Source organism: Melospiza georgiana, chromosome 7 (genome assembly GCF_028018845.1).
Source record: "Melospiza georgiana isolate bMelGeo1 chromosome 7, bMelGeo1.pri, whole genome shotgun sequence".
Classification (NCBI taxonomy): domain Eukaryota; kingdom Metazoa; phylum Chordata; class Aves; order Passeriformes; family Passerellidae; genus Melospiza; species Melospiza georgiana.
Window position 1 is genome coordinate 9454793 of NC_080436.1, and position 144179 is coordinate 9598971.

General features: G+C 40.4%; 2 protein-coding genes across 2 annotated transcripts; both read left to right on the plus strand.

Annotated features, from left to right (window-relative positions):
• The first annotated feature begins 12234 nt into the window (after positions 1-12234).
• On the plus strand, positions 12235-60559 carry ITGAV (integrin subunit alpha V). Its single transcript, XM_058027783.1, has 30 exons — positions 12235-12395; positions 16510-16637; positions 29024-29115; positions 29636-29750; positions 30997-31058; positions 32622-32667; positions 34133-34258; positions 35090-35134; positions 35305-35348; positions 35444-35500; positions 35904-35956; positions 36361-36563; positions 39920-40111; positions 40225-40270; positions 40848-40949; positions 41695-41753; positions 42748-42902; positions 44294-44431; positions 44919-44986; positions 46181-46328; positions 46654-46746; positions 47739-47818; positions 49526-49606; positions 50519-50624; positions 51246-51404; positions 52464-52577; positions 52885-52998; positions 53092-53199; positions 54213-54335; positions 54715-60559. Exons 1-30 carry the CDS (start codon positions 12241-12243, stop codon positions 54808-54810), a joined length of 3108 nt encoding a protein of 1035 aa, XP_057883766.1. The 5' UTR covers positions 12235-12240; the 3' UTR covers positions 54811-60559.
• A 4553-nt stretch (positions 60560-65112) lies between these two features.
• FAM171B (family with sequence similarity 171 member B) lies at positions 65113-104023 on the plus strand. Its single transcript, XM_058027963.1, has 8 exons — positions 65113-65354; positions 88002-88235; positions 88973-89065; positions 89355-89510; positions 91285-91452; positions 94939-95055; positions 95547-95670; positions 95941-104023. The coding sequence occupies exons 1-8, from the start codon at positions 65186-65188 to the stop codon at positions 97274-97276; spliced, it is 2397 nt and encodes a 798-aa protein (XP_057883946.1). The 5' UTR covers positions 65113-65185; the 3' UTR covers positions 97277-104023.
• Positions 104024-144179: the final 40156 nt, after the last annotated feature.

Here is a 144179-nt window from a genome sequence, read left to right on the forward strand (position 1 = left end):
TTTTCAAAGTTGTATATTTTAAATGGGAATAAAAGTAATTTAATCATTATCAAGGAAGAAAATGGCTATGTTTTCTGTCTTAGGGGTTGGTTTATTGTATATAATAACTCATTTGATAATACTTGTTTCACTGATTTAAATAGCTTAAATCTTTGCCAACACTTTTTTCATTTGACTTGAGTTTTACAGTGGATGTATGTCAGGATGAGTTATTAATTAAAACCCTGATGGATGGGCAGAAAGTGCCTGTGTGCCCTTTTGGGTCTAAAAGGATGGTTGTGGTGCACAACTCCTTTGTACAGGTGTCATTCAAACATTCAGACAGTAACCTTGTATAACACTGAAACACACTGAATATCTGTAAGCTACCTGAAGAAAACCTAATTTTCCTAGGCAGTAGCTGTTGACAGATGACTTCAGGTGGGCAAGAAACAACAGCTGTCCCTGTTTGGATTTCACTCTTTTTTTTCCTCTCCATTTACTCTGGCACAGCTCCTGCCTGGGCTTCCTCTGCCCAGATTTCCCACCATGAGAGCAGGGAGCATTCAGACTTCTGAGAGTGGAGAGCCCTCTGCTGCTGCATGTTCCTTCTGCTTTCATAGGGCTGGAAGAAGTTCTTAATTTCTCATTTCAAGAACCTTGCATTTGTAGCTAATGGGGTCCCAGTCAATAAATGCTGAGTTGAAAATGAATGCCAAGGCATTGCTTGGAGAAGATGAATTATTAATGTTCAGGAAATGAGCAGTGATAGAAGGGAGTTCACTTGGATGTGACGTCACTAAGTTGTTCTTACTGATGCACATTTCCTCTGATAAATTACTGATAATTCCTCTGAAATTTCCTCTGAAATTACTCTGATTAAAGTCAGTGAGTCACTTCTGGAAGAATGAGATATAATCTCAATGCAAAAATAATGGTATCTTCATTTCAGTGACTGCCCAGTCTGTATGGGTTAAAAATGCAGTATTTCACTGTTAGAGGAGCAGGAGGCTCAGTGCAGGACTCTTGTTGTATTGAGATCAGGCTGTAAAACAACACAAACCAGGTCAGAAACACCTTTCAAAAAACTTGGTCCAGTGTTTGTATCACCCTGTGTTGCTCCTAACTTCCATTTCTCACTAGGTGAGCAATGCAGCTGTGGCCTGAGCAAACCTTGAGGGAACACATTGGTGTAGCACTGCCTTGAAATCACCTTTGGTTCTGGCCATGTGTGTGGACAAAACCAGTTAAAGGTGCTGCAGCAAACCCATGCCTTTGCTTCCTGCTGTTTGCTGTTTTGGGAGTAGAGTGTTGGTTGGTTTTCAATTTTGGTGTGTATTAAAATCCCATTTCAGTCACACAAAAACTGCTTGGGCTGCTGAAACTGGCCAGCTTTAAATTCTTTGAAGTTCTGGGAGGTTTTTAAAACCTGTGTGATTAAATTTTATGCTTGCCACTGCTTTGTTACTCACAGCTCCCTACTTTTTTTTTGTAATGAACACTGCTCACAAAGGCCTGGAAAAATATTTAGAATTAACTGCCAAGACTGACCTTAAATATTACATTATCTATGAGTTGTTTGTAATAGAAGTGTTGCCATTTCTTAATGGAAAGTGCTCCCCAACTGTTTTTATCAAGAGGAGGTTTTATTATTGATAAAACTTCACACCAAGCAGTGGTACTTAACTTGGCAATTCAGTATTCTCATAATAGATGGTGTTTGTTTAATATGTTGGTTACAGAAAGAATGTACACATTCAAATCAGTATGTTTTTATTAATGCTTTCTTTCGCAGTTTAGTTGGATGGGGAATTACAGCTGTCAAAAACTCTGTTCTGAATGCTGAATTCAAGACATTCTGAATGCTAAATTCTAATTCTTTTGCAATGCTAATGCCCCTTTTAAAAATTACCTGAATATAGTAAGTAATGCAGGCTTAATTTTGGTAAGCTGATATATCTTGCAAATAACATGCTTGGAGGTTTCATAAACATCAGTTGTTATCCCTGTTCCATGTGCTGCCTTGTAAAAACCTACTAAAACTGCAGTGTTTAAGCAGCTAAACTAAATATCTTACAAGGCTGGGTCTTTGTTTTCCTCACATGGAATTATTACAGCCCTAAGCTGAGAGGAAGGGATTGTTCTCATATGCAAATCTCACATACATATTCACCTGAAGTGTCTCAGGAGCAATTACCCCCTGAATAATATGAATTAGAATTGGAAGAGGATTGGAAAAATGAGATGTGGGAAGTCCAGAGGAGCTGCAAAAACCCATGTGACAGCAGCTGTGCTGCATCAGGCCAAGGGACTGTTAATGACACTCCCAAAATGAGCCACCTGAGGAACAAAGAGGTGGCAGAAGGACAGGCCTGTGCACTGCTCAGGATCACTTCTTTTACAGAGCTTCCAGCAATTCCTAATCTGGAACGTTTCCTCTGCTCGATGGAGCCTGTGGTATCTTTCTCTTCAGAGCACATTCCCTTGATTTTCTAACCAACTTTTGGAAACTCCTCTTATATCTTGTTTGGAACATGACTCCTGCTAGCTTGGGTTCTTCCAGGAAGTCATATCCTGTGCTTTGCTTTGACTTAATGCCAAATAGAGAAGGATGGTGTAAAAAAAGAAGCTGATGTATTTCACTTGTGAAAAACACAATATCTTGATGCACTTCAGTGCTAGAAACAGGGTTTTTTTTCAAAATTAGAAGCTTTCTCTTGACATACTTGATTTTTTTTTGCTATAAATGGGCTTCTAATAAGCAGAATCTTTTGTGAAACAAATGTTTTGTGAATGAAGTCTTTGCTTCTGGTTAGGTACCAGGTGTATTTTTTGGAGCTGTGATCACCTGAAGCGCTTTTACTGTGATATGTGCACATGACCCTTTTCTTTTTCCCCCACACTGGTATTGCAGGCTTGGAAGTGACCTTGGCTTTGCCTGTCACACTCACATCTCCCTTTCAATGGATGCTCTGTCTTTTTACAGAGAGCAGCTGTTGCTGGTGTTAGCAATAAGGCCAAGATGTTTTATTCATTTATGATGTTAGAGCCCTAATATGCGACCACAATAGGCTCCTTCATAGCACATTATTGAAATGAATGCCAAAAATAATCAGTTCTTTCAATCACAAAATAGCAGCAGCAGCATCTCATCTGTGTTTAGGGAAAGAGACCTTGGAGGTAATTCTTTATCTTTTATTTGTGGTTGAAAATGTAGTGTTGTAATACATTTGGACCTAAATTTGAGCAAGGCTGGCTTAAAACTTTGGGTAACTCAGGGAATACCTCTATCAGAAATGAGACAGACTCCTAAATTAAAGAAAGAAACCACAGAAAAGAAAGCCTTCAGAAAAGGAAAAAAGCAGAAGCAATACTGAAGGAAAGAGATAAGCAAATTACTGTAGAAGTTTCCCAAGGCAAAAAAAATGTTCTTTATACCATGAGCCATTAGGGAAATGTGTTCTGTGGAGGCTGCATCCTTGTGCTTGAATGAAACTATCAGCACATAATATGGATGTAGCACATCTCCAGCAGGAAATCAGCTTGTAACTTTTATTTCTTAAGCCTCTACAGTGCATTTTGACAGGATTGCTCTTCTAGGAGAATTTTTGTCCTCTTGGTGTTCCATCTCCACTTCTGTTTCATTCCCTTGGTTTCCCTTCTTGTGCTCTGAACATAAGAGATGGGATCAAAGAGGATCTGGTAGTTTGGTCACTGTTTTCTATCAATCTTAGTGATCTCTGACATGACAGGTACTTTAGTTCTTTCATTTGGCAGCAGTAGACTGCTTCAGGAAAAAAAAATTGACTTCTACTTCAAAAATTCCATAGTTGCAACTTAATGCCTCCTTAAAATCAGATGACAGCCAAGTTTCCAGGTAAGAAACCTTTAATCTTCATTCTTCATCACTTTGTTTTGCTGTCTTTTCCCTCTGCTGAGTATAAACACAGGGGAAGGGAGGCTCTTCTGACTGACCTCTCTAATCCATATCAGCTAGACCCCCTACATAGGCCTGGAGCAAGGCATGGTGTCCTCAGCAGTGTGCTTCCCTAAGGTGTCTCCAAACACTCCAGGGGTTTGTTTATCAAATGGAGACAAGGAGGATTAGGAAAGCTGGTCAGAAGGAACAGACCAAAAATGATTTCTTCAAATTTGACAGACTGAAGTCAAAATTAGAGGGAGCTATAACCTGTTACAGTCTCACTGATGTGAGCTATTTCCTTGAATAAGTACCTGGGAGGTGGCAGAGCTGCACTTGGTCAGCACTACCAGCCCTACACCATGAGCTCTTCAGTCATTTCCTTGTCAATGGAAGTCTGTGTTCTGTACATGGCAGCTCCCACACAGTGCCTTCCACACAGAAATACCAAGTTCCAGCTCTGCACAGCAGTTGCTGCACATGAATAATTGCCCATTCTTTGTATGTATGGGCAGCCAGGACCAGTTGAATGAGGAATCTTCCCCCAAGAGGGCAAAAAGGGAAAAGCTTATATGTGCTCTTTATTCAGGGCATGGAAGTGTCTGTGGTTTCCACCACTGATAACTGTTGTCAGCATTAACTTCTGTTTGATGGCTGCAAAAATAGTTCTTTGACCAGCAGTGCCCAGCTGAAACTCTACTGGAGGGACCCCTGGCAGGGCAGGCTGATGGCTTAGAAGCAAATAGTACAAATTAGAAAACAAACCAAACACCCCCAGCCCTCACTGCCCTGGCCAAACCCTCTTTTAGAATTGTCTGACTATGTCTTGGTCTATGTTTAGTTTTATTCCTTGAGGGAATTTTTTGTTATGTTACTCAGCAATGGCTTGGTCACCAATGTACAGTGTTTTATAGATAAGGACATGCTTTGGTTTAACATTAATGGCAGACAGGACAGTATTCCTTGGACACAGTGGATCAAAAGATCATGGCTTCAAGGTGAGGGGCAGTTGGGTTCTTTGGGGAGAAAGGGGCATTTCTGCTCAGGGAAGAGGGAGGAAGTTGGGGCATTCTGTAAGGTGGGAAGGTGTATTCTGAAGGCAAGAGGCTGGAGCTGGCATATCAATGTGGAAAATGCCTGGGCTCAAACATTTGAAATGCCTCTTGAAGGACAAGAGGAAGGAAATATCTCAGTATCAGTCATGTTATTACCATCTTTTAGAGCTTTTGTGTTTGAGTAAAACAATACTCAGAGTATTGGATACAAAGGAATTTGTTTCTACTTTATTCCTCCACTGCCTTTCAATCCTGCTTGCTCTGCGTCCTGCTATTATTTTGTTATCTAAGTCTTCAACACATTTAAAGTCTGAGCTTGTTACTAAGCACAAAGCAGCCTGAAAAATTATTCCTTTCCCAGGGAATTTGAAAGTTTTCAACTTGTTTTTGTTCCAAATCCTTCAGCAGGAATGTGGAAGCATTACTGTAATGCAGGAGCACTGGAGGACAGATGCTTCAAGGCAGATGTGGCATAATGTGCCTGGAATGATCAGTTAAAAAACCAACACATTGTTCTGTAAGTCTGAACTTTGTTAGATTCCTTTGAAAATGCATGATGAAAAAAATAATAGAAAAAAACCCCAGAAAGTTGATAGAAAAAATAGAAAAAAACTAGAAAGTTTGGGGGAAAGATTCCAAAGTTGTACATAAGAAGCTGTCATTTGTACTAAATAGGAGATGATTTGCCCTAAAGACAGGGATAACAATATCTCAGGGACACAACAGGAAGCAGTGGTCTCTGGTATTTCTATGTAATCAGAAGCAGTCAAGAATGCAAGAAACCTAGGAAATGCCTCTTGTCATCTGGAAATTTTCCATAAATGGAAATAAACTAGAAAGTGACCCATCTTCTGTGCCTATAGAGCCTGTGTGAGGGGAAGTGCTCTGTTTCTCTCTGTCCCAGCAGAATAGCGCTACACAAGAATTTCTGGCAGATGTAGGCACTTCCACTTTCTAAATAAAACCTGGGTGCACACTTGCCATGGATGATGGACTCAGCAGAAATGACAGTACCTAAAATAGTACGAAAACTGTGGCAGGCAAATGAAGAAAAAGGTTCTTAGGAAGATACTAAGATGGTAGTAGAATAAATAAATCTCTTCCTCACTTCCAGGTAGCTGCATAAAATCAGCATGTTCTAGAGGGTCCTTGAGAATGTAAGAAGGTAAAGTTAACATTCATGGCATCCAGCAAGCAATGGACCTTCCTTCCAGGAAAGGAATCAAGAAGTGGAGGAGAGAGTGATGAAGAGATGGGAGGGATGGTTCTTTGTTTAATCAAGTGCACTGTTAGCACTCCAGTGTTCATTGTGACTGGTGTGTGTTTCCAAGCTGTGCTGGATACAGGCAGAAGGGCGGATCAGGAAGAAGTGCAGCTCCAGGAGCAGTTCTGTGTGATGGAATTTGCCTGTAAAGGAACAATCACTGCAGGAGTAACGCACATGGGAGCTGGAGCTTTCCATCTCACGGGCTGCTGTGCCAGGTGAGGCATTTCAGTGGGATGGGAGAAGCAGAAGCACAGAACTTTCATTCACGATACAATATTCCATGGGAGACAAGTGCACAGCTTGTTGATCTCAATGCTTCATCTCTTTTCCCACTCTAGGGGCACAAAGCCTGTTCCATCATGTTCTCTAGATTAGCAAATTCTCCCCATCCCCTTCTTAGAATTCCCTGAGACCTTTCCCACCAGAAGCCCCAAGAGCCCCATGTCTCCATGGCTCTCTCCTGGAAGTTCCATCGCTGTGATTACCCACGGGCACTGCACTCCTTCTGGGATAGGTGTGGTGACTTCCCTCTGGGCTGGTGTGTTCCCACACCCTCTTCCTTAACAGGGCAGGGTGATATTTAGCTTTTGTCTCTGTTACATCTTCTACATGCACACATATTATGAAAACATTTTCAGGGAGATGGTGCAGAGATTATGGAGCTTGTTGTTTGGGTTTTGTCCTGATCCATTTCTCCCTTATTGCATTATTTCCTGTCAAAGTTTTGATTTTTTTTTTTTTTCCTAGGGGGGAAGTACTCTTTAAAAATATCTTCTAAAAATATCTAAGTCTTTGGGGGTGTTACTGTGCAGTATCTGGATTTGTTTGGTAATCTGCTGAAGTGCTTTGTGAAGCAAAAACTGAGTCACATGTGATTTATAATGACCAACTTTGTCTGACTGAAGAAATATGAATCCTTGGGTAAATCAAGCAGTGCTGTCCCTGAATTTGGTGCTATGAAATCCTGATGTTTAAAAAAAGGCCTGGTGAGTAATGGGCACTCTGTAAAACACAAAAAGGGTATTGCAGAAAGACTTTGACTAACGCTGGAGTAACACAGCTATCGGTATTGAGCAAATCAGACAAAAACCTGGTACAGCTCACTTCCTTTTGATCTGGGAGATCTCAGACTCCGTGCTAGGAGCTGCTTCAACAAATGTAGCCATACCCTTGTTGTGAAAGCATTGCCCCATAGCCCCGGGCTAAGGACAGCTTTTGCTATCAGCAGAATGAGATATGGCTGATGTGAATTGCTCATACAGCAAATCAAGCCTAAGCATCTCAGTGGTTTCCTCGTGTTTCACCACTTAATGCTTCCACAGTTTTCAGATGTAATGTTTGATTTTTCTCAGTGGATATCAAAGATAATATTAAACAAAATAGAAATAAAAAGGCACAAACTGAATGAAGCAAACGAATATGTGAAGTCCATCTTTTACTTTGTTTTCTACTGCCTTGTTAGAAACTGAGTTACTTCTTAAAAGTCTGTTCAGAGCAACTAAGCCTCTTGCAAAGTCCAAATGTCTGGATGGCAGGAGAGCAAAAAATATTTACTAAAACTCTCACATTGATGAAGGTTTTTCTGGGGCACTAATGGTCATCTCCATGAACAAATGAGTGATGATTGTTTCTTTGCTCCAGATATTCATTCTGCTGGTACTGTAAAGCACTGGATCCACTTAGAAGTTTATGGCTTACATACAGGACCCCTTGCTGGACCTTTGAAGTAGGACCACAGTGGTTTGCACGTTTGCAGTTTTTACTGAATTGTGGCACTTTGTCCATTTCTTGCTGCTGCCTTTCATGTCCTGAGGTGGAGACTCAAAGGAAAACATTCTGAAATGCTCTGTTACAGGCTGGACACTCTGGAATAGCAAAAAAATAATACCTGCCTACCAAAAGTGCTTTACATTTTGTAAAGTTTAATTCAGTTGTGTTAACAGCTCGTTGTCTGAATAAAAACTAACAAAACCAGTAACTTGTAACAGAAATATGAGTTTGATCTGTTGGAGTCTTTAGACTCCAATCAATTCCAAAATAATTGCATTCTGTTTCGAATACAGGCAAAAAGTTTGGTGGCTTAGAGGGAATCCAGGCCCTGCCCACTTCTCAGTTGTTGGTTTTCCCCCCTGGATTATCTTAGCCTGAGAACTGAAAGCTACAGGTAACAAGTAAATATGGAAACACATAATTAACTTGTTTACATTCTGCACTATGATCTCATTGGCTGCTCCTTATCTATTTGTTAGTCATGCTGAGAACTGAACCAACTAGGAAACAAAATCACATCCTCACTGGAAGGGTGTTTGCTGCTCTACATAAAGAGCAAAGTCTGGGTTTGACTTTCACTCTTCCGTCCAGGATTCTGACAGATACCTGAATACCTCTGTCAGATACCCTGTCAGCCAGGGCAGCTCGATGCAAGCAATGGAATCAATCCCTCAGCCTCTCCTGCAACAGAAAGCACTTTCCTTCACTTCCAGTAAGATTGGCTTTGATTAGAAGTGCATCCCAAGGCTGTACACTTCATTTTCTTTTCCCACGTGGAGGCTGGGGGCTGTGGTGCCTTACAGGGAGCTGTGGCTCGCCTCTGGGGCTGTCTAGACCGCCTGACTCGGATCGTGCTGGGAATTAGGGCCAGACAGCAGCGCCGCCGCTTCCGCCGTGACTCAGTGCCTGGGAGCGGAGTGTGCTGAGTCAGGGCAGCGGAGAGACCTCGCCTTGGGCAGCCCAAAGGGGCACGGGACAGCTGCGAAACAACGACCCCAACAGAGGCAGGAAAGCCTGTGGGGTGAGGGACGAGTGCCCCTGACTCTGAGTCGCTCCTATGGACCGGGTTTTGTAATTTCCAACAACAAGAAGCGCCGCACAGCCATTCTCCAGGAAGCCAAAATTGATCATATGTAAAAAAAAAAATTAGTGTCTTAAAGATAACTTAATCTTCTTAATCTGTTTGTGTGATGCTGTGAGCTTATACAGTCCCTAGGAAGCCAAAATTGATCATTTGGTAAAAAGAAAATAAAAATAAAAATCTAGCGTCTTAAAGATAACTTATCCTTTGCTGATTATGTGATGTTGTGAGGTTGCATAGTCCCTAGGAAGCCCAAATTGATCATATGTAAAAAAAATTCTAATATCTTAAAGATAACTTATGCTTCACTGCTTGTGTGACATTGAAAGGTTATACAGACCCCAGGAAGCCAAAACTGATCATCTGGTAAAAAAATAAGTCCAGTGTCTTAAAGATAACTTATCCTTCACTGCTTGTGTGATGTTGTGAGGTTATACAGTCCCTAGGATTTTTTTTTGGCAAAAAAATTCTAGTATCTTAAAGATAACTTATTCTTCACTGCTTGTGCAATGTTTTGAAGTTATACAGTCCCTAGGAAGCCAAAACTGATCATATATATAAAAAAATTCTAGTATCTTAAAGGTAACTTATCCTTCGCTGCTTGTGTGATGTTGTGAGGTTATACAATCCCTAGGAAATTTTTGGTAAAAAATTTCTAGTATCTTAAAGATAACTTATTCTTGACATTATGAGGTTATACAGTCCATAAGAAAAAAAAATTGATCATTTGGTAAAAAAAAAATTAGTATCTTAAAGATAACTTATGCTTCACTGCTTGTGTGATGTTGTGAGGTTATACAGTCCCCAGGAAGCCAAAATTGATCATTTGGTAAAAAAAATAAGTCTAGTGTCTTAAAAATAACTTATCCCTCAGTGCTTGTGTGATGTTGTGAGGTTATACAGTCCCTAGGAAGCCAAAATTGATCATATGTAAAAAAAATTCTAGTATCTTAAAGATAACTTATTCTTGACATTGTGAGGTTATACAGTCCAAAAGAAAAAAAATGGATCATTTGGTAAAAAAATTAGTATCTTAAAGATAACTTATGCTTCACTGCTTGTGTGATGTTGTGAGGTTATACAGTCCGTAGGAAAAAAAAATTGATCATTTGGTAAAAAACTAAATCTTGTATCTTAAAGATGACTTATCCTTCAGTGCTTTTGTGATGTTGTGAGGTTATACAGTCCCTAGGAAGCCAGAACTGGTAATTTGGTTAACAAATCTAATATCTTAAAGATAACCTACCCTTCACTACTTGTGTGACGTTGTGAGGTTATACAGTCCTTAGGAAGCCAAAACTGATAATTTGGTAAAAAAAATTTCTAATATCCTAAAGATAACTTATGCTTCACTGCTTATGTGATGTTGTGAGGTTATACAGTCCCTAGGAAGCCAAAATTGATAATTTGGTAAAAAAAAAATTCTAATATCTTAAAGATAACTTATGCTTCACTGCTTGTGTGATGTTGTGAGGTTATGCAACCAAGTGGAGAAAATCAATCCTCCTTTCCCCTTAGTTAGTTACTGATCAAACTACTCATAAACCACTCTTTTAGTTTATTGTCCTATTTACTAGTTTGGAAACTTATTAACTCATCTGCAGTTTTGCTTTGATCAGGTCTGCAGTACAAAAGTTCTGAGATAAGTCAGTAAATAACAATAAAAAAATGTGGAGTTTGTATTTGTTTGGTTCCGTGGTTGTTTTTTTTTTTAACCTGTGGAGGCAGCAAAGTTAGAAAAATTAGCAACAAGTATCAAATTTATGTATAGGAACTCCCCTTCTTGATAGAATTTTTAAGAGGGTTTCTGAAGAAATGATAACAGCAAGAGCAAGCGAATGGTACACAGGAGTAGCTGGTGGTTCTTTGGGTTTTCCTCTGCTTATTGTGGAAATGTTTTGAGATTCCTGTTAAACTAATTTGGCCCCTTGGTAAATATGTAAGGATTTTTTAACTTTTATTTAGGGCTTGAAAGGTCATTATTTGTTTTGTAACTTTTGATCATGCTCACAATGAGGAAAGCAAAAAGTTTAGACTTTTGGGGGCCGTAAACTCCCGTCCTGTTATGTTGCACAAATTAATATTCTGAATTAATATGAATTTGTTCTTTGTAGGTGTTCAGCATGTTTTCTTTTACCTGAGACCCTGCTGTACTCAGCAGACACTGAACTCTGATAGGGGCTGAGGAGGACAAGGCTGCAGCTGACTGAGCCGGGATGATAGTGCTAAAATGTTATTAGTGAGAGATGATAAAGAGCTACAAAGTGCACCTGAGGAGATGGGGGCTGCACCGTCTGATTCTTCCTTAGCTGGGCAGTGCAGGGGTGCAACAGTAACAGAGACCTCCATCAGGGAGGATTTCCAGGTTCCCTCTTCCCCGCCTTGCGCCTGCTGCTCGGCATTCCTGCGGCCGGGGAGATGCGGGACCCTGGGATTTAAAATTAATTATTTAATAGCCTATCTGTTTGAAAATCAGGGGTTTTTCTTTTCCCTCCATGGCTGGGTCCTCATTGGCACTCCCTTCACTCTTTGCTTAGCAGCTTTCCTGGAAGACTTGTTCAGAAACAGACTTGGTAAAAGACTGGTTCGCCAAACAGACTTGCTAAGACCACACACGGATGTCTCCCACTCTTCAAATTTCTAGCACTCCTTCATAGGATGGTACAATGGTTTGGGTTGGAAAGGACCTTAAGGACCATCTCAACCACCCCGTGCCATGGGCAGGGACACCTTCCACTATCCCAGGTTGCTCCAAGCCCCATCCAACCTGGCCTTGAACACTTCCAGGGATGGGGCAGCTTCTAGGGCTTCACCACCGTCACAAGAAATGTTTTCCTTGACTTCCCTCCAGCCTCCGGCTCGGGCAGAGATAAGAGCGGGACGCCTGGAGCGAGGGCAGCTCCGGGGCCGCAGTTCTGCGGGTGCCGGTGCCGTGCCGAGCCGGGCCGAGCCGGGCGCTCCCGGCGGAAGAGAGCGAGAGCGGCGTCCCGGGCTCGGAGCGGCCAGGGCCCGCCCCCGGCACCACATGATGCCGCCTCTCCTTCCTGCCGCCCCCGTCCCGGCCAGAAAGGGGAAGTGGCTGCGCTGCGCTCCCCGCCCCGCCGCGGGAAACGCGGGGCCGGCGCGTCCCGGCAGAGCCGCGCCCGCCGAGCAGCGCGGCCGGGCCACGATGCTGCTGCTGCCGCTGCTGCTGCTGCTGCTGGGCGCCGCGCTGGCCCCGGGCAGCGCCTTCAACCTGGACGTGGAGCGCCCGGCCGTCTACTCGGGCCCGGCGGGCAGCTACTTCGGCTTCGCCGTGGACTTCTTCGCCCCCGACCCGCTCTCGTAAGTGCGCGTCCCGTCCCGCCCCGTCCTGCCCCGTCCTGCCCCGCCGAGCCCGGAGCGGCGCTGTCCCGGCCCGGAGCCGAGAGCCGGGCGGAGGATGCGGAGCTGCCCCCGCTCCCTCTGTGGCAGGCGGGCCGGGGCGGCTCTCGGGGGGACACGGCTCTGCTGAGGCCCCGGAGCGGGATGCAGCCGGTGTCGGTGCCCAACCAGGACCGCTCCGCATCCCGGCCCCGCTGGGGCGGCTCTCGGGGTCACACGGCTCTGCTGAGGCCCCGGAGCGGGATGGAGCCGGTGTCTGTCCCCAGCAGGGACCGCTCCGCATCCCGGCCCTGCTGGAGCGGCTCTCAGAGGGACACGGCTCTGCTGAGGCCCCAGAGCGGGATGGAGCCGGTGTCCGTGCCCAACAAGGACCGCTCCGCATCCCGGCCCCGCTGGGGCGGCTCTCGGGGGGACACGGCTCTGCTGAGGCCCCGGAGCGGGGATGGAGCCGGTGTCTGTCCCCAGCAGGGACCGCTCCGCATCCCTGCCACGCTGGGGCGGCTCTGGGGCCGGGACGCCGCACCACTCCGGCGGGGCACGAACCTTGTGCTGCGGGCTTCTCTGCATAGCCCGGTCTCACGCAAATGGTGGTGGTGATAAATACGGCGTGGAAAGATGTAGTTATGGTGTTTTGGTTCCTGGAGGTGCGTGCCGTGGCGTTTCAGGAGATGTGCTGTTCTCTCCCTGAGTGTGCTTTGCGGGAGGGCTGTGTTTGAACAGTGGTGAGTCTGTGCGAGTCACCGAGGAGTCTGGAGAGGGAAAAGTTCCATGTAAGCTCTCTCTCCACGTCTGCTTCTGCTTCCTGAATGGGTTCCCGTTTCATGTTAAAGATTAGGCAGTGTGCCGTCGCTGTTGCGTTTCAGACCTTTGAATCCTCGCCTCGCTCACTCGGTGTTGCCAGAATGAATCAGGCTCTGGCTCTGAAATGCGGGCTGCAGTAACACCCAGCTTTTGTCGCTTTCCCCCCACTCCTCTCCCATCAAGATTGGAAAAGCTGCTGGCTTTCATCCTGCTGAAGGGATATTCTCTCTCCCCCCTTAATCTTTAGCTTGTGAAACTTTATAAGCAAATTATACAGCTGTTGAGCAAGTCTTTCTGCAGTACATCATCTAGCTTTGTTTGCATTTTTTTTTACTACCTACATATATCAGAAGTCATCCTGTCTTAACTTGCACATGTTGCACCATCTTTCTCTGCTATCTTAAGTCTTGGTACTAAAAGAAAAAAAGCTTCTATTTTTGTCCCGCCCTTTATTTTTAAGTCCACATGTGTGGCTGCAGAGTTATCAAGAGACTGGTAAATGGATGTAATAAACTTTCTTCCTTGCTTTCTGATAAGGAATTATGTGACACAGCTCTCCATGAAATCACTATTTGGAAGCTTTCCATTATTTTTATAAGAACTATTGACCTCCAAGTGCACTGCTGTTAAAGAAAACAGTGTGGTTGTCAGGCAGCGTGAAAAGCTTCTGTATATTTCAAAGGGAATACTCTCCTTGTTTGTTTAGGGGTTTTTTTTGTTGGTTTGTCATCACTAAAATTTTGTTTGTACCGGCTAAGCTAAACACTTTATTTTAGATTAAAGTTTGTGTTTGAACCAAGGAGCTCTGCAGCTTTCACAGGAACAGGCTCTCGTGGTGTTCAGTTTCCAGTTTATGCCTATGGACACTGATATTTTGCCTCCTGAAATAGCCAGAAATACTTGTATGCAGTGTCCAGGCATACAGGGTGTCACGTGGTTCCTATGGCTTTCTTTTTGCTTTGGTGAGCTTTTATTCATCACCTGTTTTAGAGCTTTCATTCATCACCTGTTTTATACATCAGTACCAGAGATTAACTCAGTTTCCTTGGGCTAAAGCTGTTTGGATTGCCTAGCCTGACAACAAAGGCATGCTGTTAGTTCCTGACTGCTCAGGCTGCTGTTTCACAGTCTATTTTGACCTGCTGGATGCCAAACTGAAGCATATTTAGAAGTCGAGGGTGAAAGTCCCATTCCAGGAGTGGAAGTGGTGGTGTTGTGTCAGGGTGCCTGACAAAGGGCACAGCTTTTATAGGAGAAACAAATGAAACAGCTTTCTCACACACCCTCTGCTGCACTTGATAGTCCAGGATGCACCTCCAGGACAGCCTCAGTTTCTTTGTTGCCCATGGAAATCCCTGGAAAGGCACCCCAGAGGTGCCAGAACACTCCTAGTGTTGCCCCAGCATTGGGGTGGGGTGGATGGTTCAGGATGTGATTCAGGAAATTGGCAGTACCAACGCATAGCTGGTGTATTCCCATGGAAATACAGTTTGGCCCTCTATTCCCTCTCTCCCAAAGTAGGTGGATTAGAGACTTCTAAGAATTTGGGTAATTTGCATATTATTATAAGAGCTGTGACAAAATCTGCTTGCTTGGTCTCTGATGATGAAAGTGCATTTTTTTTATTTGGGGAAAATACCTTTGTGGAGCCACAAAAATGATTCCTATATTCCTGTTTAATAAACCTCACCACAAATATTAGCCTAAGAAAAATTTAAAATATATAATTAGAATGGGAATGAATGAATCTTTTAAACAAATGCTTCATTTGGGAGACTTCTCAAAAGTCAGTGGTACAAGAGTAAAATGGGAAGTAAGCTACCACTTGTTTAATAGATTGTAATTATAATAATTGATATGTTTCTTTACTTGGCATTATGATGTTCATTTTTAGGCATTTCTGTTCTATCCAGAGAGCTGATTTTAAGTGATTAAAATGTTTCAAATTCCTGCTCTAAAAATCTAGACAGTCTAAGAATGGCAAATAAGGAAAATAAATGGCTTGCCAACTAGCCTGGATTTTCTATCAGGGTCCATGCCAGCACATTTTTAAGGTTCTGAAAATTCACACAGGTTGAAAAGTGGTAGATCTTCATGCAAACTGAGCTTTGATAAGGTGCTGCATGTTTATACCTATGCTTATCTCTTTACTGGAAAGGAGCCTGGGGACGGCTCTGAAAACCAGAGCCAGTTTGATGAGCCTGGCTTTGCCTGCCTGTAGACATTCTCCCCAACCAGTCCTGCAGCTTGTTCAGCTATGCCAGCTTCCAAACCAGAGAACTGTAGTGCCTGACAAGACTTGCTCCTGCAGGCTGCGTTCCCTCGTCAGCGGTGCCGAGGGAAGAGCCAGAGCAGGCTCACCCTGATGAAAGGAAGCACTTGATTTTGACTTCATGCTTCACACTGACTCTCTCAGCCAAGTGCTGATGTGTCAAGTGGGTCTCAGAGGTGCTGGGGCTCCTGCAGGAGCCTCATTCAGTCTGTTTGCTCCTTTGGCACTGCTGAATTTTGCCGCCTGTGCAGGAGCAGACTGCAGGCAGTTCCTGCTGGGGGGGCTCCCAGCAAGTGTCTGCAGAGGCAGGGATGCAGAAAGGCACGGCAGATGCTGATAGGGAAGTGATGAGTGAGCAGCGAGTGTGGGTGAGGATTCATCAGCATGCAGCTCTGTGGCTCGGCGTGGCTGGCACTTGGATGTTGTTTTTACCAGAGCCCTCGCTCAGGCAGGGCTGACTCATCACGTTCAGGACAAGCTGAGCTCCCAGCCCGCTGCTGCTTTGTTTGTACGTTGTTTCCATTTCTGATTGACTTCCCTGAATTACCCTTACTCACGAAATTAACAGAAATTATGCCACCTGATGGCTTTCGTAAGGTACAGAAGTGCACAATTTCCTCTTCTGCTGCGCACGTACGTGTTTTTGAAGGGAAAAAAGAATAATATGAAAGGTGTTTCCCTCATTTAAAATACAATCCTAAGAAGGCCTGGGTACTTTAAATTTGTCATATCTTTTTTCTCTCTTCGTTTGGTGATTTTTTTTTTTTTTGCATGCAGAAAAGAGAACCTCATATGAATTCCTCTAACTGAGAGTAGTTCGAGTTGGATTTAGGTTAGAGCAGGCAAGACTTCTGCCTTATGTCATAAAGTTATAACAGCTGTGCCTTAGCTGCTGAAACCTTTTAAAATATATTTAAAATATGTAATTAGAGTGGGAATAAATAAATCTTTTAAACAAGTGTTTAAAGGTTTTTTGTGTTCTGCTTCTTCTTTTTCCTGCAGGACATATCTTCTGGTGGGAGCTCCCAAAGCCAACACTAGCCAGCACAACATCGTAGAGGGAGGGCAGGTGCTCAAGTGCAGCTGGAACTCCAACAGGAACTGCCAGCCCATTGTGTTTGATGCCACAGGTGATGTGTGGGCCACTGTGGGGGAGGTGGGATGCCTCTGCTCTGATGTGGGGAAGCAGAGAGGTTTCAGGTCCCTGTGGGATTTTTTCATGCTCAGTGTGAATGTTTTTGACTGGCAGCTAGTCAAGGCTTGCTTGTGCTCTCCTTTTCCTCTCCTTTCTCTTAGAATGGCTGTCCCTGGTATGTGCTGAAAGCCTGAGTGAGCAAACATTATTCTTCTTGTGTTGTAACCTATTTATATTTCTCCTCTGTACTTTCCAGCAACCCTAAAACATTTGGCAACCTAGTTCCCAATGAACCCTGAGGGGTTTTCTTCCCATTAAGAACATGTCATATGAGGAAAGATGCTTTTCAATATCAGCAAAGGTGGTTTAGGCAGAAATACCCAAAAGTTTCATCTGAAAACAGGAATTTGGCCTAAAAACTGTGAAAAATATATTTTTAAATTTTTTCCCTTCATATATACCTCCACAGTGTTTGTGGTTTCTGTGATAGCAGCACTGAGGTCATAGGCACTCCTTACCCATCGCTGAAGCACATTTAAACAGCTGAGCAGCAGCAGTGTGGACATGAAACATTTCAGTCATTCCTCATGCTCTGGTGCACACAGTGATTTCCACAGGCTGTGGCAGGTCATGGGAGCGCTCTGCATGTGCTTTTCTGCTCCAGCCCCTCGCTGCTGAATCCTGTTTTCCACAGCGTGTTTCAGGGCAGCGGAAAAACCTCCCCATGGCACGGCAGGGGATTAGCAAGACCCGTGTGGAAAGGCAGAGGAAACACCTGTGCCTGGAAGGTCTGCTTGGTTGTAATTCATTCTTGCCCCTGCCAGTATTTTGACTTGGCAGCCTAAAAATTGCTAGATTGATGCAGCCTTTTTAAATAGTGTGCAATAGAGTGGAGAAGCCCTTCTTCCAATTCCACAGTCAATATATGCCACAAAATGTTGTTGCTGTTCAGATTTCTGAAATCTTCATATCTTTTTGTGAAAGCTATTATGTCACCAGTTTCCTTGCAAAAAACAAAAAGGAAAACAATGTATGCAATGGCACCCACAAACCCCAAGTCATTATCATTCTTTCACTCATTTATCATTCTCTCATATCGTTCTATGGGAGCATATCTGTCAGATTACTAAAAATCTCTAATAAGCTGCAAAGTCTGACTTTTTTTTCTGCATCAGTGTCTAGGCAGCAAAATCAGATTACAACTGCCTTCTTTTTGTTGTTGTTCTCTGGGCTTATTGTTTACTAGAATACAAGTGTGCTTTTTGTTACTTTGGATACTTTTAAGAAAGAATGTCCCTAGTTAATAATCATCATTAATATCATTGTATGTAGGTTCTAAACACATCTTCTAATGGGAACTACAGTGTATTTATGAGTTTATACCATGATCATTTGCAGTTCCATGTGCCAGGTGGAGTTGATAGAGGCCACACTGCTTTCCTGCATGTCTGTGCTTAAGGGACGTGCTCCTGGGCAAACAGACAGTGTTTTGCTTGTCATTTTCCTGTAAGGTACAGCCATGTTAATTGCTTGAAATTTAACAGTAAAAATAGCAGGTCATGAAGGCTTAAGAGGATTTCTTTCAGGCAGGCTTTAACTCACTCCAGCTTTGAGGCAATGAATGGGGGAATAATGCATTTGTCAATTATTATCCTGGTGAAAAGGGGCATTGTATTTCAGCTTGATAAAATAATGAATGCCCTGAGACAAGAAAAGAAAATGTCTTTTTCTTTGTGCATAGCACAATGCTCGATTCCCTGTGTTCTGGTGACAAAGTCAGTGCCAGCACTGGGAGCTGCTGCTCCTGCCTGCCCCAGCCTCTGCCTTGTTAGGGAACAGGGATTAGGGAAGGCTCCTGGCCCACTTTGGGAAACGGAAGTGGAAGATCTGACCACTGACTTGTGGTGCTGATGCAAAGGGGCTTTTTGTGGATGACTAAATGCAGCCTCTGCAGGAATCCAGGCTCATCCAGCTCTGCTCATCATTTGTGCAATACCATCTGTAACTCCAGAGGTATTGCTTAGCCCTGACATACCAGGCAGATTTTTTTATTCCCTCCCAGATTCACTGGAAACACCAGGATGTGCATCATTACTTAGATGCGTTTCTTCAGAATTATTTTCTAATTGCTTACAGCCAGTGAGGAATCTGATCTGTGAAAATAATGAGAATGCTTGTCCTTGTGGCTTTCCTCTGTTTGCCTGACAATGCCAAACTCTGTATGTGGAGCTGGATGCCCTGTAATTAACAGGAGTCGTGACCCTGTTCCTGCTCCTGCTCCTTCTGCCAGGTAGCACAGCTGGAAATGCCAGAGCAGGCCAGAGGGAATGTGGCAAGGGAATGGAGGAATTGTTCTGACTGTGTAGGGTTGGTTTTTTTCCCTATTTTACATGACAAATAAATATGAGGCTAGGGGTTTACAGAGGTCCAGCAAGCAGGGTTTCTTCCTCTATATGTTGTTCTATTACTATTAATTGGAGCAATTTCCTCTTAAACATTCCTTGGTTTTTTATTTAAGCTTTTCTACAGCTTTATGGGTTCATTTCTCTTCCCCATCTGTACAAAGGCCATGCTGAGCTCACTGGCTGGACAGGGCTGGGGTTTATTTTCTAGCTCTTGCTTTTGGCTTTAACATCATATTTGCAGACCAGTGTGGCCATTTATGTGATCAAATGCCACAGCTCTTCTGTAGCCCAGGAGGGAAGGTACCAGCTCCTGAGAATAACCTTTGGAAGAGCTGTTCCAGCCCTGGAGTTCAGCAGGATTGCTTGCTCACTTGCACTTACCCTCACCCCAGCTGCCCTGGAGGAAGGTGATAAGTCACTGAGCTGATGGTTCCTGTACTACAGAATTTACTGCTTTGTGTTTTCTTTCCTGTGGGGGAACACTCAGCTCTGTCAGGAGTAGGAGTCCATTTGTGCAATGTCATTTATGTAGCTCTCATGCTGAAATTACCTGTATTTCCCTCCTTTTAATATTTTCTTTTTCACCCTTCCCATCAGCCTGTAACATCAAAACCAAAATCAAACCAAAGCAGTTGGTCATAATTTTTAAACCTCTGGCTAAAAAGCAATGTTCTTCCACAGCATATTTTCTCATTTAAAACAGCAATATATTTCATGCAATCACTGAATGGTTTGGGTTCAAAGGGACCTTAAACATGATGTAATTCCCACCTCCTGCCATGGGCAGGGAGAATTCGTGGAAGGGAATCTCCCCTTGTCCTGGATCTCTCAGCCCAGTGAAATTCACTGGAGAATATGCTCTCTGTGTTTCTGTGCACGTTACACTAATTGCTTTTGACATTCTGGTATATATGGTGGCTTTGGAAGGCAAAATGTTTATATGGCACATTAACACTTCCCAAATGCAACGATGCCTTTGCTGTGGGGCTGCTCAGCCTTTCAGCAGTGACATCAGTTGGCTTTGATTTAACGCAGTTGTGGCTGTGTGAAAGTGGCATAGCAGACGTGTGTGGTGGAGCCTGCCCTGGAGTTCAGGGTGCACGTGGCTCTGCTGGGCTAGAAATTAAAAAATAGATTTTCTAATGTCACCAGGCAAGTGTTTCAGGCTGGCTTCTGCCCTTAGGAGCACCTCAGAGTAGTAGGTTAAGAAGGAGCAAGCGCCACAGCAAGCATCCTAACCTGCACACCCTGTTGGTTCTATTGCAAAACTGAAATATGAAGCAGTGCTGCTGTTCATTTAACAGGTTATCCTGCAAGTCTAGGTAGAAACAGGGCTGATTTAAATACCTTTTTAACCCTATTCCTGTTTACCTTGTTAATTCAGCAGTGAAGATGCCTCTTTCACAAAACTAAAATTTTTGGCCTTGGTTTTCTTCTCTATCTTGACTTTTTTTGACAAGTGACAAAGCATGACCACAGTTTCAATTCAATTGCTATGTGAAATACTTGGAATTTTTCCCTTCTGTCCCAGTTAACTTTCAGACTTTCAGAATGTGTAGAAGGCCCTATTTTTTCAGGACAAGCACTGAAGGGAAATTTATATTCTCAAGATAGCATATTCTTCAAGATTTTCATCAACACAAGCAATGATAATAAATCCTTTCCTCTCTGCAAGATCTTTTACATTCAAATTAACCAAAATCACGGGTTGTAGCTCAAGATAAATATTGATCTTCATTCATTCTTATCTGTTCTCCACACTGGATAATGTTGTGATTGAAAATTTAGGTAATTTTTTGTTTAAATCCATCAAAATAGGGGAATGCTCTGAATTTTGTGAAGAAGTATCTGGGGAAGCAAATAGTGGAAAAACTGCTTTTACACCTGGCTGAGCCCTTTCCACCAGACTGACCAGAGATGTGGTTCCTCTTAGAAAGTTTAACACTTGGCTTTCTCTGCCAGCTGCTCAGCAGCTTTTTCCAGGAAAAACATATTTCTTGTGGGTAAACCCTGAAGGGAAGGCACTTAATAAGCAGCCCATTTTCTGTTTCTGATCAGTTCTGTGGCCAAGGTCCAAACCCATTTGTTTTAAAGCTGTATCACTCTCCATCTCCTTTTTTCATCTCCACAACCTTCACAGCAAATTTTTCATGGACAGTACCAGATATTGCCAATAATGTTTCCATAGTCTTCCTCAGGAAAAAGATTCCTGGAAAGTTAAAGGGTATTGCACAAGTGAAATTTACTTTTTGTAGTTGTTCATTTTCTGTGTAGAAAAGTAAACACATTTTTTTCTGTGCAACAGGAGGCTCAGAAGTTCACTGAGCCAGACAACAAATCCAGCGAACAGAGGGGCAGCCAAATGTGCTTTTTAGGAAAATCAACACATCATCTTTATGTTTTTACTTCTGTGTTTTACAGTTAGTCATGCATGGAATGGCAGGGTTGATACACTTAGCTAACTGTCTAAATAAGTGCCTCCATTATTTGCCCCTGGAGTTTTAGAGGATCATTTTGAGTTTTGATTTCAACAAACAAAAAATTATTCAGAGACCCATGTAACCAGTTGAAGTTAATCAGGCTACACATGTAGCAAATTAATATAAATCAAAAGTTTCCTATGTGCTTGCTTTCCAAAAAGAAACGATCTTCTTAATTATTTATATAATTTTATTTTTCTTATTAGGGTCCTAGCTTGTCATCAGTCAAGAAGAGTGGGAAATTGTTTGGTAGAAATAGCATTTCCTCATGTGTCTATGGCTTTTCATGAAAGTTTGACCAAATTATTTTGTTACCTGCTGCTATTTTAAAAATGAAAATTTAAAAATTTAATTAGAAATGTATCTGCTGCAGTACAAGATGCTTAAAACTGTAGCATGTCTTTATGTCAGCACCAGAAAGTGCAGTCCTGACACTTCCCCAAGAGCTGCTGCATTTTGAATCATCTGATGAAATGCAGACAGCTCTACGAACTGCTACGAAGGAAAATATGCTCATAAAAACCAATTTGAGCTTCTATGCTAATGAATTGCAGATTTCTTGAGCAGATTCAGTGTTCAGCCCAGGAAGATTTGCTTGTTCAGACAATGGATTGTTTTGCTTTTCCGAGACCTGTGGTAAACCAGGGATGCGCGGCTGAGTGGTCATTCCTTCTCCTGGGGAAATCTTTCCCTGCTGCTTTCATTCTCTGCAGCACAGCTCAAAATTCAGGACTGGGGAGCCTTGCAGAGCCTGTTGAATACCAGAATCTAGGAGTATATCAAGTGTGTGGTGTGTTTTTGCTGCTTTGGGAAAAGAATTCAGCGTGGCCTCTGCCTGGAGAAAGTTTTAGCACTGATCCTCGTACTGTCCCTCCTCTCCCCCCTTCCCATGTTTTGATGCAACAAAGAAATTTTAGAGAAATTGTTCGTTCTTAAATGCTTCTGGATACAATTCTTTGGAGACTGGATATTTTGTTTTGTGCTAAAAGAGGAGAAGGAGACTTTACAAAGGAAATGCCCTTGTAAAGAACTCTCCTGATTACTCCTTACATTTGCAGATTTGTTTTTTTTTTTTCTATCCCCTGAGTGGGTGATCCAAGACAATAGGAGGCTTTGTTTGGAAGCCTAAGCCACCAGTTTGGCATGGCTGGATCTATCTGTGACCTATTTACTTGAAGTGGGTATTTTAAGTGCCTCAGGCAGCTTTGAGCTGTAGCACTGCCCCGGGTAAGATCTGCTGATGAAATTATGGCTGCAGTGGGTGCCCTGAGCTTACATTTCCCTCCTGGAGATTTTGATCATTTGTGCAAAACAGTCAATTGTTCAGAACTCCATCACTTCCACTTACAAAATAAGGAAGTGTGGGATAGGTCAGTGTTCTTTGAAAATAGCTTGTTCTAACAAGTGCTGCTTTATTTTTGGCTGATTGCTTTATTGGTATCACCACGGAATCCACAGGGGAATTTCAATCCCAGAGGCCATTGATTTCATCAACAGTACAGCAAATAAATAAATCTTGTGAAGACCATGCATTGATTTGGAGTGAAATTGATTGATTTTCATCTGGCTAAATCTCTCATCAGCTCAGTCCCTCTGAATTTGGTTGTTATCCTTTTCCCTGCGCTGGGTGGCTGGAGCGTGCCTTGGGATCCGGGCGCTGCTCTGGATGCAGGGGAGAGCAGCAGGACCTATGGAAACTCCTCCCCACGCTGTTAGAGCTGACAGCAGAGAGCTGCTCATGCTTTAGTGATTAGGTAGAGTCCTGCCTGAACACTGTTGGCTCTGTCTGGATGTGGCTGGCTCGCAGGGGGATGACGGCTTGGAACAAAAAGGCGGCTCACTTCTGTTAGGCGAGGGAAAAGATGCTTTTGTTCCAGCACTGCCCGGGGGAAAACGTGGGATTCATACCCCAGGAGAGGGAAGGGGATAGTGGGAAGGTCTCTATTCCCCTCTGCCTGAGTCACTGCGAAACACAGTGGATAAACCAAGGTTGCTAAAGCATCAGCTGCTTCCCAGCGTGGGGAGTTCCGAGGGAAGATGAGCTCGGGTTCGCTTGCTCCTGCTGCATCAACTGGGGCTGAAATCGCTCAGATTTTGCTTGTAATGATAGATGGAAGATACTTGACACTGCATAGACCTCCTATTATTAAAAGAGGGCTTTTGCATATTTTATAGCTTTGTCTTTCTTTTGGCTAGCTGCACAGTTTCCCTTCACCTAGAAGGGCAAATTCGTTTCCGTGAAGTCAGCATAGTTACAAAGAGGTTTATTTTAAGGAGAGGTCTGTGAATTGGATGGCTATTTACATTTTACAACTTCTTAAGTGTTTTTAGTGTGATGGCACTGAACCAGGTTGCATCAGTTCAGTGCCTCTTGACTCATGATTATCTCCGATAAGTCTGTCTGAAGATGGGGGTAAATGTTTTAGTTCAGTTTGTTCATTACCATAAAAACAGGCGGGCTGCAAGTTACAACTGGATCCACTTACTCAACAGCAGGACTTTCCTAGTAACTCCTTTGTTCCTGTAACTGATAATATTCACCTTGGGAAAAGAAGGTGCCAGCAATCCAAATGTGATAGTTTAAAGAAATGCATCACTGGAAAAAAAGTGGTCTTTTTATTATATTTGGAAGATGGATTTCTTTTCGTTTTCTGTAATTTCTACCCATCATCTCTCCACATTAATTTTCATTTTTCAGTTCAAATTCTATGAAATTTGGTAAAGAGACAGTGCTCCATTGGTCCACCAGCAACACACCTTTTTTTCTTTTTTTGTTTTGTTTTAATTTTAATTCTGTTCTTGCCCTGACTACCCTATCCCTCCCCCTAGAAAGTACCTTGTGAGACACAGCACTGTTGACTTGACATGTCAGCCCTTTTTCCCTATGGAAAGAGTCATGTAAAATCATCATGCGATGCCTGCTACAATCAGAAGGAGCAAAGGAAAGACCAGGGCAGAAGCTGCATTTACAAATAGGAAATAATACCCCATGGCCATATGACATAACCCTGGAATTAATGACCCATCAAGTACAAGTCCCTGTAGCAGTTGCATTTTAGTCTGACAAACGGCATTGCATAAAAACTCTGGATGTTTTCTGGAATAAATCTAGTCAGAATATAGTTTGTCCTGCCTAGATATATTTGTTTGAATGGCTTTTTAAAGGCTTTTTCAAGGCAAGGTTGGATGGAGCTCTGTGCAACCTCTGGAAGGTGTCCCTGCCCATGGCAGAGGGGTTGGAACAAGATGACCTTTAAGGTCCCTTCAAACCCAAACTCTTCTGTGATTTTATGATTAAAATGTACATCATTGGCTTAAAGAAATGTGTAGGGTATTTTTTGAATAATCTGAAATTTTAGGAGTACAAGAAAAAGCTATAAGAAATACAATAAGGCTACGGGAACCCTTGTAGTAGTAAGGCTGATTATAATACATCAAAGCATTGGGCTGGATTTATAAATCCCTGGATGCTTAAATCCTACCTGTAATACAGTTTGGTTCATTTAAGGTGGGAACTGTTTTTTGGGTTTATTATATATATATATATATATGTGTGTGTGTGTGTGTTGTATATATATATATATATATATATATATATATATAAAACTACCACTAAAAGTTATACAAAGATAAAATAATAATCAATTCAGGCTCTTCTTTGCAATAAAACACAGAAGTGTTTTATTGCAAGGTCAGTGTTTTATTGCAAATGCTGAAGTCAGCCCTGTACCTTCCCATGACACATCTTACTTTATGGTATAAAGTAGCTCAATATTTAACTGTGGTTAAAGCTGCTTCAGTGAGAGCTCACATTTAAGTGTTTTAATGTTTGTTTTTCCCATCATGAAGTAAAAACTCAAATGGTTTCTTGTTTAAAGTGAGGGGATTTTTGTTGAGTGGGTGTTTTCCAGAATTCCTCATAAAAGTAGTTTCTCTTTGGATCTGAGAGAAAAGCTTATAATCTATTTCAGTTTTTCCTGGGGAGAATTCTGAGTGAGTATAGGTAAAAAAAAGTTTTCTTCTCTAATGGAGAGTTAACATCAGATTTAGCCTTTATCAATTTTTCATCTGAGACTTCTGTCAGTGTTTCCAATGTACATATTTTTCCACTTGATCTAGATCTTGTGTCCTCATGCACTTTCCAATGTTGCAGCCATTCTTAAGCTGAACTCAAGGCTCTCTCCTTAAGACTCCCTCACTTAAAGCTCTAAAGAACCTAAAGAAGCTTTGAATATAAGAAAAACTCAATCTAAGGCATCATAGCCTTGTAGCACATCTTGGTTTGTTATGTTTGCACTGACACTGGGCAACTTGACTGAGATGTTTGCAGCAAGTTTCTACAATAGAGGTGCTATAAATAACTAAAATGCAGCTTGCCAAATTGCCTCATGGAACACATTTTTCCGTGGGGTGGTGGGGTTTTGTAAGAATTCTTCATTTGTTGTTCAGGCCTTCAGAAATGACGCTGCTGGCTTCTGAAGTCATGACATCTGGCACATAAACTCCATTTGGCACACAATTATCTCTGTGGTCATGTTCGTTTGCTTTCCGCTTTGGGGATTTGGGGTTTTTGTGTGCCAGCTTCTGGTTGTATCTGAAAGCACAGAGATTTCTAATATTATCATCCTCAATTTAGAGCTGAATCAGGGCTTTTTTAATACTGTAAAAAATATTTTTGTCCCTTAAACACCAAGGGAGATGCTGTCCTGGACACTGATCCTTCTTGGCAGCTGAAGGGTGCACAGGGAAAGGGCAGAGAGGAGCAGTTCTGGCAGCCTGTGCTGGTTGTTCTGCTGGCTCCCCCCTTCTCCAGAGCAGTCAGCATAGACCGTGGGCAGGTGGCACCAGTAACCAGGACTTGGCTTACTTTTTATTGTATTTTTTTATTCTTATTATTCAGCCCAGACTTCAAGGAACTAATTTACTTGATAGTTGAGATAAAATCAGGTTGATAATGCAGAATGGCTGCTTAATCCCTATTACAACACAGCCTTTCCTTCTACTTCTTGCTTGTTGTTTTAAACTTAAGAGGGAGGTTTGCATCCTAGACACTTTTATAGTACCTAGGACAATAGGATTCTGCTTTATATTATGGAGCTGCTGTGCCAGCTTTCATTTTTGCCATGCATACATAGTGCTGTATAAGTATCTAACAGAAAAGTATAAAATGCCACTCTGCAACTATCCCCAGGTTTAGCACTGTTTAAAGCTGTGTTTGGCAAGTAGAGCTGAGACATTTCTTTGCATTCAAGAGTGGCTGGACAAGTAGAGGGCAGAAGCCAAATCTCTATTTCCAGGCTACGTAACCCAGGGTGTGGTTAAAAGATGAATTAACCACTTTTAAATCCCTGTTGGTGTCAAAAAGGATATAATTCCCAGCCTTGTGTTGCTGTGCTCTCCCCAGAAGCTTAGCACTGCTCCCCTCCCCATGCAGCCAGCTGGGTTGGAACCTCATCCTGCTGAATCCTTTTTTAGGAGGGTTCATTCTTAGGTGGGCCATGATGTGAGCAGGGGAGTAGTGCCAAGAGAGACACGGGCAGCAGGAATGAACCTGGGGACAGGAGCAAATGGGAACTGCTGCCCCTTTGGGTGGCAGCTTCATCTGAAACTCACCCTGTCATGCCTTTGAGCAAAACTATCTGTGGGTGGATATCCATAGTTAAAGACAAGTAACAATAGATAGTTCCCTATTTGGAAAACATCCTGATTTGGTTTTGTTCCTCTGTGCCATTAAAATCCAAGCTACATTTTAACCTGTGCAAGGGTGAGAGTATAAAGGTTCAATGTACATGATTCTGTGCAGATGTGCTGACTACCAACAATTATTTATGTTCAATGTACATAAATCTGTGCAGATGTGCTGACTCTTCAAGCCTTTAGCACCAGCCCAGTAAGAGATGGAGGGGAGGTGACAGAGGGAGGTGGAGTTTGAGTCCCCTTTGATGACATTAGAAAAAACCACAATAGTTCTCTGTGTTGCAATGTGCTTGGCATTGGTTTCTGTGTAGCTCTAATCTGAGAGCAAAAATAGTCCAGATACTTGCTTGCTTTGGCTGAGTCGGCAGATTAAAATCTCTTTTGTCTCTTCCCTGGGACTTTCCTGAAGGAAGTAACACAATCTCTGCAGACAAAGCATTCTTTACAAGGTGTAGAACAAGCAGGGAAATTCTGGTTCAAGTGGCCACAGTCTCTGATTCATAGCAGGGCTGGGTTTGGGGATCCCCTGGCACTCTGCAAGTGATGTGTGGCTGCTGCCTCATAAATTCCTGTAGGTTTGGGCTCTCTAAACCAGCCAGTTAGGGAACTTTGAGCAAAGGTATGTTTTCCAAAGTGTTACATCGATTTTCTCGTTATGCTGGCAAAGTTTCCCTCATTTTGCCAATGGAAGTACACAAGAAACACCAAATAATTCTATTATTTTATATACATATATACACACGATTATTATTTATTATTACATTATTTGCTAAATGTTTTATATTATAATGATATATGATATATGATATATAATATATAATATGTAATATATAATATGCAATATATAATATATAATATACAATATACAATATATAATATACAATGTAATATAAAATATAATATTCAAAAACATCAATATCTATAATAAATATTATATTATATTATATTATATTATATTATATTATATTATATTATATTATATTATATTATATTATATTATATTATATTATATTATATTGTATTATATTATACTATATTATATTTGTTATATTATACTACACTATATTTATTATATTTATTATATATTATATAAATAATAGTAAAATGCAATAAATATTATATATTATTATATAACTTGCTGAATATATATTTGCTATATATTTTCTATTATTATGTTAGCACTCACACCTGCATAAGTACTACTTGTTTCTACCAGCCAGCATCATGGGACAGACACCACTGCAAATTACCCAGTCTTTACTTTGCTCTCTTTCCCCATATCTTTTAAGCTTGCAAATTTCCTGCTTTGTGCATTGCAGTGACACTCAGAATAGAGATGTTAGCACTTGGTGGAATTAGGAGAAGGATCTCATTCCTGATTCTAGCCAAAGCTCACATGATTTAATGGAGGCAATGTTTCTTTTAGAGGCATCAGAACTAACAGGGCTTTGGCTCTGCTCCTTGAGCAGTGCTGTAATCTGCTTGGAAGCCAAATATCTCAGCTATGAGATATTTACTGTGTGGCTGTCAAACATGCTATAAACTTTGAGCTCCTACAACTAATCAGCATTGTACCAATGCTCTGTGTGCAAAAATAGCTGCTTTGGGCCCTTGATGTAAAAAAATACTAATAAATCATTTTTAAAGCCTGTTTCCATCAAAGTGTGATATTCTCCAATGTTGCTGGTTTTCTCTGTATGCATCAAAACCAATGGCTTATTGTGGTTTTTTGGGTTTGTTTTTCATTTTTACTGCACAGGTTCCTGTGAAATTATGCTTCTTTTTTCTTTTCTTTGTAGGTAACAGAGACTTTGCTCCTGGTGATCCATTGGAATTTAAGTCTCATCAGTGGTTTGGAGCCTCTGTGAGATCCCAAAATGATAAAATCCTGGTAGGTCTTTGATGCCCTTCAGATGCATCAGTACTGAGATATTGCAGTGGAAGAAAATGCGAAGAGATCCACAAAACTTAGAATTTAAACATTTTAAATTTAAATCCCACATTTTAAATTTAAAATCCCACTAATCAGCATGGATTGTCTTTTCTTCAGAATTTCTTAGCTAGGCTTTACTTAACTCCTTATAAACAAAGCTGGGAGCATTTTTTCTAGTTTTAAGGAAAGTAGTAAGATTAGTTTGATGAAGTTAGAATGATAAACGCATCAAGCCGTTGCTTTAAGAAAATATTATTTCTAAAATTCTTAATATAAATTAGCTATTTATAAAATACAAACTGATCATAATTCTGCCCCACTGCTGATAGTATAAATATCCTCTAATAACACAAGATACATCTGCTAGGGTGTTTTTTGTTGCTTTTCTGTAGACAATTGGAATTTCATTGTATTATTTGATACCCACCAGTATTCTGAAGAGGAGTTTGTTTCCCCACTGTTGTGTGCTCTTCCCTAGGCCTGTGCCCCACTGTACCACTGGAGAACTGAAACAAAACAAGAGAGAGAGCCTGTAGGAACTTGTTACCTGCTTGCTGGGTCCAAATTTGTGGAATATGCTCCCTGCAGGTCAAGTAAGTGTAGGGCTCTTGGGTTGCTTTTCTGTTTGGAATTCCTCTTGTGTCACATTTTTTGTACATTTTGGAATGAAATGTTTTGCAGTTATTTCTCTGCTCCATGTATAGCAATTAGAACAAAACTTAAAAACTAGATCCAGACATCTGAATTCTTCTCCAGTTGAGGCCCATGATGCAGACCTTGTTTGCTCTATTGTAGGCCAGAGGAAAATCTTAGGTCCGAGGATCATTGGGCTTGAGGACTTCTGCTGTTGGAGGGACCAATTCTGTAGTAATCACTCAAGCAAAATTATGTAGCAAGTGCTTTTCCAAAAAACAACTCTGGAATTCCTATGAAACTGAAGTATTTTATCATTATTCAAGTACATTAAGGTGCCAGCTCATTTTAGAAGACAAGGTTTTGCCAAAATATGTTCTGATGTCCCTGTGTACATACAGATGTAGTAATGCATTGTTTAAAGTATATTACCTGTTGAACATTTGGACTCCCATTTTCCAAATGCTTTGCATTTATTTCCTCTAGTTGGGCTGATAGATTATTTAGAAGTATATAACCTAAAACTTGAATGTTGAAGTTAGGATTGACTTTTTATTTGCTGAAAATCATTTGTGAACAGCAGGAGTAAAATCCAGCCTGTTCCAACATAACAAGAAGTTAAATAATAAGTATTAAATTAAATCATGCTAGTTACAGAGTCACACTTTCAGATAAGGGGCTCCCAGCATTTCTATTCTGAAGTCCTATAATCCTACAATTGATTCAGCCATAACAATTCTTGCTGACGTGAGTCTCAGTATGGAGATATTTTTTCAGCCAGGTGTGTTCTTTTTGTTTTAAGCCAATTCAGCTTTCTTTTCCTTGCCAAAAGTAAAACTTATCCCCTCCATTCCAAATATCTTATTTCCTGAATAGAAATTGCAAATATATTTTCCCCAAGACTTTCGAAGATTGAATATAAAGGAACATGGTGTTGCTGTTTGCTTTGAGTGTGCTAGGCTAGAACATGTGCTGATGTTACATGTCTGTTAGGCCAGCCCTAAAGTTGTTACAGCATTTGGGTGGGAGTTTTTGATAAAGAGAAAATACTGATTAAGGAGAAAAGTATTCCAAGGTTCAAGTTTAGGAGTGCAAGTTTACATAGGGAGTTGCATTGTAAAGTATCTGCAGTACTGCAGCTGATGGAGTACTGATAAAGAGAAAAATAAATTAAGTGTTCTTTTCTATCCTATTTTTCTTTGGTAGCAACTATTGATGCAGATGGACAGGGATTTTGTCAAGGTGGATTTAGCATTGACTTCACAAAGGTATGTGATTTTTTTTTTGGTCATTTCTGTGGGTCAGCAGGCAGCTGCAAGTTAGCAAACCCTCCTGATACAGAGCACTTAGAATCACAGCTATTATGAAACCAAATGTTACTGTTCCTGGTGGGGAGCTAAACCCACAACCAAACAAAATTTATAAATAAACAAAAAAATAACTTGAAACCACTTAAGGAGCTTTTATAGACCTGTTTCTCCCAACATCTTCAGAGCAGCAGACTTTCACCTCTTGCAGGAACCGTGTCCTGAACAAATAATGGGCTTTCCCAGATTCCTGCCATACCCTCTGCTGCAGCTGGCCCTCAAGTGGATTCAGTGTGATAATCAGGATTTTTGAGACCTGGGATAAGTGTTATAGCTATTGTTATAGCTATTGTTATTTCTTTAGGAATGGCAACTCAGGAGCTGGTAAACAATGTGCTTCTGAATCAAATTTCATTTCTCATCAGCCAACAGAAGTACAGGGATGTTTTACTGACTTGTGTCTCTGCTGTGCTCTCCCTGCCTGTTCTAGCTCTTTTTTTTTTTTTTTTTCAAACTCACAATTACTTTTGAAATCCAAGCACAGTAGTGAAACTGTGCACAGATCTGAGAGGGTGCTGTGGTGTTTTATGTTGTGCAGTGAAATGGTTGGGCAGAGTCAGGACGTGTTGAGACCACGCAAGCCCTGTTTGTGATGTGGCTCTTTTTTTGGGCTCTCACATCTCAGGATGAGGTCATATCCCATCACTCCTTGCCCAGGGCCACTCTTGGTTTTCCTCCAGAGGACACTGCCAAGTGCAGGAGAGGGCTGTGAGTGTTTGGGTTATTTTGCACACACCCTCAGGGTCACTGTGCAGATTCCAGGCCCAGTTAAAACCAACTTTGGGCTCTTATCCAAAACCTTAGAGTGGGCAGGCAAGGCTGTATCTCCAAATGTCTGACCTAGATTTTTCTGAGTGGTGAATACAGGAGTTTTTGGGATTAAAACCTGAATAAGTGGTTTAATTATGCAGCAAAGCCTATGGCCTAATTCAATATTTACTGAGCAAATTCCCAACCCTGGGATAGCTAAGGTGGTTAAAGTTTCATAAAATGATTTTGTGAATTGCAGTTGTGCCAAGATATATAGAGTGGGGGAATTACATCACAGTTATTCTGAATTAAGCTTTTCTAGTGATAAGTTACAGGAAATGGCAGAGGCAGAAGATGATACTATTTTGTGTACTGACCCAAAACCATGATGTAACACTCTGAGTTTTCTCCTAATTGTGTTCCTGTTGCCATACATTTATGGGGGAAGAAGGGTCTATTAAAATAAAAACAAAATTCTGCCTAGAATTCTAAATGGGTGAAACAGTCACTGAAGGTTTTTGTTAGCATTTTACAGGATGAATTTCTAATTAATCACCCCTTCAGAAAGGAAAATATATGATGGTCAGCAGAGCTACAGTGATGTACATACAGGGGCTTACTTCCCACAAACATAGGATGTGCTGTCTGCCTTTAGATGTGCTTCATGTGTTTTTAATTTTTCTTTCTGTCTTCCTTTTCTTCTTCCCTTCCAAGGGAGACAGGGTGCTGCTGGGAGGACCTGGAAGTTTTTACTGGCAAGGTGAGAATATAATTTGTGTCACAGAGAAGATGGCCTTTATGATTTTTCTCATTATCCTCTCAGTCATTTTGATCCACAGTCTTCCAGCTGCTGTCAGAGTCTTTGTCAGTAAGAAAACTGACAGAAATGTTCCTTTGTCCTTGAGAATATCTCCTGAATAATCAAGGCAACCACAGATAATGGTTGTAGCAATAATAGCATAGATGCTCTTTGTGTTTTAAATAATTCCATGATCATTATAAAAGTGTTTTCCTGGCACATGGGATTTGTTTTCATCAGCAGAATAAGTTTCCTTCAGCATATTTTGTTTTGCTATGTACATGCTTTATAATTTGGCACACATACCAAGTGTACATTTTCAATGAGAAATATCCCCTCTAAAGAGAATTTCATTGTTTTCCTCTGATGGCAGAGATGTTTTGCATTTGTCTTAATTGGTTTGTGCTGTGGGGCATGTTTTACCTCTACCTGGCATTACCTGTGTACTTGGCTCCTGTGGGATTCAGGATTACTCAGCCTTTACCTGCAGCTCTCTGTTCAAAGGAGGTGCTGCTGTAATCAGGACACAGCTGCCAAACTCTGCTGCCTGCTTTTTAATGGAGCTTCTAACATTTATTAATAGATATTCTGTATCATGCCCAGCCTACATGGAGGTGCAGCAGCACAGGAGGCTTGCTCCAGTCCTGTGTTTTAAATTAAAAACAAAATTGAATGATTAAAGCTAAACTGCACATACCATATCATATAAATTAGGTTCCTGTATTCATTTTATTGATTTTTGGCAAAAGTTACAGTTCATCTGCCAAAACAACCTCATCCTCTACTACCAAAAAAGCCCATTTGACTCTGAAGAGAAGACAACAGTATGCTTCTGAGAACAAGACTTTTCATCCTAAATTTTTATTCCACATGCTGAGCTGCTGGAGGAGGAGTTTTCCCTTTGCTTCACACACATATAAATATGTATGTGAAGTGCCATTCTGAATGGGGTTTTTTGGTGATTCAAGCTTAAATTTGAACTTGAAGAAAAGGATGTAAAGGAGTCACCACCTAGTGGCTGATGAAGTGAAAATGGAGAACATGGCAATACATCATGCTCATCTGATTTTTGTTCATTTTATTGGCTTCTTGTCTGCCAAAACAGGCTCTGCTGTTGTGGTATTTGAGCAAGGAGCACCGAAAGGGCTCAGTTCTGCACAACCATGATATCTCACCCCTGCCTTTTAAGTGCTGCCTTAGTTTAGTCTCTGTTTTCAGTGAAAACTCTGTGTGTGCCTTTGATTCAATGTGTGAACATGTTTTTGCTGGAGTGGGATCCATATTTTCGCTTGTGTCCTTCCTGGTGCTGCTGCAGCTGGCCCCTTTTGGCTGATATTGTGGAAGAGCCAGTGCTTCCAAGGGCAGCATTCTGTGAATGAGCTCACCAATTCTGGTTGTGGTTTTCAGCTCTTTTCTCTCTCCTTAGGCCAGCTGATTTCTGACAGAGTGACAGAGATTGTGGCAAAGTATGACTCCAAAGTCTACAGCACCAAGTATGATGACCAGCTAGCCACCAGGCCTGCCAGTGCTGCTTTTGATGACAGCTACTTGGGTACGTGGTGGGAAACCAGAAACCTCCCCCTGCAACACTCCCTGCCAACATCTAAATCACACAACTGGCAATTCCACATCTAACAGGCAGCAAGGCAGTGAATTCCTGAAAATGCACTCATTTATGTATGATGGAATTGTAGTTATTTATTGTTTACTCCCTGCCACTGCTGGTGCTGCCATCTAAATCACACAACTAACAATTCCACATCTAACAGAAAACAAGGGAGTGAATTCCTGAAAATACACTCATTTATGTATGATGGAACTGTAGTTATTTATTGTAGTTATTTTGCCATTTTTTTTGATTCAAAAAGCACGTGATGACAAAATAAATGGAAGCATTTTCATGATTTTACATGCCCTGTGATTCAGGCTGAATATGGGAATGGCAAATGCATGATTTTTATATGAGAGGTTTGTCACATAGGTGGTTGTTTGTTATTTAAAAGCAGCTGTTTCTAAATAACCTGCAAAAACAAAATAAAAATGTTAAAGAATTGTGTTTTGGAAGGAAAACAATGAGGAGTGGGAAATCATCATTTTGCTTCATTTATGTCTAACCAGGCTCAGGAAAAAAAAGCAAGGATGTACCAGGCCAATTCCCAGGATAATAATTTTAAAATTTTCATCTTCTGATCTCAAATTCCTGGATACTGATGAGTTACAGCCACTCCTGGAGCTCTTCATAGTCTAAGCTGCTGCAAGGAATATTTATAACAGTGCATTTTAAAATGAAGAGAGGAGGACTGTGCACAGAGACACTTGTGAAAAGTGTAAAGAGAGATGAAAGGTTCAATAAGGTTTTTAAAGCCTCATCTTGTCTCTGCAGGTTATTCAGTGGCTGTTGGAGACTTCAATGGTGATGGCATCGAAGGTAAGCCCCTTGCTTCAGTAAGAACATCATGGTAATAGGCTGGGCAGATTTTTCAAAACAATGGTACAGTGCACAGGGAAATGCATCAAGTGCTAGGAATGAGCTGCTCTGTTCAGCAGTCACTGTGCCTTGGGACCTGACTGCTATCTGTGTCTTGCTTTGTGTTTCAGACTTTGTGTCAGGAGTCCCACGGGCAGCGAGAACTCTGGGCATGGTAAAAAATTTGAAACTTTAAACATTAAACTTTACAATAAATAAAAAAAGGTGATTATTGCTGGTATGCTGTAATGTGTATTTCTTCACATGCAGGTGTCCATTTACAATGGGAAAAACATGTCCTCCATGTACAACTTCACTGGAGAGCAGGTGGGTGGCTCTGCTGGCTGTGGTGGGTGACCCGGAGGCCTTTCCTATGTTACAACAGTATTTAGGGTACTAGATAATAGTCTGTATATTACTGGCTTGATTGCCAAAGCAGCATTTTATGAAGTCTGATGGAATTCTAATCTTATTTAAATAAAGGAAATGCTGCCTGTTTTGAGAGCTGGGAAAGGGTCTGGATATACTGGATCACGAAAGGGGAAATGGGAAAAGTAACCGACGGGTTTACTTTCTAACAGAATATGGATGAGAAACAAAAAAGAAAGGAACAAATAAAATTTTTGCATATATTATCATCACCCTGATGTATTTTGTGTACAGATTTTGTGTAAAATTGTTTGTTTGTATCACTACAACTCACAGGTTTGGTTTGAATTTTGTTTTCCAGATGGCTGCCTATTTTGGGTATTCAGTGGCTGCCACAGATATTGACGGGGACAAGTAAGTGTCCTCTTCTCCTTCTTCTCACCAATGCCACCCAACTTGCTTCTGGAAAGAAAAAATAGCTTTTATTAAAAGGTGTTTCCCACAATCTGGATTTCTGTCTTCATTGCTGGTTTAACACATCTGCATGTCTCTTTTGCTAACTCTCCACATTTGTTTTAACATTTGTAGGTTTGCTTTTGCATTTATCTGCATAAATACATGTGTATATTCACATGCTTAAGGCCGGCCCATTAATTTTTTCTATATTTGTGCTTACTTGGTCAATGAATATTTGCTTTCAGTTGAATTTAAAGATAGTTAGCTTTCATCTGAGTGTTGACTTCAGTGCTGAGTTAACAGTGCTGAAGAAAATGAATTTTCCTGCTGCTGCTGAAGAGCTCTGTCCTGTTTTGGTCCAGTTACACAGATCTGTTTATTGGAGCCCCTCTTTTTATGGATCGAAGCTCAGATGGGAAGCTTCAGGAGGTTGGCCAAGTAACCATCTGCCTTCAGCGAGCCTCGGGAGGGTTTCAGACAGCAAAGCTGAACGGCTTTGAGATCTTTGCGCGGTTCGGCAGCTCCATCGCGCCCCTGGGGGACCTGGATCAGGATGGCTTCAACGGTAGGATGTTGATTTGTGGCATTCACATTCTCTGAAAAAAATTCTTTTGCTAAGGGTTTTTCTTCTGGGAAGCTGAGAAGCTTCAGAGAAAAGGAAAACAATTATTAAATTTTTTGCTTTTCTTGTGTTTTGCTCATGTGGGATGTGTTTGGAGATGGTTTACGCAAAGGTGATTGCCTGATTGGATTCTGGTGTGAGCTGTTTTAACTCTTTGGCCAACTGGGGCCAAACTGTGTTGAGACTTTGGAAAGAGTCACGAGTTTTCATTATTATTTTTTTAGCATTCAGTAAGTATCTTTTCTGTATTCTTTAGTATAGTATAGTATTCTTTAATATAATATAGTATTATGAAGTAATAAATTAGCCTTCTGAGAACATGGAGTCAGATTCATCATTCCTACCTTCATCGAGGCATTCCCTGCTAATACAATATTGAATCTTGATCAGGATCTCCTGGTTGTGGAGGGTGATGCCACATGTTTTAGCTTTTATATTTTTCAGATTCTGTGCTGCTTTAGTGTGTAATTCTGAGCTTCATATTATGGCATGGTAACGATTCTTTCTCTAGCTGGGGACCAAGGACAAATGATCCAAATCTCAGGCCCAAGAGTATAAACAATGTGGGCTGAAGAGAGAAAAATAAGAAGGATGGGACTTCATGGGCTAAATTAGTAATTGAACAATTAACTCCAATATGAAAATGGACCAGAACTTATAAAAGTGAGAGACCCTGTGACCAGTTGTCTATTTTGTGACCATTTTGGTCCATCTTGGGTGTAGCCCTGGCTGGGCTCTTGTGCTGCCCAAGGTGCATCCATTGAGGCCTTTTAATAAATCCCTGCTTTATTCTTTAGCCCAGTCTAGCTGCTGTTCTAGGCCAGCCTGCACAGGGCACCAGGGGAGCCCAGCCAGCACAGAGAATGTGGATCCTGCTCACAAACCCTCAGAGCTGTAGCCGTGAGCGAGTGAGGGATGCTGAGGTTTAGACTCCCTTCGATGCTCGTGTGCTACTCCCAGGAATGCCAACAGGAGTTCCATGGATGCATCGAGCAGAGACTATACCACTGACACAGCATGGACTGCTCTAGCTCTCACAGTGACCATCTGATTGTTTTCTAAGCCATGACCACAATAGAAACTTCAATAAAATACCTGACCCTCCACTGTGACCTGTTAGGACATCTTCAATGTAATTTTCCTCCTTCCGTTGTTTAAAGACCATTTTTCTCTCTAGAAACACAATGATGACAGAAAAGAAGGTTTGATTTCAGATTGCTGCTTAAAAATGTTCATATAAAAAGGTGCTTCCTGAGAAAAGAGTAGGGTTTGGTTTTATTAATTTATTATTCAAAATGGAAGAGTTTGGTGGAAATACTGCATAGCAGCTATAGCCAGAAGAGCTGAGTGTCTTGAGTGAGTAATTGGAAGAGAAATTGGAAAAGTCTGACACAACTGGACCTGAGACTCTCCCTTGCTAAGCTTCTGGTTAGTTTCTGATAGGAATGAAAAACAATAAAGCAGACAAGAATCACGTAGTGTTGGGATGGAGTTTTCCAGGAATCCTAGGGAGAACACTTTTTAGTGCCCATTATACTCCAGTGTTGCCTAAAGAGTAGTGGAAATTTGAATTCCACCAGAAATCTTCATTTTTTTCCATTCTGCTTGCAAGCTAAGTATTTTCTGTAAGAACAAAAATTACAATAGATGGTTACTTCAAATTCCCAGGTAGCTCTAATTTATTTTTGATGATAATTTCACAATGTAGTTGAAACTGAAAGAGACTTTTTTAGTTGCTAACTGGACATAGAACCAGTGTGAGGATGCAATATCACTGCAACTATTTACAGAAGACATCAGAGAGCTGACTGCCAAAATTCCAGTCACTTGATGAGATTATCCCAAACATTGTTTGATTCCACCATACTTAATTTGGAATACGCTGTAGGAAAGAGAATCATGGCAAAAGCTGCCTCTTTCAAATGGCTTTGCTGTTATTTAGTCTGTTTTGTGTTTTATTGCTCTGCCTCATTTTGGGAGTGTTAATTAAAATGCTCCATCACAGTATGGTGCAAGATAGGAATTTTAACTGTCTTCCTAATTTTGTAAATAGGAGTTTAAAATACAAAACTAAACTTTTGAGTCATTATTTTCATCAAACTTTCCCAAATTTCAGAAAAGAGGAAGGAGAAACATAACTATTCCAAGTAGTGCTTCATGTTGGGTCTTTAAACTGTCTGTGGAAATGTTGAAATTAGATCATTTGTACACTTTTAAAGCTGTCCTTACAGATAGTCTAATTAGCATTTCATTTCCTACCGTTTATTAACCATTAGCAATGAGTACTTTTAAATTTAAGAGATAGAATAACTTCACTCACTGGAAGATCTCCATAAAGCATGCTGCCAAGCTGTGGGATAGACTGGATTTTAATATTTACCATTGGTTTAGGATGATTTAAATTTTCCAGGATTATTAATACATCCCACCCTTTGGAGGAACATGAGCATGTAAAGGAAATGGGAAGAGAGTCACACTTAGCTTTGTGGTTTGGCACCCACAGTGACTAACTCTGCTTGTTTTAATAATCTCGAAAGAATCCCAAATGCATATGAATTCACTGCAAAAAAAGTCACCAAAGTGGAGAAGTTTTTGTAGAACTATTTCTCCCCTTGCTCTCCCCATAAAAGGCTGTGACATGTCATTGTTAAACATTTATACTTCGTAGAAAAAACCAGCATCCAATAATAATGAACAAATGGACAAATGAAAGAAGTAATAAACAAACAAATGTTGATGAGCATTTTAAAGGCTGGTTGCACTTCCTCCCTACTGACAAGTAATAGTTGCCTCTTTGAGCCTCCTATAAGCTTTTGGTAGTCTATTACTTACTCAAGATGGCTCAGCTACTTTTGGAGGCATAAAATTAGCAAGATGGCTTCTGTTGCAGTGTTAGAAACAAAAAAAGTTTAATAAAAGGCAAAATAACAAATAGAGAAAAACTGAGTTAGGTGCAAGAAGTTTTTGCTCTTGGTAAAACACCTCACAAAAGCAATTAGTTTCTTTGTTCTCTTTTAATAGTAAATTGCTTAGGGAGACTTTTTGGCTTTTGTCTAATTAGCTATCTTTAAGTTTGAGGTGAAGTCTTCAAAGTCTTATGAGGTGTCTTAGAGAGAAACTTCTAAGCTTCTTTCCTTTTTGAGAGGACAAAAGACAGTTTTGTCACTCCATCAACAAAGAGCACACTACTATCCTAACACACACTGAAACTGTAATATCAGAAATTATTGATTGATGTAAGCACAAACATGTTCTAATTTGTGTCTGGGGACATTGATGACTCTTCTTTTGGTTTGCAGACATTGCAGTTGCTGCTCCCTACGGTGGAGAGGACAAGAGAGGGCTGGTGTACATCTACAACGGAGGAGCGAGTGGTTTGAATGCCGTCCCGTCCCAGGTCCTGGAAGGGCAGTGGGCTGCTCGCACCATGCCCCCCAGCTTTGGGTACTCCCTGAAAGGAGCCACAGATGTGGACAAAAACGGATATCCAGGTCCTCTGCCCCCAAATGGCACTTTGCAATAACTCAGTAGCAGCCCCACCCTTGAGAGACAGCCTGTTTCACAAAGCAAGGTGTAACGTGTGGTGTGTCTCCTCTCTTTCTAGACTTGATTGTTGGAGCCTTTGGTGTTGACACAGCTGTTCTGTACAGGTAAGGGTCCCTCTGTGCTTGTCCCTGAGTGAAAGCTCAGTGGGGTTCTGGAGCTACCAAAGAAAGCAGGATCAGGGAATTCTGAAAATCTGACCCTCCACTGTCCAAACTTCTGGAGGTGAAAAATCACTATACTGCTTTTTTTACTGAGCAAACCTATCTGCTGCCTGAAATTCATCTTTCTCAATAATATGTGGTCAGGAGAAAACATAAATAAGCTGTCTTCAAAGCTTTGTGAGTGAAAGTTTTCTAGATTCTGACACAACAGTTTTCCAGATTCTGACACAGCAGCTGCAAGCTGTTACACTGCAATCCCAATATTCTCATCCCAGCTTGCTCATTTTGGGAGAACATGTTGGTCTGTGCTGTAAGTGGATAGGACTTCCTCTTTACACAGTTGTCCATGTTGTGGCTGATGGAAATGAAAGGGCACAGAAAAGCTTCATCTGGTCAATGGTTGCTTGTTTTTCTTGTGGTTTCACTAAATACTGTGTGTTTGTGTATATTGCACAATTTGATGGGGGGGCACTGTCAAACATGGTGTTGAGTGCTCTTCAAGAGGATGTTTTCTTTGCAGGGCAAGACCAGTTATTAGAGTAAATGCTGCCCTGGAAGTTAACCCAACCATTCTAAACCCAGAAAACAAAGCCTGTTCACTGGGAGATGTAAAAGTTTCTTGGTAAGCAGAGTATCTGTTTTCCTTTGAGGGGAGGGACTTCTTGGGTTCTAATTTTGTAAATTTCCAATTTTGAAAGGTCTTAGGAAGTCTAGTCAGCTAATTAAAAAAGGAAAAGACAAACACAGATTTTTCTGAAAGAACAGACAGTACAAAATAAGAACTCTCTGACAGCAGTTGGAGGACCAGCACTGTCTTTGGTAGATGCCAGACTGAGTCCCAAAACCTGTCCTTAATTAATTAATTAATTAATTAATTAATTTTTGATTTGATTTGATTTGATTTATTGCTGAGCAGAGTAAGGTCTTCCCAAGACATCAGCACATTCCATGGTATTTGCAGTGTTTTTACCCACTAACACACACTGGGGCAATGATCTGCTCTGTGAACTGATTTTGCTTCTGGTTCCCAGGGTATTATCCAAACCCACTTTCCCTTCTTACTGCTAACTTTCTTTTCAGGGTCAGTATGATAGGTTTATAAATCAGACCCATCTGAATACAGAAATAAACATTCCAGTCCACAGGTGATTGTCCCTAGATGAGCCAAGACTCCAGAACTTTGTAGTTTCTGCAATTCTGCCTACTTGTTAATAGATTATAGTTCTCTTTCATCAGTAGAAAATAGCTTTTGGGAATGGGCTAGAGTCTCAAAAACAGGATACATCTGAAAAGAAATAAATAGTGAGGAGTTTTAGAAGAAAATGAGAGAAAAAGTGTGCGAAATTAATTTTTTTCCTCCCAAACAGCTTCAAAGTGAAGTTCTGCTTAAAGGCAGATGGCAAAGGAAAGCTCCCCAACTCACTCAGTAAGTTCTGCTCATTTAAAAATTGGAATTTTTTGCTGTATTGTTTGTAAACGTGAACACTGGTCATTGTTATTTTCATGACAAACAGCTGGGTGCCCTTTGCAGCCACTGCTGCCACCTGGGTGGCATGTACACCCATGGGACTCTCCAGCAGGCTCTTTTGGCTGCACTGGTGTAGAAGTCATTTGACCGTATCTGAGACTTTAAACATATGTTCAACTCTGTGGTTAACCAGTCTTGGAAAGCCCTTTGTATTTTACAGAATTTACAGTAATTCTCGTTGAGGGGGTTTTCAGACAAGAATATTCAAGTATGTGCATTGCTGGCCCTGAGAGATAGAGACAAGCCACAGGGAACTTATCACATCCTGTTGAGATTCTGACTTTCTGATTGATATCACTGACTTTTTTCATCAGATTCTCAGATCACAATCAGGAAAAGATTGTTTCAAACAAGTGTTTAAGTTGTGTCCAAGAGATTATTTAGTGTGGCAGGCAGGTAGTGTCTACTCATTGCAAAATCTTTTCCTTATTTTCTGTGGCATGTACAGAGGTGGTGTGATCTTGGGAGGCTCATATGAATATCTGTTATGTATTGTAAGTTTTATTATCTATATAAAATATTTCAAGTAATTAGATTATCAATAGCATTTAAAAACACAAATGTTATGTGCAACATTGCTTTAAATTTAGTGGGAAAAAAAATCTAACTCTAGTTCTTGCAGTTCTACAGCAATTATAAATTATAAATGTATCTGTGTTCTTAGATATTTCCAGTGTTTAAGGAAAAAGCAGAATCCAATTTAGGACAGCAGCAGTGCTTGAGAACTAATGTAGTGACAGATTTTACATGGAAAGAGCTGGAGGTTTTAAGAGGGGCAAGCACTAGGTTTGCATTGTAGTTGAAATCAGTGTTTAGCTCAATTTCTGAGGGCATTCTGCACTGTGGTTAATGGAATGAAACATCCCTAACCCAAACCCTTTGTCTTGGGCAGATTTCCAGGTGGAGCTGCTGCTGGACAAGCTGAAGCAGAAAGGAGCCATCAGGAGAGCTCTGTTTCTGCACAGCAAACAGCCCAGCCACTCCAAGAACATGACCATTACTAAGGGGGGCAAAATGAACTGCGAGGAGCTCGATGCCTTCTTGAGGGTAAGCAGCCATTCGTGTTCTAGGCAAATAATTTTTGGTGCTTTGCCTGTTATAAGTTCATTCTGTAAGGTGTTAAAAAAAAAAAAAAAAAAAAACAAGAAGAAAAAAATGCTAGAAAAACTCTGTTTTCAGTGGGTGGACCTGAAATTACTAAAGCCATACATCTGTCCTGAATTACTGCTGCTTTCACAGCATGAATAATGCATCTTCTTGTGGCTAAGGTCCTGGTCCCTAAATGCATTGGAAATTCAATTCAGGACTTTGTTCTGGACTTCTTGGATAAGTCATCCAGGCACCAAATTAGTTATAATTTACAAGGAACATGAAAGTCAATAAGCAGAGGTTGTCCACTTTGCTTTGGAGGTTAAAAATTGAAGAAAAATATGGACCTGCAACTGACAAGCCAAAATAAGCAAACAGCAGAGGAGATGGAGAAAGTTGAAGTACTAAGTTTGCTTTTTCTCAGTCTTTCTTTTCATCCTCACAAATGTGAACAGATGCTAACACAATTTAAAAGTTTTAATCAGTAGAAGAAACATTGTGTGTAGCTATGTAAGTTCTATGCAGCTCAGATTTATCTCTGAGCACTCATAAATCAAACATAAACAATAATTGCTTCCCACCAAAAAAAACCAAATAAAACTGCTGGCAATCATTAAGGATTCATGGAGAGTAGGTAATACTTTCCTTTACCTGACTTTTGTGAATTGGTTATATACAGAATTAGACATCTCAGATCTCAGGGTTAGTAAAGATTTAACACATTTCCACCTGATATTTTCATAAAGAAAGTAATGATACATGACCTACGTGAAATGATCATAAATGGGGTGCAAAACCAGTTTAAGACTATAGGTAATCAATAAGCTTCTGCTCACAGAAGGCATCTTCTGCAATAAGATCCTGAAGTGAGCTGTGCTAGAGTCAGTGGTTTTCACTACTCTCAGAAATGAAGCAGAGTTTACTGAGCAAATCTGTGGCTGATGTAAAGCTTAGAGATGGTTTGTAAGTTCTCTGAAAGGCCGGATCAACATTTGATAAGCAGAATGATTTCCAATGAACAGCATCAAAGTCAGCAACTTCCAAGTGCCAAGTAATAATTTAGGAAGGAAAAATTCTAAGTCCAAAGATGAGTATCTCTGAGGGATCTTAGAAGCACACTGAGGTTGGTCTGACAGGAAAGAGCAGAGCTGTGTAGCCTTTAGGCTCTACTGGATTTCCATGACTTAATATTTCTGTGTGCTCCAGTTTTCCATGTTTTAAACAGGCGTGTTACTGCTGAAATTGTGCAGGTTTTCTGACAAGAGACTTTCTGCTTTGAAAAGAGTTCAGAAGTTTTAATGTTTTGGCCTCTCCATTTGAACTGTGGTTGAAATGTTTGCTTTCCCCAGGATGAATCTGAGTTCAGAGACAAGCTGACTCCCATCACCATTTTCATGGAATATCGTCTGGATTACAGGACAGCTGCAGATGCCACAGGACTGCACCCTATCCTCAACCAGTTCACTCCTGCCAACATGAGCAGACAGGTACCCTGCTCACACAGCCTGGCATCAGAGAACTCAGAGCATTGCTCCACCTTAGGGAGAAAATCAGACTAGTCCTGCAAGAGTTAATAGTCAAGGCTTTCATCCCTTCTCATGCTATGCTGCTCTATGTACATTATGTTTTCCCCTGTAGTTCTATTAAGCTAATATAAATAGTTTTTCTATTTCTGCCCTTTTTTACAAATTTTACAATTGTTTGTAAAGAGCATTAATCCCTTAATATGAAGGGATTATTCAAAGTATGGAAAGATGGTTAAGGTTAAGTCCTAGAATTGCCGTAGGGCAGGATGAGGCACAGTGACCCCCACAAATAAAAACTCATTTGTTTTCTTCTGATACTAATGGCATGAAAACGTTTCATAACCAGCTATGTGGAATTTATTTTAATGTGCTGGTGAGACAGTATTATTGAAAATCTTAGAACAGATGAAGGAATTATTACCACAGTGTGTGTTTGATTTTTCCATAGGCCCATATCCTGCTGGATTGTGGGGATGATAACATCTGCAAACCAAAGCTGGAGGTGTCAGTACAAAGGTAAATACATGACAAAAATACAAGGAAAAGCAATTTCACTACTCTAAAACTCAGCAGCTGGTACTACTTTTGTTTAAGGGATGTGTTGAAATAAGCAGGACTGCTCATTGCCTGCAATCTAAACTCAGGCTTACATGCTTTAAAGAAAACCCATTTTCTGCTTTGGAACCTAATGTCTTTAACATGTAATGCACCACTCCCACTCTCACCCCAGCCTCCACCATAAGTAGGCCATATTTATTTATTTATTTGCTAAGCTGGACACGTGCAGTGAGAATAAACCACTGCTAGCTGCCATTGTATCTCTGTTGTGTTGTTTAACGTCAGATAGAAACATGAAGAAGTGATTTATCCAGCAAGGGGAGGAGTAGGGCTCTCTTGTCACATCTATGAAAAAAAAATTGTTGGTATCGGCAGTATCTTTTATCAAACCTGATAAAAAGAAACAATTTGTCAGTGGTAATTCATTCATGAGTCTGAGTTTTCTTTTTTTTTTACTTTGTGTGGCCTAAACCCTCTCTTGCTGGATTATTTCATAATCTGTTTTTTAATACATTATAGCAAATGGACATTGTATGTAGATAGGACACTTCACAAGCACTAATTCATGCAAACACCTCAGTAACACTTGACATCAGTGCAGATGCCCTCATGTATGCTTGTAGCTGGTGAAATGAAAACACTTTGTTTCCTAAATTAATCTCTTTGTGTCTGGAACCAAAGGTATTGCAGAGGTCTTGGCTCTGTTCTGTGTAGCTGAGCCTTCCCTTGAGTTTTGTTATAAATATGTGCTTGTACCTCTGCAAAGTGGGCCTGTAATTCAAAATGTGCACAGGGATTTAGCTGCCCATAATGGTTTGTTCCTTGTGAGAAAGAGAGGTGTTTGTAGTTTTTGGCTTTGTGGTACATTTTACAGGCAAGATTCTTATAAAAGAACAGGTGATACTTGCTCCATTTGTACTTACTTGATCCATGTAATACTTAATCTATTTGATTATAGATTAAGTATTTTTTAGAGGATTTTTTAAAAATATTTTTGAGCTCTCTTGACACTCCTGAAGCAAAGGCACTGCCTCCAGATTTCTCTGATATCTTTCTGAAATTTCAGAATATCTCTCGTTTCTCTGAGTTCAGCCACTTCCCTGCAATGTGAAACCCCAATGCAGAGCTGATTTTCACCCTGTTTCCTTGCAGTGACCAGAAGCAGATCTACATTGGTGATGACAACCCCCTGACCCTGATTGTCAGCGCCCAGAACCAGGGGGAGGGAGCCTATGAGGCCGAGCTCTTCGTCGTGGTTCCTCCCCAGGCGGATTTCATCGGCGTCGTTCGCAACAACGAGGTGAGACCCCAGCTGCTTCTCAGGAGTCATGCTTCACCTGCTGCTCTGGAAATCTCTAGTGGCTCCTGTTGTTTCAAAGCACTGAGAAATGATCCATTTTTTCAAAGCTCCTCTCTTTTATAACCTTGAGAACAGGTCTGTCTTGTACCAGAAGCATTTTTCTCCTTGGAGACTTCCACACTCAGATTTTACTTCATTTTATTACTTGGCTGAGAAATGATATTAAAATTAATACAGCATATCTAGGACTTCTCTCCAGCCTTTCATCCAGGTGCTCAGATGTAAAGAATGGCATTCCTCAGGGTTTCTTTCTGGTTTATTGCAGGCTTTGGCCAGACTGTCATGTGCTTTTAAAACAGAGAATCAGACTCGCATGGTGGTTTGTGACCTGGGCAATCCCATGAAAGCAGGAACTAAGGTAAGGTCTGGTCCAACAGGTGCCTGGTAGCTCACCCAGGGGGCATTTTCCTTAATCACAGCAGTGTTTGGGCAGGACGTTTTCTCCCAGGAATTTAAGATTACACCTGACATTTAGCCGCCCTCATTTGGTTCGTACAGCAGTAGTTGGTTTTAACTTTTCAGCTAAATTAAAGGCTGGAAGGAGTGTTTTATGTTTTATGATGTAACTCAAAAGGAGTCATTCGTTAAACAGTGGAATTAATGGACTTTGGTCTCTCATGAATTTTTTGTATTTATCTGACATGTATTTTTAGGATATAATCACGAGCTAGCCCACAACAATTTTTCTCATAGTTCATCTCTTTTCTGCCTACTTTCATGAGGAAGGACAGAGTTTTGCCTAGTTGAAACCTCTACAATTCCACTAAATGTAGCTGAAATTGGAAGAATTAAAAAAATTATTAGTGAGACATTTTAAGGTGATATTACATAGTAAGTCTTATTTCCTGAGGAAATAAAGTGAAAATCAGTCACAATTATAACAATTTCATGATGCTTTTCTTCCAAGAGCCATCTTGTATAGATGAGTAAATACTATTTCCAAAATCTTTTGAAGTGCATCAAGCTGAACTGCACAGATATTAAAGCAAATATGAATTGACTTAGACTAAACCTTGGGAATTAACTTTGAATCATTAATGTGTTCCTACTCTTTAGATTAGAATATTTTTTGCAGCACATGGGGAGGATCAATTTTGTGTAGAAATGGCTGCAGTAAGGGTGGGGAGCAAGATGCAGTCCTTATTTTGTATTTTATGGCTGTGATCTAAAGAGAGAGCAGTACATTTCCAGCCAGGATGAACTGGATAACTTGAATTTGCCAGACTTGTTTGCGTGTTCTCTCATCACCAGGAGTCTCAAGCCATTTCACAGTAGTCTAATAGCACTGAGAAGCTTTTATGGTGTGTTTTTTTGTGCTTCCAACTGAACCACAGTGGTTTTTCCCCCCAGCTCCTGGCTGGCCTGCGTTTCAGCGTGCACCAGCAGTCTGAGATGGACACCTCTGTCAAGTTCGACTTGCAGATCCGGAGGTATGGAAATCTCTGGGGATGGACCTCTTGTCTTTGCCTTGTAATGGCGTGAAAAATAACCTTCCATACCTCTTGTCTTTGCCTTGTAATGGCATGAAAAATAACCACACTGAGTTAGGTTTCCTAAAATACAGGAAAAATTAGGAATATTTGTACGTGTGTACCACTGTGCTCTGCTGACACTTGTGGTGCCGCAGAAAAACTTTGGGTTTACAGCCCTCGTTTAAAAGTGATGCTTGAACTCTGAATTCCTTCTGATGTAAAACCAGAATTTGATGTATTTAGAGGGCAGGCAGTGTATGGGGTAGTCCAAGCAGAAGCAACCTGCACTGTACCATCACATCTGGGGTGTCTGTCGCCTTCCTTAGGCTAACTGGGGTTTCATCTGAAAACCCCTGAAACCAAAGCTGAACATTCTATGGAATTTAAGTTTGTAACATGTGAACCATCACAGCAGCCAGCCAGAAAGAGCCTGAAAACTAAATTGAACAAAACAGTAGTGTTCCTGCTAGTTATCAGATGTCATATAAATCTGATATATAAGTCTGAATTTGTAACTTCTGCAGATGATATTTAAGTTTGGAGATGTGATCATTAGGAGTATCTTTAGCCAATGCAGTTTTATGTTGTCTTTAATGGACAGTATGAATACAGCTTTTTGGTTTTTCCCCATTGTGGACCAAAACCACCTTGTTTTTTCCATTTAAGGACTTTATTTTTTTAATGTAGTGAATAAATTAATCTCATCCAAATATGCATTTGTCATCTATGGGAGTTAGGAAAGATTAAAGCTGCCATTCTATTTTAATGATGGAGGGTTTAGCCACACCAACCAAAGGCCTTGGCACATGAAATATCTCTTTGATCTCCCTTTGCTCTCTGTTGAGTTTTCCCTTCTCCATCAGCTGGTGAGGTGTTCTTTGCAGAAGCAATCTGCTCTGGGGTGTCTGTCCCCTTCCTCAGGCTGCCAGCAGCCACATCCTGCTGTCCCAGGGTCAGAAACAGTCAGCGAGGCTGCTCAAGCCATGCTGGTCTCCTGATGGAAGAGAAAGGGGGTTCCTGTAGTGTTTCAGGCCTTTTGTGGAAGGAAATTCCTTCAGAGACTGGTGGGTGCAGGAAGGGTGACAGAGGTGCCACGGGACAGGGTAATCACAGTTCCCAGTGACAGGCATCAGCAGGGATTATCTGGGACAGCTTTTAGGGATCACACTGCTTGGCTTAAACTCACCAAGCTGGATCTGCAGTGCTGGCTCAGTTCCTGGCAGAGCAGGTCCAGTCTCTATAAAAAAGAATGAGGTATTTACAGGTCAGGAGGAGAGCACTGCTGCAGGTGTTTGCTGATTACAGCAGCGCTGAAGAATGATCAGAAGATTCAGGATTCTTGGTAAAGGAAAATGTTTAAGCGGACAGAATAATTGGAGGAGATCAAAATTCTGCTCCCAGCACCATCTTGAAGGGGGAGTGTTCCCTGTATTTTCTTAGATGAGAGCTGCAGGACAGAGTCAGCATTAACTCTGTGTCCTTCACCATCCTCTCCCTGCTGGGGCTCCATGCATTTAGGTGAGAACTTGCTGGAATCTGGTCCTTAGTTTTTAGCAACTGTGCTTTCCTGTAGGGGCTCTTACCATTACTTTGAAGTGTGGAGGGTTTCTTAATTAAATGCTTTGCTTATTTCATTTAAGAATTTACCTTTTATTTTCCCTGCAGTTCCAACCTGTATGACAACCTGAGCCCAGTAGCATATTATCAGGCTGACCTTGCTATTTCAGCAGCTGTTGAAATTAGAGGGTAAGTGGATTTTAATACACACTTTTAAGTATATTTTAATAAACACTTTTAAGGAGCTTTTGCACATCTGCTTCTCTGTATTCACTGAACTTCCTTTCAGGTCCTCATAAGTTTTCCAGGAAGGTTTAGGGAATTTTGAATCATAAAGACAATATGATTTTTCTCTAGCCAGCCTTTGGACTTTTGGATCTTAAATAGTTCTAAATCATGACATAGTTTATTCCAAAAAGGAATATTGTGCCTCCATTACTAGAGATATTCTTTAGAAGAAGAAAAAATCACCCCTCTTGTTTGCAGTTTTACATTTCTGCAGGTCACTTTTCTCCTCCACAAACTGACTGGGGTTTCAGAAAACCCTGAAACCAAAGTTGAAGATTCTATGGAATTTAAGTTTGTATTATCCTCACCTTCAGTCTTAAGCATAATATTAATATTGCAATGACTTGGTTACAGCTCTACTTCACACCTAAAAGAACCAGTTAACTTGGATTCCTGAGTCATAATTTTTTTTTAAAATTTCCACTGCATTCATTATTGTGATTAATTTTTTCAGTATCTGAGAAGTGAGGGATGGCACACTGGAAAAGCATGATTGGTATCTTCACTGCTTTCAGGGCTGAATTACTCTTAGGATTGTACTGCTAAGGCTCTACATCACCAATATTTCTCATTATCACAATATTTCACACGGGTTTTGTTTGGATGACGTGTGTGTCCTTTATCTTTTTTTAATTTAAAGAACAGAACTGAACATTTAATATTCAACCACTTCTGTTCTTTCAGGTTTTATATAGGGGATGAAGGAGTGGAGACTGTATTTTAAGCATGTTCATTTTTTCCTTTAGATGTCCTAGAGAATCCCATTTATTTTTTCATGCTTGCTAACTACATCTCCTTTGCTCTGCTGTTTAGTGTCTCGTCCCCTGACCACATATTCCTTCCCATTGCAAACTGGCAGCCCAAGGAGAACCCTGAAACAGAAGATGACATTGGGCCTCTGGTTCAGCACATCTATGAGGTGTGGAATTACTGCTGATTTCTATGACATGGTTCTGTGATAAATGAAAATAAGTAAATCTTTCGGTGTAGCTTTTCTCTGGAGTCAATTATGATTTTTTTCTTTTTTATTTTATTTTTTTATAATGCTGGGCCAATAACTGTTATATCCAAGAAGGGTTGGAATGCCTGCAATTAGTGCAACAGGGCTTGATTACCTACATAACTACACATATTTTATTTTATTGCCTTTTGAAATCTAAATAAAACATTTGAAGTAATGTGAGCTCAGGGAATGGCTCATGGCTGTAAATTATTGTGCTCTATCTGTTCTGAATCACTACCCTGAAGTCTTTAGCTGTGAAAAAAAATTAAGTATTTAAAGTTTCCTTTAAAGAATTATCACAGATTTAATCTGGATTGTTTAATTAAGCAAAACTTACCAAGAGAACTGTATGAATAATAATAGTTAAAAGTTTTACTACTTTTAGATAAAGTTTTGATGCTGTTGCCATAAGTGGTTGGGGTAGGGATAGTGGCGGTATCACATTTGTGGCTCAAATATAAAGTAACAATTATATGCACATTAACAGACAGAGTAGCTTTATTTATTTACATCTGTAAATTTTATTTTCATAATCAGCTGAGAAACAATGGTCCAAGTGCATTCAGCAAGGTGATGATGACTCTGCAGTGGCCTTACAAATACAAAAACAACACGCTGTTGTACATTGTGCAGTATGAAATTGACGGTCCCATGAACTGCACTTCTGACATGGAAATCAACCCACTGAAAATTAAGGTAAGCAGGACTTTCCCTTTGAGTGGAATGAAGTATGTTTGGTTGTTTTGTGAGTTCTAAAAATAGCCAAATCCCTGAGAATATGACAAACTGAGATAGATTTTTATCTATGGCTGATGAATAAGCCTACATTTTTCCACACTTCCTGTTAATGTATGTAGCAGGTGAAATAAAATGTGAACAGCAGCTCAAAATTATCAACTCAAAGATCAATTTGTCTTGTTTCTTTTTATTATGGGGTTTTCTTCCTTTTTCCCCCCCCTTTTTGACTTTAAGGCTGTTCTATATGAGTTCTAAGTCCAAAGCAATAGAATTTTAATCAATGTGATCATGAACTAAAACCTAAAACAAACCAGATGCTTCTGGACTCTTTATGTAAATTTTCTGCGTTTTGTTTCTTGGAAGAAAATGGTATTTTTTTTAATATTAAGTTATCTATTTATCCAATTGGACAAGTTCATCCAATTTGGATGAATTCATCCAACTGGATAAAGAGATGATAGATAATAATAGATTCATCCAATTTGGATGAATTTATCTATTCATCCAAAAATCACAAAGGACAACAGGAGTTAGCTATCACTGCCAGCAAAACGTGGGATTTACAGAGCAGAAGAAACTCCTTTTTTTCTGGTCTAGGAAAAGAAACACCAGATAGAACCCAGCAAGTTTAACTGAGTGTAAGGAGTTGATTTCTAGGATAGTTTGGAACAAGCAATAAAAGTCAGTGTGTTAGTTCAAGAAGTCGGTGTGGTAGTTCAGGAAAATGTCAGTATGTTAGTTCAAGAGCAAAAAAAGGGCTGAGGGAAGATATTCAGCGTATAGAACAACAAAGAATGCTTGTGTAACTTTGATAACCAAACAGAAACTTCAGTGAATATATAAATACAAAGTTCCTGTGCTTCTGCTCTATGATTTGCGATGATTTATTTTCAGGCGGAATCTGAAGAAAAGCTAGGGTAGAAAGAGAGAAACCTGCAGTTAGGTGTTTTCTTGGCCTTCAGCTTGAAGCCTGCAATGTGCTGAGCCACCGTTTGTGTTCCCTTGGTGCGCGTGTAGGTTTCTGCTCCCAAGGAGGATGAGAGGAACGAGACCCTGGGCAGGGAGGAGCAGCGCGGGCACCGCGTCAGCCGGAGGGACGCGGCTGCCGCGCAGGGGGACGTGCACACCCTGGTGAGTGAGCTCCCACCTCGGGAGCGCTCCTGGCCCGATATGGGAGCCCTCAAAAACAAACGCAAGGAAGGCTTTTCCTCCCTAAACACGATGGGGGAAAAATCTCTAATAGGAAATAAACGTATCACCGTTTCGCTGCCTTTGTAACTGCAAGGTATAAGTAATTATCCGATACTGGAGGTTATTTAATGTGTTTTAATAGTTTATGGTGGGTCCCAATATATATGTATATATGGGTAAAGTAGTGCCATTAAGCACATTTCAAATATTTTCATTCTTAGAACATCCTTCCTATTTTTATTCACAGGGCTGTGGAACTGCTGACTGTTTAAAGATTGTCTGCCAAGTTGGCCACCTGGAGAGGGGAAAGAGTGCAATATTGTATTTAAAATCACGCCTTTGGACCCAAACTTTCATGAATGTGAGTGACTGGGAATATTCTGTCGCTGTTTCTGAAATCTTTAAAGTGATATTTGTACCCACATGCAATGCTAATTTTGTTTTTCTTACGCAGAAAGAAAATCAGAATCATTCCTACTCTCTCAAATCATCTGCTTCCTTCAGCGTTATAGAGTTCCCTTATAAGAACCTTTCCTTTGAAGATATTCACAATTCTACAGTTGTAAGTCATTTGAATCCATATACAGTCACTTCAAAATTAGTGCAAAGACAGTTATTGTTGAGTAACACTTTTATGACTTGATATAATTTTGATTTTATCAGCTGTTTCATGTATTTATTTCAGTTGTGCACATACAGCTGAGGGTAAAACAGACTGGAGCTGACAATATTTGTGGCTTGAAAGACTTAATTGAAAATGAAAAAAAAGATAGTGAACAGTTCTCATGTTCCTGTTAATGCCATTGTTGTTAGAGAAATATTTTACTTGAAATTTGCTTTCAACTGTAGTAGCACTTGCAGCTTGAATAATGAACTTTCATTATATTATATAAGGCACCATATGTGAACTTTATATGTGAGGGTGGAACAAAAAGACCTTCTGTGCCTCAGGGGGTTTCAAAGGGAAAGAGGAGACAGGGTGCAAACAGAAAGGAAGATATATTTGGGCTGGCAAATAGAAAGCTTTTTAGCATTATAGGATTAAGAGATCTTAAGGAAAAGTTAGAAAATTATTGTGATTAACTCATTTTTGGATATGGTTTCTAATACCTGTTATTAGCTGAGGTTTTCTTCTCTCAAGCCTCATGGACTTGATTTTTTGTTTCAAAGTATACTGCCTTTTTAGAAAAAAACAAAAACAAAAAAGGAAAACCCCTAATTATTTTTCTGTAATTCCAAAATTTTTCCGGATTCCTACAGTTTTACTGAAAATCATCAAGAATTACAGAAGACATGTTGCCATGTTACCACTGATTGCAAAAAAGCAAACCCAGGCAAAACAATCCCCAACCCCCTACTATAATTTAACTTTAAAATCCTATTAAATTTGGGTCAGTGAAGTCTTTATGTCACCAAGAATCTATGGCTTTCCATTCATTCTGGAGAGAAAAAGTAATTTATACTGGATTAAGATCATAATCATGATAGGATAAAGGTATACAAGATTGAAAATGCATGGATGAACTCAGCATGTCACTGTGGCGCAAAATGTGATTTATTGTGTTTTTCTGTCAGGTTGCTACAAATATCACGTGGGGCATTCAGCCCCAGCCCATGCCTGTGCCAGTGTGGGTTATCATTCTGGCTGTGCTGGCAGGGTTACTGCTCCTGGCTGTTCTAGTGTTTGTCATGTACAGGGTAAGTCCTGCGTCTGGGAGGGGTTTGTGTCATTTGCTTTTCCCTGCTCCTGATGTATTATTTCACAGAGTACTGGCACTTTGCAGAAATGCCTTGCTCCCCATATCATCTGAATCTGCTAAGTTTTTGGAATAACTGTAAAAGCTTTTCAGCTTTGTCAGGAAGCAGCTGAATAGAAGAGCGTGTCTGTGATGGTGCTGAACTCAGTTTTAATTTTTTAATATATTAAAAATATTTCCTGTCTTTGGAGGTCAAAAATGGGCGAAGAGAGTGAAAAGACAGCTTAATCAGTTAAGATCTGATGATGAAGGAAAGGGAAAGGATGTGTGTATGTTCTGCAAGTCACAATGCAATTTCTTCCGTGTTCTCTGAATCACAGATGGGCTTTTTCAAACGTGTGAGGCCACCTCAGGAAGAGCAAGAAAGAGAACAACTGCAGCCACATGAGAACGGGGAGGGAACATCAGAAGCTTAAGCAGAGTTTTATCTGTAAGACATTCTCAAGTGTACACTTGCCTACATCTTGGTAACAAATATTGGCTTCCCCCTTCATGAGCGAACACTCAGCACTGCAGAGCTGCTGGTCTCAGATGTGCAAAACAAGGGCAAAACACTTAAACCCCTCTCCTGCATTAATGCTGTTCCTGCCTGCCACTAACACACCTGCACTGACCCCAGGGACAAACTCCAGTGACAGCAGTGCTGGGATTCTGCTTGCTGGGACACAGGACACATCATCTTTTCTGGTCCATGCACTGACTCTCCATGAATTGCTACCCAGATTCTGCAGTTGCCCTTGGAGCCAGCAGCCTCCAGAGGTGCTGGCTGGATTCCGTGGTTGGTTTTGGTTGGTTTTGGTTGGAGTACACTACATTTCATTGCCTAGCTCTTGAAAGTCAGTTGCACAGAAAAAAAAAAAAAAGGTGAATGTAGCTTGTTTTACAGTACTGAAGAATGTTCTTTACCCATTAGCTCTGATGATGACTTTTTTCTCCTGCTCAAGAAATAGGAAACATTCAGTGGAATCATTCACAGCTGATACCTGTTCTGCACACCAGTCATCTGTCTTGTGGTTTCTCTCTAGATGTTACAAACACTGTTCTCCAGGTATTGAGGCTCTTACTGTAGGGATTGAGCCTGCAAGCACCAAGTGAGGGACAGAAATCTGGGGCTGATGTACTTTCTGTGGGACTTGGGGAAAAAATTCAGGGCAAGATCCCAAGACTCTGCTGTGTATTTCCAGAGTGCAGAATCCAGGTGTTCCACAGAGTTCTTGGCACCATGGATGCATTCATGCCCTGCCAGGGACAAGATGCTGGGCTGTGGCTGCCAACAGACATGTCTGAGAAAACCCTTGATGCCCACAAGTCAAACCTGTGCAGGGTTTGAAGGCTGTAAATTACTTGGATTGTGTTTTGGTTTCTAGCAGGGCACTGTGTGGCGCAGGTTACCTGGTGCACTGCAGGGAAGCTGCTCATCCTCACTTTCCCTGCTTGCCCATGCCCAGGTGCAGGATGGAGTGGCACAGGGGCTGTGCACACCAGGCTCTCTGCCAGCCACATCCATGGATCTGGATTACACCTGCCCTTCAGCCACTGCCACACCTCCCTCAGCTCCTGCCCCCGGAGAACAGCGAGTCCAATGAAGCAGGGAAGAGCTGGCACTGCACAAGGGTTCAAAAACTAAAGGCTGATTTGGCTTGTTTCATTTCACTCATTCATTGTTTCATTGGATTCATTCATTGTTTCAGTCCCTGCATGTTTCATTGCACAAGACATTTCATTGCACAAGACATTTCATTATGTTCAATGCATTTCATTGCCAGAAAAGACACTAAGCATTTGGATCCATTGCTGGTTTTTGAACATACCAAAAGGTCAGTGGTTTAAAGCCATGGGTTTGCATCACTCTCAGCTTATTTCCCTCACCATTGGTGTAGTGAAAGGAAACTTTTTACTCTGATTGAGACAAGAGCATTGTCTCTGCATTTACAGCAGACAAGGAACTGCAGAGCAGGAGGTTGTTCAGCTTGCAGCCACAGGTTGCACAGATCCTACAGTGGACATACCTGAACCATTACTAAGGTGCCTTCTATGAGATGTGTTTATTCTCTTTCCCAAAAAGAGAATAAATTACACTATAAATTGTAAATTACACCACACTCCCTGTGTGCAGCCAGGCACACAAAGGAAGACTTCTACTGTTCTTACACCAGTGAGATTTCTATGCAGACAAACTCTTGAAAGGGCAAAAACTCTGGTTTGGTTTTGTACCTTGGGGTTTTTGTTCATAGCTGCATCTCCCCCATAAATACAGCAGTGCTCACTAAAGCCAGAACTTTCTGAAATGAGCAGTTTGTTTCAACTCTGGTTTCTGCATCCTTTCAGGGGGTAAAATCCACCAATGGCTTTTGTTAAATCCATTTTTATTTGCTGATCCATGATGGCATCTGAGAGCACTGAGTCTAGGGGGGCCAGTATGTTCACCAGATATAGGCTTGCATATTTATCCATGTACATGGGTTGGGTTTAGACAGTTTGTTTAGATAAAATTAGCTCACATGAAAGGGTGTAGGGCATGATTCTGCATTCACTGAACTTTCAAGATCTTCAGTGTGGCCAATGTTTTATTTTTGTCTGTATTTTTAGTATTGTTACTAGTAATGTAGTAGAGAGCCAGGAGTCAGGCTTTGATCCTGGCCTCAAAATGTGACTTTGGTAGAGCAGCATTATTTTCAGTTTCTTCCATGGGCTTGTGGTTCTCATGCTTTGTCAGCTGATTATCTGTGTGCAAGGAGCTTGGTTTTACTCAGTCTTAATCTCAGTAGGGTAAGAGGTTTAAGAGCCTGCCAGACAGATTATAGCTCTAATTCCTCCATGTGTGCTTTCATTACATGTACACTCCATGGTGACTTGAAATTTATTAGACTACTTGCATGTGTAGGCTTTGTTAGGAGGTGAAAAAGAGTATTTAAATAAAAATCATGGTCAAGATCCCTCCTGCTCACATGGATGGGATACCATAGCATTGCTAATGTCAGTGCTAACTGCATCCTAATTTTACTGGAAACTCTCTTTTTGCTGATTTTCAGGATAAGAAGGTACATTTTATTGGTACAACTGCTGTAGCTGTAGAAAGTATCTTCCATTTTTTGAAGTTACATAAAGTAAGACTTATTTAAGTGATTTTTATTTCTTGCCTTCTGCTGAAGGATGAAAACAAATAGTTGCTTCTTTCATGTCCATTAATTTCCAGTTAGGTTCAAAAGACCACAGTAGCATATGTAAATGGAGTATACAGGTTACTTAGCATAGATGTAACACCTCAAATTCAATTTAAAGTAGCATTTGTGTTTCAGGGAGATTCCAAACTGGAAATTTTCCTGAATGAGAGTGCAGGAAACTTTTGATAGTGTGTTCTAGATTCAGCAATAAGAGTCCAGATTATGTATGTACTTGTGTCAATATAAATTTTATACTGACTTAGAGGCATTGATGTATTCTTACAGCAAGTACTGTAGAAGGATGTTAAAGATTTTTAAGAAACTTTAGAAAATGGATTTTAGAATGAAATTAATGCCTTTGAGTCAAGATTGGTATGCACATGGTGCATACTGGAAGCATTTAAAAAATACAAGTACAGTAACAGAGAATTAGCCTTCTTTTGAGAGCTATGTTTCAGGAGCAGATTTTTTATAAATATAAAATCAACAGCTATGTAATTATTTAGACAATAAGAACATTTTAAAAGAGCTATATCTTTTATAATGAAATATGAAATTATGTAAGTACTCCAGTTTGCAATTAATGCAGCATCTCATGATCAATACTGAAAAGTGATTTATACTACAGAATGCATATTATCTATTACTATATTTGACAATATTTAGAAAATGTAAAGCAAGGAACCTAATTTATAGGTTTACATTTCTTTCAAGAAACTATGAAATTGTGGAAATAGCTTTTTGTTTAAGCATGACTGTAAAGTCAAATATGGGCTATGTTTATCAACATAATTTGAAACCTTTGAGTAAGTTTGCCAAGTTATCAGGGTTTTTTCTGTTTTGAATCTTGATCTACACATTGATCTCCAATTCACATAATGCTTGTGGAAACTTTCTAAAGTTTCCTACATGCGCTCTTTCTTTATAAAACATTTATTCCAAGCAAAGGTATCAGATATTTAGTTGTTTCTAAACTTGAGTCCACGCTTAAATAGTCTTAAAGGGTATTTTTAAAATATTTTGAAAATATTTCAGCTGTAATCAGCACGCCCTTGGTTATTTGACGGAATCATGCTGCAGTTAGATTTTCTTTTTGCAGCATTTGGGTTTGTTGTTGGTTTCCCTGAGAGAATCCTGGAGTATTTTTTCCATCACTCTCCCAAACAGTCTCAGAGCAGCACTACACTGGTGAAAACCAGTTTTGGTCTTTGGTCCAGCCTAACGTGACCCTTTGAGCATGATTGGTTGTGTCCAGTGCTGCCGGCTGTTAATGAGTTGGGGAAAAAAATAAATATTTTATTACAGAAAAACAGGACTCCAAAAATAAAAAGGGTGATGGCAGGGCCCAGAGGAGATGATTTTGGTTTGTTCCTGAGGCGTGCAGAGCTCTGTTCGCAGTGGCCCTGTCACAGGCAGATGCCACAGCTGGGACCATGGTTATTGCTGAGCTCTGTGACTCCTGTGGCATCTGAACCCCTTGGATGGGACCATGGTTATTGCTGAGCTCTGTGACTCCTGTGGCATCTGAACCCCGGACCATGGTTATTGCTGAGCTCTGTGGGATCTGAACTCCTTGGATGGGACCATGGCTATTGCTGAGCTCTGTGGATGGGATTGTGGTTATTGCTGAGCTCTGTGGGATCTGAACTCCTTGGACGGGACCATGGTTATTGCTGAGCTCTGTGGGATCTGAACCCCTTGGATGGGATTGTGGTTATTGCTGAGCTCTGTGGGATCTGAACTCCTTGGATGGGACCATGGCTATTGCTGAGCTCTGTGGGATCTGAACCCCTTGGATGGGATCGTGGCTGTTGCTGAGCTCTGTGGGATCTGGCCTCCCTGGTACTGAGTTTTCAGCCTCCAGCCCCCTGGTGCAATATGCCGTGGTCTGGCCTGGCTCACTGCCAGTCCTCTGCCCACTTTTGCTGGCCTAAGAAGGGCCGTGCTGTTTCCCTTTTTTGTGGTGTTTCCTTTTTTTTTTTTTTTTTTTTTGTGAGGACCTTGCAGAGGCAGCGTGCTCACTGGAGGTGATGGATTAATCAATTAATGATGCTGTTGGAAGCCTTTGATCACCCACATTGGGTGAAGCTTGGTGTATATTCTAAGGTGTGTCCACTACTAACCCGTGAGTGCTTCAGAACTGGGACCACCTTCTTTAAGGCCTTGGTGGAAAATTTGACTAAAGACTATAGAATATCGGGGTTGAGTCTGTAGCACTACTGCTGTTTCATGTGGTTGTGGTATTTAGGTCTGTTTTTTCCCAATGTGTAGCATTTTAACACAGCAGAGGAAATCTAACCTTTCATGCAATGACTTTCTCCAGATATGCTGCATTAAAGGTGAATAACCTGACCCTTGGCTTTTGCAGAGTAATGGAAGATTTCATGTAGCATTTTTCATCTTAAAAAAAAATCCTTGTACAGGTTTTGCTTTTCTAGTCCATGAAGGAAACCTGTATTTGCCATGATATAAATATGCTTAAAATGTAACATTTTATTTCTTCATAATGGATTTTTTTTCCTTTCTTTTGTGTTTGCTTGTGCATTAAATCAGTAGAGCATTATTTGCACAAGCAGAAAATTAACATACTAACGAGAGTGCTGCATTTTATGTTTCTTTGTCGTGCAGTAAATACTTGCAGGATAAATGGGAATATTTTCAGTTACTATGAACTTGTTTCAAAGGTCTTCGGTACATTTAAGGAGAGCAATATACATTTGAAGTCACCTTATTTTGTATTAAATTATAAATTGTGCAAAGGAGTGGGTGTTGTGGCACAGTAATTTTGTACTGATATGAAATGTATAGCTATTAAAGCTATGGTTTGCTTTTTAACTCGTTCTTTTCATCCTAATGCAAATTTGAGTGTTTTTATTAGGTTGTATTTTTCTATGTATATATATATACAATTTCAAAATACTATGATTGGGTAAACTGAAAAATGTAATTATTGATTTGATTCTGATATTTAGAATTTTGGAATAAAATACCTCTTAATCAACAGAAATTCTGTTGTAGGCTTGTTTTTGTTTGGGTTTTCTTAGGTGTATTTTAAAAATGCATTTAATTCACCAGAAATATTTCATAATATATGTTTGTACTCCACAATTATGTGCTAAATTCAAAAACCTTACATTTACACAGCTTTTAGGTTCGCACCTCAAGTGGCACCTTGAGTCAAAAAATCTTGTAATCACAAGCAAGAAAAATGATCTAGTCACAAACTATATACTACCACCATAAAACTGATTTCCAGCAGAAATTTCTGCATGTCAGAAATAAATATTTTAGACTTTATAGGTGCCACATTGCTGTAGAAAATGGTGACATCTTGTCCTGAGGTTAGGAAAATTCTCAGAGAGGTGGAGTTTCTTTCCTTGTATTTTTATTCTCATTTAATCTCAGTGTTACATTTTTTCTGATTACCAGTCATATTCACCTTGTGTGAGTGGGGTGACAGCAATATTTTGTGTCACAATAAAGGCATGAGTGTGTTTTAATGATAAAACAAACAGTGAGAAGTAAATGTGACTGTGAACACTTCAGAAAAACTCCAAACTAGTGAATAACCTGGCTTGCTAGTAGAGAATTTGTTAACCTAAAGAGTAATAAAGGAGACAGAAAAGATAAATGAGACAGAAAAGATGAGTAATAAAGGAGACAGAAAAAGATGAAATATTTGTGGTTTAATTAACAACTTCCACTGCTGTCACAGTAGCTGTATGTGGTGTAAGAAACACAACAGCAGCAAACATGTTTGTTAAAAGCCAAACGTGGATTTTAGCCTTTGTTCCACACACCCTGCAACCAACACAGGCCTGGTTCCTGTTAAATAAGATACCTGCAGCTGGATAGCAGCACAAGGATCACTGCATCTGCCTAGCAGCTCCAAATTAATACATTATTATTAAGAAATTAGTGACAACAGCTGTATCATTACAGGAACAAGGCAACAGAATTTTTCAAATTCCCATTTTATGGTGCAGCCACCTGAGGTAAGATGGTGGCCCATGTCCTGAGTTAAATTGCATTTACACCACTCCACTGGAGCTCTGCTACTGTACTTCCACTCTTTGCACACCTGAGTGATGCTTTACTATGTGTTTCGATCTTGAGTTGGTTTGTAAATTAATTGCTAATACATTAATACTTCACTGCATACCAGTACATTAATATTTTTAAATCCCCGGTTCAGGCATTCTCAAGAACATGGTGAACAATTGGAAATAAGGTGAAAAAAATATTTACAGGAACTTCTCATCAATAGATTGTCTGATCTGCATAAAGAATTGAGGTTAGTGCTCTCAGCTGCCCATCTTCTCACAAGGCATTTCACTAGAATCAATCTGTTCCACTGCACGTTCCTGATAAACCTCCTGAAAATCTGGTGCTGAATTATTACCCCTCATGACAAACCCACAGGACATGCTAAGACAAGATTTGCAGGACACAAAAGCACAAAACAGACATTGAAAATGTGAGAAAAAGATTGACAGTAAAGCACCTCATTGTAATTTACTTTATTTGTAATTTTACATGCAGTCCAGTCCTGTGTGGTACTGCTTTTGAGAGTTTTGCAGAGTCCACACAGATTGACATTTCTGTGTCATTTGTGCTCACATTTTCAGCCCTGGCAGAACAGCAGATGCCAAGTTCAGTGGTTGGTGGCAATGGTTGCAATTTGTTTGCAGTTTGATGAATGTATAACAACCTTTAAAGACTGCAGGAGTTACTACTGGACACAATTCCTCAAGAGAATACTCAGGTAGTTGACATAAATTACTACAAACCTTCATTTCTTCAAAGAAAATTTGTTTAAGCAGAAAATCCTGATTGTGATTATATTTTTGCCTAAATTAATGTTATTGTGTACCCTAATTTTTCCTAGCAATTTTTCTAAATGCAGTACAGACAATTAATTTCCCTATGTTATTGCCCATTTGGAACCATTTTCAAGAAAGCTTTTATCACCCATTTAACAGATTTCTTTCCCCCCAGAACTTTATAAATGAATAATTGTGCATATTCATATCATCAACATTAATTTAAAACGTTCCAGCTGCCAAGGTGGTTCAACTATTCCTCTGCAAATAATTTATATCTTGTTAAAAGCTCACGTCCGCAAACATTTGGGAATGGATTTGTGATCTGCCACACCCTCAGTCACCAGACAAATTCCTGAACATAGGAAGCCCAGAGCAGCAGCACCAAGTTTTCTGCAGGTCTCTTTTCCCACCTAGGACCACACACAGTTGCAGGGAATCCAAAATTAATTCAGCTCCAAGAGTGGCTGTGCAGGAACAGCCACTTTCCCTTCCCAGTGCCCACATAAAAGGCTGAAATAGGAAGCTGGGTGAGAGGATGTTAATTAAGCAAATAGGCACTGAGCATGTCTGCTACACTAAAAGGAGAATTTTTTTTTTTCTTTATGAGATCCTGGAGGAGTTTCACATCAAATAAATGGTTGTTTTATTTGTCTGGTTTTTGCCGGTCCTTTGCTGCCTCTCAAGAAAGGTCCTATAAAATGAAATCAGGTTTTCATGGCAAAGGTTTTTTTGGTGCTGATTAAGAAAAAGAGATTGACAGATTGACAATAAAGAACAGTATTGAGAAGTACCTGCTGAGGAGGATGTGCATTTCCCACTACCCTGCAAGCAGTGACTGCTGCAAAATGGTGCCAATGGACTATCAGCATCTGCAATAAAAGCAAATTGTATTTCCTGTGTCAATCCCAAATCTATTTCAAGTCATTGTTAATGGTAGTGAAGTAATTACATTGTACTGTACAGAATGATGTGGAGGCATAAGGAAAAGTGTATTTTTATTAGATTTTACAAGAGATACATTGAAAATATGCACAGTAACCTGTCAGTTCCTCCTTTCAGTATGGGCAAATTTATCCCCTGCTACAGTTTGTGACTCTATTCCTCTGTTTCTCTTTCAATGAAGAAATTTTCTGCGATCTGAAAATGACAGGATTTGGCCTAGTATGTTATAGTGTCTAAAACAAACCTTTTATTTGACTGATCTTTATTTTGTTAAAAATAAAGAAAATTTGTTAAAAAGCAAATCAAGTAATTTTATACTTGCCAAAGAAGCTTCTATTCACCATTTCAACATCCAGTGAAGATTTAGTATTAACCTGTTCTGTAAGTGCTTACAGAGAATGGGATGTTGGCTCCCTGGAATCCTGGCATGGGCAGGAGTGATCCCAGTGTGTGCTCAGCTCCCAGGGACACAGGTTGGGGTTGCCCCCCCTGCTCTGGGGCACTTTGGTTTGTCTGGATGTGCTCCCTTTCCTCGGGTTTGGGGTTTTTTCCCCAGCCTTACCTCCAGTGAGCACTGCAGTGGTTTTCCATTACTCCAACCTGGGCTGTGCGGATACATCCAGCTCCCTCAGCCCCTCCTCATCAGGCATGTGTTCCAGTCACTGTGACAGCCTTGAAAGTGACATTACACCTCCTAAAGCCTTGATCCTGCACACAGCCATTTCTGCCTCGTGTGCATGATTATTCCTATCAGCAGTCCCTGATATCCAACACTGCACCGATCAGCAGTATAGAGAACAAACATTCTTAGCTCTCCTGAATGCATTTTTTAGAATTAAAGATGCACATAAGTAAAATTGGAACGTGTATTCATGTGTTTGTGAGAAGGGGAAGGCTCAGGAGCACAAGCGAGATGAGGAGCAGCTGAGGGAGCCGAGTGTGTTTATCCCAGAGAAAAGGCGGCCCAGGGGAGGCCTCGGCGCTCCTGCAGCTCCCTGAAAGCAGCAGCAGCAGCAGCCAGATGGGCTCAGGACGAGGGGACACAGCCCTAAGCTGTGCCAGGGGAGGTTCAGGCAGAGTTTTTCACAGAAACGATGATCAGACATCGGAACGGGCTGCCCAGAGAGGTGGTGGAGTCACCATCCCTGCGGGTGCTTCAGGAGAGCCTGGAGGTGGCACTCAGTGCTTGGCACGGTGCTCTTGGGCCGCAGGGCGGACTCGGTGACCTCGAAGGCCTTTCCCAGCCCAGTGGATTCCGTGGTTCTCTGGATCTGTGGGTCACTGACACCGCGGCTGCCCTGCGGCAACAAGAGCGGGGGGCGATGCGAGCGGGGCGGCCTCAGGGCGGTGACACCCCGGGCACCTGGGGGAGAGAGGCGGTGACACCCCGGGCACCTGAGGGAGACAGGGGGCGGTGACACCCCGGGCAGCTGAGGGAGAGAGGGGGCGGTGACACCCCGGGCAGCTGAGGGAGAAAGGCGGTGACATCCCGGGCACCTGGGGGAGAGGGGCGGTGACATCCTGGGCACCTGGGGGAGAGAGGCGGCGACATCCCGGGCACCTGGGGGAGACAGGGGGCGGTGACACCCCGGGCATCTGGGGGAGAGGGGCGGTGACACCCCGGGCACTTGGGGGAGAGGGGCGGTGACACCCCGGGCACCTGGGGGAGAGGGGCGGTGACACCCCGGGCACCTGGGGGAGGCGGCCCCGCTGGGCCCCGCCCCGGCACGTCGGTCGGTGGGCGGGCGGGCAGCGCCGCTGCCGCAGCAGCAGCAGAGCCGGGCCCGGGGCCGCGGGTGCGGAGCGCTGCGCCGGCCGCGCTCCCGCAATATGCCTCCGCTGCCCGCGGGCTGCTCGCCATGCCGGGCACCTGCGGGCGCCTCTCCGCGCTGCTCCCGGGGCTGCTGATGGTGATGATGATGGTGATGATGATGATGGGGCGGCCGCCCCCCGCCACCGCCGCCGCCGCCACCCGCCCGCAGCAGCAGCGAGCAGCGCTGCCCGGGGGCGCCCCCGCCGCGGCATCAGGTACAGAACCCTCCTCTGTATGAGGTACCGACCCCATCCCTTCATCCGGTACCGGGCCCTCCTCTGTATGAGGTACCGAACCCTTCCCTTCATCTGGTACCGGACCATCCCCTTCATCTAGTACCGAACCCTCCTCTGTATCAGGTACCGAACCTTCCTCTGCAGCCGGTACCGACTCCATCCCTGCATCCGGTACCGACCCCATCCCTGCATCCGGTACCGAACCCTCCTCTGCATCAGTTAGCGACCCTTTCCCCGCATCAGTTACCGACCCCATCCCTGCATCCGGTACCGACCCCATCCCTGCATCCGGCACCGAACCCCCATGCGGTACCGACCCTTCCCCTGCATCCCCCTTCCTCCCTGCGGGATGGCCGCTCCCCCCGGCATCGGGCACTGACCCGCACCTCGGGCCACCCAAGCCTGGCCTTGGCCACTGGGGCTCCAGGGATTCCTGCTGCTGGCAGGAATGGCCCCAGGGAGAGAGCCGAGCGTCCGTGGAATAGAAATATATATGTGTGTGTCTCATAGTCGGGTGTTTATTTCCGTGTATGTTTCTGAGGATATTTCTGCGTCGCTTTAAAAATAACCCAGCTGCTACGTGTGCGAGCATCTTGAGCCTGTCAAAGGAGTGATGGGGCTGCTGAGCTCGTTAGTTTTTGCAGCCCCTCTGCAGATGCTTACCCAAGACCAGGGGATAATGTGCAGGTTTCAGCTTCAGGCCTTGGTTTTGCAGCCGAATATTTTGGGGAACCCCTTTGCAGAACCAGAGCGAATAATGAGGTGTCTGTGCTGTCATCAAAAATACATGTATAGTCTGAAGTTTAGTGGCTCAAATGAGGATAAACCCAGTGTTTTTCTTGCCATACTGCCTTTCACCAAAGAATTTCAAGATGGTTTCGAGCATGAATTAAGACCTTTTAACACCAAGGCTCCATTTCAGCATATCACTGGAGCATATGTTTCGTTTTTAGCATATAGGCATGCATGCTTCTCTTTCCAGCTGACTTCAGGAAGGTATAAAATGTGCTTAGTTTCAGGCAGATGGTTAATATTTTCCTGAATTCAAGCCAATTTGCAAAGCTGCCGAAGTGTATATTTGTTAATTAGGAAATACAAGCAAAGATATTAAATTGCAGTATTTGCTTGCAAATTCTTTAAGATGTAGGACAAGTAACTCGATCTGATAGAAAATGAACAGAGTCTTAAATTTTTTCTTTGTACATTCTTAAAATGCCTTGATTTGCTCTTCAGGTCTTTTTTGTGTGGGTTTGGGTATGTTTTTATTAGTGTTTTTCAAACATTAAAACTGTAGCATTTTGAAGAAGGGCAATTAATGAACATCTTGGGCCTTCTTTTTTTTTTTCATTTCCACTGATGATTTTTCATTAGTTTGCTTCTTATTGTACTTTTAGTAGGATATACCATTAATCACCAGCAAACACCACTTAAGAAGCATTGGCAGCATTTCTGGCTTGGGCAGTGAACGTTTTGCTCATTAAAAATTGAGTGCCAAAAAAAAAAAAAAAAAAAGGATAGTTTTTCTAATTCAATGATCCTCTTTGGTTTCAGGTATTGATTTCTTTTCCAGAAGCTCTGTTACCTTATCTCCTTCAGCCCTGGCCAAGGTCTTTGTTGGTATCTAACATTTTGATGCCTGTTCTCTTGGTTTGCTGTTGTTTTTGCAGGCCCACATGCCCAGCTCTTGTTGCTTTTTTATTTGTTTATTTGGCATCACAGGTTCTGAGAGTCCAGAAAGTGATTTCTAGTCCACAGCTTTCATCATGATCACTCTCAATTTATGAATGTTAAAAATTATCATTTGAGTTGGTTGTCAGCATTTGTTTATGTTAGGCTTAAATATAGTTCAAGCTTTATTTCACTTGTTGGCTGGATTTGTAAATGATCTTGATAAATTTGTTTTTCTTTATAAAAGCTGAAAAAAGCCAATGTTAGACTCTGAAAAAGATAAGCTAATTGCTGCTCTGAAACTTTTATTTCTCTGAAGAAGCTACCAAGCACCTTTGATATTTTTTGTGTGGCATTTCAGCAAAGCATGTAAGCAATTTTTGCTTCATTGACATTTTGGACGTTTTTAGAAGGAGAAGGGGACTCCAGAGGTATCTATAATGGACACTAATGTCTTTTTGTGTTAAATGCTCATCGGGTGGTTCACAGCTGCCAGGTAGGAGGGCTAAATGGCTGCTGCCTTTCCAGCAGAGCCATTCCTCAGGGCAAGGGGCCACTCCTGCAGCTGCAGGGGCTGGAGGCTGCTCTGCCCTCTGCCACCAAGGAGGAGCCTGCCTGGATTTGGGGTTGTGCTGGGTGATGTGATGGGGACCAAGAGAATTTGGGTTTGTGCAGGGTGATGGGGATCCCAGGGAGAGGAGGAACCTGCTGAATTTGGGTTTGTGCAGGGTGATGGGGACTGAGGAGGTTTATCCTGCCTGGATTTGGGTTTGTGCAGGATGATGGGGACTGAGGACGTTTATCCTGCCTGAATTTGGGTTTGTGCAGGGTGATGGGGACTGAGGAGGTTTATCCTGCCTGAATTTGGGTTTGTGCAGGGTGATGGGGACTGAGGAGGAGAATGCCTGAATCTGGGGTTGTTCAGGGTGATGGTGACCCCAGAGTGAGGAGGAGCCTGCCTGAATTTGGGTTTGTGCAGGGTGATGTGAGCCCAGAGCTGCCCAGCAGAGGAGGCTGATCCTGCCTGAATTTGGGTTTGTGCAGGGTGATGTGAGCCCAAGGAGGTTGATCCTGCCTGAATTTGGGTTTGTGCAGGGTGATGGTGAGCCCAAGGAGGCTGATCCTGCCTGAATTTGGGTTTGTGCAGGGTGATGTGAGCCCAGAGCTGCCCAGCAGAGGAGGCTGATCCTGCCTGGGCACAGGGCAGGGCTGGAGCTCTCAGCCTGCTGCCCTTTGACGTGTGTTCCCCTATCGATGGCCCTGTTCTGTCGAAGCTCATTACGGCGTTTTACAGATCAATTCCCTCCCGGGTTAAGCGGCTCCTGCCGCTGGTGCTGGCTGAGGAGGGATGCTGGAGTCAGCACAGCTGTGTGCAGAGCCTGTGCTCGCAGGGAGAAGGCAGTGGCACTTCATGACTTTGTGTTCATCTCTTTCTTTTCCCCTGGAAACAGCAGCAAACTTGCCACTGCCAAGAGAAATAAGTTCTATAACAAAGCAGAGAACACATCCAAGAGGGACCCAGTCCATGGAGTTATTCTGACTGGTCTCATCTCACAGAGGCAGGCATGCTTCCAAATTAAAGAAGAAAATTTTAAAAATTGCAGAGTGAGAGAAACAGGTCTCTCTGGTTAGGGTGGTGATTGCTGGAGTGGAGAACCTGCCTTGGCTCTTCCTTATTCTTCGTGATTTTTTGCATTTTCCTTGTGGCAGTTTGGAAATCCGGGCTCTGGTGTGCAGGAGCAATTGGAGAGAAGCCTCTGGGAGCCTCAGATATTCATCATTGAGGTCAGCAGGCTTGAGCACAGAATTCAGTGAATTATAGTCCTGGCTCTGATCCAGGCCAATCTGGTTTTGTTTTCCATGTTCCCTTTTCTTTATCCTTATTGAGGTGCATTCTTCACAGGAGCTGAGAGTTACATTTTTTAATGTTCATGAGACTATCCTGATGTGGGGCATTATTATTCCCTTTCTAATGCAGATATTGCTCTATAAATAGAGCAGAGACCACTAATTGAATAAGTGATGGTTATCTGTATCAGCTCTGGGGCAGGCAGGTCTGACATGCACAGAATGAGCAGCTGCAGAAAAAGCAGCTGTGTCAGTGGCAGCTGTCACTTTGCACAGGGTGACATGCAGCATCTTCATCTTGCAGGGTTTTTACCATGTTGAGACATTAAATTAGACTTGAGTAATGTTTTAAAATAGTTTGGGTTTTTTGTTGTTTTTATTTTTTTATTTTTTATTTCAAGTGTGGGTAGTCCCTGTGCCTTTTGTAATCCCAGCATGAACAAGAAAAACCTTGCCCTGTTATTTGTTATTGACCATGCCCAATCTGCCTCTTGGTCCAGAATTCAGGGGAAAAGGAGTTTATCTTGATTTTGTGATTTTTTTAAATTATTTTTTATGCAGATGGCTTTTTATGCAGTGGGGAGATTAGCTTGGTTCTGTAGGGTGAAATGCAAAAGCTGTAGCAGCTAACAGCGGTGCTGGACAAAGGAGAGGGGGGATTTGGAATTGCTCTGTGCATTTATTTGTTAATACACAAACCCCTGTTTGTGGAGACAGATGAGATAGATATGTGATTGTTGACAAACCCAGAAGAAAATCAGAGATTATTTTTTTACCTGCTGCAGACAAATGCACTGCCTGGATGCTGCCTGTGGAAGTTGGTTCTGAGCCCATGTCTCAGCACTGTCTGCCTGCATGTGGTGATCAGTGGCTGCTCAATATGAAGCTGTGCTGTAGACAAGTCATTTCTGGCTCAGAGTTTTCTAAACTCTTTTCTATGTTGTCTTAGTTTCCTCCTGCTGGAATGATCAGGAAGAATTTCTCATGCTTCCTTTTTATTTGAGACACCAAAAGAGAAACATTTCTCCAAAACAACATGTTTGTGTGACTAACTGCTTTTTTCATCGTGGTGTTCCATGTTTCTTGCTGTAGAATATTTTGTATATTGGTGTGTAGCTGATACTAATACTTGGGTATTTAGAGGAGCATTTGGTTCTGATATCTTGTTACATGTGTCTGGGTTTGAATTTGAGCAATAACACATAATAATGCACTTAGCCCCATGGTGTAGTGTGTTCTTTGTCACTTGATGGAATAATCTCTGTGGTTTGCTGTCCCCAAAGTCACTGGATTGGGGATTAGTAGGGCAGCAATCAATCCAGTTTTGTTTTAGAGCTTTTGTTGCAGTCAGATACCAGAGGAAAATGAGGGAGGAATTAAAAGCTGTGTGGGAGATTCTTTAGCATTCCAGTAAGGAGGAAATTCAGTCATTTTCATGGCTCAGCAGTTATGTGGGATACAGTTCCTGCTCAGGGTGCCAGGGCTGTCTGAATAGAGGCTTCTGATCAGAGCTGGCATTATTTTTGTTTTATACAAGCAGCAACACAACCCTCTTATCCTGTGGATACTGGAATATAACTGGTGTCAGGGAAAAGGTTTATTTTCAAGTTAGAAGTGCTACATGCACACCCCCGCCAAATAGTTTAGTGATTTAAGATAATTCCACCTATAGAAATCAGCTCAGAAAATGGCCTTTGATCTGCTGTTCATTTTTCTCAGGATTCCCATCCTCTGGTATTTCCAATGATGGCTTCTGAGCTAGGTGAGACAGAATGCAGGATTTGGACATGTCCTAATTTGTTGGAGATGATGTTCTTAAGGGTCTGAGCTTCCTGTGCTGTTCTAGGACTTGGTAATGCAACAAAATACCAGGGAGGGCATTAGGATACTAATGAGAGGGGATGAAGCATCTGCAGCTGGAAATGGGAATGAATAAGGAAAAAGAAATATTCACAGATGCACGTGCTCCAGGATGTAGGTCACTCAGTTGCCAGCACAAGAAAAAGAGGAGTTTGGGGTATTTCATGGTGAAAAACACGTGAACAAATACGTAATAAGTTTTTTGGGGATTTTTTTTAGGAAGAGAATCTGCATAAAAACAGGGATAGTGAGAAGCTCTGAAGAGTGAGACATCTCTCCTGAGCTTGCTTTCACTGAAGCCTGTAATACATCATACAGCATCATGCTCTATACCTCAGAAAGCTTGATTTCAGCAAACTTGCCTTGATTGTAGCTTTCTTTGTGAGGAACTGAGAGAGACAATGTCTTTTTGAGAATTGTTGAGAGACGCAATGTCTTTTGGCATTCATGGAATCAGGGCCCATGGATTCATGGTCAGAAGTGGCAGGAAACAAGGGATTAATGATGGCAGGAAGGTACCCATTGCAAGGTGGTGGTTTCTGCAGCTCGTGTTTGTTTTGCTAAAGTTTGCTTCTTGTCAATGTGTTGGCAGAAAGTGCACCATCAAAGGGCAATTGCTATGTAAAAACATTCACAGAGTTGCTGTCAGGCTGAGAATTTGGAATGCAGCTGCTATCTGGGTCACTGGGGATCTGTAGCAAGCTTTCTCTGTGAACTAGCTCAGCAGATGAAGTCTTTGAAGACACAGGCAAAGATCTGAGAGGAAAGTTTATTCAAAATAAACTCAGTTCTTGGTGTGTCAAACTTAGCAAAACAGCACAGACTACTTTGTTGTCTTGAAAGTTGCATATTCTTACATCACTGTATCCATCTGTAGTGAATGGGGACTTGAGGCACAATGTGGCAGAGCAAATGTGTCCTCTTCATTACTCCTGATACTGTTTCATTCCTAATTCATAGGTTTTACATCTGGAGCACCCAGGTTCTGTGATCAACCATTCCCCTGAACCATCAGAGTTATTTTATTCTCAAATAACTCTCCTGTGTTCAGCAGGTTGAAACCACCAGGTCTGGTTTCTCCTGCCTAATCCTGGCTTTGCCAGGAGTGTTGAAGCCGTCAGGTCTGGTTCCTCCTGCCTAGTCCTGGCTTTTCAGGGGTGTTCCAGCACAGCTCCTGCATGCACTGCCACCTTCCACACGTGGCTGCAAGGAATTGCATTCAGCAGCTGCTGCATTTCCTGCCTTGCTTCTCTGGCTCTGCTTGTGGCAGAAAACACGAGGCTTGGGAACACTTGTCCTGCCGGCACAGGTTTGAGGGGAGGGTGTGAGTGTGCACAGCTTGGCAACCAGCACTAGGGAAGGGGATCTGCTGGGAAAAGCTGTGCTAGGGAATTTGGGGTTGGGAAAGTTGAAGAGAATGGGTTCATCTTGCAGAGCTCCCTAAGCCTGGTGTTTAGTAGGGCAGGTTTCACTCAGGGTGTGACGGTGTTCACAGGGGTCCAAGGATGAGGGAAGAGATGAGGATCTGACTCCATGTTTCACAAGGCTGATTTATTATTTTATGATATATATTACAATAAAACTATACTAAAAGAATAGAAGAAAGGATTTCATAGAAGGCTAGCTAAGAATAGAAAAAGAAAGAATGATAACAAAGGCAGCTGTCTCAGACTCTCTGTCCGAGCCAGCTGACTGTGATTGGCCATTAATTAGAAACAACCAACATGGGCCAATCACAGATGCACCTGTTGCATTCCACAGCAGCAGATAATCATTGTTTACATTTTGTTCCTGAGGCCTCTCAGCTTCTCAGGAGGAAAAATCCTAAGGAAAGGATTTTTCATAAAAGATGTCTGTGACACTCAGGGTGTGCTCAGCTGGGAGAGGCATTCCAGATCCCTTCAGCAGAGCTGGGTTCCTGGGAAAGGGAAAATGAAAGGGCAGTCCTTCCAAACTCAGCCTGCAGCAGAGCGCATCTCCCTTTCGCATCTACACCAGGTTACAGAGGGCAACCTTTGGGCAGCTTGTTGCCCTGGCATTTTGGGGTATTTAGGTCAGGAAAGGATGACTCCTACATCTTCCATACAGGAGAGCACTGATGGACTGTAGTGTGAGCAGGTTCTTGCTCTAGACCAGCGCTGAGTGTAGAGCACCCTCCAAAGTGCCTTAGCGCAGCTTCTCAGCCAGAGTGCAGGGCTGTGTGTGCCACCAGCACTTCTGGCCAGTACCAGCACAAAACCACATGCTGTGAGCTTCAGAAGCAGCTGTGAGTGGTTTGTAGAGGATGTGGATAAAGTCTCCTCCAGTCTCAGCTGGACCAGCTGCCCTAACTTCCCAAATGACCCTGGCTGTAAGCACGTTGTGCATTGCTGTAAACACCACAGTGACAAGTCTGCAGCTCGTGGCACTTGCATGGCATCACCCTGCTGATGTGTGCCTGATGTAGCTCCTGGCAGCCATCTGTGTGCCCTGCTGGGGTGGACAGGCCTGGCAGTGATGTTCTTGCCTGTCTCTGTGTGTGCATAAGTCCCCTAAGTCTCATCAAGGGCAGGCATGGACCCTTGTTCATTCCCCTCAACTTCTTGTCCTTCTTTCTCTTCCCTGTTTATACTTCATTCTGTGGACTCAAAGAGTCTCTGCTGTCTGAAAGAAGTCAGGTTCAGGGCACAATTGTCACAATGTGGAAATGAGGCAGTTGCAGAGTCAGTTCCTGCTGGATTTCCACATGACCCTTTCTCCAGCATTCTGCATTTACTGTTGACAGTGCCAGGTACATAAGAAACTGCATTTCTACCAAGGGAAGAGGCAAGAGGTGGCCTCTCCTTGAGATTACATGAAATGAAGTGTGCCTTGTGGTGGGTTAGAGAGCAAAAGCCAGTTTTGTCCCTCTACCTTGTGATTTTTCCTCGCCCCATTTTGAGAAATGTGCTGGTTTTGGTGTGGGCCTTACCTGAAGCACTGGCAGCTGCATGCCAGCTGTGGTGGGGGATGTTGGGGGTTTTTTGTGTGTGTAGAACCTGATGCAGTGCTTATGATGAGCGTGAGGCAGGCACTGAGCCATGTGCACGAGGAGCTCATGAAACAGGAGAACGGAGAGAATCTCAGAGCTGCTTAAACTTGTCCCCAGCAGGCTGTGGTTGAAAGCCATTATTGATGTGAGCACTGCACCCCAAAAGTGCTCTGAGGTCTGTGGGGTGTTGTGGGATTGATGAGGGCTCCATCCTGTGCCTTTTGAGTGTTGGTTTGGCTGCTTTCACCAAACACAGTGTGGCAGATCAGTTGGAGCACTGACTCATTGTGGTGCAGCTTATTGTGGAGGAAAGAGCTGAATTTAGGTGGGTTTTGTTTGTTTGCTTCAGTGCGGTCCTTAATAGTACCTCTGCCTCTTCTGGAATGTTTTCTTGTATCTCACATACTTTTATTCTTTTTATTTCTCATTTATCTTTTACCTGTATTTAATGCTGGAACTTTCCCACTGGTGTGTGCATGTAGCTTTCAGGGTTCAGGTTGTTTTAGTTTCAGGTCTGAGCAGCCCTTTCAGTACTCAAACTGATTTTACTTTCAGAATCATTGGTATTACTGTTTTCACTAACTGCAAGAGTTATCATGTTATGCCATGCAAGACAAAGTATATCTTTTCACCCCATTTTCCATAATGAGGCATGGAACTTGCATCAGATTGTGAGCCCTAAATTCTCAAAGGATGGTGTAGTCCAGGTAACACTTTCAGACAGATTTGCTAAATTATTGTTAAAAATTAAATACTAATAAAAAATATTATTAGTATTGAAATTAGCAGCTGAAATAGGTGATGATGATACTTGTTGGTTTTATTTTCTGTGATTTGAGAGTAACTGAGGATCTGGGTGGATGTTTAGCTGGAGGGGCCATCGGGGGCATTCTTAGAGCAGGGCTGGCACCGAACTCACACCTGGGAGCTCTTTCCTGTCAGGCCATGGAAGGCTGCAGGATTGGGGAACCTCTCTGGACAACCTATTGCTGTGGTTGTTTATCCTTAGAGAGAGAAGCAAATCCCTTGTCCAGTCAGATCCTTGCCTGCAGCTGGGAATTGTTGCCCTGCCATGCATCTCAACAGAGCTCTTGGCCCTTTATCCCTGGTAAATTCCTGGGAGAGGGAAGGCTGCTGTTTGGGGCCCCCCAAAACCTTCCCTGTGCAAGGTTAAACAGGTTCATGTCCTTCATGTGCCTTCCCCCAGTGCTAAAACAGGGACAAGGTGGAGTTACACCCTCTGCTGCAGATTTGGGGCTGTTCCATAGATATGATGCATGCAGTTGGCTCAGTCTGCTGAAATGGATGCTGGTTATGAATCTTGGCAAAACACCAAATCTATTTATTATTAATGACTCTGCATGAGCAAGGCTCCCAGATGAAACTGATTGGAACATTCTCAGGGAAGTCATTTGCTGTGAGGTAGCAAATCTGGTTGGTAATTTCTATGTGCTAATCTGAGAGAAGGTCAATGATGTCAAGATATTTGGAAATATTGTCTGTTTTGCTGGGATGAAGAAGGATGTGCTTGCCCTCTCCACCTATTATAGGCTCTAATGGAATTAAGACAAGCTTTTTCATGTAATTGTGGAAAATATTCTTTTTCTGCTTTGAAGCATTTCATTAAGTGACTGAACAGGAGAAATGGGTGGTTTTATGTTGGGTAAATGCAGGATTTTGGTAGATTGTGTGTTTAGAACAATAAAAGCTGTTAATAACATGAATTATGGCTTGTGATAAATATCACAGATGCTTATTCTATTGTTTCTGGGAGCAAAGGAGAAAACTTACTCTCACTGGGCTGCAGTAGAGAGTTTCTTTGGATCGTGGAGCACTGAGGTTGAGAAAATCCTCTAATTAAATTCAGCATGAGACCCAGTGAAACATTGGTGAGACCCTGCATAGTCTGGGTGCACTGTTGGGCAAAAGAATCCGTCATGGCTGTTTCTCTCTTAATTAGTTGTCAGCTTCCTTCTCCCCCTCTTGTGGTTTTTTTTTTTTTTTTGAGTGTTTTTTTTTTCTTAAGGACAGTAGAGAAAACCTGTCCCTTGACAAGTCTGTCTGCTGGATTCGTCAGTGCTCCATGGCACAGATTGTCCCAGAAATACTTAAGGGGATTTGTTTCCCCCCAGTCCAGCTGGCACCATCTCAGAGGTGCTGAATGAACCTTGAGGATTTAGGGGGGGAAAAAAGAAATTGTTTACTGCCCCGTTCTTAGCCTGGGTGTCAACAAAACCATTTCCATCCTTCTGGAAAGGTTTCCATGGAGCTAAGTCGTTTTCCCATTGCTCCCTGCAGGACTTGGGGCAGCTGCTGGGCAGGGAGAGCTTGTGTTTGTGCAGGAGGCAGCACAGCTGGGCCCTCAGCTGGCTCTGGAGGGCTTGGTGTGGGGCTGAGCTGCAGGCAGGCAGTGATGGCAGTGCCTGAGCCATGAGTGCACCCAGCTCTGCCACTCTCCTGCATGGCACCCTGAGCACTGGAGTTCTTGTGCTGCCAAGAATTCCATTGTTTTCCTCTATCCTGTGACCTGATGAGGCACAACTTTCTCTTTTTCTAAACCTTTTTAAGCCCTGAGCAATAATTCTTATTTAAAATGAGTAGGGATCTACAATCATTTTTCTAATACCTGATGCTCTGTATTCTTTCTTTTGTGTTTTTTCATCATTCACTTTATGAAACTCAACTTTAATGGAAATTTCTATATGAAAGAGCTTGTTGGGTGCTCTTGCTTTGTTGCTGTAATATGGATTTCCCAAATCTTGCAATAAAAAATTCCCATTCCATGTGTACAGAGCTACCCTTAGGGAATGCTGTCCTGCAAACTTTAAATTCTATTTTCTCCATATATGTCTTTATACATTGGCCTTCTTCCAAGGGATTAGAGAATCTTTTCCTGCAGGTGAGAGACAGACATTGCAGCAGCATTACAAATGTCTTTCTTGAAGGAGTGGTATGAGATTTTACAGCTTTAGGGGAAGGAAAGTATTCTCAGACAAGGGTAGTGAGCGGGTTGTTATTGAAAAATATCTCTGAATGCAACAGTGGTTGTCCTTTGCAATTAGTGAATAATGTGCACTGATGTTTGAATTTCTGGTTTGTGGGCTGTATTATTGCAGAGTCTGTGGATGCATGTCTGTGCTGGGGTTTCACAGCATTAAATGTCATGTTTGAACAGGTGCTGCTTTGTTTTCCTGTGATTATTTTTCCCCTCCTTCTGTCAAATTGAGGGTATGTTTAAAATTGCACAGTTTTTTTTTTTTTTTTCTGCCAATTCCACTCACAAGCCCCCACTAGGAATTCCACAAGACAAATGCTGTACCTGACCCATTAGGATTAAAAAAAAAAAAAAAAAATTATTCATGTTGTGAGGGTACTGGAATATTCTTTCTGTCCAAGTATATTGACTGTTAGAGAGTAGGTTTGACAAATCATTCCAAATTCTCTACAAGAAATGGTCACAATTTGTTAAGATGCTGCTGCTGGCTGATTTATTTTTGCTGTGTAAAGGCTGAAGGTTTAATTGTGAAGTTCATCAGTGAGAAATCCACATTGTTGGCTTATCCTCTAATAGGCATTTGCCCATTTTTCTTGAAGGTGTATAATATATTGTGGGGTTTATATAAAAACTCCATATTTAAAATAGAGTATTGTGAAGATTTTATAATATTCTCCTTTGTACTTTTCCTCCCAATATTCTGTAACAAACTGAATTTTTAATATTTTCATTCCCCCAGCTCTGGTGCAAGGTAAAATGATACAGGCAGTGATTTAAAAAATGAAAGAGCAGCATTACAGGTTTAATATTAGCCAGTGAGTAAACTGAAATGAAAAAAATAACATTATAATGGCCTCTGAAATGCCCGGGCAAAGCTGTTTTATTTTGTGGGTTTTGGGAGCTCTTTCTAGTATTTGCTTGCTCATTTTAATCACTTTCACTTGCACATTTATCTCAATTTGAAAGGTAAATTTTATTTAAGATTTCATTCTTGTAACATTAATAATTTATCTTACTTATATCAAATTACAGAGGACGATATTTAAAATAAATGACTCCTGAATAAGTGAATAAGTGAAGCTCTTCAGACTGCAGCATTTCATCTTGTCTGCTGTCTGTCTGCCTTGCCCCAGGAAGGTGAATTTCTGCTTCAGTCTTCCATAGTAACCACAGCTCTGAGAGCCAGCCTGGCTGATTCAACAAAATAGCAGCAAATCAAAATGCAGAGTTGCTATGGTAATTTTAATTCTCATAGGTTTATTGTGTCCTGTGAGTTCCCATGTTCTGGCTCGGGTGGGGACACAGCCTGGTTTTAATTTGTGAAGAAGGCACAAATGGTGAAGAAAACCATCTTGCAACTCCTCACCAAATGGGAACCTTGCAGCAGTACATGAAAATTATCCCAGTGAATGTTTTAAATGACATAAATGCCATGCAGTGTTGAAGGAATACAGGGGGGAAAAAAATCCCATCTGACCTTCATGGCTGCTTTCCTGTCTGAATTTCATGGCTCCTGCTTAGGTAGCCCATAAAAATACATCAAGGGGAATTTTCCTTCTATTTTCCATTTCTTACCAGGAGCACTTCAAAGTGCTGGGGGGTGTGTTCCCACTGGATGGGAGGAGAGCGAGTGGTTAGCAGCTTTATGGATTAGCCTGATGGCATTCTGCTGCACTGCTCACAAGCAGGATCCTTCCAGGAAGGTGTTCTTCATTGATTATGCAGCAGTAATCATCAGGGATACTGCCTATGATCATCTGGCTTATTCTATTGATTTGCCAGGGCCTTAATTTCATCAGTATTTGGTTCCTGTCAACATTTGTGGGATGATTATTGTGCTTATGCAGCTTTTTTTATGCATCTGGTCTGAGACTTTGGGTGGAAGTGTAACCACTTCTAAAGGCAGAACACATCTGGTTGTGGAAAATGGCTATTTTTGTTTATTTATTCAAATAAGTAATCAGATCAGTCCTCCCATATATACAGCAGATCTTCAGATTGAAAAAGCTATATATGCCTGTGCAATCATACAGATTTTGACTACTGAGGCCACCCAGATTATAAAGTAATCCAAATCCATTAAAATAATTGCAAGCATTAAAAGTTTGCATTTTTTAAAATGTTTTTTTGTCTTTTTTTTTTTTTTTTTTTTAATGTGAACTGAAGGTAGTGCTGCAATCAGTACCTGCACAAGTGTGTCATGGAATGAGATGGATGGCAATTTAATGTCTGTTGGGAAGTACAGACATAATTATACTGAGCAAATATCGCATCAAAATGTGGCAGCTCAAGTTTGCCAGAGTTGAATATTGGCCATATTTAGTCCTGATTAAATTTCATCTTGCCCTTCAGTTGCTTTTGAATTTGGAGAAACTGATGACAAAAGTTGTGAGGAGAGCAGTTTATTGGTTTACCCTGACCTAATGCATATTGGCTACTTTGGAAATTCTCTCAGTGCATAAGTACTAATGAGGCATAAATTAATATTTTTCAACAAGCATTCAAGGAGAAGATTTCTAGTAAGAATGTTTTGCAGTTTTCTTTACCACTCTCTTCAAAAAGCAAATCTCCTTTTCCTCTTGTTGTTTGCTTAAGATTTGTATTTATGTATGCACACAACTCCGTACAAAACATAAACCCCTGGATATAAAAGGAAAATAAAGTGAATGGAAAATGAAGTGAAAAAATATTATTCTGCTGAAGTGAAACAAAGTTGTTGTCAGTAAGTAAATGCAACTAACAGCTTTTTTTGTGGAAACATCAGTAAAAGGTAGTGTTAATTCCATGTAAAAGTGGTGCCATGTCTGTGAATACTTTGGCTGGGAAAAAACGGACAAGGTATGACTCAGATAAACATTCTGTTTTACTGGTGTGTTGAGTTTTTTTCTTTATTTACTTTTGTTTCCCATCAAAATCCCTTTAAGAAGGGGAAAAGGCTTTGTTCTTTTCTGTAAAATATATAACTGTGTGTTAGTAGGCAGTCAGCTTCTTCTTACTGTCTGATACAGTTTCATTATCATATGAAGCTGCATTGGGGGTCTGTTTTGAACTAAATATATAATTAGTCTTAGACCTATTAATTTGCTGAGGACCTTGAAGTTTTCTCTGGATCATGCTAATTTCCCAGAGGCAAATCCCTGGCAGTTTTTCAGTCTGCTAGATTAGAAGTGTCCCTTTCAAGTGCTCGCCCTGATGGGTTTGATCCAATGCATTAAATTCCACGTAATAAATTCACCACTCTTTTCAGTGTGAGGCTTGCAGAAAACCTCCTCTTTAGAAAAGCCTTTTTTTCATAACCAGTGATCTCACTGGCTGAAATATTACAGGGACTCCTCATCACAGAGATGGCTCCGGGATGGATTGAGTTGTGGAGGAAGGAGACGGAGCTGAGCTCTGCAAAGGAGGGAGGGCATGATCAAAGGCAAGGGCAAATAGGAGGTGGGAAGGGGAGTTTTTCAGAGCACAGTGAAAGAGCAGAAATCAGGTGTATTTCTGTTTGAGATGACAGCAGGCTGTTGGGTTTACATCTCTGCCTGCCTTGTTCTGTTCAGCTCTCAAGAGCAAAAGCATCCAGTTGTTCCAAGAGATGCAGCCCCTCCTTGCTGTGGCACTGAGGAGTCAGAACAGTGTGTCAGAGGTGTTCTTATGCTCTATTTTTAATTTTCCCATTAAGGTGGCAGGAAGGGCCACCTGAATGCTGTAGTGTGTGCTGAAATTATGCATGCATTGACGTGAATGAACTTCTAGTAAGTAATTTCCATTTCCTCCTAACCCATATACAGGTGCCTGACAATTCTGGCGCTGTGGGCTGCACATGCCTGTCACAGAATAGCTGTGATATTCTCATCAGAGAAATAAGGTGAAATAAGAAGTGTTTCTCTGTATCTGAAATAAAGCATTATTTGAAGCAAATATAAAAGAATTTGTTTGAAAAACTCTCAGAGTTAGAATATAATTGGTTTTTCTTCCCAGCAAAAGCTCACTTGAGTAGCCTGATGTGTGGTAAAGCTTAGCCAACAGTATACTAAATTTCTTTTTTTTTTTTTTTTTAATTTCTAATCTGTTACGCTTTTTCTTGACTGTGAAGCACTAGCTTGGTGGAAGCAGCTAGATCTGACTGGATGGGGTTAAACTTCCTCCTACAATAAAAATTACTGTAACAATTTCTCTGTGTAAAAGGGACTGCCTGTTCCCCCCAGGATGCACCTTTTGCTCCCTCGTAATTGAGATTTTGTAGACGCCTTCTGTGGAAATTGGCTGACCAGAAATAGGGCAGTGGGAATACTGTGGTGTCCTACTTTCCCAGACCCTGTTTTGCTGCTTTGTCCTTGGAAATTGGTAATGTGCTTTGTGTCACTGCAAAGATGTTTGCCAAAGCTTCTCTTAAATATATATCCTAAAGTTTGATTTTGCATTAAAATATTTTAAGGGAGTGCAGGTGTATAGATAAGGTAGATTGGCTGTTCATGTTCAAATGCAGCAAATGCTGATCACCTCTGTGCTTCAGTTTGTTTAAAAATATCTTTTATGGTATCTGTATTGTTTGAAAGCAGTAAAACATCAATAACTTTTCTCCAAAGAGCATTTCAAGGTGCAGCCTCTACTAGCTTTAAAATGAGAGCCATAATGCTGCCACTTTGCCTAAAGATCAACCTAAATAAGGCAATTTTTAGCAATTGCTGCAGCTTGTGTTTACCTTTATGTACCCCTGTTCTTCACCCAGCACTTTGGGGTTAGTGTTGAGTCCCTGGCTGGAAAGTTTTAACTCCCAGAGTGATTTTGGAGAGGGTTGGTGCAAATTAAGTCTCATGCTAAGTGCAAGAGTGAGACTGTCTGTAGTTGTCAACATGCAAGTATTTTCTTTTTGCAGCCTGGTGGAATGGTTGCATTTGTTGTCCTAAGCATGAGTTGTTCTTATCTAAATCTAAGGTTCTCTTTTCCTGGTTTTTACAGCAGGTTAGGTATTTGCTGAATTTTCTCAGGCCTTTTGTGAACAGTGTGAGCTTTTTTGCTTCTCAGTTCAGTAATAAGTTGTAGAAAATGAAATACGCAGATTGTGCTTACAACTAATTGATAAAGACAAAGTGAAAATTGCACAGGCCAAAACACTTGGAGTGTATTTTTCATTTTAGCAGTGTTCCTGTTCCATTTTAGGGAGGACAAATAATGCTCTGCTATTTATTTTCTGCTTCTGTTTTAAATCAGAGGAGTAGCACATAAAACATCCCTCTGAAGAATCACGTAATTAGTTTCTAAATGAGATCTTCTGATACCAATTTGGAACAGATAGAATGATTTGTGCAGAGTTGGAAGGATCTTTATACATGTACATGCCCATTTGTACTAGGGTCTATAAATTACTGCATGCAGCATGACAGGATAAAAGAGCCCTGATAGCTAACAAATGAAGCCCACATTTGGCTGCAGTGGTTATTAATTAGATTTGCAGCTTATTTGATAGCTCTGAGAGGCATAATTGAAAACCAGGCTGAGAGCTCACCCCAGCCTGACAATAACTCTCACAAGGCACCCATAAAAGAGTTATGGGAGTTTAGGGGTCACCTATTGTGTCATTTCCATGCACTGTGCAGGGCAGCAAGCTCAGGGCTGTGCCAGTGACTCCAGAACAAAGGTACCCACCGAGGGAGGGGGCTTGGCCCTGCCCTGTCACCCCCAGCCCTCAGGGGCTGCACAGCTGCCCCTCATCTACATGCATTTTTCATGGACTGAAGGGGGCTTCTACTTTTTCTATGTATCTTTTCCCCATCATCATCTTCCTTTTTCCCCATCATCATCTTCCTTTTTCCCCATCATCATCTTCCTTTTTCCCCATCATCATCTTCTTTTCCCCATCATCTTCTTTCTTTTTTCCTCCCAACTTTCTTTTTTTTCCTCCCATTTTTCTTTATTTTTCCCCATCTTTCTTTTTTTCCCCCATCATCTTCTTTCTTTTTTCCCCATCATCTTCTTTCTTTTTCCTCATCTTTTTTTTCCCCCATCTTTCTTTTTTCCCCATCATCATCTTTCTTTTTCCCCATCTTTCTCTCTTTTTCCTCATGTTTCTTTCTTTTTCTGCCATCTTTCTTTCTTTTTCTGCCATCTTTCTTTCTTTTTCTGCCATCTTTCTTTTTTCCCCATAATTTCTTTCTTTTTTCCCCCATCATCTTCTTTCTTTTTCCCCCATCATCTTTCTTTCTTTTTCCCCATCTTTCTTTTTTCCCTCCATCTTTCTTTCTTTTCTCCCATCATTTTTTCTTTTTTCCCCAATTTTTCTTTCTTTTCCCCTCATTTTTTCCCCCATTTCCCCCATCATTTTTCCCCTCCCATCTTTTTTTCCCCATTGTTTTTTTCCCTTTTCCCCCCCTTTTTTTATTTTTCCCATATGTTTTCCCCCTTTTTGTTTCCCCATGTTTTCCCCCCATCTTTTGTAGTTTGTCCCTGCTATTACTTTTAGTAGTTTTAAGGGAAGTCATTTGCTAGTTTTAAGGGAATTTTAAGAAGTAGCAATTGGTGTTTGTGGGCAGGAGGATGGCTTTGGCATGACCTTTTTTTACTGAGGCCAGATGAGTGTTGGCTGTCTAGATTGTGTATTCATTGATTTCCTCTCCCCATTGCAATATTGGATGTGTAGCAAAACCCTTTATTCTTATTACACATTGTTCCTTTACAGATCACTGCACCTTTCATATCCCTAATTGTGCTAAGCCAAAAAATATGGTGTTTTATAAGGATGTAAAAGATGGAAAAAGGGTTGTTCAGCCAGCTAAAACCAAGGAAAAGGCACAGCCTGGGATTTCTCTGCCTGGTTAGGAGGGAGCCACAGAGCCCATATCAGCTCATATTTTCTGCCATGGGTTTAAACACCTCTGGGCAAGGGGGAGAGGAGCCCCCTCTGAAGGAAAGAGATAAGGAATAATTTGATTATAATTACTTTTCATCCCATAAGATAATTGTTAACTGGGTAGCTGTCTGTGAGTTTGAGAAGAGTAGCTGCCTCCTTCCAGGAGCAGAATCTCTCTGGCTGTAGGAGCTTGGTGATTAATAGAGGAAAAAAAAAGGGTTTAGGGCTGGCAGGATGTGTAGGAATCCCCCCTGGACACTGCCCTGTGCGTGTTTTCACCCCCACACCTCAGTTATGTGGAGTTTGGAACATATTGGTGCCTGGGACGGCTCTGGCCTTGACCATGGTAATTAAATCTCACATAAATGGTAACAAGATGACATGCTTGTCTGCAGAATTAAGAACAAATTACATGGACCATAACTGAGATTTGGTTTTTTTTTTTATCTTTGCACTGTTACATTTGTACCCAGCTTGCAATTCCAAGCAGTTCTTTTGCTTAATTCTGTGATAGGATTTCTGAGTTAGGACAGTGATATGAAGCCAAATACCAGGCATTAGATATCTTTTTCTCAAAGAAATGAGATTTCATCAATTTTACTGACCAGGACTGAAATAGCTAAATGTGGTAAAGGCCTTTTTTCCACTCTGTCTGAATAACTGCTGCATTTCTATGAAGGTTGATCAGAAACATTTTAATGCTGTAGGAGCTGGCATTTCCAGTGGACCTTGCCAAGAGAGGAATCCCTTCCTCTGAGGCAGCACAAATCAAATTAGCAAGGACTGAGTTCTTTCTTCTAATTGTAGGAGTTCTGTCAAATCTGTTTAATACTGAGATACAGCTGACCCACTTGTGTTTGGCACATGTCAGTGACCAGAAAAAAAGCACAAGGTTCATCCATTGTTTAAGTTTTCAGCTTTGGTTTTGTTGCAAAGCTAACCAATGTTCATTATTTTTATGTGAACTGTTTTTTCAGTGTATTTTATATATACTGAAAGGATACATAAAGGGGTTGAGTCTTATATGAAAGGAAGGGGGTTGAGCCTCCTTTTATAGATTTATATGTGATTAAAATATCCTACTGCAGTTTCCATCAGAGTTGAGACTGAAAATTCTGAAAGGCTTGTAAATCCTGAAAGGCTTGTAAGTTAAGGTATTTATAAAAAGAAAAGCAGTATTTTCTTTGCAAATTAGGTGTCTTGGATGTTACTGTGACATTGTTAATGACTGAATGCCATTAAATTTGTGATAAGTTTGCACATTAAATGGATGTGGGGCTTGTGAGGAGGGAGCTGGCCAGGGGATGTGAAGGTTGGAAAGCAATGATCAATGCTGTAGGACCAGAACTGGATACAAACTGAGCTCTGGGCCCTGGGAATGTCCTGCTTTTCTCTGGGCTGCAACAACTGGCCTGAAAAACTGTGCTGAATGTGGCTTTGTGAGTGGAAAATTGTTACTGTTGGATTCTGGCTTTTTTTCACGTTATCATTTCACAAGCATTTGGGTAGAGGCACAATGAGGTGTCCTCATATCTCCTGTGCTGTTACTCTTGAGGAGTGCAAAGAATAATTCTTTTTAAAATGTGCTTCCCAAACCATTGTGTGGGAGTTTAAAGTGACTTGTTGGCAGAGTTGATATCAGCAAATCCAAGTGCAGGCAGGGCACAACTCCCTCTTGTCAGGGAGATTCTTGTGTTAGCACAAAAGAAAAGGCCAAAAGCACCAAGAGCAGGGGTTGGGTCTCCTTTAATCTGTGTCTGGATGTTGAGGGGCACAGAGTGAGCACTGCTGTGTGTGACGCTCACAGCAACCCCCAGGATTTCAGTCCCTGGGATTTCAATTCTCATTTCCAGCCTGATGTCTGCATCTCCTCAATGCCCCTCCAGGCAGAGCATCACTTTGGGGAAATGCTGTGGCAATTTCTATGCCCGTGGGACAAGGAACTAATCAAAGTTCAGCCTGGCTAAAAACAGGCAATGATATTCTTCAGCTCACCATCAGAGAGTGAAAACAGCACAGCTGCCTACTTTTTGTCTTCTTTTTTTTTTTTTTTTTTTTTTTTCTAACCTCAAGGTTCTAAGAAATTGGGGTTTAATCTGGCTGTAACTGAAGGAGATGGGAAGAAGAAATAGTTTTGCACACAGACCAACCTCTGAATTTACCAGCAGCTGCAGGAGGGTTGTGGCATTTGCCCTCTCCCCTGTGTTTTCTTGTTAGGCTTTCTGTCAGCAGGAAAGGCAAAATACTCATTAGAAGTATGAAGTGATTGAAATAATGTGTCTTTCTGAGTACATTTTAGGTTTCAATTTTTTATGACTGCTTTCAGCTGTTAAAACTAGGCTCTTTCTCCTAACTTGGCTCCAGCTGTTAAAATACCAGTTCATAACAGGCATTTCTGGTGTTCCTCTTACTGCCATGAGCTTGAATTTCGTACCACTGTATTTCTTACTTTTAAATACCATTTCATGATAGACTCCTGACTTCCAAATGATTACTGGATAATAACATTGTACACAGCCTGTTTTCTCTCCTCTGCAGCCTTTTAGCTAGTCATTGGCCAGGGGCAAATGACCTGTTTTTCAAGTTTTGGCAGCCACTGGAATGATGCTGGTATCTGTGTAACTGGATCAATGCCTGGAGGAGCTGTTTGGAGCCTGTAATTTGCTGACATGACAATTTTTTTTCCCCCATTATCACATGATTTAAAACCACTCTAGCACAGCAATTTAAAGCAGTTTTATTCTTGAAATGTCTTACATATGGGAAAGAAAAAAACAGATGACATTGTTCCAAGATTATTGTGCATTTTTTGATTAATTCTGTCAAATACATTTGAGTGCCACTGTGGTTTTTTATTATTGTTATTCTGAAAATATGTATCAATGTGCTAAAGGAGATGTAGATTTTTGTATAACATTGCAGAAAATCAATCTGGCACAGCTGGTAAGTTTTTGCTGTGTATGTGGTAAACATAAATGAGGCCAGTGTATCTTTTGTTATGTGCAGGTCATTTTTTTTCATGAATAGACAGTATGCTCCATGCATACAATAGATCTAAATAAATACTTATTTCAGAGAGGCCCAACTTGGAGGGCATCTCTACCACATACTGGGGTTTTCTTTGATGGATTGCACTGGGTTCCTCAAGACCTATTCATTTCAATCAAGGTCAGTGGCAGTGATCTCTTGGTGCAATGTCAATCCCAATTATAGTGGGGATTTCACAGTGAAATTGAAGTATGATTTTGGGTAGATACATGTCAAATAACTTAACTTGACATTTGACCTAAATAGAAATACATATTCATGATGAATGGATTTGAAAGTGTTAGGATACAAAGTAGTGCAGTGATATTGAATAGGGGTAGATCTGTAACCAAAATACAGGAAAATCTGTTATTGAAACTATTTTTAAAAGTAATATTTTAGGTATTTTAATTTCCAAAATGAAATTATTCTGGAAATACTGTGGAATTCTGTCCTTTTTCACGTACTGTGAAAAAACACCCTAATAGTTTATTTGCCATCAGGGTGAGAGAGAAATTGTGATTCAAAACACCTCGAGTCTGTTGTTCAAGTGGATTGATTATTTTCAACATACTTTTTTGTCACTGTAATTATGATTTCTGCAAGACACTGGGTATGGCATGAACTATAAGATCTTCTAATTAGAGGAATACTGTTTAGAAGTTGCAATGTAGGAAGGTCAAAAGTAGCCGGTAAAAGTCTGGTGGGAGATGGTAGCTTAAAATAATGTCTGGATGCATTTATAATAATGTTACACATGTAAATGAAAATGTGTTGTCCCACTGTGTGTAGACATCAGGTTCTCTGCCTTTACAGAGTCAAGGTGCACCTTGAAATGTGTGTCCCAAGCCAAGGGCTGGATAAGAAGACCATCTGTATTATCAGTGTGATATTGCAGAGCACAGTAAATCTCCTGTTGTCACAGATGCGTTCTTCAAGCTTAAGCAAAAAGGGGAAGATTGCTTTGTAATTTGGTTACAAATGTTGGTGTTTTTTTGGGGTTTTTTTTAGTTTTTTTTTTAACTGGTTAGTTATTATATTTGCTAAGTTTGATAAACTTTTTGACACCTTTGTGCTTTGTAATTTGGTGTCAAATGTTGGTGTTTTGTTTGTTCTTTTTTTTTTTTAACTGGTTAGTTGTTATATTTGCTGAGTTTGATAAACTTTTTTGACACCTTTGTGCCTCATCTTTAGTTTTTTTGTTTCCTCCTTCTCTGGGGTATAAATTGCATGGTTACCCCTGCCTTTGGCCAGAGACAGGGATCCACTGTGCAGTGTATGAACAGCAAAGACCTGAGCTCCAGGACTTCTTCACAAAACCATGGTCCTTGGCTGTGATGTACCATCACGACCTCCTGTTTTTCTTTTTGTCAACAGGATCTGTTTTCACCCTAAAAGTTCAAGTAAATGACATCATCAGCCATCAGTACCTGCGCCAGGCGGTGGTCGAGGTGTTTGTTAACTACACCCTGACAAATTCCACCCTCACTGGGAACAATGGAGCAGTGTTGATAAAAGTCCCCTACAAACTGGGCCTAAGCTTAACTATTGTCTCGTACAAGGATGGCTACCTGCTGACACCTTTGCCTTGGAAGACTGCGAGGATGCCAAGTACGTAAGCGTCTTACAGGCCTATTATTAAACTTCTCTGGCAGTAATTAAATTTCTCTCCCAAGCTGTCTGGGTGGTTGCTGTCAGCTGAACACAGCTCAGAGAAGTCAGTCAAGGGAGATGGTGCCTGTCAGTGCAGATCTAGGGGTGAACGGTCTGTTAAACTTGTCAAAATTCTGATTACTCTAAAGCAGAAAATGGCCCTTTGAAAATCTAAGTGGGTTATGTTGTGACACACAGTGAATTCTTAGATTTTTTTTGTCTAGAGTTAGCAAAGAGCTGTTAATGTGTCCTGACAAAAATCCTGTTGACTTGAGTAAAAAAAAATCCTGAGTAATTCTTAGAATGCCAATGCTTTCTTTCCTCTAAGCAGATATAACCTGTTACAACTCTGCCTCAGCAGTGTTTCCGCACAGGTTTTCTTGTTTAACTACTGCATGATCCTAAAAAGGCACATGATTTTTATTAAAAAAAAAAAAAGACTTTTAAGTCACTTTCTAGTGACTTTCTAGTCACTTGTTTATCCAAAGAAGGTATAAAACAGTAGCAAACATTCAACAGAACTCTTTCTGCCTAAACACCAAAATGTCTGCTCTGGACAACAGGAGTAATTTATTTAGTCTTCATATGCTCTCTGGTTTATTAACTGCTCTGTTCAGTAGATCTTTAGATTTGGAGACCCTGGAGGATTTTTTTTGGTTGCACAGTGTAATAACAGATATTATCATTTTCCACAGTCTACTCATCCGTGACACTCTCATTATTCCCACAAAGTCAAGCTAATATATGGCTGTTTGAAGATACTGTCTTAATTACTGGAAAACTGTCTGGTAAGTTCTGTGCACGCAGACTGTAACTAAACACTTTGTGATAGCCATCTGCACCCACACGGAAAAAAAATTAAGCAGCATTTTATATAATACCTATCTACTTAAAGCCAGATTTTCTGTTAATTATGTAGCTGTACGAGGGGCTGTGACAAGTGCTAGACTGGAAATACAGAAATCATGGAGAAAATGGGGGAAAACAGGTTGTTATGCTGAGTGGATTGCTGAAGGGTAATAAAAACACTGTTTGTCTGTTTTACTGTGGCTAAGACAAAATATTACTCTTTTACAGATGCCAAATCCCAACCGAGTGTTCAGTTTCCAAAATCTTTAATGAAGCTTCCATCAAATCACATTGCAAATGTTACAGCCTATCTGACAGTGCCAGAGCAATTTTTGAAAGTGGACAGCTTTCTCTATACGACAGGAATTATTCTAAATAAATCAGGTATGTGAATATGATGGTTAGGAATTCCTATCAAGAAATATTATAATGCATATGAGTGCACAGTGTTTCAGAAAAACATATGCTTAATTTAAGAGGGCCTGAATCTGCTTCCATTGTATTGGATCAGGAAGCTTTGTTGCACAGGAGTAAGCTATGAACACATCAGGTGAGTAATCAGTGTTACTCTATTTTGGTCCATGCAGCATGAGAACACATCTTGCTGCACTGAAACACAACTTCAGAGTCTGCTTTTTACGTTTATATGTATGTATGTGTATTTATGTTCAGGATTTCATGAGACTGTGGAACTGGTTTAGTAAACACTTTAAAAATGCAATTATAGCCAGACTGTACAGCAGGTGAAGCTAAAGAAATCAGTGAAACAGCAGCAGTGAGCTCCAGCTGTGGAGTTGCTGCATTTTCACTGGAGTGATTGGTTCTAGGGGTTACCCCCAGCACAGGGATTGCATGGGAGCCCCTCTTGGCTCAGTCAGGCTGGGCAAGTCGGGGACCAAGTGGTCCCTTTGGGTACAGAGCACAGCTGGAATAATGTTTTCTGTGCATCTGTTTCACTGGAGAAGCACTGAGTGGTTTTATGAGTTGTAACTCTGCCCTTATACCATTGGATTTTGTTAGTATTTGTCATTCTATCAGATAGTTTTAAAATTTGCATAGGTACAGTAATCTCTGGTAGGTTGGACTGTATGCAGTTCAATCCTTCTTTTGTTCTTTTCTTTCTATTCCCAGTGGATCTGAAGCCATGAGGCTCTTAAATTCATCGTGGTGCAGGGAGAGGGCAATACATGGCTTATATTAAGTCATCATATCCTACTTTTTAATTTTTATTCCATTAAAGGCAGCATGTATACTGATATTTTGACAAAGATATTTTAAAATCTTTCTTATCTGTGTTTCACCTCTTTAAATGGAAGGCAGAGGGAAAGAAGCATAGGAGAATAAGCAGTGTTTATCCTCTTTGAGTTTTCCCTTCAATCTGTCTGGCATTTGTTTTAAATTATTCATAAACCCCTGAAGGAATAAGCTTCCTTTTAGGGCAGGTGGAAGCTAATTGATATCTGATGTGCCAGGAGTTCTCTCACAACCAGCTTCTAACAGCCTGCATAGATTTAACATCATTCTGCTACTTAGTGATTCTGTTTCAGCTTCTCTCACCATCCTGTCAAACTGGGCTTTCTCTGGAGCATTTGCAAACTGGTGAAAGGAAAACAAAGGAAAGAAACTTGCAGGCTGCCTTGTAAATGCAACATTTCCTCTGAGTGCTTTGACAAGCCTCATGATTAACTATTCAGTTAATTCTGGCTGCCAAATTAGAAAATTAATCCTTACAGGAGAGGTTCCATATGCTTTCACTTTAATTCAATGTTATGCACATTGTGATTATACCAAAATTCTTGTATGATCTGTATTTAACATCAGTTAGGGGCTTTGCAATCTGATGATCTGAGGGGAAAAACCCTTCCTCCCCAACCCCAACCCAAGTTTTCCCTCATGGTTAGTTCTGTGGTCAGCACAGAGCCAAGATGTTGCAAATGTGTTTCTCTTATAGCTTTGGTATAGAAATGACTCTGTTTTGTTTTGATCATAAGTTGTTAAAAGCTCAGAAGGAAAGTAATGTTGATTTCTATTTGACCAAGTTGGTAAGAGCTGACTGTTTGGATGAGGATGAGGACTTGCCTTTAGTAGCTTAATTCTTCATGTATTTCTTTTAAGATAACCTGTGAAAGGAGAATTACAAGATATTTCTTGTCCTCAGGTTTCAAAAGCATGGAACTAACTCCTCTTACTGCCATATGTGTAAATGTTCTGTTGGCTGGGAAAGAAGTGAACATAAAGGGTCCCATTCAGGTTACCCTTCCTCTTCCCACAACTGCTGTAAAATCAGGAGATGCTGTACCTGCCTGGACATTTGATATGAAAATTGGTAAGTGAGTTATTTGTTATTTTGCCTTCTAGCACATGCCTGTAGGTTTGGGCGCAGTGATGACATTATTCTATGAGGTGATGGTCAATAGGTGGTCATTTATTTTAATGGGCTAGCTTGAATTGTTCAAAGGTATTTCCCTGTTTTCATTAATTCAAAAAGCTTTGGTAAAATTCATTAGCATTCCTCTTGCCTGGATTTTTATTTTCATGGGATGCTGAGCGTTCACAGAACATATATTTTAGGTGATGTTAAATTTCAAGCCTAGTAATTTTGTGAATTCCTTCTTACAAGAAAGCAAACCAGAACTGAAGGTTTGGATGCTTTGTCTCCTAGAGTGTAGCTCTAAAGATCCTTTGATGCTAGAACTGGCATAGATATTGCTTCAGTTAACAAAAACAATTCAGAAAGTGAAATGAAGGGGAAATAAGAGTTATCCAAGGGAACAACATAGTTCTTCCAGTATGCCAAGAGGAGGCTGGGGATTAGTCATTCTAAACCTTTTGTCATCCCTTCACATCTAATTTTAGTCAGGAGTGAGTAATGAGCTATGTCCATGTAACCCATTTAGCTGACCTGTATTAGGTGTGGGTGCATTAGTGTCCTGATTGTCCTGCATTGCACCTCACAGTCACCATCACCCTTGAAATGTGAATTTATATTGAATATACAGGCTTGAAATGTGCAACTGAGTGAGGTCACATCTTGCTCCTTATCAAGGCAAAAAGCTTTTGTTCAGTGTTTGGAAGTACAGGAGAGGAACACCAGCTCTAACAAAGTGTTGTTTACATGGTCAAGGAAGAAACTGATCATCTTAATTAAAACAAACCTGAAAAACATGGATTTGAATTAAGGATGTGCTAAGAAAATTTGGCTAGGCTGTCTTGTGGGGAAAAAGTGAATAGGATAAGTTTTGGCATAGAAGATTATCTGTCTATACACCTAGGAGACTTCAGAGGGGTAATTGGTGGAAAGAGATGGCATTTTAGAGGGTTTTAGTCTGAGGTGGTAAAATATCACTCAGGGTTTAAATTTCTTATTGCCACAGCCACTTTTGCCAGCTCCTGTGCTGAGCTTTTTTACCTCCCTAAACAAAGCTAAATCAACACTGTTGTTAAACAAGGAATTGACAGAACTGGAGCAGCACAGGATGGGTTAGAATACAAACCAGTGTGAGGTGTTTATGTGGGGATTGAGGGTCCTGCTCAGCATCCCTACACAGGATTGTTGGCCCTGGGAGTAAAACTGGAGCCAGGAGCATGGCCAGCTGATCCAAACCCCAGTAAAACCAGCTGGTTCTCCCTCTCCAGTGGGATGTACTTTACAGAGATTCCATCAGGGCAAGCTGTTTGTAATGGGTGCTCTCTGAGGGGTACTGTTCACTGCTGCTTGCTGAGGAGAGGGACAGAAGGATGGTGGAAAAGGACAGCAACTTTTGGGGCATAAATTACCTTGTGCTTTTTCTCCCATTTCTTCCTCTCTAACAATAAAAAAATTGCAATTGTATTCACTTTCTGGGTGTTCATTCTTCAGTATGTTTCTTTTATTTTTTTACCTTTGATCTGACACATGCAAAATGACTTTTCCCCAAGGAAACTGAGTAATAGCAAGGTGTTTTTCAGTCAAGGTTCTGGTGAGTGAGGGCAGTGAACACCTCAGCTCTGCAGCAGGCATTGCAGAGCATCCATAAGGAGCAGCAGGCCCCCATCTGAGCTGAATGCAGAGCTCCTGCTGCACTCAGTAATGAGGCTCTGGCCTCCTAGGTGCTGCGTGTGGGATGTCCCCAGCAAGACACTGACACAATTTTTAACTCTGAAGTCCTTGGATAATGTGATATGATGGTAATCAGAGCTCTCATGTCAGCATTGATAGTGGCAAGGGAGCAGGTCTGTGTGGGCTGACCCATATGCAGCAGGAAAAAGATAGAATCTGCTTTCACAGGTCTGCCTGAGCAGTGCTCTTGGGGCTTACTCCAAGTGGAGTAGTACTGAGAGTTCCTGGAAAATGAGCTTTGGTAATTGTACTCAGCTGCTGTAAATGCAGAGTTTGTTCATCTGTATTGAGTGTGGCTTCCTTCTTATGAAATATTTTGCTGCATTAGTGCTAAAAGTACTTTGTGGATTTTAATAGAATTACAAAAACCAGAGAGCTTGCATTCAACATTAAATTGAGAATTATATCCTTCTGCTTGAATGGCAATAAACCATAGAGAAAATGGGTTTACTCATGAATCACATTTTAATATTTTTTCTTAATACCAAGTATTTTCTATGTAGTATAATGAGGAAAGATGTAATTTGTTAAAAAGGACAGCAGACATAGTATAGCTTCTTATGGATTTGTTCAGTCAAACAAACAAAAGATAGAACTTCTGGACACCTGGAAGTTTTTTTTGCCTTTTATACAAGGTTTGCTGGTATTACTCCTGACTCTGTACAAGATTTCTCAGGTGGCTGAGAAAGCACTTTCAGAGCTCTGGGTGGTTGCTGCTGCCTTTCCCCTCTGCCAGCCATCACAAGCAGCAGGAGAAGGCAAATGCTTTATTTTCTCTGCATCTGTGGCAGGTGTCCATCCTCATCATCTCCTCCTAGCTGGGAGATATTTACTTTTCCTTTGCTGAAAGATGGGTCCTGGAAGAAAATCAAATTGAAATTCATATAAGTCCCAGCTTACATGAGTTATACTGTTTTCATTTGATTTTTTGAGTTTGATTATTGATATTTTAAAAAAGCTGATGGTTCTATCTACTTAGTATTTGCAGGTTGAATATATAGCGTTGGTTACATGAGGCTGTTTTCTGTCCTTAGAATTTCAAAAATGGCCCACAATAAACATATTTGTGTTAAGTATAGTTCTCTCTCTTCTAATGGATGCTTTATTAATTGTAGAAGCTGGCATACCATAATACCTTTCCCTTGCCTTGCCAAACAGATGGTGTGGAATCTGTGTCCTAACAATAGCACTTCCTCCTCGGGCCAACCGAACTGTTACAGCCTCGGGGCAGGGAGGAGGAGAGAAACATTCAAGACAAGCATTGTTTATCCTATTGTGGCTTAATGAGATTAAAATGTTTTCCCACCAAGTTCTGCTGGCTGATGTTGAGCTTGTGTCCATATGCATCAGTTACCTGCTCCCTCATTTTTTAGTCTTGGCCTTCATGCATGCTGAAGGTCTTATAACAGGTTTTCTCAAATTATTTATGTGCATATCTGTGAAAGACAGTTATTAATAGAAAATGAATCATATTAAGTTTACTTCTGGTGAGTAAGGTTGATGCTTTGTTTCAAAGTGAATGGCTGCAGATGGATGTCAGGAGAGGAAGTTTGCCTGTTTAACTAAAGCTGTGTAATAAACAGTGGCTGTCAGAAGTTTCAGCTTTTCCTGCCACCTTGTGTATTTCTGATAATGGCCTAATTGCTGGTGGTTTGAGGTATAGAAGAACCCTGCATAGCATGTGCAATGTTTTGTCCTTTTTTCCCCCCCCAGGTGCTTGGGTGAACCGTGGGCTGGGAGTGGTGAAGGAGGTGGATGGCCAGTCAGTGTGGACATACACTGCTCAGCACTTGGGCTACTGGATTGCAGCTCCACTGCCTGGAGCAAGAGGTATGGCAACCGTGGCCAAGCAGATCCTGAGTGCCCCATGAGGCTGTCGGTTTGACTGCTTCATTTAACAGCAGGAAGGGAGAAGTGACATGCAACTTCACCACCTGGATAAATTTTGTTTGAGTCCTTGTAGTGATTTTCTTGCATGCTTTGTAAATTCATAGGAAGGGATCTATCAGAGAAACAGTGTGGCTAATTGTTAAAACACAGCACTCTCTGGCAGAGTGCTAAGTAGAAAATGTAGACCACTTTTCTGAGTTAGTTTGGACAATTAATACAAATATAATTTGTCTGGAATGAAGTAGATGTCATGGCAAGCCTTTAGTATTCGAGATGAACCTGTCATTTTTACCTAGCAAGGTGAAAAGGCAAGGATGAACATAATGGCATTGGAACACAAAATCACTGGAAAAGTACTGTTCAGTTTATTAGCTCTGCACATCATTTGGCTTTAAGAACTAATGCTTGTCTGGTTTTGTTTGATAATCTAGAATCCATTATAAGTGCTGTTTCCAAGGACATAACAGCCTATCACACCGTGTTCCTTACGGCCATACTGGGAGGAACTGTTGTCATTATCATTGGATTTTTTGCTGTTCTTCTTTGTTACTGCAGGTAAGCAAAAGAAGTTCCAGGGAGCTCATTAAGAGTGGAATTTGAGGTTGATAAAATACTCTTTTGAGGTTGACTTGTTTTCTTAGCTAAACTGTAATGTATAGCATAATATTTTTTTTTAAATTACAGTTGTTACAGAATTTCATTTTAAGTTTGTGATGTCAAATTACATCACAACTTCTTAACTAAAGTCAAACCTCCAGCTTTGGTAGTCAACAGTCCAGTATTTCCTAATATGCTCTGCAGTCACCTTGCTTCTCTTTTGCATAGGGATAAATGCCATCGGACACAGAAGAAGGAAAAAAACTCAACCAAGCTGGAGGTCATAAAAAAAGACCAGACAACATCAACAACTCACATAAATCACATCAGTGCTGTCAAAGGGACTTTAAAGCTGGAGGATAAGTCACAGTTATATACACCGAAGATTTCTTCCTATAGCCCTCAAAGGAGGCTGTCCATGGACACAGAAGATGGAAAATCACAGGACAATTTTAAAATCTACTCAGAGGATGCTTCTTATCAGTCCTCCTGTCAGACTGGTCAGGCAGGAAATTCAGCCCATTCAGTGGAGCCCAGTGCTGGAGTGAGGCTTTTACAGCAGCCAAAGCACAGTAACAGTACTATTTCCCAGGCTCCTAGGGACATCCCAGACCAAAACAGGTACCTTTCACTGAAAGAGGAGATGTATGGGCTTTCCCATATCCCAGAACATCTAATGCATATTTACAATCAGCCTATTGCTATTCTTCAAACTTCAGACCTTTTCCACTCCCCAGAACAGCTGCATCCTGCTAAATCAGCAACTTTGCCAAGGAAAGGGCAGCTGGTGTACGGCCCCATGTTGGAGCCCATGAGTCGGGACAGTTACATGCAAACACTCCCCAAAATGCCAGTGCACTCTCATCCCCAGCCTTCTGCCTGCAGAGATGAGAGCAGCGCCCTGGATGGTGAAGAGGGCTTGCCTTCCCAAGCATCCAACTGGGGCAGGTACACCAACAGCTTGCTGGAATCTGTCTCTGTTCCTGGGACCCTGAATGAAGCAGTGGTAATGACTCCCTTTTCATCTGAACTTCAAGGGATTTCAGAGCAAACACTGCTGGAGCTCTCTAAAGGAAAACCATCTCCGCATCCTCGGGCGTGGTTTGTGTCCTTGGATGGAAAGCCAATTGCTCAAGTGAGGCATTCTTTCATAGATCTGAAAAAGGGCAAAAAAACTGAGAGTAATGATACCAGTCTGGACTCTGGTGTGGACATGAATGAGCATCATCCTAGCAGGAAACTGGAGAGAGAGAAAACTTTCATTAAAAGCATGCCACATTCTAAGATTCTTTACTTGGAAGATCTGGATCTGAGTTGCAGTGAAAGCGGGACCACTGTTTGCACTCCAGAGGACCAGGCTGTGAGACACATCATGGAAGGAGGGAACGGGCCAGTCCTAGAACAACACAATGAGGAAGGTCTGAGGAAAAAATCTCTGCCAGGAAGTCATGAATCTGGTATCCCTTCTGCTAAAAAAAGGGATAGACCACCTCTCATGAAAAGAGATAGCAAAACCAATATCTGGAAGAAAAGAGAGGAGAGGCCGCTTATTCCTATAAATTAAAACACAAAAAACACAATGTGCTTTGTGCTGTTGCTCTCCCTGCTGGTTGTTGATCTCTTGCCTGCTTCTGTAATTCTGCAGTGTTGGGTTTACAAGGGAAATGTTGTTTTCTAGTATCGAGAAAAGTTTCATTTTTTTAACATAAAGATTGAGTTACCAAACTTCAGCTGGGCAGCTGATATTCCATGTGAATTGAAAACAGGGAAATGCTACTATTAAACTTTTCCAGTTCCTAATTTTACTGGCAGTATGAGGAAGGCCCACATTTTACTTAGCCTGTCATTCTTGGACACACCTTTGGGAATGCACAGTGAGAAATGTAGGCACGTGGTTTAATTTTTTTGTACTTGTTGCTAATGCAATGGTAGCCTAGTTAAAGCCATTCCTAGCCTTGTTCCTAACCAACGTGACCATCTGTACAGTATTTTATATGTGAACTTTTCTAGCTGTCTGTTACTACTCCTTTGTACAATGTGAAACGTTTCATCCCTTGGTCCCACGACACCAGCAGATGAGCTGTGCTGGATTTCTCAGCAGAGCTCTATAGCATTACTGCCCTCCCTGTGTGCCCACCCATGTGCAATTCCATACAACACTGGGGGAAGTGTACAAGTGTGGCCACTGCAGCTCATGGTCCCCACTACCTTAAGGTGTTGCCCATCTGCTTTGTTTAGATGTGCTTTGTTATGGCCTGTGGGTGTTCATGGGCTGTGAAGGGTCCATGTCCAGCAGAAAAGGACTGGTTCTGGTAGCATTTGGAGCTGCAGCTACTCCTGATCCCAGTGTCTTCTTTTGGCTTCTTTGTCAGTGAACATCTTCTCTTCTCTATGCTGTTGGGCCAGCTGTGCTCCAGAATATAGCCTTGAATCTCTGCCTATTTATAAGTGAGGGTTTGGCCCATGATGAAGAAGTGTGCAGGATTAGACAAATTATGCCTTGGAAAGAGGTTCTTGAGCAGGAAAGCTGGGCACCGTTGCTTTTTATTTTATGTTTAAACCAATGGGAGATCATTTGAGGTTTATGTGCCTACATTTTGCCAGCCTGAGCTGCTTTTGTCTAGGTTTGCAGAGGAGTTAAACAGGCTTTAAAAGTTGGGGAGGGAGGGTTATGAGCATGAGACAGCAGATTGCAAAAATTTGGTCTATAATGCAATATAAATACATTTATGACTCATCTTAGAGTTAAATTTACCAAAAGTCATGAATGCATGAATTGTAACTAAGATATGTATAGAGGAAGGAAAGGCCATCAGAATATTCTTTAATTTTTATGTTCATCTTGTCAAAGTGATCATTTCAACTTTGGCTAACAGAAAAATGGATGCATCTCTTAATGTGCTTCATATAGTGAACAGAATGTATTTCTGTGGCTTTGAGGCTGTTTCCCTGATGAAATAAGTTCCAGCATTTTGGCTTTGGCAGTTTGATTATAAATCATCCTAAAAAGGCTTTATAAATATTTCCTTAGAGCTTGGTTAAGGGTCTGTACCAAGACCCAGACATACAATGCCTATATTTGAATTGTGAGGTGAGTGGTGCTTGGTTGTCTGCCCTGTAGTGCACTCAAGAGTTGGGAGCTATCCTATGCAGCTGGGCTTCTGGGAATATTTACTCAGGAAATATTACTGTGAAATATGTCTGTGGTGTTGGGATTGTCAGTTGTCTGTAGCTGTTTCTAGAAGAATATGGAAGATAACCAGGATGGTACCAGCAATGCATCAGTCCAAAGTGAGCATTTGCTTCATGAACAAAATGTTCCTATTGAATTCATAAGTATGAAAGTGCAAATTAAATTTGAGACAGGTGTGTATGTGTGTGGTGGGTTGGCCTTGGCTGGATGCCAGGTGCTCATCAAGCTGCTCTATTGCTCCCTGTTCCCAGCGGGATGGGGAGAGAAAATAAGATGGAAAACAACTCCTGGATTGAGATAAAGCAGTTTACTAAGGAAAAAGCAAATTTGGTGAGTGCACAAAGAGAAAAAAAATAGGTTTGTTCTCTACTTCTCATCAGCAAGCAATGTGTGGCTGCTTCTTGGGAAGCAGGGCTTCAACACGTGTAGTGGTTGCTCCAGAAGGCAAACCTTGTAAATAACAAATATCTCCACTTCCTCCTCCTTTCCTTAGCTTTTATATCTGAGCTGGTGTCACATGGTATGGAACATCCCTTTGGTTGATTTGGGTCATTTGTGTCCCCTGCCAGGATCTTGCCCACCCCAGCCTGCTGGTTGGCTGGGACTGTTGAGAGTCAGCACTGATGCTGTGCCAGCCCTGCCCAGCAGTGGCCAAAGCACTGGTGTGTTCTCAGCACCTTTCCAGCTCCCAGGGCAAAGCACAATGCTGGGAAGGCTGCTGTGGGGAATGAACTCATCCTCAGCCACACCCCATATCCAGTGGGCATCACCATCACAGGTGGGAATCTCAGCTCCTGTGCCTGGAGCACCTCCTCCTCCTCCTTCAGCACTGACCTTGGTATCTGCAGAGTTGTTCCTCTCACATGTTCTCACCCTGCTCTTCTCTGGCCACAATTACCTCTGCACAATAACTCCTTCTCAAATCTGTTACCACACAGGTGTGTGTCACCATCATTTCTGACTGGCCCAGCCTTGGTCAGCAGCACCTCTGTCCTGGAGCTGCTGGCATTGGTTCTGCTGGACACCAGGGAAGCTTCTGGCAGCTTCTCATCCCTGTAAACCTCCCCACCCCCCACTAAAAAACACATGGTGAAGCAACTGTCCCCTGCTACAGCAGGTATCCTGGAATTACCTGTGGGGGACCCACACTGGAGGCAGGCTGAGCCTCAAGGACTGCACCTTTTGAAAGAGTGAACCATGTTTGGAGCTGTTTATGGAGAACTGCTGCCCTTGAGAAGGACTCAAACTGGAGAAGTTCATGGAGAGCAGCCTCCTGTGGGATAAACCCTGTGCTGGAGCAGGGGAAGGACTTCTGTCCTTGAGCAGTGTCAGAAACCAGATGTGATGGACTGACCCATTCCTGTCCCAGAAACCAGATGTGATGGACTGACCCATTCCTGTCCCAGAAACCAGATGTGATGGACTGACCCATTCCTGTGTCAGAAACCACACATGGTGAACTGACCCATTCCTGTCTCCCTGTGTCACTGAGGGGAGGAAGTAGAGCTGGGAAAGAGGGAAGGGTGGGGAGAAGGTGTTTCTAAGATTTATTTCCCTTGTCTTATCCTGCTCTGGTTTTGTCAGTAATAAATTCAGTTAATATCCCCAAGGTGAGTGAATCTGTTCTGCCTGTGACAGTATTCAGTGAATGATCTCTCCTTACCTCAGTTCAGGAGCCTTTCATTGGATTTTCTCTCCTCTATCCACTTTGTGCAAGGGATTGGTACGAGTGGCTGTGGTGGGTGCCTGGCATCTAGCCAGGGCCAAACCACTACAGTGTGTAAATAAGTCTGTAATTAAATTGGCCTCAAGAAAAAAGAGGTTTAATTCATCTATTTCAGATGTGAAGATGGCTTGTCATATCAGCATGCCTTTGGTTCTCTTTCTAGGTAACAGGAATTTTGTTGTCCAATACCAAATACTTTTTCACAAGAACTTTTTGTTTTTTTAATGTATGGTTGTACTGGATTTTTTAATATGACTTTCTAGGCCCAGATATTGATCACTTCATCCTTTGCTTTGTTGTATACATTAGTAGGAATCAATTTATATATGCACATTTCTTCTGAAAGCTGCCCTTGAGGTTCAATATTGCTCTTTTTGCAGAGTTGCATTGGTTCTGATGGCTCCCTTTTCAACAAGAGATTATTATACATTCTGTTGAACATCATAGAAAATCCCTGACAAGCTAATGGTTTTAAGGAATTCATATCAAGTTAATATGTCTTTACTTGAAATTTTATTCACTTACAGTAATATTTCAGATTTTTAAAATGCATTTTTCATTGTATATACCAAAAAGACCTAATTTCTCAAACTTACTTGTATCATCAAAAAATATACAGACTACTATAAATGGCTTTATTTACATGAGTTCAAAGGAAACAAGTTTGGCACTCCATTGTTCTCATTCTCTGACAGAGTGGGTGTCTGGTTGTTAAAGAAAAAGGATTAGAAATCCAACTCTATAAATTATTATGATTCAAATTCATACAGAATATTTCTAAATATATCAGTCTTCACATTCCAGCTGTATGTTGGAAGTTATGCACTGGAAAAACCTGTATTGCCTGCTGGAGATTAGAATTCTTTTTGGCTTTAGATCATTTAAAGGAGGAGTTTGACTATGCTGAGCTCTAAAAATTTTAATTCCACAAAACATTCTGTGTGATGTGTAACATGTAGAGAACACAGAATGTCACAGTGAAGTGTCACAAACTTATGGTTTTCCATATTTCTCTATATAATTTCAACATATGAATTTATAGGAGTCACTGAATTTATTTTTTAAATTTTTTTTTAGTTGGCTCTTTGTGGCATTAACAGACTGTTCAAATGCTGCTGCCAGAATTAGGCCTATACAAAAATTAGCAAGGATTTGTGGCACACAGCTCTTGGAAAGGCTGGGGAAACATTCAGAGGTTTTTACTTCTTTGAATCTGGAGGTTGCTTACCTTGAGAATAAGAAGGGAGAAATGTCTGTGAGCCCCTTCTAAGGAGAGGGGAATGAGTAAGGAAAATTGGAAAGGATACAGCTTCTTTCTGATGCTAGTTTGCAAACTGATATGTGTTTGGGCTTTGGTGGAATCAACTCTTTCTGAAGAACACAAATGTTGGCAACACTTATGTCTCAGTTCTTCACAAGGCACTTCTTGAGCTGTCAGCTTTTGCAAGAAAAGCCCTTATTTATGTACATATAGTTTTAAGTGCAAGCTCATTGACAGTGATTTTTAGATTGTTACCAAATGTTAGATATTAAAAATGCTAGATATTAAATTTTTTTTTAATTAAAAATTTAAAAAATGATAGATGAAAAAAAAGGTGAGGGAATCACTTAAAAATCACATTTGATTAAGAGAGAAAAAGTCCTTCTAGTGCAATCAGAAAATAGAGCTCTGGTATTACAAACCTGGAAGTAAAAAATATGTGTTGATCAGGGACATTTTTTATCACCATAAATCTAGAGGTGACACACCAAAAATAATCCAGGATGTAGGAATGTTTAGTTGTCTCCTTTGTTTTTATGCAGAGATTTGTACCAAAGAGGATGAAATGAACTGGCACCAGTATAGATTCTTGTTAGTTAAAAAGTGACAAAGTTTCACAACACTACTGATCAAACACTGTGCAAATGAAAAGGCAGTGCACTACATCTGTTGTCTAGTGTTTCACATTAGGAAAATCTGGAGATAAATTAGCCTGCTGAAGTGCCTTTCTCTTTCATCAGACTTATTTTATCAGTGGGACACCTGACTATCTGAAAGCACATTATGGTTTTATTTTCTGTTAGCCAAACCCCCCTGAATTCATATAATTATGTAGCTTTTATAATATTTTAAGAGGCAGATCTAGTGCTTTTTATGTTGGAATACTGACTTCTGCATGTTGATGATGATGGTAGTTGTTGTAAAACCTAGTTTTGATATTTTATGTTTGAAAAGAAATTTTAAAAATATATCTTTAGCAATCTGAACAGTAGTGTCTTTTAAAAATGCTCATATGGGATCTGATTCAACTTTGTGTGTCAAGTGCAAGCATCTTGAAGTCACTGGATTTACAGGTATGAAACTGACTGGGATATTAACTTAAAAAATGAAATTAACATATGTTTATATATAGACTATTACAACAATAAAAGTCCTTTTTTAGCTGCTAACTTTGCTTGTGAGTAGCAGCAGAAATTGTATGGAGATCAGTAGGTAATTCTTATTTTCTATAACCAATTTTCATCTCAATTTGGAGCCGAACCTGCATTGGTTTTTAATAGCTTTCTAATTTTTTTTTAAATTCAGTGGTATTATGAAAACATAGTACTATGCCTACAGAGCTAAAGATGAGCATTCTTTTATAGTAATTTGTACTAATTTGTGCCACACTTCTAACAGTAGGCAGCTACATTTGTGTTAAAGAATTTATATGAAAGGTGATTTAAATGACTTGAATCTGAGCTTCGTTTCCTTTTAAAAGCAGTATTCATTGTGTTCTGGAAAAAATAAATAGCTTCAGGGTTTTTTTAATACTGATAGGGCAAATACTGTCATTTCTTGTTTTGCTAGCACCCTCAGCCTGAAAACTGTTTTACCAAATGAATTTTTTCATTCGGTTTTAGGACTTACTGAACATTCCTATATTCCCCCTCCCCAAGACATCCTGGTACTTTATTCCCCAGGTAAAGGATTTAGTTCCTTTGAAGCACTCGTTGCACTTCAGTCCACGTTAGAACAGTACTATTTTTACATGTCACTGTGTAGAAAGGCAGTTTTTAGTGCTCGTTGGAGCATGTTACTCGTGCAAAGCGTGGCTCTGGGTGTTGCAAGGCAGGTGAACTCATGGCCCTGACTGTGCTCACCACCCTGAATTCTGGAGCCTCATATTCAACAAATGCTTCATGACCTCAGCAATTATTTTCAAAATCTCTCTAGTATGGATATGGTTTATGTAAAACATTCTTGATATTTGGCATCCTGGTTTTAAGTATTTCTACCTTTTTATATTTTGTCAGAGGTGTCTTTTCATCTCTGTATTTACTACAGTATCAGTGTATCTGTTGCTGAAAATGTAACTAAGGTTTGTAAAATGTTACAGCTTATGCAATATAATAAAAATTTGAAAAAGTTATCAATGCCTGAATTTTTATTGGTTTTTCATTGAAGCCCTATGTTGTTTAGGGGCATCTCTCAACACTTTCTTTCCAAAATTCATTAAGGGTATTTCTGTCATCACTATAATTCCCATGACAAAAGAATGTCATCCTCCTTCAGGTTACCAACTCTAATAGAATCACATTCTCTATTCTGTATCTTGTGAAGAAAAACTTCTTGTAGTCTTCAGCTGGACCTTGGAGACAATTTCCTTGCAAACAAACAAAAGCACATCAGCAGAATAAGGAGCTAGCTTAAAAAGCTTTCATCCCTTTAGGATAAATTCACAGCTAAATTATTTATTTGGAAAAAGGACAATCCAAATGCATACTACAGAATCATTTGGAGATGTACTGCACTAACAGCAAGTTTAAAAACATTTGCTTTGATAGGCATGGATGTTTGTTTACAAAGCCTATGCTGTCTACTCTCTAGGTAAAGTTGATGCCAAGAAGGTTTTTATTTTTTTCTACATTTTTCATAAATTTGTAGTTCTGTAGACTACCATTATATAGTTATATAGTTCCCTAACTAACTCAAATACTTTTCCTACCTTTTCTCTTAGATTTTATAAAAGCAAGCTAACTTTCCTGGAATCCTAAGTAGTCTTTCCTCTAGTGTGAACCAAGGACATTTTGTTTTTTCCAGATATTGTAGGCATAATAAATGTGGGGCTAGAAGCTGGGATTGGGGGGGCTTCAGTGGGGGACAGAACCAAAAGAGAGGGGGTTACTTAATTAACTGTTCCTCTAATTGGATTATTTCTGTTAAGTGTGCTAATTTGTTCCAGCTTTAAAATTGTCAGAGTCCTGTATTGTATGCATTGTGCCACACTTGAACCTGAAGGTAACCCCTTTTTGTCATTTTATAATGCTTGGCTTGTGATTTTTGGTATCATAGTCAGTTACTGACGTTAAGGCAGAGAAGTAAGTGACAAGCAATAAGATATAGTCAAAGACTATCAAAATACTGGTTTTAAAACATTTATTGTAAAGCTATAAAGTTATTATGAAGGTTTGCAAGATGGCTGTTCAGTCTTGATTTTTCTGTTGCATTTGCAAGTTGTTTTGTTTCTAAATTCTATTAGAATAAGAAGTGCACATTTTTTTCTGTAAAGTGGACACTTCACTGCAGAGCCATGCTCCAGTTCATCTTGGTGGTTTGTCCAAGGTTTTGGATACTTAATGTGAACATTACCACACATGTATCTATAGAAAATGAATTCCAATTCCTGTTATCTCTCCAAAATTAAGAAAAATCACATAGCAATACTAAATAGGCTTCCCTTTTTCTTTTTTCCTCCTTCCTCTCCACCCACCTCTCCAAGCTCCTAAGATTGCCACATTTTCCCAGATTGCAAAAGGGCTGTAACAATTGTCAGGCATCTTTTCTTGTGATTTTTTTCTGTCATTAGAAGTGTAGCAAATCACGGAGAAAATTTTATGCCTAACCTGTACTAAGGGAACTGAAACACTTTGCTTAATAACAACTCCTGACATATGGGACAAACAATTTCTCTCTGATCAATGCATTTGTCATTATCTGCCTTGTAAGAATCTTAAACTGTTTAACAGAGCAAGTATTAATTGTGTGATTATATGAGAGGAGCTGAGTAATCTTACTGTAGCAAATTCAGTTTAATAAATTTAAATTTTAGCATTTATACTTAAATTGAGGGTCTAGTCCCCCTTCCCATTTATATTCCTGTCACTGATTTCTCCAGTGACCTAATCCAGGTCTCCAGACTGCCAAAAGAACAAACCTAGCCAAACCCACCAATTTTCTGCTGAAGTGGTGGGTTTTAATTGAATTTTTAGGTGGGTAATACATCTTTATTACTTCAACAGAGATGGTGCAGGGGCAGGAGCACAAATGTGATGAGGAGCAGCTGAGGGACTTGGGGTTGTTTACCCACAGATTTTATCCAGAGATTTTATCACTCTCTACAACTCTCTGAAAGGATGGCGGACGGACGTTGGGCTCTTCTCCCAGGTAACGAGTGACGGGATGAGAGGACACAGCCTTAAACTGTGCTGGGGGAGATTCAGCTTGGACATCAGGAAGAATTTCTTCACATAAAGGGTGGTTAGACATTGGAATGGGCTACCTGGGGAGGTGTTGAAGGAAAGACAGGATGTGGCGCTGGGGCCGGGTCCCAGGCTGGACTTGTTGGCCTCCAAGGTGCTTGTTTGGCACAGGTGGGACGGGCTGCCCTCAGAGGCATTTGTTTGGCACAGGTGGGACGGGCTGCACTCAGAGGCATTTGTTTGGCACAGGTGGGACGGGCTGCCCTCAGAGGCATTTGTTTGGCACAGGTGGGACGGGCTGCACTCAGAGGTGTTTGGCAGTGGTTGGATGGGCTGGCTCGGTGTTTGCCCTCAGAGGTGTTTGTTTAGCACAGGTAGGACAGGCTGCCCTCAGAGGTGTTTGGCCCAGGTTGGACGGGCTGCCCTGGGAGATGTTTGGCACAGATTGGGCGGGCTGGACTCAGAGCTGCTTGTTTGGCCCAGGTTGGATGGGCTGCCCTCAGAGCTGTTTGGCACGGGTTGGACGGGCTGCCCTGGGAGATGTTTGGCACGGGTTGGACGGGCTGCACTCAGAGGTGTTTGTTTGGCACGGGTTGGATGGGCTGCACTCAGAGGTGTTTGGCACAGGTTGGGCTCGCTGCCCTCGGGGGTGTTTCCCAGCCAGAGGAAGCTGTGCCTCAGTAATGGACGCGCACACGGAGCCCCCGTTCCCGCTGGGCACACGCGGGGTACCGGCGGAGCAGGCCCCGCGCAGCCCCTCAGGGGAGGCCGCCATGGCGGGGCCGGGCCTCAGCCGTGCCCGCGCACTGAGGGGCTCCGCCTCAGCCCGCCCTGCCCTCGGCCCCCGCCGCTAGGAATGGGCTGGAAACACCCGTGGTGTATTGTGTGCCTTTAAAGGCTGAACAGCCATGAGAACCTGCGCCAGCCGGGCTCCTGCTCTGCGCGGCCATCGCTAGGGGGAGGTGTTGCACTCCTTCCAGCCTGCAAAAATGCGTTCATTTACCGTCTCTCAAATATTTTTAACAGTTCTTCAACCAGTTAGTAACCAGATAGTTACCAGTGTTTCGGAAATAAAGAGTAATTGATGTAGTTTTTACACTTATACACACCAGTACCTAATAATATATATATAATATATAGTATAGAAATATAATATATAGTATTTAAATACTATATATATACTAGATACCATATACCAGTGTATATATATATATATATATACACTATATACTATATACACTATATACCAGTATATATAATTGGTGTGGGTTTTACTAGTGTGTATATATATATACACACACACACATGTATATGACCTATGTAATCAAATATGACAGCAAATGTAATGTAATGTAATATAATATAATATAATATAATATAATATAATATAATATAATATAATATAATATAATATAATATAATATAATATAATATAAGTACGTTTTATAACATATATAATAATATCTATAATATTTTGGAAATGATACGTTATCGATATAATATTAGGAAAAAGTTGTTTCCTATGAGAGTGCTGGCACCCTGGCACAGGTTGCCCAGAGAAGCTGTGGCTGCCCCATCCCTGAGATGGACAAGACTTGGACCAGCTTGGGGTAGTGCAAGGTGTCCCTGGCCTTGAAGGTCCCTTCCAACCCAAACCATTCTATGATAACGTGGTAATGGAGGTTTCAGTCCCATGTATGTTTTTTAAGGCGTGAGAAATTCTTCCTGCCCTGTTCTCGGCTTCTCTGAAATGCCTTTTGGTTTCAGAAGTGACTGAATGCAGCTGGAACGTGACAGAGATGGAGCTGAGCTCGCAGACAGGCAGGAAGGGTCAGCACAGGGGATGCCAGAGGAGGTGGGATGAGCCAAAATGGATGAACCTTCCTTGTGCCAGGTGGTGAAGGAAAAGTGTTGATGAAGAAAAGCTGATCGAGCTGCAGAATCCAGATCAGTGCAGAGGTGAGAACAGGATTAGACAGAAAGGTTTTTGAATGCTTGACTCATGAAAGAAAGAAGGGCCTGAGTGAGAGAGAACTGTGAAACACACTGACTGCACAGAGACTTGACTCAGGTGAGCTGGTCACAGCTGTCACTTGAGTCAGCTCAAGTGGGCACATCAATCTGGAGCAGTTGAAGTGGCTGTTTCTGACTAAGTTGTGTACTGAATAATCCTCAGAGTTAATTATTTAATCTAATTTTAAATAATCTCTAAACTAACCCTGCCAGCAGAATGAGGATAAAGGGAAGGGAGCAGGAAGAGCATCAGTAGACAACATCCCTAGGTACAAAGCTCTTAAGCAAAGCCCTCAAGATACCATTTTTAGCTGGGTGTCACAGACTTCTTGTAAAAACTCATGGATCAGCTTGTTCATTTTCCCTTCCTTGTCTCCATCACAGCATCATCTCTCCTGAATCATGTTTTAGTAAAGAAAAAGTTATTTTTCATTTTGCTTTCCCTGCTAAGCAAGAGATTTTATAGAGTTCACAGCCATGAAGAAATGTTTTGCACCTGCTGTGTGGTAAGAGGTGTCCTGAGAGTGGATAAGATCAATGCATGATCTTGTGATTTATTCAGTTCTTAATCCTAGGTTTGAGAATGGTACCTAACAATGCTTGTACCTTGCAAAACGTTTGAAGCATGGAATTACAAAGAAATTTAAAAGATTAAGTTATGGATTATTTCAACAGGAAGAATTTCTCCACAGAAAGAGCTTCAGAAAAGGAGTTGTAAATTTTACAGATTAACAGCTGCACTGAGCATATTTTGGACATGTTTTTCCCAGGTCATTGTATAGGGAGCCCTTTTAGTGAGAACCCAGGGAATATTGGGTTTTTTTGTTATATATAATACATGTAAAACAGTTCCCTTTGGCAGTTACAAAATTTCATGACATGGCACAAGATGCATCAATTTGCTCTTACAAACTGTCTGCCTCTTGAGCTATTCCTGTTCCAGAACTGGTCTGATATTTATTCACTTTTTGTTCTATCTGGTTTTACTAGCCCCAGAGTACAAGTGTTCAGTCCCTTCTAATAATGCAGAATTTGAAATTACTCTGGTTTATTCCCCATTAGAACAGATCAACCCGTACTGATTTTTGTCAGCAGAGCTTGAATTGCATATTCTGAGCATGGGCACTCTCATGGTTTGTCTCAGGATCCATTCGTATTAATGGTCTTCAGAAATAACTGTGTGTAAAAGTAATAACTCTTGTAAGTTTAGTCCTAATGTTTTGGGGTTTTTTTGAGATGGTGCCTGCTTTTAAATTTGTTTTATTGCATTTTAAGGCAATGCCAGCTTCATCTTTAGTGTCTCTGCACAAAATCTTCCCGAGCCCCTAGGGTTTGTTGGCTGTGGAAAAGGTACAGGTGAGTGGCATCGGCTGTCTGTGTTCATCTCTCTGAATTGTTACTGTGAAGTGTCCAGGTAACAGGGGATTATTTTGTCCTCATGGGGTGTAATTTTGAATACTGTGGGGTCCCAGTTCTGAATTTCATTTTGAATAAAAAGTAGAAAAAAAAAAAAAAAAACAAACCCGAGTTCCCACCTCTGTGGAAGGTCAAATCTCTATTTTCTGTGTACTTGGGACCTCTCTCATTTCCAGAATTTAAGCTATGTGAAATAATACAGGAAAGGGAACTTTGCTCCTTTCTTATCACCTTCTCAAGATTTATTGGGTCAGAGAGCAGAAAGTTTACTTTTTTTACCTTGCTACTTTATATATTGGTCTGTGAACACTTGGACTTTTTTTTGACAAAGTCTCTCTAGTAAACAAAACAGAATACAAGTAAAACCAGATATGAAATCCTAATATTTATGAAATCTCCTGCAAATAATGAAAAGAGAAGATATAACTCCTCTCAGAGATAGTGCTGAAAAAAGCTAAGTATTGTGAGACTTAAAAATTAAGACGACCTTGTGGTAGACCAGGACTAAGGAGAAGCTCATCCTGGTTCTTTTTTAGCCTTCTTGAGGGGCTTTGAGTGAATTAGTTCAGTTTTATCTCAGGAGTCTTTCCTTGCTCCTCCTCCCTGCCTGGTCTGATAGAGTGATCCCCCTTTTCAAGAAGGGGGTTTCAGGGCTCTCAGTGTGTATTGGCAGAGACACCGTGGAGTTCTGATCAACAGAACCAACAATCTTTGCTTTACCAACAATCACTAAGCAGTGGTCCTGAGGTATTTGGGATTTGGATTTGTCCAATAGAACACTCAGCTCCTGAAACTGGGCAGTAGTTTCTGAGCAAAGCCACATGGGTACAGGTCTCTGGCTGACATCAGCCAGCTGCATTCTTTCCACATCATTTCAAGAGCTATAAATATAAGGGAAAAAAGCCAACAAAGACCCCATATCAGAAAAACCTTTTCCTCTCTACCAAAAACATGAAGCTTGCATTGTGACAGAGAGCTGGAACAGAGAACAGCGTTGATAAATTGGGGCAGATTTGCAATGTTGTTCTGCCAATAAACTTGCCTGGGTGGTATTTTTAAATAATATGGAGAATAATATTTACTCTTGCTTGCATTCTTATATAGATACCATCAAAATGATCCCCAGTGGGATTTCATGACTCCTGAATTATTTAATCATTGCTAAAGAGAACGAGTGTCCTGGGTGTGAAACACAAGGTTTTCTTATGTACTGTGCATTAATACTGCTATAGGGGCAACAAAAATCCAAAGCAAATGAAAATCTTTTCTATTAAAAGACTGTGAAGTACTTCCATTGCTGATGCTTCACCTGACATCTGCAGATTTCGTTGTTTTTTCTTTCAGTTACCTAAATTGAGCAATGGGGATTATACTTTTTAATTTTTTCCCCCTACTGTTCATCTCCATTTGTATTAACTAGAAATATTCCCCAGTTATGTCAGTGAAGATACTGAAAAATTGCTTTTCAGCTGGTGTTGACACAAAGTGAGCACATCAAAAGGAAGAATTGAGTTTCCTGTATCTCTGTTCATAATCTTTTCAACCTTGTGATTGTTATTAGTATTTTGTTTGGATTTTTTTTCAAATATTATATAAAAATGTCCTAGTTATTTTTTTTTCTTCTACAACTTCTGTGTTTGTGCTGTTTAACTGGTTTTGTGACTATATAGTACAAGGTAAGTCACATAGGTGTTTTATCATTATAAAACTGCATGATTCATATGAAAGTTTTATATACTAATGCTGCCTACAGTATCTGGCAGGTCAGTAAGGACATAACTAGCACTAACCTGAAAATACATTTTTTGTTATGTGTGGATTTTTTGTGGGGGTCATTCCATGATCTTACTTTGCTGCAGTTCATCTAGAAGGCTTTGCAGATAAACAAAACCCCTGAATGAACTGTTCAGTGGGAAAAGTTGTGTATAATTTATACAGTACATGACCTTTAAAGCTCGACTTCTGAAAATGACCAGAGAGAAATGATCACTAAGAAGAGTTTATTTTGGCATTGTAAAATGAAGCAGTCTTGGTACAACTGACTACTGAGGGCTATGTACTTAAGTTTAATGTGTGCTGTACAGTTCTTCCTCACCACTTTTACTTCAGTTCACTTTGAACAAATGACATTGTCTAGCAGGGACTGAGATTTGCAAAATTATGCTTTTAATGACATTTCAGAAAGATTAGTACTGACAGGTTTTTATATATATTTCCTATGTGGGGCCAACTCTTCCAGCCCATTTCCTTCAGTGATATCTGGAGAGGATCTGATAAGGTTTATACTGCTTTTCACAGTTCAAAGGGCATTGTCTTCCCCTTCACTCCAGCTGACAATAACAAAGTCAGACATATGTTATCACCATCACACAGGAAGCTGTGAGGCTGCTTGTGTTCAGCAAAGTACAAATGCAGGAAGAGCGTCAGGTTGGTTAAAAGCTGAGGGAGCTGTGCTAAGGTAGTAGAGAGCTGATAGTACTATAACCAGCAATCTGTGTGCTGGGGATGTTTCAGTTCCAGGGAGGGTGGTTATCTATTGCTGATTGGTTTAATGTTATTATAACATAACAGCAGCTATCCATTTAAAACCTTTTACAGGTGAGATCATCTCCAGTGGTGGGGCTGCATTGCATTAGAGGAATAATTCCTTAGGTAATTAAGAGCAAAGCTGCAGTGGCATTAAGTGGTAAAGAATTGAACATGAAGTCCACCTGATCAAACACACTCTCACTCTGTCAATTAACAAACAGGATGTAAGGTGCACATTAGTTCTGGATTTCCTCATTTTAACATACAGTGTGTTGTGTATCAACATGGAAATCACAGAATCACAGGAATTCTAGGTTGGAAGAGACCTTTAAGATCATCAAGTCCAACCCATGTTCTAACACCTCAACTAGATCATGGCACCAAATGCCACATCCAGTCTTTTTTTAAACTCTTCGAGGGATGGTGACTCTACCACCTCCCTGGGTAGATGATTCCAGTATTTGATCACTCTTTCTGTAAAATACTTCCTCCTTAATTCTAGCCTGTATCTCCCTTGGCGCAGCTTGAGACTGTGTCCTCTTGTTCTGTCTATATTAGCAAGCTCATCCAGTGAAATGCTGTGAGTCATGACAGCCTAGTTCTGGGAAAAGTGCATTTTCCACCTCTGTAATTTTGGAATGGGAAAGGTGGCTTGAAGGAATCTTTATATACCAGCACTGATGTGCAGTATTTTGGAACCACAGTCATTAGTGCTAAATTTGGGTCTGTTTGCAGCTTCTCTTCTGCTTCCGGTACATTGTTTACTGCTTCCCAATAGGAAAGTCTTCCCAATACATTATATTAGTTCCTATCCTCTGGCTTTTGCTCAGCACAGAACAAATCAGCACACTGAGTTCCAGCTTCTGTCTCTAAGGACCACTTCAAGCTCTGCTGTGATGTACTGCCTCTACCTGGAATTTCTAGGCCACACCACAAATAACATACACAGATATCTGTGGGAATAGAGTAGAGTTATGTATGAAAGAACCAGAGTTAGTGTAAAAGAACTTCAGTTATGTTGACTGCTTGTCCATGCCTTCAGGGGAGTCAGGAATGGGGTCTGTATGTGTAAATGTCTGGGTTTGCATCACATCAGAAAGGTTTGTCAGGATTTTGCTGAGGAAAAAGAAGTGGGAAAGGAAGTGGATTGTTAATAGATAGAATATTTTCTACCAGTTGGGAAACAGTTGTGTGATCATTACAGAGCTCTAGGCTGTGTAGACATGATGAGTAGCTGCGCACCTGTACCAGTGACAAGCATGGCTAGAGGGAGGAGCAAGGGCAGCCTCCAGAACTGAAGACAGGGTATTGCATGAAAAATTAAATGGCACTTATAGCTTTAGCCAAGCCTATTGCCATGTCATTACACATCTGCTTTAAACTTGACTTAAACCAATACCTTTTCCCATGACTTCAAACTGAATTATCCATCACTACAGCAATCTGTAAGTCATATTTGTCATCCTTTTGTGTTAGCTGCAGTCCAAGTGCTGAAAAATCTGTGCTCACTGATAGAGTAAAAGATAGAAGGTCAGTGAGGAAATGACCAGAATTAAACAGATGGTGAAACTAGAGAAACAAGAGATGAGGCTGAGGGAAACCTTTTAGGGTATTCAGAGCAGATGGCTCACTCAGAGATGGGGTACTTGGAGGACTATGCTTGTGGTTCTACAAGAAACATGAGTGATATTATTTTTCTTCTGCCATCTTTGAATTTTTTTGTGTCTGTCTTTGCTCTGTCTTTGAGCAAAGCCAGTCAATTGAGTAATTTGAGTTGAACTGCTGAGATCTGGTACTTTAGTTTTGGTATGGTCTGAGGTGAGTAGGTAGCCTGTTTATATGCACAGTTGATCATCTTAATTAATCTGAAGCTTTTGATCTTTGCCTATCTGCAGTTGACAGAAATGGCTTTAAACAATCCCAGTTCTGATATTCTTGAAGACCGATTCTTAGCAATTCTCTCCAAAGCTTTGTGCAGCTTAATACAGATTTCTGTAGCCTCCAGTGAAACTCTGCACTGTGTGTGCATGCAAGCTGGAGCCACTGAGATGCTCTGAGCTACAAAAGTTTCCAAACACATCTGCTGACTGCACTTTCCTGACTGTACATTTTGGAAATAACTAAGAGGGCTTTTCTGTCCTAACGGATGTGCCTTTGTTATAAGGGGTTATATTGATAACTTTGGAATGCCATCAGGCTTTGAGGGGGTGGTTCAGAGCATTTGTATTAGGAAAATTTTTAGAAAGTGGTTTGTACTTTAAACATTGCTGTGCATTGGGATACAATGGACTCTTTCCCAGGTATGCTCAGTGGAATGTTTGTTAGCTTGGACTAGTATGTGTGAACAGCTCTGAACATTGGTCATGTTCAGGACTCCAAATGCTTCTTCAAGTCTGCATAGCAGAGACAAACCCCTTCTCTACATCTGCAGAACATCTGCAATGTATTTTACCTACCTGTAGGTAAAATTCTGGACTAGAAATTGTATTATATAGGGAGGGTCAATCCAATCCTTTGGAACCATGATAGTTAACCCTATGTTTGGGATCCTGCCTAAGCCCTGCCAGTTATTAGCTTTTTCATGCCCTCAATAGGTCTCTGACAAATTTCCTTTCCAGCAGTGAAAATGGCTGCTGCTGGTTTCCCAATACTCCATTTGTTGAGTCAGTCAGTGTAGTGCAGGCTGGTATTCTCTTCACTGCTGAACTGTAATTTCTGAGATACAAAGTCTACAAGTAGTTTTATGTATGTATATCTAGACAGATGTATATCTAGTCAGACCAGGTCAAAAATTAGTGGGTATTTTGCCACATGTTCCTCTTTTCTTAGTCCTTTACCCTTTTGCCAACCATATTAATGAAGAATTTATGCTACAAGTGCCCTGATTAAAGAGAATTTGATAATGTTGTGGTCCCAAAAGCTGTATTATGCACCACTGGAACAAGAGGTTATACCAAAACTACTTTTTATATCCAGTAGGCTTAACAGCCCACAAGTGACAGAGAAGGAAGGAATTCATGCTTGTTGGTAAAAAAGCCTTCTTGTATTTGCTTGGTGCAATTTTATCTGAATGCTAGCTTTCTGTCTAAGTTTAGACAGGGAGGATTGTGACTACAGGAAGCCAAGTTATCTCCTTCCAGCCTCACAATCTTTCAAAAGGAATTTTATTGGAGTGGGAACAGCTTCAAACTGTGGAGTGTCACACTATGAAGCTGTGCTTGTCGTCTAATTTGTCACAAGAGGGGGCTGGAGTTCTTTGCAATGACTAAAAGCTGATCTGTTTTAACTGAATGTCTTTTAGTTGGTTGGTTGATCTTATTTTTTTGTGAGGATAAGGGAAGTCCTTCTTTTATGGGTTTTTTGTTGGATCCTACTGTTTTTCAAGGATAGACTTAAAAGTTATTGAAAAGCTTAAATTAAAAAAGACACTTGCTAAGAAACCAATTGTTTTTATTTTGTACCTTGATGCCAAATACATACGTTCAAAAACAATGATGTAAAAAGGATTCTTGGGCATGGTCATAGTGTCTGGCAGTGAAATTCATAGACTAGGAGCTGTGAAAAAAATCTCTGTGAGAAACTGTATTTCTTTAGGGGAACCATCATGAGGTAAACCAAAGCCATGAGGTGTCCAAGCTAAAGTAAATGAAATAATGGTGCTTTGTAGACTTGAGACACTATCCCTGTTTTTACTGGTATTTTTAGCATGCCAGCATCCTTTTTAAAGGCTCTGTCCTTTATTTGTAATAGGGTGACAAATATCATTGTCATTGCCCTCTCTTGGAATGCTAACTTTGAGCAGGTTTTGGAAAAAGTAATAGTAGAGCTCTAGATCCAGTTTTATTTGGTGGATAATCTCTGAAGGATCTGGCAGTTTGGAGGATTCTATAAATTCTTGCCTCATTCATTCACCTTTTAGCATGCAGACCCAGAAGGAGGAGTAGATTTCATTTATTAATATTTATAGTATTTATAGTCTTTTCAGCACACAGTGCTGGGAGAGTCCCCACCTTTCTCAGTGCAGGAGGATGATGTGACTGAGGAGGCAGTGTCTTTCATGTCTAATGAATAAAAGGTCTGGAAGGGTCTGATCTCCAGCCTTACAGCAGAAAAAAACTAGTCTGAAATGGTAAATGATTGCAAAGTCTTTGTTTGGCCAGTAGTGAATTATTATGATGCAAGAAAGGTAATGTAGAAGTTCTGTTTCTGTCTGTGAGTACCTCTAAACCTACTTGTTCTTTCCAATTCTGGGAAGAATTTAGTAATTTATTTTTAAAATATTGGTTTGTGTGCCTTAAGTCTTAGAAAACCTTTCTCATTCATATCTACATTAGCCACATTCTCAGTTTCTATTGTGTAGTATTAAATGCCTGTAAAAATCATGAGGTTTGGACCTTTCTCTAGAAAATCTCACCCTGCAGCAATAAACTGATTTCAGATCTTGCACATCTGGCAGCAATTCAAATGTTTTAAAACACCACCAATGCTCCTGGAAGATCTCTGTACACATCTGAGTGACTTTGCAGGGTGGGGTCAGTGGCTTTTTCATTTTATGCCTTAATGGTTCAGTGTCTGAGAATATTCATTGTGTGAATTGTCTTTGAACTAAAATAATAGAATACAAAAAATTCTGTATTTTTAGGAGAGAAATGGTTTTCAAAGCAGCAGCACATATACTTTGAGAAACACTATTTCTAATTAATGAAAAATGATGAATAATTTTTAAACACTGTTATTAACACATGTGAAAGCATATAGGCAGCTGACTGCATGCATCTCTTGTGAGCTATAGCATAATAGAGGCCTATTTTTTGTTCCTGAAAAAGAACACAACTTTTCCTTTTCAACTTTGTTTAGTTAATTTTGATATTCTGTTGAGAATGGCAACCAAAGAAGGGAAAGAAGAGAGAGAGAAAAAAATAATAAAGTAAAAGAAATTAGAGAAAAAGAAAAGAATACAGAAAAAAAATCTCTTGGGCATTGCAGTGGTAAATAAAATAGCTCAGACTTAAGTGGGTTTTGTCTTAGAATTACTGAAGAATTGAAGAGGGATTATATCCTCACTCTTTTCTGCTGTTGTTATTGAGTACAGCAGAGTTCACAAATCAAATGTAGGGCACCATAAATGGTTGCCACAATGCAAGCTGTGATTTGCTTTGTATTTACTCTTGGGAACTTTGAACAAAGGTCAGCACTAGTTCCATCACCCCTCCCATTTGTATTTTCCCACACTTTTCTTTTTCCCACAACTGAAGGAATCTATCTGGTGCTCACTTATGTCCATGGTGTTGTTTCATGTTTGAAATGTGACATGTAATAATCATAAACTGGAGTTTTATGAGATGCTGTCATGTTTCTGTCAGTGAAATGAGGACTCTTTCCTCCTCTTGTTTTCAAGTCAGGAATACTTTTTCTTTCATTTGCAATCAATTCTCTTCTGTAGATTTTTTTTTTTTTTTTTCCCAACAATGTTTTTTTTTCTTTAGAGCAGAGTCTGGACATGAAGTTTTTTTTCAGCACTACTTCATTGTGACCAAGAATTCAAAATCTAAGGGTAGGCACTGGCTGATCACCAGGAATTGTAGAGTACACTCCATTTACCTTCTCCTAGCTTATTGTTTGTGCTGACCTTGATCCCCAGCTGAAAGATGTAAAGAAGGCTAAAAACCCTTTTTATTTTTGTGGGGATTATTGCTGCTAAGAATAGGATCCATGGGGACAAAAGAAAAAACGTGTTTTGTAAATTTTTGTATTTAATTTCTCTTCAAAGCATCAGGTAGGGCCTTTTCATCTTTCACTTCACTAAGTAAGAAAATCCCAGTTCTTTGTTATATGTGATAGAGTTTCAAATTGATACAGGTTTTAAAAACAGCTGGCAATAGAGAAGACTCTGTAGGTCATGGTCTTCCCATCATAAAGTCTTTGCACTGCTCTTCAGCTGTTCAAATAAACATACCTCTGCTTCTTGCCTTCCTGCTGAGAAATCAGTACATTCTTTGAGCCCAAAGAAACAGGTGTCATGCTACACTACCAAGCAAAATAGCATTTTGTTTGGAAGACCTTTCTACTGATGCTGTTAGTTCACTTACTGTCTTCAATATTAAAGATATCAAGTTTTAAAGAGCCTCACAGGGTAAAAGTTACCAGGGAAATTTACTAGGCTTGTGTGTCTTTTAAGACAAATATATATTTTGCTGACACAGTTGTTTCTGTTGACCTTGCTTTAAGCAGGAGGTCTGCCTACAAAACAACCATAAGTTCCTTCCAGTTTAGTGACTTTATTATTTGGTGCTGGTGACATTACTGCATGGTATGAGTAATCCATTTATCCTAGAGAGGTAAACCTGGATAAAACACCAAATGGGCCTATCACCTGTTGCTCCTGTTGTGTCGTTCTTGTTTTCATGCTGCCTTTTTGTGGTCTGCAGACCACAAGGAAAGCTCTTGCATTGGGAAATTCTGTTTTTCTCAGGTGAAATTCTTCTACAGTCTGAGCAATGAACCAGCTAGAGTGATAGTGGCACAATGAAGTGTTCAGCTCAGGAATACCAGAATGTCATTGGCAACAAAGCAATTTTGCCCAGTGATCTTGAATATCCTGTGGGAACAACAAGCAGCTCTGGAATATAATGCAAACTGTGCTTAAAATATGAATAGAGGAGTCAAGAGTGTGTATTTGAGAAAGCCCATTAAAAGAGTGCACAGAAAAAGGCTGAGCATTCTGAGATGTGCAGAGTTAGCTGTTAACTCAGTTTATAGCTGAACTCATTGTTGGCTCTTGGTCAGTAATGGATATCCTCTCATATGCAAGAAATCAGACAAAAAACCCCAAGTTTTATTGTATCCTGTTCTGTTAAATAAACTTCTTTGCTCATTCTCAGCACAGCTGAGATGCCATTATAATAGCTCTAATATTTTCCTAAGTAAAAATACATTCAGAAGGAAGGGTAAAAATAATCTCTGAAATATATTTTAGTTCTAAAATGAAAAAAAGAAAAATCAACAAGCAAATCTGTCTATTGTTACCCTGAAGTTTTTTAGATCACTATTCTTCTGACAGCCAAAAGTAATGAAAAGAAATGGGTTAATTTTCTCTGCCAAAAACATAATAGAAATTGGACATTGGACACTTCAGGTTTGGGGAGTTTTTTGGAGGGGAGTGGGGGAATCAATCAAGTCCTCTCTGCCTAAATCTCCAATGTTAATGATAATAAAAAATTAGTACTTTCTGAAGAAGAGCATTTAAGACAAATTTCCTGACCAGCTTTAATTTGTTATTTTATTTGATAATGCTTGTAATACTGCAAAAGGGTTCTCTAGGAAAAGAACAGGACGCTAATGACTGATTTATTTGCTGACATTAGCTGTGGGAAAGTCACCTTTTGGCAATTATATTTTGCAAATGTAATTCTGGTAGCATAAAGATTGTAAGCACTGAGGTTTCTATAATTAAGGTTACCTTCACTTGCTCTTTATTGAATTACTTCTATTTTTCTACTATAAGGGTGATATTTCCAGTACCCTGTTCCCATGGGAAATTTTATTTATCAAGCCTCATCGGATGCCTTGTTATGAAAATGTATACCCAACTCTTTGCTAAGTTAGCTGATTAGTTTGTATCAAATATCACCATCTGTTCTTATTATCTGACAGAAAAGCAGATGATCAGGCTAGAGGTGCCTTAGGGCCAGTGTGAGTTGAAAGTTCAGATGTTAGATACACTGGCATAAACTGTATCTTCCTTCCTACCATAGAATTGGATGAGAAAAGGATTAGAGGTACTGCTTCTGTGGTTTGTTCCTGTTTCTTTGGGAAGGCACACCCTCAGAATGTGGGAAAGCAGTGTCTTTCTCCTGAGTGCTGTGATTATTCCATCCCTAGGCTGCTCTGCTGGCTGCAAACATGTGCTGTGCAGACACTGTGGGCCACAGTGAGAATGGAGTTAAAATCTGGGAGAGGAGCCTCTGCTGCTGCTCAGATTCCCTTTTACTTGGCAGCTGAGCTCTGTATGGTGCTATAAATCAGGTAGCCATAAAAAGAAAAAATTGTCACAGAAGGAAGTGGAATATGATAAACTTCTGTTTACCCAAGTGACTTCCTTTTGAGCTCTCCTTTTAGGAAACAGAAATATCACCCTAAGCTATTTGGTGAATTAATGCCCATTGAATCTATTCAATACACATTCATTGCTCTTGTGATGGAGAATAGACACTTTAATTGGAGACTTGGGCTCTTTGTGCTGAGCACTGTCCAAGAGCATATTGAAAAGACTGAGCTGGCTCTAAAGGCTTTACATTTTAATATACCAGACAGAGAAAGGAAAGGGCTTTCTTTTTCCTCCCTCCTCCCCCAACTGTAGGATATTTGATGCATGTTTGTAATTCTGGCTAGATGCTTTTCTTGATGGAGAACCACACAATTTCAGTGTGGCTATTCTGACTGTAAATGGACTCTTACTAAAACTTGTATGTAGTTGCTGTGCTTCATTACAATACTACAACACAACACAGCTTTTAAAAGAAGGCACCAAGCACTACATTGAAGGTGGACTGTACTCTTCAGAGTGACCTTGTTCTGTCACTCATTCAAAGCTACACTGATGCAGTGTGCTCATCAGGGAGATACAGTTCAACTGATGACTGGCAGTGGTATTTCATGGTGTCATTGCAGTGTTTAGGAACTTGGCTCTTGGGCCCTGCGTGCATTGTGCCATGCAGGGAGCATAAATTCCAAGTGATTGGTCCTGTCTTAATAAGTTTAATCTACAGGAGAGGGAAAAAAAATAAAAAGAGACACTGACATATAAGGAATTAAATAAATGGTCAAGATGAACAGGTGAAAAATATCCTATAAAAGCACATTTGCTCCTGAATCCTAGAGTGCCTTTTATTCCATTTTCCCAGAAACAGAAAACTGGTAAACTTCAGCATTTCAATAAAACAAATGACCTAAAACCACTGAATCAGTGATTTAAAATCCAGTCTTTGGAACAGTTTCTTGTGGCTAGCCACCAGTAAGCTTGATGATTCCATGTGATTTCTTACACATTTAGAGCTCTCTGTTTAACTACAATATTAGAGAAGATGATGGAATGAGTGGAGTTTTTATAGAGTTTGCTGCTTAATCTTCAAATTATAGTTAGACCCCTACCTGATACTATGAAAAGATGTGAGAAGTGTTCAGTGTTTTAATCATGTTCTGTCTACAGAGAATACAGATTTTTTTCAGTCCTGCTCAGCTGCTGTGTCTGCCCCTGTAAATTTTGTGATTCTGACTAATATAAATACATCACATTTTCCTTTATTAATAGTGCCCAGTGTTAGATGTGATAATAAAATACATGTCTTCATTTGTAGTTTGGATTTTGGAAATCCCCATAGACCAACTGAGGAAGTGCAAAGAGACCAACCCGAAATGTCCTGGGAGAATTTCCAAAAAAAGCAAAGCAGCAAGAAATAGAAGTCAAAATAATGTCTTTAATTCTCTATGCCCTAAATTCTTAGAACACAACTACTGTTTCACCTCTCTGGCAAAATCACAGTGTTATGATTTTGATATTTTGCAGCTACTGTAGACTGAAAATATTTAAGGCCGTAGTTAGTGACTATCTCTGTTCCTGCCTCATCAGACCCTGTCCCACAGCTCTTTAATATTGAATGCCTGTGTTGAGCTCACCTGAGAACAGGTCTGAAAACAGAGAAATTAAATATATGCAGCCAACTGGAGTCTCCCTACTTTCCTTCCCAGTTCAGTGGAGGACTGTGGCTTGTGCAGACTGGTTTGGATAGGGCTTTGTGTCTTTTTCTCTCTGCTGCTGCCCTCACTTTTGCTCTTGCCTGTTCATGGCCTGCTTTGACTTCAAATCAGTTTGTAATGCTGGCCCTACGTGGGGCAAGACACTGTTCCAAAAGTTAAGTTTCAAGAGATAATATAAGATGAAAAAGTATTCCCAAGGGATTGTGCAGAAAGCATGCTTATAATTTTGGGGAACGTGTTCCTTAATTCTTGTGTTTTTGAATAAATCTTCTACAGTTATGAGACTTCAGAGACATCAGAGTATAATCTCACAGATCATGGTAACTTGAGATATATAGAATAATAAAATTAATAGATCTTGTAGTTGCTTTCTCTATGGGCAGAGTTAATTTGTTTTTACTGTGGAAAGGGGGTTCCATGGTGGGAGTTTACTATGTTTACTGTGACTCTGCGAGTGTTTTTTTTTTTTTTTTTTTTTTTGGGGTTTTTTTTTTTTTTTTTTTTTTTTTTTTTTTTTTTTATTATTCAAAGACAAAATGTTAGGGTGGAAGATCTGATGTCAAAACTTCCCAAGATAAGCAAAACTTCTTAATGCTGCACCTGTTAAAATAAATAATTGTGTTGCATTTAGTGGGACTAGATGTGCTGGCAGCTTGTGCACTGACATGCTTTACAGGAGGCCAGCCAATTCATTCTATAGCTCACCTAGTGCACCTTTATTATGATGCTGTTGCTGGTGAATATATGTGCATAAAGAAAAAGGAATTACAGATTTCTGTAATGAGCCTTTAGAAGATTGACCTCACCAAAATAATTCATCAACAACACACTTCTTGTCAATGATTAATCCTTATGCTTTACTAATTCTACAAAGCTGTTTGGTTTATAGCAAACTATCACTGAGCACACAATACTGCAGAGTTGGTGCTATGTAGTTAGGACTATTGATTAAATCCTTTGGGGTTCTTAGCATCTGACACAAAGGTGATCATTTCTTCCTTCTCTGATTTTTCTTGACTGTGTGTGATGTTTTTGTGCTAATGCCCTCTCCCCAAAGGTGTGTCACAAGGCTCATCTTGGTTTTGACTTTGCTGGTTAACCTTCATGAATGGAGGTTTTTGGGCTTCTTTTGTCTGATGTGAATGCCTGCTTCATGTACTCACACTCCTGTCCTTCCCTCTTTGGAGATCAACATATTGATCACATATTTGTATGAAATGTTTTTACTTCATATAACAGATGAGATCCATATGAAAATTTATTATTAGATTCAGTTTAATCTCTCTCCTGGCAACATGGTTTTTTTAATGCCTGGCATGATACATGATACAAAACTGACATCTGGGTAACATTCATGAGAGACACTTCAGAAGTTCTTTTCAGATTAAACATTTTTACAACCAAGCTCTGCAACCATTTAGATGAATGTGCTTGAATCTCACAGAGTGAAAGGCAAATCTAAATGCTGCTCCCTGGGACACATTTTCCTTCCTTCCACACATTTTTCTGGAGGACTTTGCATCTCACTCTAACACCAGCACCTGCTCCTTTCAGTGGTTGTTTCCTTGGCCCAGCAACTCTAGCTGGCAGCAACTGTGTTAAGCTACAGCACCCACAAGAGAAGGCTTTTGAATTTGGAAGAGCTTTCATTGCTCCAGCAGCTGTTCCTGATGTTCCATCAGAAATCTGGATGGAAGTCAGTTGGAGCACATGGACTTAGGTGTCTTTCTTGTGAAGTTATTACATTATACTTTCTGAAAGTTCAAGGATCTTTTAAAAGTGATTTAAGAACCAGCTATTTGTTGTCACATACAGTAATTTCTAAACTGCATTTTTCCCCATCAATTCTATGTGGGCATCTCTTTTTAAAAGTAATTTTTATTCAAGACTGCAAAACATTGGTCTAAACAGATTTTGTTAATTAAGCCTTTTCTTCATAATACCACATTTCAATTATAATACTAGATCTGGAAATCTGTAATATTCTCCTTTCTAGCAGCTCTTCATTTCAATATTCTATTTCAGAAGAGCAATAGTAGAAAGAACAGCCCACAACGAGTATAGAAGAGGTATAAAAATGCATCAATATCCCATAAGGAATAAAAAACCACTATTTTTGTTCAAGAGCTACTACAGCAGCCTAAAAGCAGCCTCACAGTCAGGCAGGCAATGGTTCAGTTAATTGATTTGTAATGTATATGATAAAATTCTTTCCCTGGCTTGGAATTTTCCTCAAGGCTAGATAATTCTAGGGAAATTATTTCAGATTTTTTTCTCTTTTGGTGTAAATAATACAGTTCCATAATTTTGGAGCATTTTATATAATGACTAATTTAGATCTCACACACAATTAGGTTATCATGTTATCTCCAGTGTCTACAAACATGTTTAGTATCCATGCTGCTAGACAGACACTTGTCCCTGTCAGCACATCTGTCCTGGGCAGAACAGAGGTGCTGACACCACACTTGCCTGCTCATGTGTTCTCTCCAGGCTGGTGCCTTTTCCTCTATTGGTCTTCAGCACATTGAAGTAGAAATGTTGATTTCAGCAGATGGCTGAAGAGGTAGCAGAAGGGTTTTCAATGCACATCTTCCATAGTCTCTAACAAGTTTCTCTCTTTAAAATAATGAATAGTTTATCTTGGCTGGTGATACAAAATAATTGCCAAAACCACCAAAAAGCCCCACATAACTTATATTAAACTCTGTTTTTGCATGAATAGAATGAGTAAGGCAGAGGAAACAACGGTGTCATAAGATTAACTTGTGTTGAGTTGCATTGTGAGTTTTGTATGAATGATGCTTATTATGCCTGGGCTTGTGCAGTGACCTGTACACATGCCAAGCTGCCTCTCTGACCCCTTCCCCCTACACATGTTTACTGTTGCTGGCTTAGAACTGTACTCAGGGTTTATTTTGAGAGCTGTCCACAGTCTTGAGCCAGCTGTTCATGCCTTCTGCAGGTCTGTGGGAGTCCCTTGGAGCAGAAATGCTCTGGACTGCTCACCAGGAGCCAGTAATGCTCTGAGAAAGTGCTGGCTTCTGAGGAGAATTCTTTTGCTTTAGAAAGGAGCAGAAATTGTTCATCCTGTGTTTAAAATGTTCTATTTATCAGCAGCAGCAGAATCCACCTGCTCCTGAGTCACACACAGTGCAATGTATGTTGGGTGGATGTAGCTCAACAACATTACTTCTGCTAGATTGGTTTCCTTGACAATTTAACTGCTAATAATTTAAGTTCTTTGCTTAATGAACCATGCACATAGTTATATCATCTATGTGTAATTAGTTTCTCTACCAAAGTAAAGCTCAAACATTAATATCACTATCATTTATGTTTATTTAAACATTAATATCACTAGGTACCAGAAAAGGGTCCTTTTACTTCCCTAAAGTGCTCTATGAAATACATCTTTATAATACCTTAAAGGAGAGCATACCTTTAACAGTTCCTTCACTTCAGATGGTATCTACTTTCTCTTCAGCCTGCTTGGTACCTTCTCTTAAACTAGAGAGAAAATATAAACTTTGTGACATTTCCAAGAAGCTGTTCACTATTTATGCTAAGATAATTCTTAGCATGTAGAGTGAACAGTAAGTAATAACTATGGTTTTTCAGAACCAATACATAGGGAATAATTTCTTCCTGTGTCCTAATTTATGAGTTTGATAAGATTTATGAATGGAATCAAAATATTCTCATGAGCTGTTGGTGGTTTTTAACAGTGTCCACTAAAGATTTTGCCTTATTTTTGTAAGGAATCTGAAAATAAACCCCCAGGAGATTCAAGTTTGGTTAATTAGATTTTGAAATGATCTAGACACATGGACTGTTTCCTTAAGGTTAATTTTTTTTTTTTATTAAATATTTCAGGTTCAAAAAGGTTATAGATTATTTTTGCCCCTCTTTTCTACTCTGCAGATATATGCACATCTGGAGCATTTAAAAAAATCTGTTACAATATGAAGTTAAGCAATTGTCTAACATTAATACCAAAAATCTTTGTAGTGATTTTTGGCCTGCAGTTTGTCAAGATACCTTATGATGTTTGTACCAAATGTAAAATCATTGCTACAGATCATCCCACCATCTTTAGGTTCTCTTTTCTGGGGATTTTTTTCTACATTAGAGATTGAAAATGTCACTAGTGGTCTTCCATGGTTTGAACCGGCTGTTTAGAAAAATGCAATTTGCACAGTGAGTTAGAACCACAATAAAAGGATTTTCCATGTCTTTTCCTTCAGAGAATTCTGAGAGGTGTGGCACATTCCAAGTGCAGTTCTGTAAATGGAGACTGCACTCTTTGAAGAGTTTGAGGATTCAGAATCCCTTGGTGGCCTCTGGGTACATCCTGTGTTCTATATCTCCAAGGATTTGGTGTGCATGGCTGCCCAGATCAGACTGCAGCTCCCTGTCAGTCTCAAATCCTGACACCCCCTTGGCCAGGGTGTGTCCAGGGTGATCCTTCCTGGGATGCCTTGTGGATGTGTGCAGGGCATGGTGCTGCCATTGTCACCAAGGCACTGACAGGCAGCCACAGACAGTGTGTGATTTTGTGTTGTGGCTGATGTGAGAATACAGGCGTGTCCTCTGCACTCTCCTGGAAGACAGAAAAATAGAATCAGCACTTCTGAAATGATTGAGGGGCAGAGATGAGGGTACACTGAGGACTGACCCAGAGCTGATCCAAAGAGAATACCTGCAGCTGCACATGCAATAATTACAGAGAGAAATGGGTATAGTCTTGGTCAGGTACAGCTCTTTGCTTGCTCTATGGTCACTACTTCTTCCATGTATTTATGTTGGTTGTTGAAATGGTTGGTTCTGTTAGCACTAAATGCCTCCCCACATCCTTCCATAGCTTTTTTCAGGCTCACTTGTGTTTTAAAATCAAAGACAGGCATGCAAAACCATCAACAAGGATAACAGGGTTATATCTTTATCTCACAACAGCCAATTTCAAATGTCACTCATAGAGAACAATCAATATTGTTTACCTGTATAGGTTCACATTGCATGTGGAGCCAATCAGTGAAGAATTATCTTTGACCTAAATGACAGCCATCTACATTTTGCTTTTTCACCAGTAAGTTCTCCACTGCCTTTTTCTTATTGCACTTGTGACAATACCTAGCAGTTAAGAGAATCAGAATATTTTAAAAGTTTTTTTCCCTCATTTTCCCAATTATCTTAATTTCTCTAATAGCATCATGCTCTCCAAATGTGGCTGTCAGTGTATTTCATTGTGTAAAATATTAGATGTCATTGTATGTAATTATTTGAAATGTGAAGCCCTGTGGTGATTCCTTACACTGCACATCAGCTTTTTCTATAGAAGGCATGAATAGAGGTTTTTTAACACAGGCTTTGTCCTGAGGACCTGTATTGTGAAGTTAGCATATATGCTAATGAAAGACATACAATTAGATTGCTCAGCAAAGCCTCAGCATTTTCAAACCACTTTTATTTTAAAACATACCACAAAAAATGGGCTGTGGTCTTTGTTGCTCAACTAGGTATTAAGCCATGCAATCTCTTTCTGATTAGGTTCCCTAATTAAATAAGGCATCTTTACAAAATACTTGTGACCACAAACAAAGCTGGCTCAGTTGTGCTTTGGTGTTTTGGTTTTTTTTTGGTTTTGTTTTTTTTTTTTTTTTTTTTTTTTTAATTTTTTAATTTTTTTAGAAAAGCACAAAATTCAAAAGCAGATACCTTGAAATATGAGAAGCCTTTTGAGTAATCCTTGAGTAACTAAAAATTCTGCATCAAACTCCAGCAGTAAAAAACTTTTAATTATGATAATATAGTGGCATTTTGAATTTGATCAACTATTCAGAGAATCTTTAGTAAAGTTAGAAAAAAACCATCTTGCAGTGCATATTAAATTTCTGTTTGACCCATTTCTCTGGCTGAGACAGCTGTCTTTCAAATTAGTCACTTAAATTCAGGAAAGTCTAAACTAGTGAGTTAATAGAGTCTCTCTTCCAACAAATGTTAGGTTGTTTAAAAGGAAATCTATTAATTGTGTATAGGAAAAAGATGGTTATTAAATTTTGGAATGCAAATTTAAGCATAAATATTAAAGGCAAAGATTGAGCAAGCACATAAAAACACATCTCTATTATCTATAGAGGAGCTCTTAGATTTACAGTTCCACTTTTTATGTTTATTGAAATACAGATTTTTAATGTAAGCTACGAGTTCCTCCTGTCAAAGTTTATGGCTTACAGTAGATGTTTATGTGACTATCAGCACAATAAAACTTTCACAATTGGGTAGTTTAGTAATCACACGCCTCCAAGAGCTGCAATAGCTTGAAATGCATTCCTTTGCCATGCCACAGTGCTGCTCTGAAGGAGAAATGCTCCTTAAAATTGGCCACATCTGATCCAACCCCACCCAGTCTAGCCCTTGTGAAGATGCTGTGGAGCTATCTCCTAAAGGATATCTCTAATTAAAGAGATGCCCAGCTCTGCAGAATGATCTCCTAACCCCGCAGGGCCAGAACAATGAGTGACAGGAAAGAAGCAACTCTGTTTTGATATGGGGGACTCCTATGCAGAGGAAGGAAAAGTCTCATCAGGAGAGCTTCCATCTGCTTCAGGATGTGCTGAAATGGAAAGGACTGCCTGTGCCAAGGACACACTTTGCATACTTTTGGCTGTGCTGTGTGAAGGGTTTTCTTTGTGTGACTAGGCTTTACAGTAGATTTCTATAAATCTGATGGTCTAAGAGATTACTAGAAATTCTGTTTATCAGCTGGAAATTCTGTTTAATCAGCTTCTGATTTAATATCCTAGCCATATCTTGTACTGAATTCTAGTTTAAGCCTCCTAGACTTGCTGCTGCTGTTCCATGTTGTAACTATCAGTAACTAATCACTGATTGTGAATGATGATGATTTAGGATTACCATGGTGGCACAAATGCTCCTTTGGAAATAGGTCACTGTAGCCTACTCTTTCACTTACCAGTGTAATTTGTGAGATTAGTATTGCTGATTCAAAACTAAGTAGTTCTAAAAGGATGAACATTTTTCCCTTAGTTTGTGCACATATTCTATTCAACCCCTGGGTAAGATGTTCAATACACAACAGATAGATTTATTGATGTCATTTTCTTTGTGGTTTACCTACAAAACTAGGAGCTAAAACTCATATAGAATCAGTAGACCCAGGGCAATTATAATTTAGGACAGGGAGAAAATTATTTTTTATAAAAAGAAGTATTTGCTCAATCTAGTCAACACAAGCCTTTTCTGTTTTCAAAGTTGATTTCCTTTACTATTGCACAATGCAGCCTGGAGATACTGTAACAACCTTCTAATTAAAAACAACCTGAATTGCCATGGTGACCAAAAAATAGAAGTGCTTGCCATAGACCAAGTAAGGAATAAGGCAGGCTGGGAATGTTAAAATACCATTTCTGGAATTTTTATATATGTAAACATAGTTCTATGGAGTTAAGTCTCTGGTGTACACATCCACATATCCATGGCCTGGGCTGTGTCAGCAGAAGTGTAACCAAGGTATTAAGGGATGTGATTTTTATGCTCTACTCAACCACTTGTTAGGCCACACATGGAAGGAACACTGTCCAGTTTTGGTCTCCCCGTCTCAAGAGGCATTTTAAAGCTGGAAAGGACCCAGCAGGGAATTACCAGGATGATTAGAGGGTTCTAGAACTTGAAAAATGAAGAAAAATTGAAGAAAAGAGGTTTGTTGAATCTAGAGAAAAGGGTGGTCAGGGGAGAGAATCTTATCACAGTGTTGTAATACTGGAGGGTATTTATAGACAAGACTGAGGTTCTTTTGTCACTCCTCTCATGAGAACAATTAGATATTGGAACAGGTTATCCAGAGAACTGTCTGAGTGTCTCTCACAGGAAATATTTAAGACCTGCCTGCATAGAGCCCTGGATAACATAACCTAAAGCCCTATTTGCAACAGATTAAACCAGAGTATTTCCAGGCTCCCTCCCACCCTAAGCTTTTCTCAGGAGGGAAAAGCTCTCTATGCTCAGGAGAGTAGATCAGTCATTGACAAAACAGAGAGGATGATCAAGTCCACTATAGGCTAAAGTAATTCAGTCTCCGAGATGATGTTTCTCTTCCTTGCCCTTTGTTTGTGTGTGTGCCTTTGCTGTCTGCAGATTCATGCATTTTTTGGGTCACTGATGTCACCCACAGCACCCATTCCAGCTGCCACGTTGTTGTCATGCAGCCTCTGTGGACTCCTTATGCAGATTTATGGAACCTTTGTCAGGCTTCACGAAAAGACACCAAGATATGCCTTTTATTTTTTTTTCTTCTTCTCCTCAATAAGTCCAATGGGAAGACAGGAACATTCTTTCTAAGATACACCAGGGTTGTTTGCAAAGTTTAGATGTCTGAATACTTTGTATGAGAGGCATCATACCCCTTCCACTGGGGAGGTGTATTTTACAAGCTTAAATCTCCTAAACCTGTGACTGTTTATTATTATTATTATTATTATTATTGTTATCATTATTATTGTTATTATGTTGTTTTTTCTCATGTCTTGCTGAGACTGATGAGCTGCTTTACAGCATAAAGTCTCAGAGCCTGTCAGGGAGAATGATGATGAGTATATGAAATTGTATCCTTTTTGAAAATCTCAGTTATCTCTTCTTCTGTTATTCTGGTAACAGTCATGCCATGTGGCCAAGTATTTCTCATTCAGAAGGTATTTCCTATGCAGCTGCAGTCAGACACCTCTGCAGGAGGTGTTTACAAACAGAAGTATAGATTATCCCTGGAATTGCTGCAAGTGGAAGTTTTATTTAAAATTTTTAATGTTAAAAATTTAATGCAACACTTTTGCTGCCAACATTTGTATAATAAATATCAAAAATAGAAAAGAATACTGAAAAAACGTCCTCATTTCTTTTATCCTAAGGTAATTTTTATGGGGGCTAATACACTAAGTAAGCATTCTGAGGCTGCTGTTCAGCTTGTCCATCAGACTGGATCTTGCCTTACCTGGGAAAGGATTTTTGAGCCTCATATTATCTTAAGGAAAATATGAGGCCTATATATGACTTGAATCTCTTGGTATTGCCTTCCAGCGTGCATTCTGAGGGAAATATTTAATTAACAAATTATTTGCTTGCAGGGGTTGTGACCAGAGCCTGGGCAGTAAGGTGATACAAACACACCTGCTTGGTTTACATCTCCTATCTCTATTCTTGCTCAGCTGAAGCAGATAGACAATGTGAAAACCTGGTGACTAGCAGATATGAAAATTGTCTTTCCTCCTTTTCTAAATTTAGTGATCAGCTGTCACATGGAGAACCTCAAACCTGAACATTTATGTTTTTCATCTTCCACAGGTGCCTCAATATTTGATTTAAAAAGCTTGTTTTTGGTGTAAGACGATCAACAATATACTGAGCAAGAGAAGAATTAGAGGCATGTAAATGCTATAGTATTAGCTCATGTACTGATTCAATTTTTCCAAGTGAAAGATATTGAAGGGCATTATGAATTATGGAGTCTAGTCTACATTCAGAAGGTAATGTTAGATTATTTTAAAATATTGCACTAGTAATCTTACAGTTCAAACTTAGCTAAGAAGAGCAGAGCTGAATTTCTTATCAGCTTGGAATACAGAAGACTTACACATAATCAGAGACAGGTTTCATGTCACTGTCATTTATTAGGACACACTGTTCCATGAAGAATATATTTGTTATATAGCTGCACAAGAGTCCGATTTTCTTGATTTCTTTGTGATGCATAGGAGGATTGAAGGCATAGAGAATGCAAGGATGCATTCTGTTCCCAACACACCAGTTATGTCTCAAGAAGAATTTGGACAATTGTGAAGCACAGCACGTAGGAAGATAGCAATAGAAATCGTGGTTAGTAGAGAAATGTCTAATAAATCATCAGTGTGAGCATCAGCAAAATTTATGGCTGAAATGAAAAAAGTAAAAAAGGCATAAAGATTTTTCACTGTCATGTTAGTAAACTTTCAATTTAATATATATTGCATAAGATGTCTTTGGGATGCAGTGCAATGGTAGGGGAGAGACAAGGAACAGGTAAGAATAGATGGGAAGGCAGGGAAATACAACAAAATTGAGGAAAACAATAATCATGTATATTATTTTCTTAGAATGAGAAAATATTATATTCAAACTGAATTCCTTGCTAACAGTTTGGGCCACATCTCATTCTCACCATCTCATCTGACTTGTTTTGCATTTGAAACAGATCACTCAAATTCCTTACAAAAAATAGCAATAAACATTTCTTGGTCTGTAAAGTGTTGCTTGTTAACTCTGGTGAAATTGTTAATTCAGAGCTGGTTTAACTCAAAATAGTGTAATTTACAAAAGACTTACTGTGATTCCTCATTAAAAAGGAATTTAATTTCACAAGTGTCCTGGAAGCTGGGCTGTACATCTTGTGTGGTGAGACAGACCCACATAAAGTAAGCAGAAGCTTTCTTAGGGTCGTATTGTTACTGACAATTTCTGGTAAAATACATTTCTGGTATCTCCCATGGGGATGTTGTCAGTTCAAATAATTAGTTCCTTTCTAGTCCTCTCTTTCCCATTTTTGTTCTGCATCTGTTTTCCCCCATATGTCTTACCTGGGTAACTGCTGGCCTTCTCTTAAAGTTTGTCTTTTCTTTCTCACTATTTTTATAAAATGCTTGATGGATCATTTCTTATATGAACCCTTGTAATAATTTCTGAATTTACTGTTAGTTTATGTGATGAGTAACAAACTAGTTCTTTAACTCATTTTTCCAATTTCTGCCCTTTCAAGGTAAGCCTTAATCTTTTCCTTTTTATAACAGTAAAGCTATTCTCAACCTGTTGACTGTTGAAGAGAAATCAATACCTTTCTTTTTGATACTAACATCAAAAAGAAAAACAAAAAACCCCACTTGAAATCTGAAGATAAAGCCATAAAACATAGATTCTCATTTGAGAAGCAGTAAAGATAAGGAAGTGAGCTGGCTTCCCACTGGAAGAAGAAGGAATTTTAATGCTTACTGACACAATCCTTCTTACACCTAACAGCTTGGACACTTTTGTGAAATCTTTCAAAACAACAATTGCCATAGAAGGAAAAAGCCAGCTTGCAGACAATACCTTCTGTGACCTCAACACCCAAATCCTAGCCCAGAAAACAAATGTTTCTTTACTTCTCAGATGTTCTCAGCAGAATCACAGAAATTAGCCAGGAACTTATGCTGAGGGCCAATGTCCTTTGGGGGAACAAATCTTGTATTTCAGAAACATGAGACATGTTCTGTCGACAAAATTAATGATGTTACAAAACATTATTATAATTACTCATGCAGAACTTGATTGATGCAGTATGTTCTGAAAGTTCCCATCATATTATTCATAACTGTCTTCTTTCGAAGAGCAATGAGATGTTCTGACTATACAGTTTCCCTTCTGGGAAGGAGTATTTTGTGTTTTGCAAGTTTTTTTTTTTTTAAAGTCATTTATGCACATACCAGTTACACAAAAGGATAATTGTGGTTTAGAATTGTTGAAGTATGTCAGCTGGGATGGGCTGCTTTACTTATTAGGGCTGTCTACACTGCAGAGAAACACATTTTGAAGTGCAAAGAAATTCTGATTTATTTCAGTGTATTTACACTTTGTAAGCAATCCCAGCAGAGCTTTATCAATCTGTTCACAACACTACAGTTTTAATATTGCATTATGAAGTCTCAGAAATCAGAGGTGGGTGTTCTATCTCATTTTAGAGGTGTATGCATTCATATAAAGCCCCATCCCCTTCTTTCATCCCTCTTTTGTTCTTAGTTGGTTTTTAAGACTGATGTGGCTTTAGCTGTGGTTAGAGTGAGCCTAGTTTGATCAAAATGTTGCATTTTCTAGATTTGCTCAGCTTTAGAAACTTTTCTGCATTGTTTTCTTGCCTAGAGGTAAAACATAAGCCTGGAATGAACACATCACCTGTTTCTCCAGAGTCTGTGGCAGAGGTAAACTAAACAGAGCTTTAGATGTGAACATTCTTTATGATACACTAAACCAGCAATAATTGGCCAACCTGTCTCCCCTCTGTGCTAATTTGATCTTCTGTTGATAAAGGCATTCTTAATACTCTTTTGGAGAACCTGTCTCTCTTTTATCTAGAGCTGTGGAGTTGCTGTGGTTTTGCTTTGTTTTGTGGACACATACCTATCCCACACAAAATCATGGGTTTTTTGATGACAGTATCCCAGTTACCTCATTCTAGAGTATTTCTCTTCACTCCCAATAATTTAGTACCTGGGAGTCACAATATTTTTTGTGAATGTTTCTTGCAGTTACATTTTTATAAAGATGGAAATACTAGTCCTGTGTTAGATGGAGAACTAGACTATAAAAGGGTTTGGTTACATTACACAGTACAGAACAGTCCTGAGATCCCCAGACAGCTCTACTAAATTGTCTTATGGAAATATGCAGCATAAAGCTGTTAGAAATACCACCTGGGGTCTTGGAAATGATACAGTTGTCTTGTTACAGCCCTGCTGCAGGACTCATTAGCTCTATGTCTCAAGTGAATATATCTATTGCAGCTTCAGGTTTGGAGTTTGAATGTCTCAGCCCAGGGCTGTTATGAAAGAATGAGCAGTGAGGATACTCCTGGTGGCTCTGGCTCCATGGAAGATCAAGGTATAGAGGTGTGGACTCTCCTTTGGGATGGGTTTGGAACATGGAAAAAGAAAGCAAATTCACTAAGAGCACAGAACTACTCCAAAATATCAAATTAGCATTCTAGACTCAGCTTGAATAATTTGCTCAAAATTATCCCAGGAGTTTCAGGAGCTCTGTTCCCTCTCCTCTGTCCAAGCCCCAAGGACACACGTACTAGAACATTGCTTTTACTGCAATCTGTGTTCCTTACTCTCTGTGCAGTGTACAAAATATCTTACTAGTCATATTGCTGTGTGGTTCTTTGGACTTCTGTGGTTTCTTAATGTTGACAGGATTGTCTGAAAAGAGAAACAATGCCAGGATTTTCAAGAATTCCAGTGAGGGCACAGGGGAGTTGGATGGAACATTTCCTCTGTTGTATGTCATGGAGTTTAATGCTCAGCTTTGATGGTCTGGTGTTCAGGCTCCACATTTGCCATTCAGGGCAGTGAAGCAATACTCTGGTTCAGATTCCAGCTACAGTATGAAAATTTTAGCATCTTTCCAAAATTACAGGAATGTAGAAAAATAGGGTTGGAAGGAGCCTGAAGAAACCATTTAGGCTATCCCCCTGACAAAATCTGTTTGTTCCATAATCTTTCTGACAGCATTAGAAATTATTAAGTAATAGCCTGAAACAAAATGAATCTTATAAAAAATCTGATTTACATTCTGAATGAAATTTTTAGAAGCTAGCAGAAAACCTCCAATTTTCTCTCTTAACATTGCATTAAGATTTAGGCTGACACAATCCTTTATAATCAATGTGGGTGGGCAGTTGCTGACAAAGGGTTTAATCCAGAAAGGAATGAATCTCTAGTGGGAAGGAGCCTTTTACCTCTTAATCCACAATGTGGTGTGCTTGACTTAGTAGTTTTCTTCTAATGGATTAAACCTGCTTTACCTCATAAATCACATATTTCCACATTGCTGTCAGTATAACAAGTCAAACTGAGGTTAATGTATGAATGATTAGCCCACAGCTGGCAATAGGATGGAGAAATGTGATTCAGAGCTGCTCAGGCTCCTGGATTTTAAAGTAAAATACCAATACTCCAAAGTTTCCTAGCTTCATCTAATGAGAATTCTCTAGAAGAGCTAAGAATACATAACTCCAGAAAGTGTATGCTGCAAATGAGCCTGAGCTATTTTTTGAAAGATGAAGCACTGTTCATTTTAATGCCTGTTTGGCTCTCTGCTTTCTTATCTTAAGGACTATATCTGGGGGTTGCAGGTATGATATGATATTCATTGAACATATTTAAACTTTAAAGAGTGATGATAACTTTAACATTAAAAAGCTGTATTAAGGATTTTAAAGGGACAGGAATAGAGGCTGATATGAATAGTTATAATAGTTACTCTTATACCCTTGAAAATTCAATTCATACCAGCTGAGGATCTGCATATTTCCCTTTTTCTGAAGAGCGTGAGGATAAACTGGCAGCAAAATTGCACTGCCTCTGGTAGGCTTTGTGTGCCAAGAACATGCAGAGATGGAAGATGTTCTTCTTCACCATGAATATACATTTATATTTATATCAGAGATAAGGTATAATATTTAGGTGGGGAAGTACAGCAACTGCACTGTTTGTTTAAATCATACCAGGCTTGGAGTATACAAAATACCAAATTTTATAGTAGTGTAAACAAATCCCAACAGGATTTTAAATAACTACATTTCTTTCTTTGGAGGCATAAAGAGCATCCTTCCTAAAGATTTGGAAGTCTAAGAAAGGATATACATTTTTTTTACTTAACCCCTTAGATCTCAACTGGATTTCTAATATAAAAATATTTTTTTAAAGTAGTACACACAAATGATGAAATGCAGTTGTCACAATGGAGCAATTTAGACATAGAACCACCTGCTTGTCTTGGAATAGTTATGTTGTACCTTTCCCAAAAATAAGTTACTTTAATGCTATAGGTATGGTGAGTTAGGGAGGTTCCCCCAAAGGCATGTCACAGGCATAATTTTGTTTCAGTGTGAAGTGGATGGAAGGCAGCTGTGGTAAATAGCAGTAAATTAGTGTTATTATTTCTATCAAATATTTTCACAGTGGAGCCTTCTTTAATATACTTGGAGAAATGTAAGCAAGAGTCTTCTTGATTTCTTTGTGGCACAGAGTTACCTCAAGGGAAAAGGAACAAGTCCAGTTACTGCAACACCTGTTCCATTTTATAAGCTCAGCAAGGACTGGAAAGAAAAGTTGTCTAGAGTTTCAAGCAGTCATTTCAGCCTAGATTTCTATTCAGAATTACATATAAATTATTACTATGCTCATGAGAAAAAAAGAATCACCAGTGTGAAATCATTACCACTTGGTTAAATAATTCTTCTGAAATAGATTAAGATGTTCCACACACTGGATGCTTTGCCTTTTTAAGGCTTGTGCTTTATTATTTGTTGAAGCTCCTGCACTATAGCAAAGTGACTATAGAGTTTCCTGACACTGTGATCTCTGCTTGCCAGAGTATAAGACCCTGCATACTTTTCCTGTGATATAAAGAGTGGAGCTATAAATACTCAAAAGCTAACATTATGGTGAGGCTTGTAAGGTATTGCTATGATGTGAATTTAGGCCATTATAGAACTGGTTTGAAAATAACCAGTAGTACAATAGTAATATATAGCAGTATAATAATATTAATAACAGACTATTTTTAATGATAGTCTGGTGAGATTTTATTTTGGAGAACAATACAGCCAGTTAAAAACTGACCTTTATTCTTTTATTTTGCTTACTTCACTGGATTGTAAGATTAGACACATACCCCCAAATCATTTGTGTCTGGAACATCAAAATCACACTCCAACTCCCATATTAGGTAACCTCTAGATTTTGCCCATCAACAACCTCCAGAAGCTGAATCTTTCCTGGGAATCCTTAGAGGAGTCAAAATGAGAAGTTTGGGTAGGAAGAAATGGTGGTTGGGTTTTGTTTTAATGTAAAAGGTTGTGCTAGCTGGCCTGTAAGTGTAGGAGGCTGTTGCTAAAACAGTGAAGTCTGGTGGGGCAGTGTGGGGTAAGGTGCACTTTGGCACTGGAAAAGCTGGGAGATGATTGGCAGAGATATTGCTTCTCTGTAATGAAAACAGCACACATGCAAGGATTCATTTACAGATTAATTTACCAAATCTCTTCTGATTAAATATTTCCTCACTAAACCTTCTATCCATCTGCTTTTCTGGAAGTCTTTAAATATGACCAGTTTCACTTTAAAATAACCATCGAGCTGGTTCCTTGTCCATATGCAAGTTTCTAGAAGGAAGAGAATATACTGATCATTTACAAGTGCTCAATCTGATCTGTTTCTCCAAGTCTCCTTACCCTGGGTAGTTTAACAGCACAGAAATCAAAGAACATTTTATATGTAAATCATTAATGAAAAGAAAAAAAGAGTAGCAATAAATTAGATAGCCAATTGGAATGTCTGGTTTCCTTTTTTTCATAAGGAAGATAAAAGTACTTATGGCACTTTAACACAGAATAGACATGAAATGTGATGGAATTCTTTTGATTTCTTTTTCTGAAGCAGGACAGTAATGCAGGTTTCTAAAATTCATATTTATCTTCAGGAAGTGAAAATCTAACCACTCCAGGGGGAATAAATGCAATATCAAGAAAAGACATTGTTTCTGGCATGCTAAGATTATATTTAGTATTGGATTGACAGTTAGTTTTGGCTTCCAGTCATATTTTATCACTTTTTTTTATCCTCATCTTTGCAGGTAATTTAAATGTATAAAGCATGGTACTGATGTGACAAAAGAGTGCAGAAAAAAATACATAAAATATGGTGTTTATTAATACATTAAAATAAAATATAGACATCGGTGCAAAGTAACTTAACTGGACCCATTTTGCATTGTATTTAGATTGCTTTCTAGTTTTAATTTGTGAGGGGACAGAAATAGATTATCAGAATTTTTTAACCAGCATCATGAGCCAGTATCAGTTCCTTCATCATTTGGATTATTTAAATTTTCCAGGTTACCTGTAGTGCCTGTGTTGGAGTAATGCACATTTTGTCTGAGCCACGTGCAAGAGAAGTGAACGTGATTTTTGTTGTAAACTTTCCCAAAATAAATTGAATAAACTTGAAAAAGCACAGATAAAAATATTGACTGTAATATTACACTATTGAGGTCAGGAGGGGTTGACTGTGCATTTTTCCAAAATGGAGACCAATGTTTTCTTTTTTATTCTCCAACACGGTTCTTATAATTGAGGTTCTGAGTCTCCTGTTTTCTCCTGAACACAGGAAATTTGAAATCATTTGCTTCAGTCCCTCAATGCCATTTTTTCACCCAAGAGATAGATCACACCTGAAAAGAGTAGAGTGGGAAGAAAAGTGGAGGAGGGCACCTGACTATGCTGGCTACAGGGGTGTGCTCCTGCTGAGACCCTCTTTGCTCTTCTCTCCCTCTTTCTGCAGAGAAGAGGCTGCCTCTAACAAGGTGAGAGAGCACCATGAGACATTTAGTCCTGCCTTACATAAGCATTTTGAATTTCCAAGGTAGTGCAGAGCTCTCAGGACTCCGTCATTTAAGCCCTCAGTGTGTGGGAACAAGTGTCTGTTCTGCCAGCAGCCCCACAGCTGTTCCTCCCACTCAGGTGTTTTCAATCTCTCTGAAAACGACCCCTCACAGCAATTAATTACCTGCTGGGAGTTACACCGTTCTTTCCACTCATATAGGGAGAGGTTGCAGTTGGAGTAGGAGCTGGGGAATGGCTGAGCACACCAGAAAAAGAAAGAAAGAAAGAAAAAGAATGTATTTTATAACAGGTATTACTGGTAAGGAGATTAAAAAATTGATCTAAATGCTTGGGATGGGAAGCTACAGTGTTTTTTCAAATACTCATATCTCACCAAAGTAAGATATTTCTTTGTTTTATGAGTGTGCACTGGTATAAGTGGAATTATTCTAAAATGTAATTATTACACTTATTTTTCAGAATTTGGGTTGGAGGGTTTCAGTGAGTTCTCCATATGTTATCAAAACTTGAAAAATTCTTCCCTGTATGTTCCCTTGCCCTTCAAATTTTGCAGAAGCAAAAATAACTAAGATGAATCCTTGGAAATAATTAATGTGTAATTTTGCCCACTTTTCCTTAGAAAGAAAGCCTTCCTTTTTGAGAAGGAAACATGAAGTATCTAAAGGTAAATTCTTGCTTAATGCTCAGGCCCAAAATTTTAGATATAGAAGTAGCTGTGTTTGCTTTTTTGTTGAAATGACTATGTATGGGTCCATAAGTGTGCTATTATGATTAGTAAGTTATAAAATTATTGAGGCACAGTGGTGAAGAGATGAAGAGGAGCTCAGAAACAGTAAATTGATCTAATTTTTTAGGCAGCTGAACCTCTCAGTACTGAAACTACATATTCAAGTCATGTTGTTTGTATGTAGATACACTGATCCTGAGAGATGTGATTAAAATTTAAAAACATACCATTCTTTTTTTCTTAAACAGTATCAGAATCTCTTGTGTTGTCTGTCACAATGGCTTACATTTCTAACCAAATTAAATATGCTTAAGCTTTGAAGTTCACTTGTTACCTCTATTTCTTCATATTTTTTGTTTGCTGGCATGTGTGGGGATTTTTGCAGTGTGTTTTTGGTAGGCTTTTTGTGGAACACCAATAATCTGCATGGACTAACTTTCCTTCTAAATTAAAATACACAGCAGACAAACAGAAAGCAGCGAAGATAAAACAAATGGTTGTAAGAGCACACCCTGCAGTACCTGTAGCTCTGCTCTTCCTGTACATTCTGTTTACCCTGCATTTTTCATAGTGGAGTGCTAAGATGAGTCTATAACTGTGAGAAGTGTGCAGGTGCTCATTCCTCTGGTCTCTGCCCGCAGGTAATGAAGCTGACTCATTAAGGACTCATTAAGAACTCCTGTGTCTGGCCAGGTGTGTCAGGACTCTCTCTGGGTGTGGCAAAGAGTGGTGCACCTTGCCCCAGCTGCAAATCATTCCCTTTTGTGCTGCTGAATCAATTGGATCGAGAGGTAACTATTTATCCTATTTTTTGACTTTGTAACAGTTTCCCAGCTCAGCTTTTGGGAAAGACTTCTTTTGCTAGTTTTCCTAAGCAGAACCAAAGGTAAATCCTGTTTGTTATGGCAGAAATTGGATCCACTGTATGTTTTACATGTTTAAGGATTTGCCTGCTGAGCTGCATCTTTCTATGTGCAGCCTGACATGATTTCTATTGTGGCTTTAGAGGACTGCAAATAGTAGTTCTACATGGAAGACATATTTTATTGCCAACACACACATGTTTTCTGAATCCCTTGAAAGTTTTATGTACAACTGCATGTTTCACTTGTCAAGCTGCAGACATTTTCATGTCTACTTGTGTTAATCAATTTAAATGAGGAATGATAGTCAAACTGGTTGTGAATCACCCCTAAGCTGTCAAGCTGGTCATTCTTGACAGTGTTTAACCAGGAAAGTTTTCAGGGTCAAATTGATTACTAGCTTTATATGCTCAACTCAGTTCAGTCAGAGGCAGGAATTTGTTAGTTTTGCCTGAGTTTATGAGTTCTTAATTAATTTTTAATATCTGTAACTGAATCAGTCAATGTTATCGCTAACAAAAATCTGGAGCTGAAGGAATCTGAATTCTCCATAATTAATGTTTATGCATGCTCAGCTTCTTCCATTTCTTACTTTTTGCTCCATGAACTTCTTTTATCTCCTTTATAGTTTATTTCTTTTGCATTCTGTTTCCTAATCACTTTAATATTCCCACCCTTCTATTTTTCACTTTATTTTTGTCCGTATTTCGTTACTTATCCTCTTTTCTGTCTTGCTGCAGAACTGAGCATGTATAGAAGAGTTTCTTATTTTTTTGCCATTTTTCAACCCTTGTTTTGGATTCTTCTGCTGTATCATGGTGTGGATGCTTATGTACATCAGAACCCTGCTAATTTGATAATATGTGCTGAGCAAAAGCTCAGGATCAGCTTTCCATGGTCCCAGTTGGTTTTAATGGAAGAACAAGTTACAGCTGTGGCATTGCTTTCCTATGATTCCTGCTGGTACAGGGATCCAGCACCATTAGTTGCCAATGTAATTTACAAGAAAAGCTCCTTTTGTCAGAAAACTGGCACAACAGAAGTTGTTTGGAACAGTTCTGTTCTAATCCCGTGTCTCTGGTTACCCAGCAATTATTAGATCCAGCAGATAGCCTGGCCTTGGGGATGTGTAATTCCTTCTGAGGTGAAGAGAGATCAGACTTTTCCCAGATTAGGGATATGCATGAAATGGTACTCATTGGAAAATTAATTTCTCATTAATTGCAAATACAGCCTTTTCCCTGCCTCTAGCAACAGAGGCTGCTTTTGGAAGGATTATGTCAGGCCAAGTACTGGGTTGTTACTTTGCTTTGCATTTTGTCTTGTCTTGAGAAACTCTTAGTTAAAGAACTTGATTCTTTCAGCACAAATAACTATCAATGGAAAAATGATATTGCCATTTGGAGAACTGTATGAAATGGACTGTGTCCCTGATGGCAAGCAACTTTAAAGAAAGGTAATGTGTTAAAAATAACCTGATAGCAGAACAAAGATTCTCTGGAAAGTAATTCCATGGAGTATCTTGATTTTTCATTTGTAACAGATGGACCTGCATCTGGCAGTGTAATATAAGTGGTCCCATTCTAAAGAATGGGAAATTGAGATAGTGAGTGCAGGCCTGTCACTTGACAGAATATCCTGGGGAAGAGCTATGTGACTTGAATAAATTTAAACAATTTATGATTGGAACTACCAAAACACCACCTTTCCCTTGAAAGCTGTCCAGATTAGTCTACTGTTCATCCTAGAATTTTAAATCTTAACCATTTTCAAGTTACGTTTATAAAGTTTATTAAAAAATCTGCTCTCTTTAAGCTTCAATGTTTTAGTTGATACCCTCTTGTTTCATCACAGCTGATTTTAACCATATACAGGGATTGCCAGCCAGTTATTTAAATTTCTAGTCAAAGGTCAAGATTTCCTGTCATGTCAGTGGCGACAGACACCATCCTTTCCATATTCATCTTGAAATCATGTGACTAGAGAGTCTAATTTTCATAAGGAATATTTGCCTGCAACAAACGCCAGACAGACCTAATAACATTTTTATTCTATATTTTCCTCTCAGCTTCATTTTGTCAAGCTAGCTGGATAAGAGTTATTTCAGTTGTAATTAGACCAGTATAAATCATGTCCTGTCATTTCCATTCCCTCATGAATACAAGAGCAAAAGAACATTCAACAGACGTGGAGCAGTGAGGGCTGGCTGCTCCCTGAGAGAGGCTGAGGCAGGAGATGAGGGTGACGGAGCAGACAGCAGCACCCAAGTGAGGGAGCAGAGGGCAAGCACAGCCTTGGGATGGCCAGGCAGGGCCCCTGAGCCCAGGCCAGGCTGGGACACTGCATAAACAGGACCTAGGATGAGCAGGAGGGCTGATGGTTGAGGCTCAGCTGAAATGCAGCTCCCACGGGAAGGGGCTTTGGCCCAGGCAGTGCAGGGAAGGGAGGGGGACAGCCTGGACAGGCTGCAGCTGCACTCCCTGCCTTGGCCCCCAGCCCAGGCAGACAAGCCTCCAGGACAGACCCTCTTAGGGCCCTTGCAGGCTCTTTGCAGTCTTTAAACTTGTAAGAGCTGTTGAATGCTGATATATTTGCTTATTCTATTCTCTGGTAGGGTTTCTAAATCCATATTTAGAATCTTGATTTTTTTTTTAGACTACTGGAGGCTGAAAGTCCTTGACAAAATCCTGTAGATTGTTATGTGTGTTCATGGGACTTAGAATTTTCTTCTCTGTTTTATGTCTTCCAAGTTCATTGCTATTATTTTCCTGTTGTACTGATACTTGAAGCATTGTCACCTGAGGTATGACCCATGCCAAATGACATATGTAATTTATCTTTTGTTTTTTCTGTGCTGCTCCATTTTATTGATGTTTAGTAGGGACATCTGTGGGAAATGTCACCAGCTGTGCAGAGCAACAAAGCTGTAATGCAGGACTTGTTTTCTCCCTTGTGGTCTGTTATGTTCCATGAGATGCCTTTGTTGTAGCAAAGCTGTCTTAAAAATGTGATCACAGTTCTCCTTGCTCCAGGTCTGACAGAGAAAGTGTTTCTGTAGAACTTTGTAAATTGAATGTCTGAATTAATTCAGGGTGAAAACAGCACATTAAGAAAGAAGAATTTACATTTTTTAACCCTATTCATGTTAGGCTTTAATTATACTAGTTACTGTGGTATAAATAAGTGAGAGTAAGGAAATGGGGTGCATGTGGGAAGGCTGCTGAAGCTGGCATTTCTATCATCTACCTGCTGGGTGCCTGGATCATTAATTTTGAAGCATTTAGTGCTAGTACCAGTTTAAAGCACTCTTTCCACCTACCAACCCCGCCCTTGCTGCTTGCCCTGTGACATGATATGCCAATGTTTCTGTCAAAATCAACTGGTTTAAGGGGATCAAGGGCTGTGTGGAGAGCAGGAGCACCCTGTGATGATTTCCCTACTGTTTCCTCTTGTGAAACCACGTGTCTGGAATGTACCAAATAAACCATGGAAGCACTTCTTGTATGCTCTGCATAGGAAGACCATACCAGAGGCCATTCTTAATAATGTTTCTGATGTGAGAAAAAAACTGTTAAGGAGAAATGTGAAGAATCAATCAG

Coding starts and splice junctions, on each gene's coding strand:
- ITGAV (XM_058027783.1), top strand. CDS start 12,241: ATGCTGCTGCTGCCGCTGCTGCTGCTGCTGCTGGGCGCCGCGCTGGCC. Junction 46,747..47,738: donor CCATGAAAGCAGGAACTAAG/GTAAGGTCTGGT, acceptor TTTTCCCCCCAG/CTCCTGGCTGGCCTGCGTTT. Junction 52,578..52,884: donor AGGGGGACGTGCACACCCTG/GTGAGTGAGCTC, acceptor TTTTATTCACAG/GGCTGTGGAACTGCTGACTG.
- FAM171B (XM_058027963.1), top strand. CDS start 65,186: ATGCCGGGCACCTGCGGGCGCCTCTCCGCGCTGCTCCCGGGGCTGCTG. Junction 88,236..88,972: donor GAAGACTGCGAGGATGCCAA/GTACGTAAGCGT, acceptor CATTTTCCACAG/TCTACTCATCCGTGACACTC. Junction 89,511..91,284: donor AATTATTCTAAATAAATCAG/GTATGTGAATAT, acceptor TCTTGTCCTCAG/GTTTCAAAAGCATGGAACTA.